Genomic DNA, 121,896 nt, shown 5'->3' on the forward strand with positions numbered 1-121,896 from the left:
GTTGGCTGCGTGTCTTATTGACATCTGATATGTGGGACTAGTAGGCCTAGCGAAAGGGTTTCAAGTTGTAGTTAAGTGTTACTTCTTTTACATAATGCAGGAATGTAACCAGATACGTTGAAAATACTTTTAATAATTTCAAATTAAAGCAATAAACATAATTTTTAGAACAAAAAATATCATGTTAAAAAACAGGTTTTAAAAGGATACTTGATTACATTTTCCCCCTACAATTCCCAGAACTAACAAAGGCAGTCTGGCTGCAGACCATACATCTCTGACAGCCACCCTCACGGACCGTTCACTTGAGACAATATATATCTCAGAATGAAAGTGCTGTAATTTGCCAGTACAATGTATTTCCAGTTTTAGATTAAAAAAAAATCAACTTTGTTCATAAACAAAGTCTGGTAGTTACATTCATCAAATAACAACAATGCAAACATTAAGACTAAGAAGCATTTTATAAATAAATATGGGAAGAAAAGGTCTGGGGTCTAATCCGGGTTGAAATCATGTTTGGTTATCTGACTTAGAACAAGTAACATGAACTGTGACTCAATTTACTTTTGTTATCTTTATCACTTTATTAGCTAAAGCTAATATAGCTTAACGTTACTACATAAGCCCATGTAGCTAAGTTAGCTTTTGCAACATGAGCTTTAGCAAACATAACATAGATACGTAGCTGCTTTATAAACTTAGCTTTAGCTTCGTTAGCTACGTAGCTACATTAGCCATGTAGCCCTGTTATCTAGGTGACTTATGCAGGTAATGGAGCTATGTAAGCTATGCTTGCTGTGTTACAATGTTTTCAAATGGGAAAAGCTTTTTTCCTATGAGCAAACTGTTTATTCAGCTTTATTTCTGTTTTTAACTCAGTTTTCTAATCAGGTTTTGCAGGTCAATTTTTTTACTTTTAACTTTTGGTGTCCAAATCCTTACCATAGCCCTAAATGGAACGCTAATACGATTTCGTTTAGAAAGTTTTAGCGCTTATTTTTCTGTTTTGAGATTTACAGCATCTCAGATGGACGATCTGCGCCCAGACCCCTTTCAAACTGACAAATCACACCCAGTTTGGCTTGGTTGGACATAGGCCGTAGTGCTTGGCGCACTTGTCGCAGAATCGATTCCCCGTCTCAACGCTGTTTGGTACATGTCTTCCCCCATTCGCTCTCTCTCTCTCTTCAGCTGTCCTATCAGAATAAGGGCAACCCCCCCAAAATAATCTTAAAAAACACACCCAGGAGGTATGAATTTAATGTCTTCTTTTGTACCATTTATTTTGTCTGCTGTATAGAGCTTGTGTCACAGTTTAACTGGGGTTGAATTAACTGGCGATTAAACACTACTATACCACTCGCCTCCAGATTATAAGAATTTATCAGTGCCTTGTGGGACATTAACACTGGTAAAAAAGAATTTGCAGAGTCATTAAGTACAATTTACAAGCCACTGCCATTCATTCTGTTTTGATCAGGCATCTGCAAAGTCAACTACATTATCTTTCTAATATTCCTCTCTTTAAATGTACATTGTGACTCCACAAACCCTTTCCTAGTAACATCAGTGTCTCCAAAATCAAAGCACTTGTATTGGAATCCTCTCTTTATGACCAAAAATATGGAAGTCAGCACTTTGAGTCTCATGTTATGTTTGTATGAAGTGGACCCCAAAATATTTATGGGCTTCAAACTGGGCCACATGCAGGCATGTTAATCACATGTCAAAACATTAAGAAATTTGGCTCAACTACAAAAAGCTGAAATGATACCAAATAAAGAGAGAGCCAATGGAGATGACTCTTATTGCTGAGTTAAGCCAAATGATCCAGATCGCTAAAAAGAGACAGAATTCCCATAAGTAGAGAGAGACCAACCACAGGGACCAGCAAGGGTGAGGCGAGGAAAAAAAATCACTATCCCGCTCTGTTTTCCCCCTAAGTCCTCCCCTTCATCCAATGAGGATAAATCTCTCACTGAATCGTCAGTATTATGTGTAATTTCCATATAAATTAGCTTCATTAAAAGGGGAGTACTTTCTTATTTAACGAAGCTCATTTGAAATTCTGTATTTAATAAGACATGCAATCCCAGACTTGCAGACTAATAGCCAACAATTAGCCGGACTGGAGCGTGTGTGAGTGTGATCCTTTGTGTTTGTGTGTGTAATCCGTTGAAAGTATTGTAGTTCTTCAGTCTTATATTCATTGATTGCCTTAAATGAGCAAATTGGGCAGCAGCTGCTCTCTCATTCAGGTTTACTCACAATGATCCATGAGGCAAAGGGGGAAATCTAAGATGTTCACGACCTCACGGCTATTTGAGAGCGAGTAGACAAGACGGAGAAGTGTTAGAGGTGAGAAACAGAGCAGGTGTGGAGACCAGTGAAGAGCACAGTGTGGAAGGGGTGGAAATATCTGGATGGACAGGCAGGAATGTAAAGCAGGCAGAGCAGAAGAGAGAAAAGAGAAACAGAAGAGGAGCATGTTGGAATTAATGCAATGATATTGAACTTTCTGGAAAATATAACAATAATAATCATACAACACTGGTTTTTTTTGTAAATACAAGTACATTTCTTGAGGTCACAAAAAGACTTGAAATTTCCTTGATATTGCAGGAAAATCGAGTAAAATTAAACACATGGATCCTCTTAGGGCTTCCGTAGCTCTTCATCTTAAGAAGTGCATGCATATTTATGTGTGCATATCTGTCTCTGATTTAGTCAAGCAGGTAAGATTTGAACAAGTTCTGACATACTAAAATCTGGGCAGATAACCAAATAAATTCTCAAAAGAGAGTAACAACAAAGTGAGACAAAAATATCAAACAGCTCTGAGGCTAAACATTTGTGTGGAAGTTCATTAACTGCAAAACAACTCAAAGGGCATGAAACACATTTAAATGGAAATCAGTCTTCAAGACAAGATTTGAATAAGTAGGAAGACAGATTTATAAGCACAGAACAAGTTCTGAGAGAAAGCTGGGGCAGAGTTTAAAGTAATAAATCTTTAATAAAAAAAATGAAGTAGCATTGTCTTAACGGCTGGCTATGCACTGACAAATTTCAGTTCTTAACAGATTTTTTTTAAAATGTGGGAGATGCCTGATCATTCAGATAATTTTAACCAATAAAACATTCTCCCCCAAATGCACATACTAGCCAACTCAGCCAGACTGAACCAGGCACCAGTCATTGTGGTAATGATTTCACAGTGGTGATTCCACAGACATGAGATCTCAAAGAAAAATAAAAAGCTCAACATGACATTAGAAAAAAACAAATAGTCTAAGAAGGAGGATAAATGCTGTTGGTTCTATTGTGGTACAGTATGTCCAGCATGTTAGATTATAGGCATTCATGTTGTTGCCATAATTCCACGGGCTAGCTTTCTTTGTCAGTATTCCACTTGGCTTTGGGTGCGGTTAGATTTAGGTTCACAGCCATGTTCATAAGATGTTAAAGTCTGAAACATGAAACATGAGGGAGATGCTGCCCCACACCATCACACTGCCTCCACAAACAGATGTTACTCTATCGGTGCAGCAATCCATTTCATTCCCATTTTCTGCGTTTTCCGTTTGCAGAAGTTGGACTCATCACTGAACATTATGTTCCTCCACACATTCAGGCTCCAGTGCATGTGTTGCCAGCACCAGCAAGACTGGTCTGTTCTGCTCTGTTCTGGTCTCTCTGTGCCCAGACTGATTGTCTGGGAAGAGAGCCGTCAGATATTTTGTCCTGCATACCTTGACTCGGATCTGTGGAAGACAGCCTGTGGTTCCTAAGTGCTGACGAGGTGAAGAAACAGTCTTCTTGGGAAGTCATCTTCTTTGGATGTCCTCTTTGTGGCCTGTCTCTGACATCCCCCATTATATGGAACTTTAGTTTGTAGATGGTACTCACCATCTGGAGATTGGACCCATTCCAAATAATGACGCAATGTGGTTTTGCTTGAAGTTGCCTTATTGCACAGACTCTATCCAGATCAGTTGAACGTGGCATGCTGATTCATGGAGCAGGCACATGTAGGTCGTTTCCACCGAGCAGTCCAGTTCAGTTCGGTATGGCATGGCATGCATTTTTTTGTCGTTTCCATAAATCAAAAGATGGAAAGGGTCCCTAAAACCCGACCTGGACTGTCCCACTTTTTTGGCACCCTTCCTCAGGGATACCAATCTTACCCATCTATCCCTAAAAAGTGGAGCTACACACACAATAGGGGCTTCCATTGACATCACTTTCAGCGTGTAACACGACTGCTCAGCCAGGCTACAAAACACAACTGTCTGCTCTATAAGAAGTGGGTGAAAATGGTAGAAAAACAGACCAAGATCTGCTTAAATCAGGGATATTTGGACTTGACAGAGAACCATACTGTGTCCCGGCCTGTGATTATTGTTATGTGGTCACAAATTAGGTTTCCTGATGTTTATGTGGACCTGATTTCAAGTACACTTGGAAGAGCAAGGAGAACATCAGCTCAGTTCATCAGTGATGGATGTGAAAGTGAATTAATGTCGAAATTTTGGAAATAAGAAGCTTTAGACCAGTTAAATCTCTGTGTTGTAGCTAGTTTTTCATCTACTCTTTTTTAGGTTATCTGCAGGGGCGTAGCTAGGGATTTTGGGCCCCCAGAAAGAATACTGCACAGGGCCCCCCTTAACCAGCTAGCCGAGCAGTAAATTTTGTCTCATTTTTATAAATATCTCTGCATTTTAATGCATTTTTAAACCATGATTTCCCTATTTTTGAGCAATATTTTTACTAAGTTTACTTGTATTATCCTGCATCACTGGACCACACCATTTGAACATTTTTGAGGGCGGAGCAGGAGCCCCCAGTGTTGTATTTTTGTATTTGATTCTAATTTCAGTCTGTTGACCAATTCATTTAGTCACTTTTGATTCAATAATGAAATTAAATGCTGAGGGGAAAAAAAATTAAAACACCTTTTTCATTGCAGGCTTCTTAAGGGCCCCTCCTTAATGTGGGCCCGGGTAAACAGTTCCCTTTTTCCCCCCATGCTACGCCCCTGGTTATCCGTGAAAAGATCACTCTGTGGTCGTTGAACATGTTTGCAAAACTTTGGGCTTCAGCCTATTTTTAAACGTGATCAATGTACACAGGATTTCTTACTTAATCTTGTTTGATTTAAACACCACTTAAACCATTAGTTTATTTTAATGTGACACATTCTCACTGTACAGTTCCCAACTTTTATATTATCTCGTATGAACTGTTTGATCATTGGATACGTTCACTTCCGGAAGTGTTGATGGAAATAACTTCAGTATTTAACCAAATAGAAATCACATAAATCTACAAAGTTTACTTTTTAGGACACAAGGGAGAGCATATTGAAATCATTGCACATAAGGATTAGTGCTTAGGACTCTTCCAAATCTGTCCCTGTTTGCTCTTTCTAGACTGGACACGCCTTGAATTTGTCCAGCGAGACAAACCGCAGTGGCCATTATATTCTAAAAGAGCTTTTGCGGTCAGTCATTGATGCCTTTGGCTATTTGCAAGACCAAACTAAAAACATGATGCTGTTTGACATGTTACAGTGTGAGCTTATAGAGTCACTGACAACCTCAGTTATGGAGTCAGCACATGTCGCTTTGCCCTGAGCATTCACATTGAGCAACTCAGAAATCAACGCAAATGTGGAGGGATTTTCTTTCAGCATGATTTATTCATGTGTTCTAAACACTGTGAGATGTTTTCTGTGTCTAAATGTTCATGTACTTTAGCTACAACAAGCTGTGCAATTTTGTACATGAATCTTCATGCACCTGCATGTACACACAAACAAACGCACACACGGCCCAGCTGCAACTGGGACAGCTGACAGCACCAGGAGTGTCACGTGTGTTTTAACAGTGTCATCTGCTCCTCCATAGCTTGAACTTGCTTGGCAACTCTCGGTTTGTTTGTGCTCTCCTACAATCCTTCAAGGTAGAAGTAAACACACGATACGTGCACGCAATCACTCGTCCCACATTTATTCTGTTGCATCTTAAGGTTTTGTTTTTCTAAATAAACTTTTACGCCAGTTGAGGGGTTTAGTCAGTCATTCTGCAAGTATTAAATCTGTTTATATAAATCATGTGGATTTTGCATTGATTCTATGATTTCAAATCAGCAATGGGGGCATCAACCTTATTATGGCTACAAATTGATCCCCGTAGCTTCACTTGTTCTTTCTGTGTAATCTCTCATTTCCATCCAAGTTTATACATTACAGATTCATGTGGAGCCATTTCTACGGTTAACTTTTCTGTTTTGTAATCTTCTTGGCATCATGTAGGTGTAAAAAGAACCTCCACCACAACATCAGCCAACTCGGTGCTCAAGTAAACATCATTTAATATATGCCATCTTTTCAAAAATCACCTCCATACAGGTCCTGAGCCAAAAATCAATAGAAGAGGAAGATTCTTCAAATTATAAGATAAGCAAACACTGAACCTTGAAGGTACTTATCAGTACTTAATCCAAAAACTTTTAGGCTAAATTCCACCTTGCCCCTACCAGTTTGCCCCACACATGTGTGTGTGTGTTATTGTTTATAGGGGCGGGGTATCCAGATGTTTTTTTTTTAAGAATTTTTTTTTTTTTGCCTTCTTTGAAAGGACAGCTGAAAAGAAACAAGATACAGTATGTAGGAATAGAATTGGGGGGGGAGGGGTTCTTGTAGAAAAGGAGGGGTGGGGGGAGTATTATTGCAATGCATGGCCCTTCAAACCAAGATTTTTCAAAGGCACCCTCCAAACTGAGTGTTTTGGGAAGTCTCCCAGAATGCCTTGCAGGTCGAAGTGCAAAACTCAGTTTCTTCATGATAAGATTTGAAATTAACGACAACTTTCTAGAATTTTCTCTAAATCTTGTTTCAATGCAGCATGGACCTTTTCATTTTGAAAAATCACTTGCAGTAGAAATGTCCCGTATAGTTGTCATGTCTGTTTTTATAAATGTTGTCAACAACAACTCCGGAGAGAGGTCTATATATATATATATATATATATATATATATATATATATATATATATATATATATATATATATATATACAGCGCTTAACAAATTTATTAGACCACCACCCAAAGTAAAGTTTATGCCACAGCTGCCCTAAATTGACAGCATTGGCAATTACCAAAATCATTTTTTATGTTTCTGCAATGGTTAATACACCAATATGTAGAAGCTCTTTAACCCACATGATATTTTTAATGCTAAGATAGAATAATTATTGTTATCCATGAATTTTCAAATTTACTGATTTACAAAGAACGGAAAAAATAGTAAAGCAAATTAATATTTCTTGATTAATATGTCAAATTAAAGTTATTTACTTGCATTCTTGAACAGAAAAATTAGTTTTAGTGGTTGAATGTTATGCTTGATTCATTTCTGACTTCTCAGAGAAGCCCAGTGAGCCGACTCAAAAATAATATAAAAAGGTGAATTCAGTTTGAAATTCCTCATTCCTGTTCAAAATGGTAAAACGTGGAGAGCTCACTGAAAATCAAAGAGTCCACATTAAAGTACTTCATGATGCTGGATGGTGTCTGAGACAAACATGACAGGTGGTCTAATAAATTTGTTAAGCACTGTATATAATATATCAAATGAATAAAAATAATTGTACAACTATTTTCTGAAAATTACTAATAGAAAAATACAAAATACTATAATTCAAATGATGAAATGTTAATTGAAAATCAGAAAACAGTAGTAACAAGTTTGTAATTTGTTTTTGTCACAGGTATACATCCTCATATATCAGTAAAATTATATGACTCCACACCATTAAGATTAACAGTAAAAAAAAGCAAAATCATATCAATATTTTTTCTCAAATCAATTACTGTCCCAACCTTGTTGGTCTTTTCTCTGTAATGTACAATGAAGGACAGATATTTCAATGAGGAGAGAATTCATACAAATTTAACAATGTGAATTGTCTTTGGTGGATAGACTTCATTGCGATGTCTTTATGTACTTGAAAGGGTAATGAGGCCAACAGCAGGATAGGACTGCCCCCCCTTATGGAGTCTAGACACTGGTGGTGGGGATGGAAGGAGTAGGATAATATGAGAAGTGGACTTCTGAAGAGCTTGACCCAGAAACTGATTTGACGGCTGGGGGGTGATGATGAAGGGATGCAGTATGCACTGAGGCGCTGGACCTGGACACCAATGGATGTAATGGAGGTAGCTGGGGTGGAGGAGGGTTGCACCAGTTGCACTGAAACAACAGACTAACTGCAGAGGAGGAACATGACAGCAGTGTGTAGACTGGATCGAGACTGAATGAAAGGATGAATGATATCTTGCTGCTTGAGCCTACTCTAAGCTTCATTAGAGGTCAGTGAATTAAAAAAAGGAAAGTGAAAGGTACAGTCACTGGAAAACGGTGAAAGTTGCTTGAGGTGATGTTATCGAATAGTTTCATTTCAGAAAAAGAACTGATTTACTGTCATGGCTTACACTTAATAAAAGAAGTAACTAGGGGGTATTTTACATTTGATTACTCAAAGGACTGATTAATTACATAAAAATGAAGCTGCCAATTAAGCATTGTCCATCATCCCCCAAAAAACTCCCTTGAATAATTGACTCATTATTTTAGGTACACTATAAATGCAGCAGCATTTTTAAAACATGCTTCATCTATTCCTCCATGTCTCACATCCGTAAGCATGTGCTCTTTTCTGTGCATGGCATGTATGAGTGCATGTGTGCATACTCAAAGCTGTTCCACTACCCTCCTGAAGCCTCATCTCTACCTGTTTGGAATTTTAAACAGCTTCCTCGTTCCTCTCACCTTCCCACAACTCTCTCTGCAGTCCTCCAAATTTTCACTGAGGGAACGTCTCAGCAATAAACTGTGTGCTTGTTATCTTATGTCCACACTGAGCCAATGTAATGGATTGATATTAAAGCTGTAAGTGTGCCTCATGGTATCTTTGTCCTGTGCTGGTGCTGGTTTACTATAAGTGACTGTTGCATGTATTTCCTCTTATTACATTCAATTTTCTGCCATTGTTTTTGTTCAGCTGCAGGCACCACTATGAATTTCCCAAATGATGGACAATAAGTACCATAATGATATGGTTTTAAAGGCAGTGGAGCAACAATCTGAAGCCAGCTGGCTTTAGGAAAACAATCCTCCACTGTTTCACGCTAACAGACCAAATGAGTTTAAGTGTTTCACTCAATATTGCAACAGTAGCGTAGCCACTTAAAAAGCACACAGGCAGTTATTCTCTAAAGCTGTTAATATTTCCACAGGATATATTTAAATCAATATATTTGTAACCACTGGTCTAAAACAAGGCTGAATACCAATAATAATCCAATTATAGCTTAGACGTTTATGCTGTCATCAATTATAGCTTTAAAAATACTAACTCCTGTGTTTCTCCAGTTATATTGGTATTCCTCCAGCCATGAATAACTAAAAACTGTTAAGTGGTCATGCTGGTGGTTTTGCCTTTTTGAAGCTCATTATTACAAACATGCTTAACACTGCCAGTCATTGTCTGCAGAATAGAGTCATGTTTTATACCATGACATTTTCTCTACCTCCAAGGCAGCAATTGGTTTCCCCTTGTTAAACATGGAACAAACATCCCCTTTTGTTTCATACTTATAAAGCAGAAAGAAGACACTTTTACGATCCTTCAACAACTGGAAAATATTCATAAAATGATGACGGTTTTGGTTGGAATACTTATGAGGGTTTTGGCTGCACACCGTAGATTTCTAAAGACCACTCTGTAAGACCGTTCATCTGAGACTCCATATATCTGAGTAAGGAAGTGCCATAATTTGCCTGTTTAAGATTTTGTTTTTTAAAATCAACTTTATTCACAAAGTATGGCAGTTACATTGATAAAATAACCACCTTGCAAACATTACAGACTTAGAAACATTTCATAAATTAAACAGAGAAAAAGTTCAGAGGTCTAATCCGGGATTAAATTATGCATCTGTTTAAGCAGTTACACAAACGGTGGCTCGCTTTAGATTCATTAGCTTTTACTAAAGCTAACAAAGCTACACTGGCTACATAATTAATGTTACTACATAAGCCAGTGTAGCTAAGTTAGCTCAAGTGAGATTTAGCAAACATAGCTATATAGATAATGTACCTATGTAGTTTACACAGCTGCTTTATGAGCTTAGCTTTAGCTATGTTTTCTACATAGATCCATTATCTACAGCTAGGTTAGCTTTAGCAATGTGAGCTTTAGAAAAACATAGCTAAAGCTAACATAGCTACATAGATAACGTACCTACATAGTTTAAGTAGCTGCTTTATGAGCTTAGCTTTAGCTACATAGCAACGTTTTCTACATAGCTCCATTATCTACAGCTAGGATAGCTTTAGCAGTGCTAGCTTTAGCAAACTAGCTAAAGTGCACTAAGCTACGCAGATAACGTACATAAGTAGCTGACGTAGCTGCTTTGTTAACTTAGCTGTTGCTCTGTTAGCGACGTAGCTCTGTTATCTATGTAGCTTTAGCAACTTAAAGGAGCTATGTAAGCTACACTGGCTGCTTTGGACTGTTTTCATGGAAGAGTTTTTTTATTTTCCTGTTTACTTGACTTTATTAAATGTTTGGTGAGTAGGTTTTGCTGGTCAGATTCTTTACTTTTAACTTTTGGTATCCTGTTACCTTAACCCTTACCCTAACCCTAGGCTAAAGTTTAAATTTTTAGTGTTTTTCCATTTTGAGATATACAGCGTCTCAGATGAACAGCTGTAAGAGTGGCCGTTAGAGATGAATGGCCTGCACTCAGACTGTCTTGAAATATTTTGATGAGGGTTATTATAGACCTAATCCTTCAGGCCCTCATAAGATCAATAAGTTAACACATTTATATCATTTAAGTCAATTTTTTTTAGGCAACTCATGCAACTTCTCTGCATGTTAATTTTCTTCTTATGAGTGTGACCTTAGGGGAGTCTTTGAAAGTTTTTGAGTTTGACCACACTGACCAGTTGGGTTGGGGTTTGGGTGAGGCAGAAGCATGTACTTGTATGTACAACCAGCAGGGGTGATTCAAGAAACAAATGACATACCATGAACTTGGTCTCAATTCAGGGGGAGCATCCTACAAAGAACCGAGCATATGTAGGAGCCAGCCTTCACAGACAGCTCAAGCTACCCAAAATTTGATGTTCTGGTCTGGTCTATATGCCCTTCTGTCATTTAAATTAAAGGAGTATTCAAAACAGGACAGGCTTTGATGCAACACTGTGATGTAATCAGTCTTGAAATGTGCCCTTTAAAGGAATCAGTCTCTGAATAGGGACATAACCAGATTCTGTAAGTCAGACCCCTTCACTTTTGTCAGTTTTGATATGTTGCAGCCTGATGCTACATTTGAAAGAATTCATTTTCTCTCATTAATCCTCACTCAGTACCCCAAAATGACAAAAGGAAAATAAAAAACTGAAATATCACACTGACAAAAGTATTCAGTCTTAGCTCAAGTGCTTTTCATTTCTCTTGATCTTTGCGGAAATGTTTCTAGACTTTGATTGGAGTCCACCTATGATAAAATAAACTGGTTGAACACGATCTGGAAAGGCCTACACTTCTCTATAGAATGCCTCACAGTTGACAATGCATATCAGAGCAAAATCCAAGCCATGAAGTCAAAGAAACTGCCGGCAGGGCTCAGGGACAGGATTGTTGCAAGACACAGATCCAGGGAAGGCTTTAAAAAAATTCTGCAGCATTGAAAGTTTCAAAGTATACAGTGGCCTCCATAATTCTCAGATGGAAGAAATTAGCACAACCAGGACTCTTTGAAGAGCATGGTCACCCAGCCAAAGTAAGCAATCAGGGGAGAAGGGCCTTAGTAAGAGAGGTGACAGAGAACCCGATGGTCACACTGACTGAGCTCCAGAGATCCTGTGTGGAGATGGGACAAAGTTCCAAAGACGACCATCACTCCACTGATCTGGGCTTTATGGCAGAGTGGAAAGACGAAAGCCTCTCCTCAGTGCAATACACATGAAAGCCCACTTGAAGGACTCTCAGACTGTGAGACACAAGACTCTCTGGTCTTATGAAACCAAGGTTGAATTGTTAAGCCTCAATTCTAACATGTTTGGAGAAAACCAGACATCACCTGCCCAATACCATCCCGACAATGAAGCATGGTGGTGGCAGCATCATGCTGTGGGGGTGTTTTTCAGCAGCAGGGACTGGAAGACTGCTCATGGTTGAGGGTAAGCTGAGTTTAGCAAAGTTCAGAGATAATCCTGCATGAAAACCTGCTCCAAAGCACTCAGGACCTCAGACTGGGCCAGTGGTTCCCCTTCCAAACTGACAGTGACTCTAAGCACACAGCCAAGACAACACAGGAGAGGCTTAGGGACGGTTCTGTCGATGTCCAAGAGTGGCTGAGCCTTGACTTGAACCCTATCAAACATCTTTCAAGAGACACAAAAGTCTCCATCCAACCTGGCTGAGCTTGAGAGGATTTGAATGAAGAATGGCAGAAAATCCCTCAATCCAGGTGTATAAAACTTGTTGTGTCACATTCAAAAATACTCAAGGGCTAAACTAAGACCGAGCAAAGAGTCTGAATACTTGTGTCGTTTTTTATAAATCTGCAAAAGAATTCTAAAATTCTGTCTTTACTTTGTCATTATGGGATACTTGAGTGTAAGTTTTTGAGGGAAAAATTAATTTGAATTACTGTAGCGTCAGGCTGAAACATAAAAAACAAAGGGGGGTCTGATTGCTTTCTGAATACACTGTGCATCCAACAGGAAGTAGTTCTAGTTGCCAAAATAAATGGGTAGTGCAGAAAAGTTCAGTTCATACTCAGAGTCAGCTGCTAACAGTTACATCGTATCAACTGTGTAATACTTAAGGCTTTAATCAAAAATGTCTCTGCTCTCTTTGCAGCATTTTATCATCATTTAGCTTTTATTTGAGCGGTTACTGGCTCCGTAAAACCAGTAGACATCAACTACCATATGCTGCAGGTTTAATATCTGTTAAAGGAGTCATAAAATGTCTCCAAGTGTTTTCCTCACTTATCCTTGCATGTGTCACTGAATGCATGTGTATTTTACAGTCTAAATTTAGTCTTGTGATGAATTATTTTGTGTGATAATGTGTTTCAGGTTTTGCCCTTCTACACAGCAATAAAAAAAGATCTTCAGTAACGGTGGGAACCTGAAATTAAATCTGAAGGATCTTGCTGATCTAATTTCCCTTCTACTTAGTTAATCATATTTTCTTCCACTTCAGACATTCTTTTACTTTTCACTGATGTGTCATGCCTGACCTACAAGGCTACTTGCTCAAAACCTAAATCACAAGCCTAATTCAACATTTTTCTACCTTTCATGCTCTTTTCTACTCTTTTTGTTCAAATTGCAATGCATAGTTCTCCAGAGTTGCTTCATTTCTAAGAGCTACTTCCACTTCTCCTCCATCACTCTGACAACTTTACATCTATTTTCCCACCTTTTTTAAAACTTTGTGCATCTTGAACACCTGTATTCCCTTTTCTCCAAGCAATAGGCCCAATTTATCGTTATCTTGTGATCTCGTCCCTGCATCTTCTTAAACTGCCTTAAACTTAACTCCACTGTCTCGTCATTTTGTCTCACATCTTTCGCACCTTCCTGTTCTCATCATCTTTCATTCTCACTGTCAGCCACACAACCTGACTCCGTGTATGTGTGCATTTTTACACTCATCTCTCCATCTCTGCTCCATCTTTTCCCATCTTGGCAGCAGTCGAGGCGTTGTGCAGACGCATCCCAGTTCGTAGGCCAGCCGGCTCCGACGTCACCGCTCAACGCTGACCCTGCCAGCTCACATATGGAGCCCACATATGGGTCTCATCTATTAGAGATAGGTGGCCTGGAGGAACCACAGAGCCTCCAGTGAAACAAACCCAGTAAGCAGAAGGCTGGCTCCTGTGAGAGGCTGCAGGACGTAAAGTGACATTTTAGCACCAGCCTGTTACATAAGAGAAAAAAAACAGGGTTTAATGAGAACAAGAATGTTTTTTCTTTGTTACAGCCATCTCCACACTTTTTACTATAGAACTGTTGCTGTATTGATTATATGAAAAGAAATAGCATCTCTATTGTGATCTATTGTATTTCAATTTGAAGATATATTTTCTGTGATTTGTTCACAGCGGCTTGTCAGACGAATTTCTGTGTTAATGATAGGCTCACATTTTTATCTGAGTCTGGAAACTTGTCAGAAAACAAATCAGTTAAAGACAAAAAACTGCTCAATTTTTTTGCATCAAAAATGTGATGGCTGATACTCACCTGCTGTCATTTCCATCTGAATCTGAATTTAACTTTTACATCACAATGCTTGTTAACTATTATACTCTTCTTTTTTAAGATTGTTTAATATAAAAAAAGTAGGCTAAACACATCAGTATATTTTTATTTTTCCGTGTAATTTTTGTCCTTAAGTACAATTTTAAACCACAAATATTTCTCAATTACAGAAGTAACATTCGAGTATGTCTCATGACTTTTCTCATGATCTCTTTCATATAATGTAAAATATGAATGCAATGTAATGCAATATATATAAATTAATATACTAATGTTTACATTTTTTTGTATACATCCCCTGATTCATACTTTTTAATCACCTTTTCTCTAAGTTGCATGGAATATTCTTTCATCTTCATGGTGTAATGGTAGCCAGGAATACTGATTAACCAGTGACTGGGCCTTCCAGACACAGGCATCTTTATACTACAATCATTTGAGACATATTCACTGCACTCAGCTGATCATCATGTCACTAATTGTGAGATTACACCAGTTGGCTGGATGTCTGTTGAATTAGGTCAGTCACTTTAAAGGGGGTGAATATTTATGCAGCCACTTATTTTACCTTACATATTTATTTTTAATTGACATTACTTTGTAGAAATCTTTTTTCACTTTGACATTAAAGAGGCTTTTTTATATATTTTGTTGAAAAAAAAATCCAAATTATATTGACTATGATGGATTTATAAAATCAATAAAAGGGTAAAACACCCAAGGTGTTCGTTAAAACCTTGTCTTTATATATAAATGATTTATCAAAAATGTTGTTATGTAACCCAGTATAAGATAATTGCTCTGCACCACTTTTGACTGATTATTTTGTGATTTTTCACCATAAAGTGAAACTTTTCCATGCAGGGTCAGAAGAGTCACGAGATGATTAACAAGTCATGAAGATGGCTGTTACAATCTGTTAAATAAGATGAGCTTATCAGTCGAATCCTTATCTTTGCCTTATACTTGTTAAATCTCACAGTCTTCCACGCTGTGCCTATGAAATAGATTCACACAATCAGAGAAGGGGAACAAGTCAACATTTTGTTTAGGTGTTCATTACACTTTTGACCACAGGCTTGTCCCCAGATTTGGCTGGGCCCCTGACAAACCCAGAGAATAGGCCCTCCACAGTTGTGATTTATATCAATATCAATGCATGTCTGTTTAATCAGCAGCATTAGCAACTTGGATAACAGCTACTTCATTTTGGATGGGTTCTGAAGTTAGAATGATTTATTTGTGACACATTTTGACCCACTTTAACTACTTTTCACACCGATTATGCAACTAGTATTTGCCACTTTTCATCAATTTTGTGCAATTTTGGCCTTTTGCAATTTTTTTTACCCATTTTGAATCATTTTAAATCCAATTCCACCACCTTTTCTGCCCCTTACTGCCACTTTGCACCCATTTTTGCTTCTTTTTACACCCAGTTGTTCTTTCTTTTCTGCTTATTTTCTCCCACTCTTGGCCCATTTTTGCCACTTTTTTGCCTCCCCTATTATTACCTCTGTTGACTCATTTTTTTGCCATTATTTACCCCTTTTATTTGCTTCTTAAGCTCATTTTGCCAATTTTGGCCACATTTCACAGTCTATTATGCCAATTTCTGCCACTTTCTATCCATTTTTGCCACATTTGAATATCTTTTCACAGTTTTTTAACCCCCTTTTGCCACTTTAAACATATTTGTGCAAATTTTACCAACTTTTGCTGTTTTTAAATTCAATTTCACCATATTCTCTGCCCATTGTTGTCTCTATTAACACAGTTTTGCCACTTTCCACCTATTGTTACCTATGTTGACTAATTTGGCAACTATCAGCCTCTTTCAATCACTTTTTTGGCCCATTTTTCTGCCAATTTTAACCTTATTTCACTACTTGTAACAAACATTTTTGCCACTTTAAACTGATATCTACTACACTGAAATCCCATCTTACCACCTTTTCAAACCAGTTTTGCCTTTTTCAACCAATTTTAATTCTGTTTTAAGCAAAGAGATTTACATTTTTTAGAATGCTATATACTATGTCAAAAATAAATATTGCTTTAAAAAGAGTGGTTATTATTCAAGTTAAAAAAATATGGTTATCACAGCTCAACTTGTGGGCCTCCAATTTTGCTGGCCCCAGAAAGCTCTCCCCTTTTTCCCCCATGTGGGCAGCCTTAGTCCCAAGACACATATGTCAGGATGCAGTGACATTAAACCCACCAAATAAAAGCAGAGTATCATTAATTATTATGGAGATTAACAAAAATCTGTAAGGTAATTAATGGTACACCATAAAGATGACTACAGGTTTGTTTTTCTACTGTAGCAGGGAGCTGCTTTTTTCTATTTGGTATGAAATCAAGTAGAAGACTCCTGAAACTTTCAGTTTGTCACAGTGACATTAATTTTTCTATGGGAATGTCGTTAAAGCACCAGATTTATTTGTACACTCTGCACTGTGATAGCTCCCGGCAATAATGTGACATAGATAAATGCAGACTTGGGGTTCTGCTGTGATGGATTACTAAACTCAAGCAGATATAAAGACACAGGGAAGAGATTCATACAGGAAAATGCATTTACATTTGGTCTGTGGATACTCACTGCAACAAATTAAACAGAAAAGCATGTGCGTCATTTTACTGAAACAAGAATGTTTCTGTCTCTAGTCTTTACTGGAATGCATCACTCAGAAAAAAATATATATGAATGAGACAATCAAACTTCCTTGAGTGATAAATTCTTTAAGATTTTTTAATGCCAGGCACTTTAAAAGTGCCTGTCCCTTGGTCATTAGGTCTGGATCAAAATATGTTTTTTTCTGCCATTCATAACCAAATTTTGAATAAATATTGTGAATTATATCATGAAATTTATTGTCCCTCAGAGTCATGCCACTTGTGACACCTATTAACAATATTTCTTTTTAAATAACATCATGCTTAGGATCACTGGTCACTGGTGTGACCCACTGTTTTGTCATTGAATTGTTTGAAGATAGATAACAGCAGATTAAATGCTATAATTCAGTGAGATATTCTGATTATCAACATGTTGTATTATTCCATGTAACAGCCATTTTGTTGACAAATGTCACTGGCATTACCTTCCTGATGTGTAACGCTGTTATGATCTGTCAAACTCCTGAAGTTTGTGGATGACACCATCCTCACTGGACTCATCTCTGATGGGGATGAGTCTGCTTACAGACTGGAGGTGGACCATCTGGTGACCTGGTGCAACGGGAACAACCTGGAGCTCAACACCCTGAAGACAGTGGAGATGGTGGTGGACTTCAGGAGAAACACAGCCCCCTCTGCTTCAATCAAACTCTCTGACTCCACAGCACCCACTGCGGAGTCTTTCCGCTTCCTGGGGTCCATCATCTCCCAAGACCTGAAGTGGGAGCTGAACATCACCTCCCTCATCAAAAAGGCACAGCAGAGGATGTACTTCCTGTGGCAGCTGAAGAAATTCGGCCCGCCAAAGACAATGATGGTGCACTTCTACACAGCCATCATAGAGTCCATCCTCTCCTCCTCCATCATCGTCTGGTACTCCACTGCTTCTGCTTGGGACAAGAGCAGGCTGCAGTGCATCATCCGCTCTGCAGAGAAGGTGATCGGATGCAACCTGCCAACTCTCCAGGATCTGTACACTTCTAGGACTTTGAGGCGTGCAGGCAAGATCTTGGCCGACCCCTCTCACCCCAGACACAAACTTTTCGAGCCCCTTCCCCCAGGCAAGAGGCCGTGGTCCATCAGGACTAAAACTTCACGCCACTAAAACAGTTTCTTTCCGTCTGCTACAACACTCATGAACACTGCTCCTGATCCACCCTTACCTCCCCCCTCCACCTGACACTAACTTCATGCAGCCCCTCAGTCAATGACATCCCAGTTATGCACAAACTCTGCCCAGCTCAAGTTGGGTTACATTAACCCACAGTGTGATGTACATTACTGTATATGTTTTATTTTATGACTATGTAAATAGCTATATATACCTGATTTTATTTTATTCTATTCTAAATATTAATGCATGCACATTACCTTATTTTTATTATTTTATCTTTTATCTATTAATCTATTTTTCTCCTACTTTTATCTACCCTGTGTACTTTGCACCAAGAACACCAGAACAAATTCCTTGTAAGTGAAAAAAACCTAATTGGCAATAAACCTGATTCTGATTCTGATGATCGGTAACATCAGTGACTCCAGTGCAGATTAACCTTATTGAAAGCTGTTTATTACCTTATTTTGCCTGATATGACACCAAGGATGAAACGTCACATGTGGTGATAATCTTCATTAAATAAGCTTTGGAGCAGCTTCTGGTGTGCAGACTTATTTTTCTGTTTTGCCTGTTTTTTTTTTCTTTGTTCAACATTCAGTACTCAACCCTATGGGATTTGCATGCATTAGAACTTAGCTGCAAAATTTAACCATTTTATTAAACAAAAAATTATAAAATTAACTAATTTTTTGCATTCCCATCTTTCTTTTGAGACTCTGACTATGCACACTAAAGTAATTAAGTTAGATTTTGTGCATGCAATCTTAAAAAAAGGCAAAATAAAAAATAAAAATAATAATGTCATTTATGCAAATTCATAAAACTAATTAGTTATTTAATAATGTAAAATAAGATCAAGTGCTAGATTTTGCAACCCTAAAAGTGTATGTTACTGTAAAATGACCTGTGTGAGAAATAGTGCATCATAAGATTTGTTAAAACAGATGTTCTGGTACTTTAAAGGGGATGGCACTGGCAAACAAATGACACTCATTTATCCAAATGGGCCAACTCATCATTACCAGGATGAGGATAAGACCTACGCGTCCTGATTTGATCTTAACTTTAGGCTCTCTAATATCTGTGTCACTCCAGCCAGACGCCTTCTTTTAAATAAAGTCTGGGATTAGTGCTTCTTTAACTCTGGGCCAACCCACCACACAAACACATCAGTTTGCTCTTCGTGTCGTGGGGAGTTAAAGTGAAAATTCTCACCGTTGCATCTCCCTCAAGTCTGGTATCGTCGCTGACATCCGTCTGTAGGCTGCTAGACAGACAGTGGCTGTTCCCCCCCAACCTCCTCCACCCCCTCCCCCTGCGGTGGCGGAGTCCGCCTCTGTAGTCCGCATCCGGGTGGAACGACTCAGCTCTGAAGCGCCGCGCTCAACTCCTTCGAACTCCTTTACCCATAAGCCACCGCGAGCCCTCAACTTACAGAACTGGCTTCTTGGGCTTCGGGAGTGTTTCCCATTTAAACAAACAGTGCTGAAGATGGCGGAGAGTTAATGGTCTAAAGAAGAAATTATCGATCCCGCACAGAGATACGTTCACAAGGTAAGCGCGTGCTGCTTTTTATCCTAACATTCAGCTAATTTCACGCGACTTTGCATTTGGCTTGCATTACGATAGAGGACGGAAATGTAGCCTACTGACTTGGGTTCCCAGCGACTGTATACACACAATATTGGCATCGGCGCGGTGCGGAGGGCACAGTGCATGGTCATTTTAGTACATGACAGCGAAGATACACTCACCTGTCCGAAGTGCATGCCAGGTATCAGCTCCTAGCAAGGTTTTTCCAGCAAGTGCTGCAAAATGAATGAATGTTTCTTGAAACTTAACTTGATCACGCAAGCTGGACAGTTTGCACGAGCTGGTGGACCACAGAAGTATTTCAAATAGTGCTTCGGGAAGTTTTATTTGTAAAGCATGCGTACTTTTCACACGTACTCTAACGCTTAAACGTGCAGATATGATCAGTGTGGAGGTTTTTCTCTCGGTTGCTTGTTGTTGACCTGTCCCTGATCGTCGCCACGGTGAAACAGCTGAGCCTGGCGATGTCGCAACATGAGGGAATTTGGACTGGAAATGTTTGCGGATCATGTGCATGCAAACATATTCATCTATTTATCGCATGCACGGTGTTTTAAAGAGGCTCCTTGTGTATTTTTTAGTGGTTTTGTGCAGGAAGAGCCAGACGATGCAGTCTGTCTGACAGTCACCCTGCCAGCCTGCTCGCCTGCACGCCTGCCCGGGTCCAGGCTGCTGAGCGATTAAAAAAAAAAAAAGTCCTCTGACTCTGCTGCATGTCTCCAATGTTGGACTCTGCGCTCTACATGGATCAGGCATTCCCTTTAAATCTGCAGAATGAAAGCGTGAATGAGCTCCTCCATAACCCCTCCTGTCATCTGCTCCATCTCCGATAATGTGTCTCACTGTATATCTGCAGGGGGCAGCAACGTGGCCCTCTGCATGTATGTGCACTGTCCTGTTACCCTGAAGATCCACGGTTTGGTCCATGAAACTCTGTTTTGTAAGTGTTTGTGCATGCACATGAAAAGCAGCATGTCCTTAAACATGATCTCACTACAAACCTGCCTGCTCTGGATAATAGCAGTCCACCCTTCAGTGTTTGTAAACAGAAGTTTGAATGGAGGTGATGCAGAGGGTTTTGGTGTGGTGTGGGACAGGTGAGGGATGGTGGGTTGATACCTGTTTTGAAACCAAAGCAATTAACGTGAATGTCCCGGGCATCCATAGGGAACTTTGCTTGCATTTTTTAATAGATCCCCTCCTATCCTATGCAGCTGTCTCTTGAAATAGATGTAAATGTTTATGCTCTTTTGATGCCATCTATTATCCTATTATGTGGATTGTATTGTCTTAGAACATAGGTACCTTGGTCTGTAACTAGATTGAGAGCTCTTACATGTTTTTTTAATGGCTAAAGTAGGATGCAACTTATTATTGCAATAAAATCAATTGTTTCTTTGAATGCAAACTAAAAAAGCCCATCCAAGTTTCCCCAGAGTTCAAATCAACACCTATAAATGTCTTTTTTAAAGTGCAAAACCAAAAGATATTCATTTTACAAAGATATAGATAAGGCAAAACATAAAATTCTCTAATTTTGGTTGCTGCAGCTTCTAACTATTTAAGTCTTTTATCATAAATTACATAAACAAGAGCTTTCTTTATTGTCCAGGAGCCTTGAAACGAAAGTGCTGTCTTTTAATAATAGCCATGAACCTGATTTCCTTTGAAAATCTGACACAAAAAGTCAGAGTTTGCCACATTGTACCTGAATGACATAAGGAGGCAATAACACACGGATAAAAAGGCACTGTTGGATCTTTGTCTTGCCAATTCTGTTCATTTTTTTTTGTAGGCATGAATGCCACAAAAACCTGTCAAGAGTGATGAAAAGTTCACAAGTTGTTTAAAAGCAGACAGCCTTGCTGTTCTTTCTGCTTTCAGGAATCTATAGTTTGCCTCTTAATAAAGGACTTGAAGCAAGATTTTTCACCACGAAGGTTCAAATGATGCGTGGGTTATGAAAATTATTGGTAATTTATGTGCCGCTGATGATTTAAAGGACTTGTATGTTATTACGGCTGAACTGTTTCCTTTGCTCTTGCGGAGGGGTGTGGCAGCGTGAAGCCCTCATCTTGTTCTATGGCATTCACCCCTTCTCCTGACAGATTTACAGTCGGCTCTGTGGCCCCTGAGTCTCCGCACACGTGCAGACAGACACGCGCCTGCAACCTGCTCACAAGAAACTGAAAAGGAGTGTGCAGGCATGGACTGGGAGGGATGTGGGCGAGCTGCTGGGACTCCGTAGGAACCCATGAGGGGTCTTCGCTTGCGCCGATGGCGGGTGTGGACGACGAGAAGGAGGAGGAGGAGGGTGACAGTGATGCATGATGTTTGCTGAATGGGAAAAAAGGGGACAGAGGTTAGCGGGGATGCTGGTGACTGGGTCAGGCGCTGGGGGCAGGGCTCACAAGGCTTAGAGAGAGGGAGGCAGGACCTCACACATCAGCATGGGAAGTTGTGAGTTAAAGATGAGGGAAAGAGGGGTGTGTTCGCTATGAGGAAGGGCTCAGGTGCTGGAATTCTACCTGGTATTTTATGTCTTGGTTTCACGTTGATCTTATCTCCTCTCTCTTCGACTCTTAACCGTAATTTGTGAGGTTTTTAACCTCATTTGTGGAATCAGGAAGTTTTCAGATTCAAACGAACCACATTTTTTCACTCCCTCTCTGGTATGTCTCTCGCTGTCCCCTGCCTCCTCCCTCTTTGCAGTGTAGTTAGCTGAACTGTTGTGCTGTTGTTATTGGGGCCCCTCTCCCATGTGTCAGAATGTGTTAACCAGGAATTAATCTTCGCCAGCTTTCATTGATTTTGTTCTGTGGAGGAAGGGCCTTCTTTTTGTGTCAGTCATTTTTGTCCTTCGCTGTTCAGTGGTGGAAACAACTTCTTCTTCTGCACCTGATTTGATGTGGTCTCTCTAGATTTGTCTCAACAACTAAGAATCAATACTAATAGAACACCTGTCCCAAAACAGAAGGTATGAGGTTCATCAAATAAAACTTACTGAATTGTGCCCAAACTAAAGCAGTGATTCCAAAACAAAATAAAATTTGCTAATTATAAATCGTATCAGGACAAGTCCAGTTGAAGAATAAATTAATTAGACTGCAGCACATTCTGGGTCTTCCCTGAGATCTCCTTCCAACCAGACTTGCCTGGAATAAGACTTGCCTGGAAGACCTCCAAAGGGAGGTGCCCAGGTGGCATCCTGATCAGATGCCTGAACCACCTCAACTGGCTCCTTTCGATGAGAAGGAGCAGTGGCTCTGGTCTTGGTTCTCTCCGGATGTCTCCTCACCCTATCTCTAACGTTGAACCTTGCCACCCTCCAGAGAAATATTGTATCTGTACTTGTATCGGCACCTTGTATAGTGTTCTTATTCTTTTGGTCATTACCCTGAGGTCATGACCATAGGTGCTGTCAGCGACACACCAGCTGAATAATTTCAGCGCTATTGTTGTTGTCTTTGTCCACTGTTGTATTTTACTGGGAAACAAAGTATTCCTAAACAGGACACTTTTATCTGGGAATATTCAGGCTGTTGCTGTTGCTTCCTGTGGTTGTGTGGTTGCCAGGACAGTGTGACAGTGAGTTGTTCTCTGGTTTTCCATCTGTGTATGAGCTTCGTTCAACATGTATCTGTTCGGTACACGTCTGTACCATACCAAGAGGCCCGCACTAAACAGATATGGTACGAATACACATACCTTTATACACCTAGTAACATCCCATTCTTAATCCATAGGGTTTAATATGATGTCGGTCCACCCTTCGCAGCTATAACAGCTTCAGCTCTTCTGGGAAGGCTTTCTACAAGGTTTAGGAGTGTGTTTATGGGAATTTTTGACCATTCTTTCAGAAGCCCATTTGTGAGGTCACTCACTGATGTTGGACCAGAAGGCCTGGCTCTCAGTCTCCGCTCTAATTCATCCCAAAGGTGTTCTATTGGGTTGAGGTCAGGACTCTGTGCAGGCCAGTCAAGTTCATCCACACCAAACTCTCTCATCCATGTCTTTATGGATCTTGCTTTGTGCACTGGTGCACAGTCATGTTGGAACAGGAAGGGGCCATCCCCAAAGTGTTCCCACAAAGTTGGGAGCATGGAATTGTCCAAAATCTCTTGGTATGCTGAAGCATTCAGAGTTCATTTCACTGGAACTAAGGGGCCAAGCCCAGCTCCTGAAAAACAACCCCACACCAAAATCCCCTCTCCACCAAACTTAACACTTGGCACAATGCAGTCAGACAAGAACCGTTCTCCTGGCAACTGCCAAACCCAGACTCGTCCATCAGTTTGCCAGATGGCGAAGCACGATTCGTCACTCCAGAGAACGCGTCTCCACTGCTCTAGAGTTCAGTGGCAGCGTGCTTTACACCACTGCATCTGACGCTTTGCATTGCACTTGGTGATGTATGGCTTGGATGCAGCTGCTCGTCCATGGAAACCCATTCCATGAAGCTGTCTATGCACTGTTCTTGAGCTAATCTGAACTTGATGTTGCTGACCCCCATCTCGACCGCTTGGCACACTGCTGCAAATCGCCCTAGTGTCTGCTGGAGGTACCCAGCTGAGAAAGCCAACAGAACCATATCATCTGCAAAAAGCAGAGATGAAATTCTGAGGTCCCCGAACTGGAAACCTTTCTCCCCACGGCTGCATCTCAAGATTCTGTCCAAGAAAGTGGCGGCCTTGGTGGAGGCCAACATGCACGGGATAGGTGTCCAACTTTGTGCGAAGAATGCATGCACAACTCTAATTTTGGTTGTACAGGGACCTGATGGCTTCCTGGCTTTCTTGAAGGCCTTCTTCTGTACTCCTCAAGACATAAAAGCTTTTAAAACTTAGAGTATTTCAGTAGAGTTAGCTGGGTGTGCTTGAGTCCAAACTTTAAAGGACTGACTTTCAAAGAGATGTCCAATAATGCAAAACTTCTTAAACAGACCAAGACTTCTCAGTGGCCGTCCCTCTTCTGGCCTTTGGTGTACCACTTCCCATCCTCCTCCAGCCCTCCCACAGTACTCAGACTGTGTTTAGCCACTTGTAGGACTGATCCAAAGTCAAATATGCTTTCCAAAGTTGATTAGGTTCTTATATCTTTTAGTCAAGTATTCTAGTCTTTTCTCTCCAATTGTACTGTTAGAAAACTCAGTTATTGTGTCTCTGAATTTATTGTCTTGAGTGGGCCGGTTGTCTCTTTTCCTCTAACAGCAGAGCTTAAGGTTGGAGAAGGATGGACTCCTGTAAAAATACCATGCACAAGACACATTGAAGCATTTGAGTGACAAATACACAAGCTGAAGAAGTACCATCCTGTCAGTTTGAACACAGAGCTGAGAACAACAAACCCATTGAAGGTTTGATTACTCTTGTTTTCCTTTCTTCTCCTTTTTTCCAATTATAAATTTAGTTAAGTTATATCTACCGGAGCCATCAATTATAACGGACTAGCAAGACATGCTAACAGTAGGAAACAGTTAAAGATAATGTTAAAGGAGATAAATACACGAGTCAGTCCTTTTTCCCAGTTACACTTGCTAAGTGCTATAAGACCATTACTATGTAAGTAGAGCTGTAGCAATGAAAGCTAATTGTATGTTTGATTTTGGTACCATTCAACACATTTGGAATCATACAATCAAAAATGAACTCAAGTGGATATAAAAGTAGGGTTGAGGTTCAGTTTCATCAGCCTAAACACTAATTTGAAACAGAAAATACAAATACGATGGGTAATTTTCATGATTTTGCATGCCAGTTCAATGTCAGGCAACATTTATTGCTGCATCCATAAAAGTCCAGACGCCCCACCTTCCTGTAAAGTAATCAGCACTCACTGTTTTGCCTCAGTTCATGAGAAAAAGAGATGGTGAGGGGTTTTTCTGTGTTTGCTCTGTTTTTGGCACCAAAATAAGCTCTGTTTTATCATACAGTTAACAGTTAGAAACCAGAAATACCACCCACATCCCGTTTAAAAAACCATCTTGGCTGCTTTGAAGGCTCATAAGGCCACTCTCCACTTCACTATCAATGAAAGTCCTTCAGCGAGTGTCTTTTAAGAGCTCTGAATTTTATTTATCTAACATCAGACATGTAAATTAGCTTCAAGTGTTAAAAGATGATCTTAACTACTCATTGATTCTTTTAATTGTCTCTCCTTCTACTTTTCTCCTCCTTGAGTACTCTCATTATTATAATTTATACTTCTCTTAAACAAATGTAACCTCCTTTACTTATTCTTTTTAAGTGCTGTTGATCTTTTGTCAGCGTAGGATGTGACAGTGATGCGACTTCAGTTTGCTTTCTGCGTTGGAGTGGTTGTGCAGGAAGCTGACGTGAATTTGTGACTCAATATGATACAGGAAGGAATGTTTGTGCCACACATGATTTCTCAGTGTTGACAACAGATGCACTATCACACGCCACGGTTTCCTCAAGATGTAGCGACATGAGAAACACTGCAAAGAAATACCAACCATAAAGTTGTCTTCAGCTCTGTCTGTCTGCCATTTGTTTCCATCATAAAGCAGGACAATTAACCAAACTTAATGAATTTCAAATATCATGAATGCTTCGCTGACCTTAACTATTTCAGAATGTAATTTTTCAAACATGCTCAATAATGACAGCTACACCAATTAGTATTATTAAAGCCGAGAGTCAATCCACAGTTCCTACTTGTAATAACACAAACGCCAGAAGTAAGCCCACTTGAGAAAATCAAGGCATTAGCGTTCTGGTAAAATGTTTTCATTTGATCAGCCATGCTCTGATGGAAATGTCTTAAATGTTTTAAGGAAATGAAAATAGTTTAAAATAAGAAAAAGTCAGAGCATACAGCATGAGAGATGGGAATAGCAAGGTAACACATTATACCATAAAATACAATATGATAGGATGAGAACTATACAAGAAACGTTGACACGATATGATACGTTATGACACAACAGGATACAAAAGGAGATGACAGGATACAATAGAATATAATACAACCAGGGTGTTCTGATTCCGATACCAGTATCAAAAGTATGTCCGATACTGCTTACTGCAGGAATTGGTATTGGTGAGTACACAAGTTTATGCACCCATCTGATACTGTTTGGTTTAACTTTATATTTACTTATATTAACTTTATAAACTGGAAATCAATTCGTCTTCGTTGCCGGACAGCACCGCATGCACAGGCTACTAGGGGTGTGTATTGGCAAGAATCTGCTGATATGATACATATTGCGACACAGGGGTGCTGATATCAATATATTGCGATACTATGAGTAAGGCGATATATTGCAGTAGCACACATGAAATATCTTACATGATTTTTATGCACTCGACTCATTTTAGTGGAGCATTAACATCTTTTATACACGTTGCTATCAAAAGCGATGTCTGTGCTCTGCTCGTTTACTCCTACCAATGAGACAATCACACTGACTGACTTATTTACTTTATTGTTTATCTCTGATGCAACGCCAGTATATGAATTTGGTTTGAGCATCTTACATAAAGAAGTTAATCTTATTTCCTTTATTCATTTGCATCTTTTTAAGATATTTCTCTTATTCAGTTACAATACTGAGATAGATGCATTCACCCACTGACTTTTCTCTTAGAGGTATCAATTCAGGCAAAGTTTAGGCACCGGTACCGTCTCAAAAACCCCCAAAATGATACCCATCCCTAGGTACAAGGATGGAGTGTGGCTCTCTTTTGTACCCAGGGCCATGCAGGTGATGTCGAGGGTGAGTTGTGACTCATCATGTTTTATCGTCTTTGTGTTAATAGTTCTGCTGATGGTTTGTCCTATATTTACCTGGATGTCGTCTCAGGCTCCGCTTTGGAAATCACTGCACTGATTGGTTAAAACAAGGACAGGTCAGTGATGTTTTGTTGCATAATTTCTCCTTCCCCTTTGCTCAGTAACTGTAAAATTACTCAAGAGCAGCAATAAACTGCAGTTTTTGCAATCCACAACAGAAGGGTGTTTTTCTTATCATTTTTAACTAGTTTTTTGTATTTTTCTAGATTTAAGATCTCTGTTAGACAAATAAACCAATTAGATTTACATGATCACATTAACCTGATAAGTGGTGATAATTTGGCATTGATCTAATTTGATCTGTTTACATGCAGTTGAGTAATACGTTATCTGGAAAATGTTTACATTGTTCTGTCAGTAGTTGGATTTCAAGTACATGACATAACAGTTACACCACCGTCTTTTGGCACACTGACTCAGCAGGGGATGTGTCAGTCCTGATTCATTAGCGCCACTGCTAGCAGCAGCACTACCTCTCATTGATACTTTCATAAGTATTTTTCTCATTCTGTATTACTTCTAGGGATGGGTATCAAAACCAGGGTCAGTAAAGACCCGGTTACATATTTTTAAAATACCCAAAAATCAGTAACCTTTATCTCATTGATACTGCTGTCAAGTCTCACAAACTCTGTGTCACAACGTCATTTAATGATATAAGCGCTGCAAGACGTCAGTTCTTGTTGGGAAACACAAGCTAACAACACATTAGCAATGTGCATCAATTCCAACCTAAACCTTTGTACCTTCAACCGTTTGCTTGAAGAAAAAAATCTCTACCTTCCAGTTGCATGTAGCCATATTCTCCTGCACTGGGAGTAACATGCACTCATAACACTTGGTTCAGCTGCCCCAGCTCAATTTTCTTTTTCAGATGTTCAGATATATTTTGAAAGTGCTCTCAAACTTTGTAGCAAGACCTGTTGTTCCATATTAATCCAGTGTAGAAATCTGGAGTGGTATCAGCAGAACCAAAGTTAATTAGCAGACTTAACGAGCTGAAAGATGTTTATATATGATGTGTTCAAGTAACCTCAGTAAATTAGACAACTGTATGTCATGATAATGAATATGATCAATGTGTTTGTATTTGAGGGATATTAGATAGATGTATCAGACTGAATCATAACTTTTTAACTCAAGCATTACTCAGTTTAGACCACTTCTGTGTTAAATATTGTAGGGCTAGGCAATAAATCAATTAAATCAATAAGTTGTCTTTGTGGAAAATAAAGAGTTTAAAAATTTAAAATCAAGTTTTTCTGTTAAACTACTCCAGTTATACCAAAAGTAAAAGCTACTTTAAGAAGCTTTAATTTCATGTTAACTCTGGCAAGCCTGTACACGAAATGATTTTTTCTCACATTGCTCATGTGAAACCACACTGTTCTCAAAACAAAATAAAACATCCTGCTCAGTTTTTATGACCATGTTTACTCTGAATCCTTTTAGTAGAATTAGAAATTAAAAGTAGTTTTGGTCTGCTTGCCAACATTTTTATCTGACCCTTGTTCTGTGGCACAGATGACAACAATCAAATACAAATGCAGAAATAATCAATATTCCTCTGATGGTCTTGCATAGACCATTGAGAGACCTTAGCATATTTTCAGTGTGTTTCTTAAGCAGATAAAAACTTTCAGAGCAAGAGTGTTCATCTAAATAACCTTCCATCGTGCTCTTTTAAAAACAAGTTTACAGCTCCCACTTTGACCTTTAAAGGAACAATCAGTTCAATTTTGTTTCATGTTGATAAAATGAAGGAAACCTTTTTGAGTAGATTCTTTTCCATTTGAAACATAAAAATTAGGGATGCACGATATTATCGGCTTGATATCGGTATTGGCAGAGATCAACATTTCTGCCGATATTTACATCTGATATTTTGGCCATGAATATCAGCAACATTGACTGTATTATTTGTCCATATATACTAATAAATTAGTGGAGTTTTAGTCTGGACCAACAGACCTGTGTAAGTTGAGATCTTTTTCTTTATTCATGCTCATTCTTTAAACTTTAAAGTGTGTTTTAATAAAATCACCCAATTTAAATCAAGTTTGGTGTGAAAACTTCTGAGATTCTAACCTTGCAGAGCAAATGGATTCACCTGTTTCCGTGTTTTTCACTGGAGAATCCATTTTGCAAAGCTCCTGTCTGAACCGTTTGGGCCTGGTTAGAAAGTGACAGGACCAATCAGAGATGAGGGTGCAGCGGAGTCGTAACATAGGCAAGCAGCAACAAGATGCTGGTGCAATTATGGCGGAAGAGCTTTGCGTGGATGCTGCTAAAGCGCCAGTTTTTATCAGAGCTTGACGACATTTCTTCGATAAAAGAACAAAGAACAACATTGAGTTGTTTTCTTTTTAAAAATGACAAAGTCGGGGAGCAGGTGGCCTAGTGGTTAAAGGCGCTCCCCATGTACGCAGGCAGCCCGGGTTCGAATCCAGCCTGAAGCCCTTTACCACATGTCTCACCCCCACTCTTGATCCTGTTTCCGACTCTATCCACTGTCCTCCTCTATCTAGTAAAGGCACAAAAATGCCCAAAAATAAATCTTTAAAAAAAAAAAATGACGAAGTCGTGTACTAACATGTCTGTAGTCGCCATGGTTCCCATTATGCAGTTCTGAATGGAATTTACTCCTTCGGTAGAGGTGCAGCTCAGTAGTGGCTACGTCACGTGTTTTGTTGCTCTGATTGGCCCATAAAGATAGACAGACAGAACATTCATCCAATCACCCTCCGAGTTTTTTTCAAAGGCTCTGCCCTTTCCCAATCTCTGTCTATGAGTGGTTTCCCAGATGGATGTGTGAAACACATCCATCTGGCGTCAGGTAACTGAGATTCAGCTTTTTTAACCATATTGCCTAGCTCTAAAATATTGTTCATCATTTTGTCGTTCCAAACAATAGAAAAGTATTGATAATGGTATCAGTAAGGATTGATCGATCACCACCAATAAGTTACACTACACTATAGCACTGCTTACCTGTATAGCTCAGGTTAGCACTGGAGCTGCGCATGTTAGTATCTCAGTTCGTCTTGCTGCTCTAATTGGCCTGACATGAATGTGCATACAGAACATTTGTCCAATCCCATTCTGAGAATTTCTTGAAAAGTCCTGCTTACTGAACACTTTGTATGGGACGTTTCCAAGATGAACGGGAAAAATATACATGCAGTGGATATTTGAAGCAGTCTGTCGCTTCAGGTTGGACGTGCTTATCCAACTTTCATAACCCAGTAACGGCCTTTATCGATGAAACCACATGGGATTATGCTGTTTACATGACTACATGAGTAATTAGGCATCTCCAGGAGTCAGATAATGATTGCTTTATGACTCATTTTGAGAATGTCATTCAGGAACAGTGGTGTACATATTTTTAGTCAGAATGAATGAATGACCAAATCAAAAGATTCAGATCAGATTTGGATTGACTTGTGATTTCAAATACAAACATATGTCTTCATTGTTTTTACTGTCTTATCTTTAATGTTTCATCCAGCTGTTGTCAGACTTGCGTTTAACGCTGATCAGGAGCAAGTTGTGAAACCAGGTCAGTGAGCACGCGTTGACCCATACAGACTCACAAACACAGGTCACATCCTTGTGTTTGTCTGAAATCGATCAAAGAGTTGTTTTTGTAACCTGACACGCCGAATTGAAAACCTTCAATATTAAATGTTTGGGAAAGGCTAGGTGCTTTGAAAAAACTTGAAGTGTGATTGGATGGACCTTCTGTCTGTCACATCTTTACGGGCCAATCAGAGCGACAAAACACGTGACATAACCGCGACCAATGTGCGCGTGCGCAGCTACCGAGGAATAACACGAACCATGGTGACTATAGACATGTCAGTACACGACTTTTATCATTTTGAAAAGAAAACAACTCACTGCTGTTCTTTGTTCTTCTTTAAATGAAGAAATGTTGTCAAGTTCTGATAAAACTGGCGCTTTAGCAGCATCCACGCTAATGTCTTCCGCCACAATTGCACCAGCCTCTTGTTGCTGCTTGCTTACATCACAACTGCCCCTTGTCACTGATTGGTCCTGTCACTTTCTATCCGGGCCCAAACGGTTCAGACAGGAGCTTTGCAAAATGGATTCGCCAGTGAGAAACACGGACAGATGCATCCATCTGCTTTGCATGGTTAGTGTTTTTGAGCGTTTCCGCACGTTGGCTCTTTTATCTGTCATTTTATTAGGAATGTTTAGTCTTGGTTTATTGAAATGTTTTTGAGTGAAGTTAAGAAGCTGTAAAATAGTTAGTAGAATCTGTGATAATGGAAAAGCTTAATATCAAAGAGAGTTGGATGTGAGAGCTGATGAGAAACAGAGCGGAGAGAGATGAGCTGCCCGTCAGAAGCACTGCCGGCTGCGTTTCTTCTGTTTCTGTTTCCTTTCTTTTCCCCCAGAATGCCTCAGTGCAGCTCATGTCCTCTGCAGCTTTATTTTTCTGAGAGCTATTTCTTCTGTGAGAGGAATGTCAAGTGCCCATCTCGCTGCGTTTCTCCCCGTTCTGTTGTGTTACTTTTGATTTCCGTCTTCTTCTTCCTCCTCCTCCTCCTCCTCCAGTCTTTGTCTTCCCTGCTGTGTTTCTCTGGCAGCACAAAATTAGCCGGTGCCCGGGCCTTGATAAATATATAAATAAGTTTTATGTGTTATTAGCAAACATATTGTCTTTGTGCGACCGTGGCTGTCTTTTGTGTTAGCACAGGTCCAATGTGTGTGAGTAAATGTGTGAGAGATAGAGGAGGAGGAGGAGGGGGGAGATGGAGAGGGAGAGAGGGGGAGGAGACGTGGAGAGTCGTTTTATTAACGTGGCGACTCCCGCTAAAATTCAGGGAGTGCTGTTGCATCCAGCTGTTACTGGTTGCGCGAGGCTTTCGTTGCCATGGCAACACAGCCCTGCGCGCCTGCTCAAGGTCGTTCATCCAGCTCTGAACTGAGCAGCATGCCGCTCAGAGGATGCACACGGAGAGAGGAAGAGAGAGAGAGAGAGAGAGGGGGGAAAAACAGAAAAACTACTTCAAAGTGACCAATCAAATGCACTTCAGTGACGTTGTTTTCAGCCCCCCGTCTGATACACACAGACACACAAACTCACACTTTCTTTAATAAAAAAACTAACAAAAAAGAAGCTGTGGCCTTGGGGCCTGTAGGTTCTTTTTGCCAGCTGATAAAATATTTAGCTGGTCAGTGTGAGAGCGAGGGATACGGTGGCTGGAGAAGCAGCGAGAGGCAGAGCTCGGCTTTGTGTTTGCCTTTCTGTAATGGTGCATCGCTGTGAGGCTACCTGGGGCTTCTTCCACCTCCTCTCCTTTCTCTCCTCTCGTCTCCTCTCCTCAGAGGGCTGCAGCATCCTCAGGGGCTCCTCTGCATGCTTGCCGGCACTGACTCAGTGCAGCCCACATGGTACCTTAAAGGCCTGTTCACATTTACACCAGCACTCATGCAATCTTCTACGTCTTGTAGTATGGCAATATATCTTTACACTAGCGCCATACATTATTCAACTTGTGCTGTAAATTGTTCTACTTGTGCTATACTTTTTTTCAGATACTGCAATATATACCTAAAATTCTGCTGTATATTTTTCTATAGCACTGTGTGTTTGTACTACTACAACATATTTTTCTGGTGTGTAGAAGACCTATCAGTTGGCATCTCTCTTGCCATCTGCACATTGTTGTGGATCCAGCGGTAGCTGGAGACGACATGGGCTTCCTCCAGTTTAATTGGCCACCCCAGATATGCAGCAATGAGTTAAGAAATTCACATCATTTTTTCATTATTATGGAAACTTAAATTTCCAAACAGAGTGAAATATTTCAAGACTTTTTTCTTTTTAAATCTTGATGACTGCTGCTTCTCAGAATATTAGAATACTGTGGAAAAGTCCAATTTGCGACGGTTTTGTTCTCTCATCCTGGTTCAGTTCACCCAACCACATTCATGGGAATGACTGCTTACTTTACTGTCCAGAGGACAATCATTGACACCCTTCATGAGAATGGTAGACTACAGGTCATTGCTGAAAGGGCAGGCTTTTCTCAGACTGCTATTTCAAAGCATATACATGAGAAGTTGACTGGAAGGGAAAAGTTTGGTACAAAAAGGTGCACAAGCAACAGGGATGAGCTTAGCCTCCAGAGGACTGTCAAACAAAGCAGATTCAAAAACTAAGGGGAGCTTCACAAGGATCGGACTGTAGCTGAAGTCAGTGGATCAAGAGCCACAACACACAGACATGATGTGTTCTTAGTGCTGAGGAAACCCTGAACCACAGACGCCATCAGGGTCTCACCGGGCTAAGGAGAACAGAGCTGGACCGTTGCTCGGTGGTCCAAAGTCCTGTTTTGAGATGAAAGTTCCACAGTCAGTAATGGTTTGGGGTGCCATGTCATCTGCTGCTGTTGGTCCACTGTGCTTTATCAAGTCCAGAGTCAACACTGTCCATCATCTACCAGGAGATTGTAGAGACCTTCATGCTTCCATCTGCTGAGAATCTTTATAGAGATACTGATTTCCTTTTCCAGCAGGACTTGGCACCTGTCCACGGTGAAGCCAAAACTACCAGAAACTGGTTTGTTGACTGCGATATTACAATGTTTGATTGGCCAGGTCTGACCTGAACCCCATAGAGAATCTCAGGGGAAATGTCAAGAGGAATGAGAGACTACAGACTCAACAATACAGACGAAGACAATTTTTATGAGCTTTAAGCAAATTTTCAAGGTTTAAACAAAAAAGTGTCAATATTTGCCTTTGTATGAGATGAACCTAGTTGCAATCTCGCATTATAACCAAATCATCCCGCACTAATATTAACCCTTATTGGATTGGTTTTACTAACTTTAACACACTAAAAATAAGGTACATGTTAAAGTGGCCCCTTCAGCCTCATATACTGTAGTATATTGGTATGTGGCCCTCAGAGAAAGACTTTGGGCACCAGGAGAATCTTGACGCCAATCAAGGCTGGTGTTTTGATTGATGTCTAAAGATTTGACTGACTTTCTCCCATGATTTGTTCACTTTTATCTGGGAGTAAAGGAAGTCCTGCTGTGTCAAGGACATAGATAACCTGGCTTATGCTTTTTGAAAACATCCAAAGGTGGGATAGCAAAAGAAAACCACTCCCTATAGTCTTGGATGTCTTATATTCATGTAAAGACAACATGTCCTAGTGCCTGAAATGGATTTTGGTTTTCTCCTCTTTTTCCTCTTTTTCATACTTTTTCCTTTTTTGTAGGGTGCATGCAGAGTTCACAAACCCACACAAAACGATCTTTTTCTAAGAGAGAAGTGACAACTCTCATCATTTTCTTGTGGCCGGTGACAGGATTGTTCATGGCGGATGTGTGTATCTTTGTTTAAAAGAGAGTTATAAAAACAAAATCCATCACTTTCTGGTGAGCTCTGTGCTGAGGTGGATCGTAAGGAGAGGAGGGGGTGAGCTTTAACTTGCTGTAAGGTAATGGATGCTTATTAAAGGGGTCCTCAGAGGGGTATGTATGTTTAAGAAGGGGAGTTCTGTTTTTTTACTTATTTTCCATTGTAAAAAATCCCAGCCCAGTTTATGTGTTTTAGAACTCCTTTACGTGCCTGTACACACTCACATGCACGAACACACACTCGCACAAACATTTATGAGGTAGGAGTCGAGGTAAATGTTACCAGCTGTAGCCCAGCGAGCAACTGGCTTCAACTTTGCCTGAACCCGGCTGTTACGTGACCACCTCTTCAACTTAATTCAGCCTTCCCCTCGGCCGCCACACCTCCTATATCACACTACTCCGCCCCGCCCCCTCCCCGCACACGTGCGCACCACCATCTCCTTCTACCAGCTCTTCTCCAGTGTCACCAGCAGCAGCATCACTCATCTCAGGATGGCAGAAAAACACTCCAAGGTCTGTTACCCCCACCCCATCACCTTGGTGTGGAGCAGCGAGCCGGCCTAGCAGGCTCTTTCTGATTGGCTGCCCCTCCTCCTCCCCTCCGAGGTCATGCTGTTGATGTGGTGATGTCATAGAAGCTTGTTTGTCCGTAGCTCCTGTCAGGATCAGTTACAACATACTGTACGTACAACAGCACCGTGCATAACAACCAATTGTACAAGTCTTTAATTCATGATTTATGTGGATCCCAGTTAGTGCCACAAACTTGTCAACAGCTCTTTGAGGTCCAAGAAAAAGCAAATCATAATATTTAGAAGAGAGAAATTTCAAAATAAGACAGATTTAAGCCTAAAAAAACAATCGAACCCGGCACTCTTCAACTCAGCAGAACAAAGACTAAAAAAAAAAAAATATATCAAGAACCGAAAAAGCGCTTAATTCAGCTAGAAGAAGTCATGTACATTTAAATTGCCCTTCAATTTAAGTGGAAACTTTTCCTCAACTCTCTTTCTTTCTAATGTTCTTTTTTTACATTTAGATTTATTTAACCAGGAAAGCCTTAATGAGATTAAAAATCTCATTTACAAGAGAGAGATTTGTGTGAGTGAGTTTGATGTTTGATAACACAACAGATAAAAAGCTCCTGTTTTTGTTAAATATTAACCCAGACCCTGGGTTACAGAGGCAGGATCTCAAATATATGAGGTTCTGTTACTGTTATTAGGAGCTCTGTATCTTATTTTGAGATCCTGTTCTTGGGATTAAGAGATTATGGATCAAAATTTTATTTTAGTGAATGCATAGGCTCAACAAGATATGGCAGGGGAGTGCAACTGGCCTGGGCAGGGTCTTGTCCAGGTGTGGTCTGAGCCCACAACTTTTAATTGACACTTTGCCTTAAAGTCCCTGTAAAGTCATAAAAAAATGTTTAGTTTAGGTTTGTTGCATGACAGGCCACTATGTTATGAACCACCACGCCAAATTTCATTTATGAAAAACTTATCTAACTTTGTAAAATTAAGCTTAAAAAGCATGAAAAATGAGGCCGTATTTTCTGCTCTAGGATGATGTGGGCGTGCCCGTTAAATAGGCTGAAGCCACACCCACTCAGGAGAGATCCTCTCAAATTAAAAAAATGCTTCTGATCAGAGCACAGGTGCCTAGCTCTGTGCAAAATCAGAGAGACAGAAGTTGGGGATTCAATTTCCTTTTTTCTGGCACAAATCTCTCCATTATGATACTTTCAATGACCCATAGGCCACCTTGGCTGATGGATTTGGGAAATTTACCTCACAATGAATAAAAACACAGCTTGTAGCTGGCTGGTAACCTTCAATGAAGGCAGTGACATCTGCTCATAACAGACTGTGCTGAGAAGAACTGCTCAGTGATTTTATATTATTGTAGATGGGGGGGGGGGCAATTCCCCAACAGGACTGGTGATGTCATGGGCTCCGATTTTTGCCTTGTCCAAATTCAACCAAGCCAGGAAAGAGGTGAACAACTTTCTAATAGTCTAAATGAAAAAAAAACAGTCACACATATGTTTACACCGACCTTATTCCAACATATCTAGTGTGTTAAAACACAAATCTCGGAATTCTCTTTACAGGGACAGAGGTGAGATTTGTGTTACATTTGTGCTCTAACACCAGCTTGTGGTACAACAGGTTGCTGGTAGCTTTGTGCAAAAACATCATTGTGAGTCATACAAGATGAAAATGAGAAGATTTAAATTGTCCACTCTTATGTTACTTTAGGACTGCCAGCATAAGTGCTGTAAATGCAGTGTGAATAATGCCCATACAATTAGTGCATCTATTAATTTTAATTGCACTAATGGTGTGCTTTATTGCAGAAGTTCAGCACATTTTGGTCATGTCACTGCAGTGTCTCCCTGCAGCCACAATGATTTAAAATAAGTCCACCGTTGCTTCTTAATGTCTTTTTTCACTTAAAAAAAAAAAAAAACTCAAACGGCTTAGTGGACAAGTCAAAAGCTATCACCTTGTGCCATCAAATATGACCCCCCCCCCCACCTTTCAGTCAGTTCCTTTTTCCAAGGTCAAGTTCATGTTATCTTCAATCTGCTGGAAGTTCCTTATTGTCTTTCAAAATAAGAAAAGGTCTTATCTTAACAGGAAGTCAGTAACCTTCAGTTAACCCTTGAAAGGGTTAGGGACCATATGAGGTCATTTCTGTACGCTTCCTTCATGGCTTCCCCCCAACTCTCTGTGATCCAGTAGAACCAGTATGATTTTTCTCAAGACAGTCAGTGGAGATCGGTTAAGGTCACAAAAGGAGACATCACACCATCCGACCAATCAGCAGAGGCCCTGGCTCTCAAACTTCCTGTTTCAGTCAGAATTTTAAAAATGTGGTTTCACGTCTTTTTTGGTCCCAAACAAGTGGCTCAAATGTCTTAACTAACCATTGTACGCTGAAACTCACTCATCATAGAGGTGAATAGTAGTGCTAAATGCCATGATAGGTTTTGTTTAAGCAGGATTTCTAGCTAGTACTGATGTCTGAGTGTGAAAATGGAGGAACCATATTGGGACCTACACCTGTTAAGGGGTGTAAAATGTCAGTATTTAGACATATGGCCAGCTCATTTAGCAACCATACTAAGGTTATTTAATTGACAATTAACTTATTATACTGTAGGATAGCAGTATTCTACAATGTAGATGGATGTAGGCACATATTTGTAAAATGTACTGATCCTTTTCTACCCTTTTATCAGTTTTTATTTTCACTGTGAGGCTTATTTCTCCTTAAATTTATTCTGTTTTTTAAATTATTATTATTTTTGAATCCAAAGTCAATCACACTTTTTCTTGTAGAATGAACATTTTGTATTTAACTCATTTGTAATGTTAGGCTCTATATGTGCTTATTTTTCCATTATTCACATTTTAATATGCATTCCCTTGTTTGTTTGTTTTTTTTTACCAAACTTGGCCACTTCGTCTGCCTTGATTTTCACCAAAATAGGACTGAAATTTTGAACTTAGATTCTGAATTAGTTAATCCCAGTTTGGCTCTGTTGATGATATCATTGTGTTCAACTCCACCAAAACTGTTTGAAAGAGTGTTCTCCATGAAACAAATGAGTCAGGAGATTTTGAGAACGTGCACATGACAGAGCAGACGTGGACTCAGGCTTTAGTCAAACTGCTGAATTTCACATTCAGCTGTGGACTAGGACTAAACAGTGTTAGTGCCTTCACCTGTCTGTTTCTACCAAGCAGGAAACAGAAAAGTAGTCCTCCCTGCATCAGCTTCAGCTTGGGCAGAGAGGAGAGAGCGTCTTTGGTTGAATCAGCTTTTCCTCTCTCGTTTTCTTTCAGTGCCCCCTCTCCCTCCCTCCTCTCCCTCACCACAAGCCTGTTAGTCCTGTGAGATCCGAGTCGTAGTAAACAAGCAGTGACATCCGCATGCTCTCTTTGGAGGAAAAAGGGCCAGAATTTAAATATTGATTTGATGCAATGTGAGACAAAGATTTCTCTTCTTCTCGTGTTTCTCCTCTGGGGGCTTTTTATAGCTGCTGTTTGTGTATTTTTAGGTGTTGTCCAGCATCTCAGACTTTACACAAAAGAAGACTTTGCTTCTGTAAAGTTTCTCCCTCTCTTGATTCTGTCTGTGTATACGTGCTTGTGTTCGTGTCTCAGTTCCACATCACTTAGACCTGATGCCCAGGATGAAATATCATCTCCTGCTGGATTCAGCTGCCCACTCAGGTAACCACCAGGTGAACGGCTTCGGCTTGCCTGCAGGTTTAGGAGGCTGCTGGTGATGTTTACTAAGCTTATCAAGCCAGGCTAATCAACCACTGACTGACAGACTGTTGGCTGATTCAAGTTTAGTGTGCTGCTCTAAACGTAGTCGGTTTTCCTCTACGTGACTAAGTCCACAGCCTGGAAAAACACAGGTGGAGGTGCAGCCATTTGAACTGGCATCTATGGTGTACAAGGAAGGATGAAAGGAGAGAAAAATGGCATTTTTTACATGGCAAAGCCTAAATGATGTTTTCACAACCCCAGAATTTAAACTTCAATACAGTTCTGCTAAGAATCAAAGACATGGATACCTGTAACAATACCATTAGTTGATGTACACCTTTTTTTTTTGTTTTGTTTTTAATTGCCATTCAGAAACATTACTAATGTTTTTGTGCAGTTTAGTCAGCATGCTAACTTTTCTTGCAATTTTGAATTGAATTCATTCCTCTCCTACAGACCTGTCTTTTAAAACAGATTTTTTTTTATTTTAAAGCTTCAGGAGTTTAGGACCCAATTTATTATAAGATAACAGAGGATTTGTTGTTTGATAATGTGATAGCAAAAAAAGCCAAAGTCTGAAATATTTGTATGGTATAAATCTCTATCCATTAAAAAATATCAACATTTTCTGAACTATAACACTGTTGTTGGTTCCTTGAAATAAAATTAAATTTAACTTCTAACTTAAAGGGGACACACTGTGCAAAAATTACTTTTTCAGGCTTTTTTGACAAAAATATGTGCCCCTGACCTGTCCAAAATTCTCTCAAGTTCCTGAAGAATCCCCCACACACACCTTTCAGAAAACGTGTGCTGAAACAAGCTGTTCTCAGATTTTTCCCTCATGATGTCATGTGGGGAGTTAGCCCCGCCCCAGGCTCAGTTGGCCCTCTCCTCCTGAAAGAAAGTTTTGCCCTTCTCAGGAGAGCCACATCCATTTCCTGAGAGGGGCATGGTCAGGGGCGGAGTCAGACAGCTCAGTAACATTTAAAGCCTCAACACAGAAACGTCTCGTTCTGAGCAGGGCTGACACAGGGGTTTTTAGACACACAAAAATCCAATATTGGAGTGTTTTGTTTTAGCAACAGACTTCACATGCATGTTTTGGGGACCTCTGAGACCGATGTAAAGTTGTCTTAAAATGGTAAAATATGTGACCTTAAAATGGTGTCGAAAAAAATTGAGTTTAATGATCCGTCCTTGTTTCCCTGAACATCTTTTGTTTGTCAAAAAGCATATTTAGTTTCCCCCATAAAGCCATTTAAATGGCGTGAATTTATCTCTACACTTTTGTCTTTATTTACTATGCACACTTTGGTAAATATGTAATTAGTTCAAAATCTCCACCAGCCTCTCCACTGCAATCCTGCAGCTCCAGTCAAGTTGACCTGTTAGAATTAATTTCATTGCTAAATTCTCTGGGGGTTCCAGCTTTTGATGCCCATAATGCTAATGCATTTTTTTGTTTATCCCATTTGTGCTTTTTAATTATTATTTGTGGTGCTTCTGCCTTTTTTTTTTCGATGGGAAAGAGAGACCGTAATAATATGCACCAAACCGTATTCAGAGTTGAACCTAAGAGCAGTGGGACAAGGACAGCCTCAGCACAATGGGTGCCTACTCTGCAAACTAAGCAAAACCAGCACCCCTCATTTCTAGGAATAAAGGCCACTCATTCCCAAAGTCTGGGTCAGGACCCATAGATGGGTAACAAGAGACTTTTTTTGTGTGCCAAATGAGTTTTCAGAATTTGATTGCTACAGTTTTTAATGGGACATTTGTGGCATTATAGCCACATGTAACCTTGCAAAGCAGATGAATACACCAGTTTCCGTGTTTCTCACTGGCAAATCCATCTTGCAAAGCTCTCGTATGAATCATTTGAGCCCAGTTACAAAGTGACAGGACCAATCAGCAACGAGGGGCAATACTTTAGAGCGCGGTGGAGTCGTGACGTAAGCAAGCAGCAACAAGAGGCTGGTGCAATTATGGCAGAAGACATTAGCAGGGATGCTGCTAAAGCGGCAGGTTTTTTTTTAGAACTTGACGACATTTCTTTGTTTAAAGAAGAACAAAGAACAGCATTAAGTTGTTTTTGTGAGGGCAGGAGGCAGTATGTTTTCAAGTGTCTTTCCATCCAGACCATTCATATTGAATACAATATCTTAGAAATATGTTGAAGTATTTTTCTTTAAACCTTGCGCAAATGTCCACTCTGACTCAAGGATGAACTGATTGGATTTTGGAAGTCGTAGGTCCAGGATCAAGGTCACTGAGCCCCATGTTTATTTCTTGCTTGTAAATGTAATATCTTAATGGTACTTTGAGGGATTTTCTTCAAAGTTTGCTGAAATGTCCACTAGATGAACTATTTAGATTTTGAAGGTTGTAGGTGAAAGGTCAAGGACTTTGGGCCCAGTATTCATCCCTTGCTTGAGAATGCAATATCTCAGATTGCTTTGAGGAGATTTTTTCAGCATTTGCACAAATGTCCACTCTGACTGAAGGATGAATTGAATATGTTTTAGAGATACAAGGCGAGGAACCACCCCACCACTGTACTTCCACTGTTGTAGCACTGGCAGTTGATTACCTTAAGGAGTCATATAACGGGCAAGTATATTTGTCTCTGCCTATCAAACTGTTGGCCTGTTTTTTTTCTCAGAGACTGAGACCAGAACTAGTCATCATATTTTGTAATAAAATGCCTCAATGAACTCCCTCTGCAATTAAAGAACTCTTTTACATCCCACAACTATCATACAAATGGCTAAATTGATTAACTAATGCATTTAAGATGTTTGAGCCTATGTTAATGTTGTGCCTTAAGTATTTATCAACCATTTTGTTTTAACTGCAGTTGGAAGGAGTATATACGACCTAATTACCATCACAAGAAAATGGAGTGACAACCGACAAAGGCTGACCATTTTGAATATTTGAATCTTCAGATGAAGCACAACACATCAACAATTTTCAAACTCCAATCACACCAAATAAGCCTCATCCAACTGGCAAAATCTTGATCATTATTTGTTCTGTTTTTTTTTAAACCATTTTTATCTAGACCTTTGTATTAAAGAGCCTTTCTGCCTATAGTAACACTTAGAAATTTTAGTGATACTACAATACATGCTCACGTTGTGGAGGTAAATTGACTGAATACTGTTCCTGTCACATATCCATGACAGTCCTCCAGAAGAGGCCTCTTGGAGAGTACGTGTTAGCCCGGCAACATCTCCCTCCATATCTCAAAAGTGCTAAAAATAACACCATCTCAACACCAGACTTACACTGTGAGAAAGAGGGAGGGAGGACACGGTGATGATGGAGGGGCGAGAGAATGAGAAGATGGGGAAACAACAGCCAAAGTAAGACAAAGAGGAGAGGATTTAGAGAAAAAAGACAACATCTCATTAATCATTCACCTGCAGGACACCTCGAGTTTGGCCTTCAGCTTTGGTCAGCTGTGATCAGCAAGTCTTTTTAAGCATCAGGAAACTCTTTTCACATGACATCTGTGTAACGTCTGGAGGTCTGTGCTCAAAGAGAGAGGCCAGGTGTGCTCAGGTGCGTAGTGGGCGTTCAGGCTCAGAATAGCACAGGGGATAAAAACGGGTGCAAGTTAGAAGATGAAATATGATCCAGGAGGATTTGAGTAAAAGATTCATGAGTTTCCAGCTGCTGAGGCCTGCGCTGTGGTAGATGGGATTTTAGATGTAGGAAATTGTTTAGAGAAATAATTCTGTGCTTCCTCATTGATACTTGAAGTGAACAGCAGTAATACAAATTAATCTATCAGGAATCTGTTTGTTGTTGTTCTTTCTGACATTCTGTTACTGTTTTAAATGAGCGGTCATGCTCTTTCAGGTGAGGCTTAACTGGAAAAAACAATGTAAGAGTAAAAATTACAGCCAATCATAATTTATTTTGGATGCTTAAATGTTGATCTGATTGGTGGGAAAAGTAAGGGTAAATAGATCATGTTCGTGTCTTCATGTCACCCCTGCATAGATCTGGGCCTTTATGGGGGTCCAAGTCAAATCTTTCATCAAATCATCAGTGAAATGAGATCATTGAGACGGCACTGTGCACGTCTCTCTCTTTTACACATTAAAAGTCAAGCTGTGTTATATGGACAAAAGTATTGGGCCTGATTTTATTCTTCTCTTTGCTGCTTACTGAATGCATGCTGGCTCTTTCCTCCTCCCTCTGATGGCACATTACTCACAAACCCTCACATAGATTCTGACTTCTGACTGGTTCTAGCTAATTTGTGTCTGCTCTGCGTTTAACCTTTGTCCTCACATGTTTGAACTCAACAAAAGAGCAGAAATATAGCTGGAGGAGAGCATGGGAGGGGCTGGGCGACTTGTTGCACTGTGATTACTGATCTATGACAAACACTGAGCAGTCTGTGTTTGTTTTTCAGCTTGTATTTGTCAACAAAAACAAACCCAGGTCCTGCTTAATGGTGAGGGACTCCATGAGGACGGGTTAGCCACAAAGTCACCTCTGATCCACTGTTTCTATTTAACTTCTACTGGACAGAGGGAAAAAAGGTGGAAAGAAAGAAAGATAGAAAAGACCAAAAAGACAGGTATTTAAAGAAGTGAAGAAGGAGATGTATGGATGTATGGACAGATGGATGGATGGATGAATGGATGGATAGATGGATGGACAGATGGACTGATGCATAGATGGACGGATGGATGCACTGATGAATAGATGGATGGATGGATGGATGGATGGATGGATGGACTGATGGACGGATGGATGCATAGATGGGCGGATGGATGCATGGATGAATGGATGGATGGACTGATGGATGAATGGACAGATGGATGGATGGACGGATGGATGCATGGATGGATAGATGGACTGGTGGACAGATGGACACTTGGATGGATGGATGGACTGATGGGCAAATGGACAGATGGATTGAATGAAAAAATATTGCATTAAAGAAGAAGAGAATGAATCTGATGTATGGAGGGATGAAGAAAAAAATATAGGCTGAAGGTAAAAAAAAAAAAAGAGAATATTTAGTTTAAAGAAAGCAAGCTGGATGGATGACTGAAGGGATTGATGGATGGATGAAAGGAAACAAAAGAAACAAAGTTATATTGGTGGATGGATGAACAAGAAGATGGATTAAAATAAAGAAAGACTGGAGAATGAATGGAAGGGAAGAAAAATGGATGGAGAGAGGATGATGAGAAGGAAGAAACGTTTGATAACATGATTGATGATTGGTGACATAAAGAAAGTTGAAAAACTGAGGGAAAGAAAAAAGAATCAAATAAACCAACAAAGAAAGAGAGAAAAGCCAAAAGATAGGGGAACAGTTGTTTGGTTTTAGTGGCTCTCGGGGGTCGGGGGGATTCCACAGAAGAACAGGCATTGCGGTTGACATTGTTAAATTTCAAGTGTTTTTCAAACAGTCCATTTACTGTGTAACCTTACACCCAGGGGGTGACGCTGAGGCCTCTCTCCCCCAGGCAAAGTGTTGCTCACCATTTTACTGAAGCAGCTCGGTCAGGTTAGAGAGACCGTGCATATGCTGGGAGCTTTTTAATGTGTTCAAGTCTCTTACTGTTGAAACACTTTGACATGGGTTTGTTCAGTGTGGACTTGGCAGCTGAAGTTAATTAATGAGTAAAGAATAACCAGAGGTTATGTTAACCTGGACTTTTTTTTTATCTTTGACAGAAGTTTATGAACATCCGTCCATTATTTATACTGCTTATCCTGTGTGGGGTCACAGAGGACTGGGGCTGATCCCAGCTGTCACCGAGACAGAGACGGGGTAGTCCCAGGACTGGTCACCAGTCAATCACAGAGCTGACACACAGAGACACACAAGTCACACTCACACCTACGGGCAATTTAGAGTCAGCAAGTCTTTATACTGTGGTAGGAAACCAGAGTACCTAAAGAGAAAGTGTACACCTTTTCTTCTTCTCTACCTCATCAGGCTGTACAATCACTTTTTTTTCATGAGTAGCGCCCCCTGCTGCTGGACCTGTTGACACTTTATGCTCACATAACAGTAGTGGATGGTAACATGCATAAATTTGCATTTTCTTTTGAAGAATTTCTGCTTAGATTTTGCAGTACATTTGGATGGAAACTCCACTTTTGGAATGACTGCGAGACACTTAAGTGTTTCGCAATCTCAGATAATAACATGAGATCATCAATATTGTAGCTCAAGTGGCTTTTGAGCAAACCAGGGACTCAAAAATTAGAACACCTTTACATGCACCAATGCCAACATTGTGGATTGAACCTAAAACTTTGTCCAAAATCTAGTGTCTTCTCATACCTTCATCACACCTCAATGTGCCATAAAACAGCACTTTAAAACTGGTTTAAAAATGCTCAAATGAGACATAAAGTGTGACAAGTTAAGAGGAAAAAAGGTGTTAGATGGGCTGATGACAGAGATGTAAGGTGATCTATTTGCTGGAGCTGTTTTAAATGCTGTGAAAAGATGAATTTGAGCAGACATGTCTCTGCTTGTTGGTTGGCTTTAGTACCTGAGTTTTTATTCCAAGCACTTTTTGGCTAAAGTTTGCACCATCATTTGATAGTTTGAAAGGGTTGAGTTATGTTGGACAGCCTTCAGAAACAGAGTGAAAAAACAGAATGCCAAGTACACAATATGTGCCCTTACTTTGCCCTTTTTGCATTTGATTAAAACAATGTAATTCCCCCTATAAAGGATTTCATAGAAATTTTCCATTGCTGAAAAATTTTATCACTTTGTCCCTGTCATTAGGAAGATCCATCCTGCAAAGCTCCAATGCGGTATGCTTTTGCCCAGCCTGAGAATGAATGGACCAAACGTTGCCACCCTGAGGAGAAGGAGGCAGTAGCTAAAGGCGGGGTTTAATTGTACTGTAAGCCGATATACAATGGCAACTGATGTAGTGGTTAGCTCTGATGCAGCCTTAGTATAATGGTAGATTTTACCAGAACTGGACATTTCCCTATTAAAAGAAGAGCAAAGAACCACATTGAAAGCCTTCTTGGCGTGAAGATGTTTTCACTTCTCCTGACCTGCTTTAGCATGAGGTTGAGTAACCAACTGGCTCCACTGATAGTTAGCAATGATAGCAGCTCCTGTGTTGAGTTCCCTCTGGAGCTGTGCATGCCTCTGAGGCATCCTCTGATTTTCTTCCGCCTATCCGGGGTCGGGTCGCAGTGGCGGCAGGCTAACAAGTCAGCCCAGACATCGCTCTCCCCAACAACATTTTCCGATTCCTTCTGGGGGATTCCAAGCCCTTCCCAGGCCAGATGAGATACATAATCCCTCCGGTGAGTTCTTGGTCTACCCCGTGGTCTCCTACCAGTTGGAAGACTCCACAGGAAGGCGACTAAGAGGCATCCTAATCAAATGCCCTAACCAACTCAACTGGCTCCTTTTGACACAAAGGAGCAGAGGCTCTACTTCAAGATCCTTCCAGATGTCCGAGCTTCTCACCCTATCTCTAAAGCTGAGCCCAGCCACCCTCCTGAGGAATCTCATGTCAATCGCTTGAACCCGCAATCTTGTTCTTTTGGTTATTACCTGGAGTTCATGACCATAGGTCAGGATTGGGACAAAGATCGACTGGTAAATTGAGAGTTTTGCAAACTTTTAAAAAGGTTTTTTCTCTTGATGCAATACCCAGCTCTATACCTGGCATGCTTTCCCAGGCCTGATCCAGCTCACCACATACTGGCTGCCCAGGACCCAGTGGGCTGGTCCAGACACTAGGGGCGACCACGTGCATCATGGAAGGGAAAGCTTGGGGATACTTTGGGCCAATCCCATTTCTACCCCTTAAGCCTTCATCTACCCCTTCCCTTGCCCTTTGAAACAGAGAGGTAAGGGGTAGGGGTGAAAACCTTCCTTTAAGAAATGAGACACCACTTGATTGCTGTTCCAAGCCAAGGGTAAGGGCTAAAATAAGGGCTATGGGGTAGAAATGGGATTGACTCTTGGAGAGATGGAGCATGAACCTGGAGGATGGCCATTGGGAGGCCAGAGCAGTGCAGGACCAAAGTTTACAAGGTGAAGTGTCGAACCAGTATATGCTCCCATACCTGACATGACTTGAATTATTTAAAATTTGGATTAAATTGCAGTATGGCCTACTGCAAATTTCAGGAGGTAAAATATATCTTTGATCTGAAATGTGTGTCAAATACCAGTTTAATGCACATAATGCAATCAGTCCAGTGTCATATTTTACAAATAGTTAGCAAAATGTGTTTCTTATTAGAAATGAAAATTACAGAATGATCATTTCCTTGTGTTTTTATCAATACGGTTGATTAAAAGGAAGAATTATGGAGACTGAGCAGGTTTTAGCTTGGAGCTGAAAGTGAGCCATGTTTAAGGCAGCAGAAGGTCAGCTACAGGTGGAGGGTGGATCCTCTTCTCGTCACGTCTCAGAGTCCACACTTCATCCAGCTCACACTCGTGGTGTTCACAGGCTGCTGCTCCCATGAGGATATGTGCATTATTATCACAGTCAGGTGGATGGAGGAGGAGGAGGAGGAGTAGGGGAGTAGGAGGGGTGTGGGGGCAATTGTGCAGTTGATGCTGGGAGAACAGAACAACGGCAAGCTTCTTCGCTGGCCGTGGATGTTAATTAATCAAACACACACAGGCAGTGATGAAGAGGCTAAGGAAACACAGTCTCCTTACGAGAGGCTTGAAGCTCTTCTACTTAGCGTCGCCCGCCGCGCCTCCCGACTCTGCTCGCTCTATTTGCAGAGCGGCCCCTCCCCTCTCTGATGCTATGATCTAACTGCAGCCTCCTCCCCCTTCATGCACACACACACACACACGCTCCACGCTCACATGCCTGAACTTCCACACAAACACTCGCAGGGGTGCTTATACATCCACGGCAACACAGGCAGCATGCCGGGTGTGCCTGTGCAGTTGCTCTTATGCTGTTTTGATTTAGTGTTGTTAACATGGACTGTGTATTTCTGTGTGTTTGTGCTGTGGCATGCATTGTTCATCCTGTTGATCTCGCAGTTTTCGACCCATATGCCGTCCCAGTGGCATCAGAGGAAAAGTACAGAAATGGGAGAGAAAAACAAACAATAAAGCCTCCTATTTTTCCATCTCTTCCCTCTATCCCCTAAGGTTTTGTTTTTTTGTCCTCTGTGATCAAGGACAAATAAACACGCAGAGGGAGAGAAAAAGGGGGGTTTGCTTGAAAAAGGTAAAAAAAAAAAAAAAGAAAAAAGAAATAAGCAGAAAAATAAAAAACATCAGCACTGGTGTAGAAACAGAGGTGAGCTTCACATCTTTACAGTCAAATTCTCCGAGTGGGTCAAAGTTCCCCATGCAGCCGGAGACGCGTTCCGATTGGCTGTGGAAAGGTGAAATTAAAACCACAGTAAACTTTTGACCTCGCAGGAACAGGCAGAGGAACGCCCATCGCTGTAGCGAGAGCGAGCTTCTCCCACCTCCTCCTCCTCCTCTCTGCTCTCCCATCCACCCCCTCCCTCCCCCTTTTCCCACTTTCTCTCCCTCCTTTTTCCTCCTTCTTTTATTCCCCCGTTAAGTCTGTCATCCTCTCTCTTGTTTTTTTTTTGCTCTCTTTCAGTCCGAACCGTTTCTCCATTTCAAGCCTCCCCCTCCTCTGTTCCTCCTGCTCTCCTTCGCTGTCTCTCTTTTCCCCCCGATGAATTTGTGCCTTGCTGCATACAGCCTGATGAGACAGAGAGAGAGAGAGAGAGAGAGAGGGAGAGAGGGAGCAGGAAAGAGCTGGGGGAAGGGTATAGAGAGGGAGGAGACAGCCAGAGAGAGAGGGGGGATGGGAAAAGAGACGGAGAGGAGAGAGGCAGCAGAAGAAGAGACAGGGAGAGGAGGGCAGGAGGAATGCAGCCCTTCCTGACTGCACAAACTGTTAGAGAAGAAGAAAATCTGAAGTGGAGTGAATGTATAAATAGACATGTAACTGCGGATCAGACTAAGATCTGCTGAGCGGCAGGGTGGGGAGAGCCCATTTTTCCTACTAATGGTTTCTCTCATTACACATCAAACAAGTGGAGGGGGAGTGGGTGCTTCTGTGGATATAGAGGGGGGCGATTTTACATGATATCATGAGCAAACCAGAAAAGAGCAGCCCTCGTGCTTGCTGCTTTGCATGCACGTAGACACTCATAGCTGCATTAGAACATTAGCAGATCTGAGCCACGCTGTCTACTGTAACTGTTAGTTCACAATCAGGCAGTTTGGAGGAGAAGTCCTGGCCCTTAAGCCTCGGTTTTAGGGTTGATTGTGGCATTATAAAGCTGATCAAAATCTGATCCTGGTTTTGTCCACCTGCATCCGCAGGTTTAACAACTTAACTTGACTTTGCAACAGCCTGATTCATACTTCAGCATAAGGTTGTCAAATTGTCCGACCTTGTTTTTTTATGTCCTGAATATGCTGTGGTATTGAAACAGATGTGGATAAAGTTTGATTTGAATTGGTATTGTATCAAAGGCTATGCATACAGCCATCCTTTCACCTATGCTCTTAGTTGACTTGTTCAAAGGCAAGAAAACACCCCAAAAACAGTCAAAATAGAACAGTATATACACTTAATGGACAGAAGTATTTGGGCACACATTTGACAATTGCCACAGCTGGATAAAATCAAGCACCTAGTCCTCCAGTCACCCCTTTGCAACATTTGTGATATAAAATTTATCATTCTGAAGAAAGAAATTTAATCCCTGCTTAGATAGCAAGTGCTATAAACTCTCTGTGCAGCACATCAGATTTATGCTCTGTTATGAAACTATGTTAAACTGCATCGTCCCTATCAAATAAATTAATTCAAATCAAATATTCCACAGTCAGCTGTGGAAGCGTTTAGGAACAACAGAAACTCTGCCACTAAGCAGGAGACCACATAAAATCACAGAGCGGGGTCGTTGACTGCTAAAGCGGACCACGCGCTACTAAGGATTAGGGATCGGGATCCAAACGGACCTGGTTTTGTGTCTTTGAAATAATCAAAAAATCAATAACGTTTTAGCTTATTGATACTGCTTTCGAGTCTCACAGGCTCTGTGACGTAATGTCATTTTAAGATATAATTGGTGTAAAAAATACATCAGTTCTTGCAAGGGGAACATAATAGCTCATCGGTATTGTGCATCACATTAAACCAGAATGTGGTACCTTCAACTGTCGAAAGAAACCTGTAGTGGAATCTGCAAAATTGAAGTTAATTGGCGAACTTAAACTTAAAGACAGAATATATGATGTGTTCAGGTAACCTCAGTAAATTAGAATACTGTATTCTATATGTTATGATGTGTTCAAATGTCACATGAAAATGGGAAGATTTCATTTTTGAGGAGAAACTTCAATAAATACAGTTGTGTATATGAAGAATGTGTTTATATTTGAGGGATATAAAATAGATGTGATAGACTGAATCATAGCTTTTTAACTCCAGCATTACTCAGCTAAGACCACTTGTACTTTAAATATTTGCCCTCATTTTGTCTTTCCACCAAAAAGTAGAAAGTATCAATAGTGGTATCAAGAAGGAGTATCAATATCAATGAAAAGAGAATCCTATCCCTATTAAGGATGCTACTGTCTGTTTCCCCCTTGGCTAAATGCTCATTTAAATTTTGTTTAACCGACTTGTCTAAAGAGAAGAAAATCCTTTGAAATAGTCAAATTCCTCACAAGGTCATTGTGTCAGCTGGTGTGATGTGAGCCTGGTATACTCTCTACAGCGTGGCTAATATTAAAAGTTTGCTCACTAGCCTTCGATCTTTTGTGCAGACTAATATCGTACTTTGATGCGTGGCCTCTTTTCGATTTGGGTCAGTAGTTACACATGAGCTCTGACCTCGACAGCCCACTTATCTTTTTATTTCCATCTAAGACTTCCATCTAAGTTTTGAGGGATAATGGTATGGGGCTGTTTTCAGGGTTTGGATTTGGCTCCTTATCTCCAGTGAAGGGTAATCTTGATTCTTCAGCATACCAAGACATTTTAGACAATGCTGTGCTTCCAACTTTGTGGCAACAGTTTGGGGATGGCCCTTTTCTATTGCAACACGACTGCCCCAGTGCACAAAGCAAGGATGGTTTAATGAGTTCGGTGTGTAAGAACTTGATTGGCCCATGCAGAGCTCTGACCTCAACCCCATCGAGCACCTTGATTGTGCTTAAAAAGTTGAGAGTGCCAGTTCAGGTTGTGTCTGTAGTACCAAACAAATCTGGATTAAGGTTTCTCAGACCCCATCCGTATACACTCTGAGCTATTAGACTGTTTTCATTGGGCATTGAGGTGCATCCACTATGTATCCGAATACCTTAAACAGATCTTAATCTGTTAGTTCATGGTCTAAATGGGGTCTATACAGCCAAGGGCAGGCAGTATTTGGATCATGCAGCTTGTAGAATTGTTTGTCAGATTTTAACAGCTGTCTTTTTAGACTGATACTTCATGCGACATTTCATTAAACCCATCAGATTTGTCGGTGTGAAATAAAGACTGGATCAGAAACTCTTCCTAGCTCATCCTTTTAATGCAGTAATGATGCTGAAGTTGTTTTAGTGTCTCGTCTGCTGCACACATGCATGTGTAAACACAGTCTCATTGCCTGTCATCATCGAGATGGCACACACAGAGCAGCGTCACTTTTCAGATTTTAATGCGATTGGAGTAATCCTTTTTGGTTTGGATTAAGCTCCATGATGAGTGCACAGAAATCGAGCGAAGGAAAAGAAAGGTGTAGAGAGGAGACGAGAGCCAGCCTGAGCCGGTCGTCTAGGAAGAGAGGCAGCAGGAGAGAGTTTCTTTTTTCTCTTTACTTTCCTCGCCAGCAGAAAAAAAGAGGAAGTGAGTTTAGAGAGGAGGCTGTGGATGTTATTGAGTTAACCAGACAGAGCAGTGGAGAGAAAGAGAAGGAGGGAGGGAGAGAGAACAGCGGGAGCTGGGTGAGCGGCTGGCTCGGTAGACGAGTGGATGAGAGGCTGTGTTCGCAGTGATGCTCTGCCTGCTCCTGCTGCACAGCGGGCACCATATGCTCTCATAACGTATGGAGCATGTGTCAATCTGTCCTGCCTCCCAAAAAATCAACTCTTCTTCCCTCTCTCCTCTCGTCCTTCATCTTTCCAGCCAATAACGCCATTCCAGAGACAGCCTATTAGACGAAACACACAAATATACACTCACCATGCATCCCATTAGGTAAGGAGCACCCTGCTGACATGCACCCGAGATAAGAAAGCAAAAATAAACACACACTTTAGCTAAAGGGCCCCATCCCCCTCTGTAATGGGAGAAAAGATTGATACAGAAAGAAAAAACAGATTTCTCAAGATGTCGCTCTGCCCCTGCTTAGCTCCATCCTCTTTAAATATTTAAAGAAGCCATGGTATGTTTTATTCCCTTCATTGTGCTATCATTGAATTTTGGATTTTTTTTTCCCATGCTAATGCAAGCTTTCCACATACACAGAACTGCAGAGCGGCTCCCTGAATGTGGCGCTGACGTGCACTGACAGTGATGTGCATGCAACTGAATGCAAGTTGATTTCTGATCAGGGAAAAGGAGTGTTTAAGGAGGGATTGCTTTCGCCTGCATGCTGTCATCTGCTTTCAAGGTGTCAGCTCAGCGTGCATCTCATTGAGGGTGGCTATTGAGGTAAACAATTTGGAAAATAAACTAATTGTGATTTTTAAAAAATATGCAGTTATTTTTTAATTTCCTCATCCTCTGTATTTTCCAGCAAACTATTGTAATAAATTATCCTTTATTATAATCAACACAATATCAGAGAGATTGAACATGATTTGTTATTTCCCTTACACTGTAAAAGGTGATAAGTTAATTGCACTGAAAAATTAGAAGATGGTTACATTGACAGATTTTAAGTAGAAATAACTGAACATAAAAGTATTTGTTCAGTAGCTTGTAGTCATTTTAAGTTAGAGTAACTCAGTTTTACTCGTATATATTCATTTATTTAACGTTAACTTAATGTTTCAAAGTTCAGCTAAGCTTTAGAAACTTTCCTACTCTCAAAAAATCTTTAAAATTTGCTAAAACCCACTGATGTAAAGGGTAACCAAATGTGTTCATTTATTTAAAAAATAAAAATAAAAATAATGAAAAACAGATATATGAAATTCATACCCGATTACAGCAATAACTCTATTTTGAGCAGTTGTCCTAAGTTAGGCTAACTTGAGGGTCTAAAGTAACAATGGCTGAAAGGAACCAGAGAACGCTCTTCCATTGGGTTCAATAATCCATTCATTCAATGAGTAATTTGGTCAAGTGGTCTGGTTCAGTTTGGGATGTCCCCATATGAGTTTAATTGCGGTTTTATTATCAAAAGTTGGATAGGGTCCCAAATAACCAACCCATAATGTCCTGCATTTTTGGCACCTTTCCAAAGGAGTGCTAAGCTTACCTATCCGTCCCTAAATGGTGGTGCTCGCACATAATAGACACACAAACACAGAACTGACAAAGTTTAACCCGTCTGGCCCTAAGCTATTTTTCAAAGCCTTTTTCCCTGGACTTATTATCTTCAAAAGCTTGTAAAATATCAACCCTGTGGTGCACAGTCAAGCTCTAAACCTGGGCTTTAATATGTGTGTTTCAGTAATGTCACTAGGATTTAAAAAGTTATGGAGCTATGAAGACAAAAGAAAAAGCTCAACAGAAATTAAAACTCAATTTTTTTTTTTTTTATCTCTGACACACAGTAAAAAACAATGACTGAGACTTTTTTGCACAAACTTGTTCTCCCATCACTTTGGTACCAAAAGAAAAGAAAAAAAAAAAAAACTCATTCTGTGATAAAAAAAAATCTTCACATGCTCATAAAAGTTACCTGGACTTCTTTTGATTGGCTCTATTTATGCCATGATTCAAAGCAGTTTCTGTCTCCACAGACAGAGTCGAGTTGTGCAGTTTGACAAAGCATGGCACGACGCCCTTGGTTGTCACAGCCCCTCACAAGGCATTCTGGGATATAAAATGGTAGTAAGCATTAGCTGCTAGTGGCAGAAACAATCAAAAATAAATACAACAATGGATGAAAAGACATCCAATATAGGATTTAGTAGTGTGGATCTAATCTTCAATTACCCTGGAACATCACCCAGGTTTCAGGCTCACTAGAAAAGCTTCTGTAAGGAATTCAAAGACATGGATAGCATCACTGGAACTGCAAAACAGCTAGCTACAAGAGGAAAAAAGTAAGAGGCTATGATTTATGGTTTAATGGTCATTTACCTTTAATAATCTATGTTATTTCACGTTGCATATGACTGGTTGGTCTCAGAGGGTTAAATATCCAGTGGGTTTTCGCAGAATGATATTATCAAGGCGATATTTTTACTCAACAATGTGGGTGGATAATACCGCCCAACGAGGTGCAGAGGAAATTGGATGTCACTTTGTAGAACGAGAAATCGTTCAGTGGTGTAGCCTTTCTATCTGGCTTAAAACACCGCCAACCAAGTAAGGGTACGATGTCTGTGGAAACACAAGCTATTTGGGGATTCACCATACCAAACCTTACTCAATAGAATGGCCCACCTGGTGGAAATGCAGCTTTAATCCTATAAAGCTGATTCTATGATATTTTTATCATGAATTTGTGAGAGCTCTGTCTAATCAACATGATCAATAATTTCCTTAAAAAACATTTGTATACAATCTGATAAATGATTAAAGAATGCCTTCCAGTGGATTATCAATTGCCAGAAATGTCTTATGCATTAAATGTGATTCAAACAAGTAAAATTTTCTTGCAATTTTTCCATTTTGTTTTGGATTTTGGCGATGCATTAAATAAACATCTCGGTTCCAAAAAAATTAAAATTTTCTTGCCATTATTTGAGGTTGTTGGCTTTAAAGGGTTAACCAGTGGATAACCTCACTCATAGGGCAAAAGTGTCTAACCTCAAAAGTGACTTTAGTACCAGGAATGCGCAAAAGAGTCTTAACAGTGATTACTGCGTAGCAGGCAATATCATAACACACTTAAACACTGATTTCTTTGACTTCATTCAAAAGCACAATGCCCAAAGGAATTCTGGGAACATACTGCAGATTAAGGGATGACTGTCAACCAATTTGAGTGCAATAATAAAAAAATACTTAAAGTGATTTTGTACTTTTAACTTAAAACTAAAAAAGTGTTCTGTTAACTCAGAAAAATAGAGATGAAATAGTTACTTGGATTTGCGAGTTAACCCAAAACTTTTTTAACAAGCTTTTGCTGTTCTGTTTTACAGCGTAGGTCTGAAATAAGATGTTGGATGAATCACTATGAATTACACATTTTAAGAAATCTTTGCAGACTACTCTAGAAAAAAAAATGAATGTTTGCATGATGAGTAGAGGATAACATCTCTACTTCTGTATTAAACTGGTAGTTTGACACATTTCAGGTCAAAGAAGTATTACACTTTCTTCAGAATGAAATTTGCAATAGGTCATGGTGCAGTTTCGTCTGAATTTCTATACATTTCCCAGCCTTATTGCTAATGCGAGTTTTCTGCACGCACTGCACAGCACAGCACAGCAGAGCTGCTCTCTGAATGTGGTGTTGACGTGCACTGACAGTGATGTGCGTGCAGCTGAATGCAAGTTGATTTCTGATCGGGGAATAAGAGTGTGTAAGGAGGGATTGCTTTCTCCTGCACGCTGTCATCTGCTTTCAAGGTGTGTCGGCTGCTCCATGACTGCATTTTTGTGTGTATGTGCCTATGTTTGTTTGTGGGTGGTTATGCATGTTGCCGTGCAGTTTCCCCTGCCTCTCCGCCATGTGCTTTTGTCTGTGGGAGTGATGGATGTCAGGCAGGCGGCTAATGTGATTTAGATGCTCCACCAGGAGTGTGTGTTTGTGTTTGTGCGTGCAGCCGAATCTGCAGTGTGTGAGTTTGTGAATCTACCTCCCTCTTCTCCCCCCACCCCCACCCCCCCCATCATTTTTTCCCTGTGCTGTGCAGTTTTTTGGACTCAGAGCAAATAAATAGAGGGAGGAGGGGGAGGAGGTGTTTATGTGGCGAATGCTCTCCCTCACTGTCAACGAGAGCGTGAGGAAGGAGGCGAAGAGGACGAGCAGGAGGACGAAAGAAGAGAGAGGTGGAGAAGAGGAAGATGGTGTTCTCGCGCTAAGACCGCACTGATGGGTTATTGTGATCCAATTATGTCCCATTCCCACTAAAGAAAGTCTCACAGCTTATTGGCTCTCACACAGACACTCAGTCATCATCAAACTCATGCAGCAAAAGAAGTGCTCTTTTTCTCCTGACAGCTCCAGCAGCGAGCAGAGAAGAAGAGCTCCGGTTTGATCTGCATGCAATTTATTTAGTGAGAAAAACATCTTAGCACTGACACGCTGTTCTCTCACGCTAACTCTTGACTTTATTCTCAGCTGTGTTTTATTTATCGATCTTTAAATCGGCCTTTCACTCAGTGAAGCAGACATTTTCATGTGATACATGCTACTAACATGTATGAGTGTTTTTTTTTAACCTTTAATCCGGGGGTTCCCAAAGCTGTGAGCCCCCCCCCCCAAAGGGGGGGGGGGGGCAAGCAACACAAGCGGATAACTTCAGCACTGCAGAATAGCAGCAGTTCATTGATGTCACCTCAGATTCAATAATGACATTGAGAGCCTTGGCCATACTCTTTCCTTTTCCAACATTCCACCTGTGTGAGACTCCTTCCTCCCTTTTCCAGCATGCCTCTCCCCCACTCTCTCATCCCTGTTTCCAAATCATCCACTTTCCTCCTCTCTGAATAAAGGCATGAAAAGCCCCAAATATATATTTAGAATTAAAAGAAAGGAAACATTTTCTCCAGGGGAAGCATGCCCCCCAGACTCTTCTAGAAAGCTCAGAGTACCCCCACCATAGCCTCCTAAAATCTAGTGGGAAACACTGTCATTCCTTGGCTGTGAACAAAAAATCTCAAGAACAATTACAGGGGTTTTCTTAAGACTTTGCACAAATGTTCAGTCTGACTCAAAAATGAACTGAAAAAATACTGGAAGTCAAAGGTCAAAGTGTGGGTATATGTATATACCCTGCCTGTCAAGTCAGATTTTTTTTATAAAGCACATTTTAAAACAGAGAGAGAGAGTAAGGAGGGTCTAATTTTTGTAGATTTCACCTCAACGGACACTGATTGGGCTGGCCTCTCTCTGACGGGACATAGGTGTTTTTAGCTTGAAGTTTTGCAAAATGGGTTCGGCTGTTGACAGACATTGAACCCGGTCAACCCATCAGCTTAGCAAGATTGTTGAGAACAGGCATCATGGGGAGATTTCCTGCCAACCATAAGTATATAATAGGGATGTTCCGAGGCGAATAATATCCCATCTAATTAAATGTCCAGTCCAAAGTTAAGTAAATGCATTCTGCAAAGCAAGTTCACAGTGCAAGGGAGAGCTGAATATCTACACTCAGTGCTTAGGTACACGTGAGTATAATCTGACACAGCCTCTGGACAACTTCATCACCATTTTCCAGATCAAAATAGTGTAAATTGCTTCCTACAAGCAGCTATCGTCACTGTCAGTTAGCAGTAGTTTGTATTGGTGTAAGGAGCATTGCGAATTAAGATTTTCACAGGTCATTATTTCCCTATTTGGCGAAACGTGCATTTAAATTGCATTTGACCGACTAGTCTAAAGTGGGGAAAATGCTCACAAAACAGTCATCACAGGGTCATTGTGTCAGTGGATGTCTGATGTGAGGCTGCTGTGTCGTTTAGAGTGTGGCTAAAGTTAGCAGCTATCTCCGCCATCCTTCTCTTCTCTTTGCAGATTATTATCATGTTTAATGTGGCTACTCAACACATGGTTGAGTAGTTATGCATAGTTATGACCCTCAACAGCCTTCATACAATCTTTTTTCCGTTTTCTAGTTAAAAAAAACACACCTGTCAAACCAAGCTGTTTCCACGACATGCTAAATGCTAACTTCTCGTGCTTATGCCTGGCAAAATACAGGGGAAAGCTTTGGCTCACATCACACAACGACCCTGATGAAATGGACTGTTTTCTAAGGATTTCCTCCTCTTTAGACTAGTCAGTTAAACAAAACTTAAATGAGCGTTTAGCCAAATGGAGAAATGGAGGCTTAGGAACAACCACACCTAAAACAGCAGCAGCTGACCAGATTGCTGTACAAAAATTTAAAAAATGCATTAAATATAAGAAATTGTGAATGTGACAACAGATTTTCCTTGAAGTTGCACTAGCATCCATTCTGACTAAAAAGATTAGGAGACACTTAGGAGGTCAAAGGTCTAGGTCTTCTGGCCCCTTTTCCATCCCTTGCTTAAAGCATTTCAGTCACACTACCACAGAAACCACAGAAAGCCCGTCTTCTAGTCATGGAAGATGTCTTCAGGTTGATTTTTTTCATGGATTAAGGGGAGGGGTTCCTGTTAGTCACCAAGGAAGCAGAATGTCCATCACAGGCTGGTTACAGATTTGTGGGCGTGTCTAATTGATTGACCTGATCTGCTAATTAAACGACCTCCTCAGCTCCAACCCTCATTGAACCTTATCTCATATTATTCCTTCCTTATTTAAATCAGTTCCACCAGCAGTAACTAGAAGGACATGATGACTGTTTTCCTGAGACCCCTCTGCCTTTCCTTCACCTCCCCATGCAGCCTGTAACGGTGTAATTTACTCTCTGTGATGACAGGAATGTTTTAAGTATTTACCAAAGCTGCTCTCATTCATCGCTCTTGGATATGACAGCCTTTCCTCACCGCTCATTGTTAATTAACTAACAGAAATGGGGCTCTATGTTAGGATAATGCACAGCTCCTGCATAATTGATGGCTTCCAATGAGGCGTTTTATTTTACCTGCTTGTCTGCATGGTGCACGGCGACTTTGACACATGTTGCACTCTTCTAACAGGCTTTTTGACTGGCGGATTTTTGTCACTAGATGAGTTCGCATGGGGATGGGAGTTTTCTTTGCAGACGCAGGCACATGTGATTTTCAGTCTTTATCTTATCAGGGATGTTTGTTGGCTTTGCAACATTACTGTCATCACTTTACACACACAGGCACGCGTCTGCTCCTTCATATTGTTTCCCCCTCTCTTTACAAACATGTTCAGCACGTGGCAGGAGTCAAATAAAGGAGTAGGAGCTGTTGTGTAGAATGAGCCCAGTTTGAGTGAAATGCCAGATTGCAGCTGAGAAAAGCTTTTTAAAAGCATCTGTCTCACTTTACAGCACAAAGTCAGAAAATCAACAGCTGCCTGTTGACGAACAGGCTTTTTATATTTATTTTTTGTATTTCTTTAATATTTGTTTTGGTGGAAATGTTCCTTTTGGGATTAAAAACAAGCTGTAAAAGTGTGCTGTTGAGTTTTTATAGGATGAGGTATGCCTTTCTTCAGAATGAACTCTTAATTTTTACTGCCAACCATGTTGTTTGTGTCTCTGTAGGAAGTAATAGAGGAGGGTGTGAACTATGGGAGTCAACGGGGTGTGGTAGGGGGAGTTAAAGTCTCAATTTTACTTTCTAAAAATCAAATATTGATCAATATAATGAATTCATTGGGGTGCCAGTAGCCTAGAGAAATATCTGTTGCCTCATGTAGAGACTGTTCTCCTCAAAGTGAGTCCTCAAGATGTGGCTCCTTTATCTCAACTTACCTTAGCTTTAGCTATGTTTGCTACAGTTCACATTGCTAAAGCAAACTTGATATAGATAGCATAGCTACCTAGCTAAAGCTAGGCTTACAAAGCAGCTATGTAGATAAGTTATATGTGTAGCTACATTAGCTCTAAAGTTTAGTTAAAGCTTACCTTGGAGTAAGGAGCATTGTGAATAAGGAGGCCGCTATTTCCGTATAAACCTGCATTTAAATTGAGCTTAACTGACTAGTCTAAGAGGAGAAAATACTCAGAAACAGTCAGATTCATGCAGGGTCATTGTGTCAGTAGGTGTGTGATTTAAAGCTGCTGTGCTATTTAGAGAAGGGCTAAAGTTAGCAGCCAGCTTCACCAGCTTTCATGCCTTTTTGCAGATTAGTATCCTGCTTAATGTGGTTACTCCACACTAAAGATGAAGAGTCTACAGACAACTTTATTTTCATTATATAGTTCAAAATACTGCCACACCGTGTTGTTCCTATGACATGCTAAAAGCTAAGTTTTTTATTTTTTACATCCTGCGAAGTGCCTTGGGGAAAGCTCTGGCAGCAAGGTAGCAGCCATCAACAGAAACTACAGCGACTACTAGCGGCAACAGGCTTAGTTATAATATTAAAAGATCCTTTGATCAGGACTTAAGACCCTTGTTTGTTTTAAACATGATACGTAATTAGTTTGACTGACTCTTAAATCTTTCAACGTCTAATTTGATATCCAAATTTGGACAATTAGCTGGCTAATGCGTGCGTGAAGGCAATGTAGTAGTCATTAAAAAACATAAAAACTGCAGTGGCTACCAGTGGCACGGGTGTGTTACAGTTTAGACAGAAAGTTTGACAGGATTAGTCCAAAAATGTCAATAATCAGTTTAACCAACTTGAAATTCTGGTGCCAGTGACAAAGGCATCTGACTTTGACTGCTAGCTGGCTAGGAGCTAATTATTTATAACACTGTGTCTTTATTCTTACTTGGCACTTTACTAGCAAAAGACTTGGATACGTAGGGCTCGAAAAGGTACTGAAAATCCTTGGAGAGTTGATCACTAGTTTTAAAATTCTATTTTGGACAAGTGCAGGGTAATAGGTGGGATTTATTGTCTAAAGGGGGAAAAAGGATATAATTGTGGCTTGGTGAATTGATGCAAAACAGTATATCAAACAAAGACATAATTAGAGATGCACGATATTGGATATTAGTCGATAGCTGATATGCTGATTTTTACAGTTTAATTTTAGCCAATATTAAAATTGGGGATGAACAAAGAAAAGGAGTTCAGCTGTCGTACATCTGTTGATTTGGCTTAAAATTCCAAAAATGTATTGATATAAATCAGGGGTGTAAAGGTACATGTACTATTACCGTATCCATTCGGTACGGGCCTCTCGGTATGGAACACACGTGTACCAAACGGATACATATTAAACAAAGCTCATACAAAGACAGAAAACCAGAGCGCAACTCACTGTCACTGTCCTGGCAACCACACAACCACAGCAAACGACAGCAACAGCCCGAATATTCCCGGATAACAGTGTCCTGTTTAGGAACACTTTGTTTCCCAGTAAAACACAACAGTGGACAAAGACAAGAACAGTAGCGCTGACATTATTCAGCAGTGTCGATTACAGCAAGTCGTCACTGTAACAAGGAGGAACAACAAAAAGTCTCACCAGACAGTTATGAATTTCCCATGATTTAAGATCTTTTCATTATAACAATGATGCTCTGATTTTGTGAATTAAATAAGATCTAAACGCAGTACCTTTAACTGTCAGCCTCAGAGGAGGGGGAGAGGGGACTCCATCATGTCAGCAGCTGTGTCATAGGTGAAGTTATCCTCAGATTTCACACGGCTCTATATCCGCCAAGATGGGCTGTGAGTTCTCCCAAGCTATGTTGTAGGTCCCATTGTTAAAGAAGTAATCCAGTGCTGAGGTCTGTGTTCAAATCAACAGGGTAGACGGTAATGTGCATACATTACGATTACTTACAGTTGTATGATGATGTGTTCAAGTTGGCTGGAAAATTTTTGTGTTTAAAGAATGGGTATAAAAATGTCAATATATCAATTCAAACATCCTAGTTATTAAAAAATGTAATTATTTATAAATATTTTTATTCATTCAGACCTTTTGTAAAGAGGTTGCGGCATTATTAATAATTTAAATGTAATGTATTCAGCCTATTTATTTTATATAATGTAATTTTAAAAAGAATCTGTTATTTATTCACTTTAATTACTGTACTGAAAACGTACCGAACCGGGACTTCAAAACTGAGGTACGTTTTCAGTACAGTAATTATTTTGTAACGTTACACCCTTGATAAAAATGACTGATATTTACAGATGATTTGCTGGTTGTCATTATCAGCAGAAATGTTCATATCTGCCAATACTGATTTCCTGCTGATAATATCGTGCATTCCCAGGAATAATAGATAGTAAACAGCTGTAATCCTAGGACTTTAAGAAGTAGCAAGATAAACAGTGATAATATAGCAGAATGTTTTATAAGATATGTAAATGTATGTTTAGGTGTAATGATTGAGGTGCATGAATTTGTTGTCTGTTACCATGGCGATGTGCAAGAGTTAAGCGAGAAGAACAGAGATGAAACTGAGTTCATCAGGAGGAGTAAGAATAAACAGATGGATAAGAAAACAATGTGAGGGAGGAATAGTGGTGCGTGTGTGAAGTGATCCCTCCGTTTTTGATCTTCAAACTCGGTCTTACAGTATTTGATACTCGGTGAATTCTAAGAGAGCAGAAATTGCCTGTTTTATTACATCGAGTGTCAGCCTGCACTCAAAACAGATGTTGCACCGTAAAGTCATTTCAAAGTGGCCTTGAGCTATTATTACAAAAACCCTGATGCAATAATTTTATCTCGTTTTACTTTACACTCCCTGCTTTATTTTTTTCTAACAGTTTGCCTTCTTAGAGAGTTTTGAGTGTGACTTTAACATCTTAGCGTGCTGCATGCAAGTGAGCGTGTGGTTTCCTGCACCTTTCTGGGAAAGGATGACTCACGCTAACACCTCTTTCCCTTTTTTTAAATATGTAAATGCATGTTTGATGGCAGCAAACAGCCGACACGCCCTGAATGGACGGTTGAGTTTTAGACCTGTTTGGCTTATTTAGTCCCAGACGCTTTTCTCCATCCTCCTCCTCTCTAAAGTGTGAAGTTTGAGCAGCAGGCTGTGTGCTGGGATAACGGTAATTGTCTAAAGAGGGAAAGTTCTCTCTCACTCTGCCACTGAACTAAGAAGCAATTTGTTTTCATGAGTGTTTTATTTAAAGAGAAGAACATAGGAGATCAAAGCGGCGTTTAACTGTGAATAGAAGAGGGGCTGGGATGATGGAGAGAGTGCAGAAACTGGCACTCTTTGTCTGTCTTCAGTTCATTTTGGACAGAGCGTTGTAGCCCAGAACGGCTCCCCTCTTTGGTACCCCCTCGCCTGCTGAAGCGAGCTTTAGACTTGGAGTTTTTTATTAGCCTCTGTGGTCTGATTTGTTTAAGGCGAGGCAAGGTGCCAAGCCGGGGCCTGGCTCCTATTTGAGCTCTGGAGCTGTTGGAGGGGACGGGGGCCGAAGTAAAACTAAAGCAGAGTAACTCCAGAGTACACACACTCACACTTCCTCACAATGTACTTTTATGTGTTCTTCACTGGGCTGCTGTGTTTGCTGGCCGGCCTGCACAGTTTCCCTGATTCACCATCATAGAAGACACATGGAGAGAAAAATCCTGGTGTTGAAAGGAGGAAGAGCTAACAAAGAAACAGGTGCTTAATATTCATCCACCTATTCATCAGTTGTCTTTAAATGTTTCTAAAAGAAACAGAACCTTGTGTCTTGACACACGTGTATTTAATGTTGTGTTTAGTGTTTGACTGTAGTAGTTATACTCAAACTTGTATTTACCCATATGAAGAGGTTTTTTGAGAAGAGTCTGACTACATGCTAAAACTAAAATCAGATCAAACTTTCAGCTAGGTTAGGGTAAGGGTTAAAGTAAGGGTTAGGGTACCAAAGTTGAATGTAAAAAAAAATGACCTGCAAATAGGGTTGTTCCAATTCCGATACCAGTATCGGAAATATGTCCAATACTGCTTAAAATGCAGGTATTGGTATCGGCGAGTACACAAGTTTATGCACCGATATGATACCATTTGGACTAGCTTTATATTTTGCTTCATTTAGTCATGCTAAATGTTAGCGCTACAAACTGGAGATCAATTCTTCTTCATTGCTGGGAAGCACTGCATTCATGGGCTACCGTTTTAGAGCACAGAAGAAGGACCAAAGGCCTAGGGTTTGGGGTTGAAACCTGGGTCCGTACAGACCCAGTTCTATGTTTTTCAAATACCCGAAAATCGATAACGTTTCAGCTTATTGTTACTGCTATCGAGTCTCACAGGCTTTGTGACGTAACGTCATTTTAAGATATACCTGGTGTAAAACATACATCAGTTCTTTAAAGGGGAACATAAACTAAAAGCACATTGGTATTGTGCATCACATTAAACCAGAATGTCGTACTTTCAACTGTCGGCTTGAGGAAAAATGACTCCGCCTGTGAGTCGCATGTAATCATATCCGCCTGTGCTGGGAGAAACAGGCGCTCATACCAGTATTTCAGCTGCTTCAGGACAGTTTTCTTCTTCAGCTGCTCGAATAAATGCCAAGTGCTCCAAAACTTTGTAGCAGGTCCTGTTTGTTCAGAATATTAATCCAGTGTAGAAATCCAGGGTGGAATTTGGCAAAATTGAAGTTAGTTAGTGAACTTAACAAGCCGAAAGACGGTAAATATGATGCATTCAAGTAACCTCAGAAAATTCGACAACTGTATTCTATATGTTAAGATGTGTTCAAATGTCACATAAAAACGGGAAAATTTCGTTTTTGAGGAGAAACTTCAATAAATACAATTGTGAATATTAAGAATGTGTTTATATTTGAGGGATATAAAATAGATGTAACAGACTGAATCATAACTTTTTAACTCAGGCATTACTCAGCTAAGACCACTTGTAGTTTAAATATTTGCCCTGATTTTGTCTTTCCACCAAAAAGTATCGATAGTGGTAGTGATCAAGAAAGAGTATCATCAAATCCAGGTCTAAAATCATTTGCTAGTCTGCACAGTCAGTCCAGAAAGTTCACAATGGTATTGGATCAGTACTCGGTAACGGCTGAAACCTAACACCTTGGTATCAAAAATTGTTTAGGGAAGGTAAAAATGGTATTGGAACATCCCTACCTGCAAAACCTAATTACAAAATATTAATAAAGCCAACTCATAATAAACAGTCTACTGAACAGTCTGCGTAAAGGTAAAAAGCTTGTGCCTTATGAAAACATTCCAACGTAGCAAACGTAGCTTATGTAGCTCCTTAAGCTGAAAGAAATTATAAAGCTAGCATTAGCTACAAATGCTAGGTTGCAATGCTAGTTATAGCTACATTTGCAAAAGCTCACGTTGCTAAAGCTAACTTGGTTACATTGGCTTGCATAGTAACTTCAACTACATAGCAGGCATAGCTATGTTGATTTAGCCAAAAGCAACAAAGCTAACACAAGCCACCATTGGTGAAGCTACTTCTAAAACTGGTCTGTACATAATTTTGACCTGTAATGTTAGCAATGTGGTTATTGCATGAATGTACTGGCCAGACTTTGTTTATAAATATAGTTGAATTTAAAAAAAATCTAAAACTGGAAATACGTTGTACAGGGAAAAATTCTGGTATTTCTGTTCTGACAGAGATGAGACGCTGTCCCACAGTTATGGTCTGTGAGAGGCGGTGTTTTAGAGCTTCAGTCTGCAGCCACACTGTCTTGGATTTTTCTTTTGGCTTAGCACCAGCCCACCTTGATTTGAATGGTGTGTCTAAACTTTCCTTGATACAGTACCATACCCTAATGTACAATATTATACAATACGATACAATTTATGGCCCATGATAATTGACATGATTACAGTACAATGCTTTAGGGACACTTATGTATTGTAAGTGTTGTATATACATTTATATAACATGATATCTGATTCACTAAACAATACAAAATTCCCCTAAATGTGAAGTTTTAGCTGTAATTTGTCACTTTTGACCTCTTCTCATGCTTCAGCCTTTGACTTCTCTTCAATGCTATTGTGCATTATCTTGATGGTTCCTTCCTCTTAAATCCTGCTAAATGTCTGTGATGAATTAACTTCTGTTCACATTACCAACACATGTGATGAGTGGTATTGTGAGGAGTAATAAAGTAGTGGCCTGGTTAGTCAAACAAGTACCACATTGACTTTATTGGACTTATGGCCTAAAAAACGCAAACTATGGCATAAAATAAAGAAGAGCAGGCCTGATTATACCATTTACTTTCATGTTATTATTGATTAGAACTGAATCAGTGAACTGTGATCCACACTCACTTTGTCTTCTGGTGGCAGTGGGCCAACTAGAGTTTAACAGGAACAGTAAAGCTGTTTGATTACCTTTATTGTGTTATTGCAATGTGTTGTAAAGTGTCTCTATCATGCATCTAAATGCAGCCACGTGCAGAGCAAAAACGCACTCTTAGTGAACGGACATTTTCTCAGCGTGTGTCGTGATAAGTGTTAAAGCCTAGATAAGATAAAGATGATTGAACCCCACACGTTCTCATCTACTGACCTTTTGCAGAACCAGGAAGGAAAACTGAGAATCACATGTGAGCCACCACTTCTACCTGATCTTTATGAGATTAAATCCGTGAGACTGGGATGTTTCTCCAGGAAATGATCTGAGGCAGAAAAAAAAAACAAAACTATTTTGGTAACAAGGTACTAAAAGCCATGACCAAATAAAGAGAAAAAACTCCAAAACTGGTCAGGGAAAAAATGTGCGGCTTTTAATGTTAACCAGCTATGGGCAGAATTATGTTGGGCGTTGAAAATAAAGTCTTGTGAAAATTGCATCCAGCTTTGTTAAAGAAGCCATTAGATTTATTTTCAGTCACAAGCTTACATCAGTCTCTGTTTGGGTCTAAGTAATGTTTTATTGGATCTGAATCCATTATTAAATCCTCTTATAAAATCCAAATCCTTTCAAATCCTTCATCAAATTTTATTAAGTTAGGCTTGCAGCTTTTGTAGTTCACTAAAGTTATAAATGAGTAAAAGTCTCAGATTTACTTTCCATCTCTAATCGCTCATTGTTGAGTGATAAAACAAAAGTAGAGCTGTTTTCTGTGAACACCTAGCTTGTGTTACAACCTGTATTCAGATCAATGGAGAAAGAAAAACTGAAATACATGACTGTTTCTTGGTCAGTAAAGTTCAGAACTCTTCAGCTATGGAGTCAATCGTTAGTTACCCTTCGCCAGTTTTTCCCAACCATTTTTCCTTGGAGCCTCTCCTACATGTACCTAAGAAAAGCAGAGACCACCTAGGACCCAAGAGAGAAGGAAAAATTGGCACACTACTATCAAAAATCAACAAAGATTTTAATTGATTCACTGATTAAACCCTAAAAAAGGCCAATTCACGCATTTGCTATGAAAAGACCTTTGTATAAAACACTTAATAACTGCTTTATCATCGTTTTAGTCAATACTTGGAAATCTAATTTTGGCAGCCTAAGAGCAGAAAAAGCTTCATGCCTCCCCTTAAATCTTTGGTGTCCCCTCTGAGGGGTCCTGGCCCCAGGTTGGGAACAAATGCCCCATGCATCATGCACCTTAGCATTCATTGAACCCGCTCTGTGATTTGTGTGGTTTTTCGCTTCATCACTTCAGTTGCTGTTGTTCCTTAACTCTTCCACATTACCAAAAGTATTCGCTCACCTGCCTTGACTCGCATATGATCTTAAGTGATATCCTATTCTTAACCCATAGGGTTTAACATGACGTCGGTCCACCCTTTGCAGCTGTAACAGCTTCAGCTCTTCTGGGAAGGCTTTCCACAAAGTTTAGGAGTGTGTTTATGTGGATTTTTGACCATTCTTCCAGAAGCCCATTTGTGAGGTCACTCACTGATGTTGGACCAGAAGGCCTGGCTCTCAGTCTCCGCTCTAATTCATCCCAAAGGTGTTCTATTGGGTTGAGGTCAGGACTCTGTGCAGGCCAGTCAAGTTCATCCACACCAAACTCTCTCATCCATGTCTTTATGGATCTTGCTTTGTGCACTGGTGCACAGTCATGTTGGAACAGGAAGGGGCCATCCCCAAAGTGTTCCCACAAAGTTGGGAGCATGGAATTGTCCAAAATCTCTTGGTATGCTGAAGCATTCAGAGTTCATTTCACTGGAACTAAGGGGCCAAGCCCAGCTCCTGAAAAACAACCCCACACCAAAATCCCCCCTCCACCAAACTTAACACTTGGCACAGTGCAGTCACCCAAAGAACCATTCTCCTGGCAACCACCAAATCCAGACTCGTTCATCAGATTGCCAGATGGAGAAGCACGATTCTTCACTCCAGAGAATTCGTCTCCACTGCTCTTGAGTCCAGTGGCAGCATGCTTTACACCACTGCATCCGATGCTTTGCATTGCACTTGGTGATGTATGGCTTGGATGCAGCTGCTCGTCCGTGGAAACCCATTCCATGAAGCTCTCTACGCACTGTTCTTGAGCTAATCTGAAGGCCACATAAAGTTTGGAGGTCTGTAGCGATTGACTCTGCAGAAAGTTGGCAACCTCTGCGCACTATGCGCCTCAGCATCCGCTGACCCCACTCCCTCATTGAAGGCCATGAAGTGGCCTACCACTTCATGGCTGAGTTGCTGTCATTCCCAATCGCTTCTACTTTGTTATAATACCACTGACAGTTGACTGTGGAATATTTAGGAGTGAGGAAATTTCACGACGGGACTTGCAGTACAGGTGGCATCCTATCACAGTACCATGCTGGAATTCACTGAGCTCCTGAGAGTGACCCATTCTTTCACAAAGGTTTGTAAACAGTCTGCATGCCTAGATGCTTGATTTTATACACCTGTGGCCATGGAAGAGATTGGAACACCTGATTTCAATTATTTGGATGGGCAAGTGAATTCTTTTGGCAATATAGTGTATCATGAACTGTCTTACTGCAACAGTGGTATCCATCACAGTACCACACTTGAAGTCACTGACTTATTCAAAACGACCCATTTAGTTTCACAAATGTTTGCAAATAGACACTAGAGGCTAGGTGCTTGATTTTTTTTTAAAGGTTTTATTTTTGGGCATTTTTGTGCTTTTATTTGATAGAGGAGGATAGTGGATAGAGTTGGACACAGGGACAAGAATGGGGGAGAGACATGCGGTGAAGGGCCTCAGGCCGGATTCGAACCCGGGCCGTCTGCGTACATGGGGTGGGCCTTAACCACTCGGCCATCCGGACCCCATTGATTTTTTTACGCCTGTGGCAACAGGTGTGATTGAAACACGTGATTTCAATAATCAACAAGCGCAGCCAAATACTTTTGTCCATAAAGTATATATATTACAACAACAGTTGTTCTAGGCAGCTGTGCAGGTTAGCTAGAAAAACAGAACAATAACAGAGATATACATCTACATGCCATAAAGCATTTCAATCAGATCCTCGATCTGTTACACAAGCTTGGTTTTCATGACTCAATCTACTGCCTTCATGACTGTGCTCAGTTTATCAAGGAAGTGGTCAAATATTGTCAATCATGGCTAAAACAGAAGTTCTGCTAGTGATGCTGGCAGTCTTTGGCTCTGATGAGAAGAAACAAAAAGGAACAATTGTGGACTAATTTCTGTGTATCAAGAAGAAAATATAGTTGGGCTGTTCTAATAGAAATTGAGGGACAAATGTAAAAACATAACCTCGCAAAGCTGACGGTTTGGCCAGAGCCATGTCCATCGTAAGGCAGATCCTTTTTGCTGAAAGGATTGTGCCTGGTCTGAGAATTGACAGACCACTGAGCATCATTCAGCAGAACAAGGCAGCAGCCGCGAGTGTGGTGGAGTTTCACTGCAAGCTTGTAAACAATGGCTACCGGTGAACTGACTGTAGCTGTAGCTGCAGTTTTTACTAGAACTGGACCACATGTCTTTATTATGAGAAGAATAAACACTTACTGAAAGCTTTTCAAGGTGGAGAAGATGTCTTTGCTCTTTTACCAATCAGCTTTGGTGTGAGTTTGATTTGCCAACTGGCTCCACTGATAGATAACAACATAGCAGCTGCCCTACTGTGCATGCCCACAGTGTCATGTTTTGTCACTTGAAATGAATATAACAGATATTTGTCCAGTCACTCTCCAGGGTTCAGTCCTTCCCAGACACAGACTATGGACTGTTTCCTAGATGGATGTGAAATATATCCCATGCCATGGATATGTGAAACTGTCTCTCTGGAAGGTCAGGTCAGTGAAGACACGAGAAAAAAGCAAATGCATACAGAGCAAATACCATCCGATTAGGACACTTGGATCCTTGGACCCAGGATCCTTATAAGTGACGACGCAGTGGGGTCAAGTTCTGGCTAAATTCATGAAGTCTGGTCTGGATTTTAAAAGGTGAAGAAATGTCACAAGTCTGAAGAAACCAATTACAGAGTTAGATCAGCTCCTCTCACTTTCTCATTAGCCCTTTTCACACATTCAGCAGTAACCTACCCTGAAAACTTCCTGACTCTGGAAATTTCTGTGCTTAATTGTGATTAATCGCACCTCTTTTATCACATCTTAAATTTCCATTAATTTGCAAGTTAAACCATTTTTGTGATATTTTTGATTTTTCTACTGTGTTAAACAAGGGTTAACTGACTTCCTGTTTGGATACAGACCTGCTTTCAATGGTAGATCAAAGATTGAGGCCTTGTCCACACAGAGATGAAAACTATGTATTTCCGTTTTGTTTTGAAAAAGTTTCCCATAAACACGGGATTGTTTCGGGAAATGTTTCAGAAAGCACGGAACCACTGAGATCGACTGAAAACGCGGTAGTGTATATACTTTTACGACAAGAAAATGTATGCGTATACACCTGAATTCGTCTCTGTGTGGACGGTATTTAACAGTGGAAAATGAACTTATTACAACCTTAAACTGAAACAAAAGAAGACCAAAATGATTTGGATAACTTTGACTTGTCCACTGACCTGAATGTGAGTTTAATGTCTCATTTTAAAGTAAAACGAAACATTAAGGAGCAGTGGTAGACTTATTTTACATCACTGTGGCTGCAGGAAGAAGCTGAGATAGCTATTTTAGTCTATTGAAAGGTACAATAAAGCATGCGATTAATGGCGGTTAAAAAAATTTAGTCCGGTGCGCAGATGGTTGAGTGGTTTAAGGCGCTGCCTGTGTGCGCGGGCGGCCCGGGTTCGAGACTGGCCTGTGGCCCTTTACTCTCCCCACTCTGTTCCCTATTTCAGAGTCTATCCACTGTCCTTCCTCTATCAAATAAAGGCATGAAAAAGCCCAAAAATAAATCTTTAAATAGATAAATAAATTAATTTAGTCCATGAATTGTGGAGCTTTATTAATCCCGGTTAACTTGAGTAATCTTTGACAGCCCTACTCAGAAGTTTTCCTGCAGTTTTCGTGTCAGTCCATATAGGGAAGGGGACAGTAATAGGTGGCTAGCAGAGCAATGTCAGGGTTAAGTCAGGATGAAAAGCTGTTGTTTGCATCCACACATGCAGCTAAATTCAAGTAAAAAAATAAATTCAAGAAATTTTCCTGAGTTTTGTTCAAGTGTGAATGGGACTTTGAGTAAGACCTCAGCTCCTTTTGTTCTGGTGATGATCAACTGAGCAGTGGAGGTTCATGGAGTTAATGTCTGTTGTGTGAGCATCCACAGTAAAAAGTGAACTATGCCTGCATCTTTATTGCATTGCTTTAACTGTGTTACTTTAACAAGAGTAAGAGATATTTATTGTGCCGCTGAAGCTCACAAACACTCGTACGGTGAAAGGTCGAGGTTTAGATGCTGGTGACAAGTAATTGAAAGGCAAAACTAGACAAATAGACGTGTTTAGAGGAGGAGGAGGAGAGCGGACTGTAAAAAGACCTCTGAGAACACTTCTCTGTAGACTTAACCTTTACGTGTTAAGCTCATTCACACTGTGTTTATATTCAAGGTTTAACACAAGTAAGAGAAAAACCACATGCTTTTAACCACCTTTTTATTCACTCTAATTTCACTGGCTGTGCCAGAGCCGACACAAAGAGCAGCAGCTTGTGTCAAGGGAACTACTTTTTCATTTTTTCCTTCACAACTTTTGCACAAAAAAATGGCGTCAGTTTCTCTTTGTTACAAGCGGACGATAAATTCTTCCCTCTTAAGCAGCCTGCTCTATTTTTCTCCCCTTTCAATTAATAGGAAACACATCAGCTGAAGGAGGGTCTTTGTTGGTGTGTGAGAGTCCATACATCACCTAAACTAGAGCGCCCTCCGCCCCCTCCTCTCTAACACACATACACACCGCACACACCGACAGCCCCCATCTGCTCCCAATCATGGGTGCAGCCAGCGGTCAGGTCGCTGACGGTGAATGGCGCAGAGGCACGCACTTACACACACTCGCATAAACATACACAACATGGGCTGGCCTGGCGAGAGTTCAGCCATACAAATACTAACACAGGCACAGATGCACCGACGTGCTAACCTGGGCTCCTCAACTCTAGTTTCAAGCTGCACCGTTACACCTTCATTCAAGTTAGACATGGAAGTACATTTAGTGCTTTCTGTCTCACACACTCAAACACAATACAACCACAAATGCATGCTAAATCAGGCTTGTACTAAACTTTGAAAACATACTCTTTTCACTTCCTCCTGATTTAGAAATGAAAGTTCACCTACATTTGAAGATATAACACATAGAGTTTTTGCACTGAAAGGTCTTTGTTTATTAGAAATAACCACCCCATATGTTATATATCTGTATCTATATATTGTATATACAGTGCTTAACAAATTTATGAGACCACCACCCAAAGTAAGGTTTATGCCACAGCTGCCCTAATTAACAGCATTGGTAATTACCAAAATCATTTTTTATGTTTCTGCAATGGTTAATGCACCAATATGTAGAAGCTCTTTAACCCAAATTATATTTTTAATGCTAAAATATAATTATTATTGTTATCCATGAATTTTCAAATTTACTGATTTACAAAAAACTGAAAAAATAGTAAAGCACATTATTATTTCTTGATTAATATGTCAACTTATAGCTATTTACTTGCATTCCTAAACAGAAAAAAATAGTTTTAGTGGTTGAATGTTACGCTTGATTACGTTCTGACTTCTCAGAGAAGCCCAGTGAGCCGGCTCAAATTTGGTTATTAAAAGGTGAATTCAGTTTGAAATTCCTCATTCCTGTTCAAAATGGTAAAACGTGGACAGCTCACTGAAAATGAAAGAATCCACATTAAAGCACTTCATGATGCTGGATGGTCTCTGAGACAAATATGACAGGTGGTCCAATAAATTTGTTAAGCACTGTATATATATATTTTTAAATAATGGTTATCATTATTTATGTCTGCATTGTGCTTCAATGGCGAGCTCTGTCCTGCCGAGTGTTTACATTATGACCAGCTTTTAAGAAGTTACAGAATACTCAAGCGCATAAAATGACCAACAAGCACTGATTAATTTCATCTCCCTCAATGGTTTTGGTTGTACCTGGCATGGCTGAGGCAGGACGCAGCACCTGTGGGTATGCGCAATAATTTCTCATCACTGATCTACACCTAGAAAAAATAATTAGAGCATTTTTAAACTCACGTTGTCTTAGATCACATTTGTGCCAGTGGTGCACGTGTAACAGTTTGACTGTCCCATTCAGTCATCACTTTTAAAGCGTCGTCATACACAGGCAGTGGTGCTGATGGTGAAAAAAACACATACTCTCGAGGAATTTACTATTAATGTACGCTCATCACACAGCACCGTCTTCATGATGGTAATCAAAGCAACAGCGTAGCTATGTTTAATATCCCAGGATACAGTATTACCGTATTACCACCCATTCTAGTTAACTGTCACAAAAACAGTCTAAAGTGGTCAAATATGTGGCTTCATTTCTCCAAAAATTACGCACACAGGGCAATGAGAAACGTCTGTTAAACAGCGATGTTTAATACATGAAATTCATCTTTTTGTACAGTAACTTTTAATTTTGCACAAGAGTTCAATTTATTTTGATGCGTCCAAAGATCTAGCATCCAGAAACTAGTTTTTTTATGGCCTGAGTTTAAGTCTGGCCTGTGGCTCTTTCACTGCATGTCATCCCCCACTCTCTTATCCCTATTTCTGGTTCAATCCACCGTCCTTTCTCTCTCTAATAAAGGCAAAATAGCACAGAAATAAATCTGTAGTTAGTGGCATTGTGAGATAATAGCCTAAAAAGTGAATTATCGTTATGGGTTGATATGAACATTTCTGCTGATATTTGAAACCGGTATTTTGGCTGTAAAAATCTGACTTTATTATCTGTCAGTATTGGCTGAATGAATGAAAGAGTTAGTGGAGATTTAGGCTGGACCAACAGACCTACATCAGTTGAAGTCTTTTTCTTAAATCATCATCCCTTACCCCTTAAAGTGCATTTTAAGGCCTGAAATTTGTTTATGTTAATCCTCAAACTTTAAATTGTGTGTTTTAACGAACGAAGTTTTAGGTCTGAACTGCATTTAACTATTATCTGTATCATATCAGCTGGAATTATTTAATGCCTATCCAAAATCAGCGAAGATCCAATATCGTGCATCCCTAGTAAAAATACACAAAAACACACACATTTAAAGGCATACCCGCCTGTTCCATAATATCTGTATTCTCTCACTTTGACACACATCAGCATATATAACACCCGCTGCTTTTGCATAAGCTGAATCCAGTATCATGCCTCCCTCCTCTGTGTGCAAAATATTTCTCTTTATTTACAGAAAATCACAAAGAAAACATGAAAGCAATATAAAAAAAACACAGCAACAGCAAATTACACTCTCAAAATGATGAGCTATGTCAGTATTTCTTTTGCCATTGTTGTTGACAAAGCTGTTGGCAGAAGTCCCACCCCCTCTTGATTCTGATTGGTCTGTAAGGGAGAAATGGCACTGATGACTGCAGCGCTGTTACAAGAGTTTAACTAGTGGCTGAATCCTGAGACGACTGCTGTTTTATTTTGAAAATGAGCGCTGCCTGCAAAAAAAACTTCTCTGTCACACATTCAAACACACAGTAACACATAAACATAGACACACACAAGCTAACAAACTCATAGGTTTGAAAAATAGTTTGAAATACATGCAATAAGACCACTTCCTATTGTAAAAATGAAAGTAAGGTTGCATTTGTCGTGCTCTATCACACACAAACATGGAGGGACAGTGACAGATGAACATGAGACATCTTGGCGGCGTGCTCCGCTGATGACAGGGTGTCATGGAAACGCCCGCGTTCTCCATGGCTACGCGCTCTCTTCCCCCCATGAGGAGATACTCTCTTCTGATTGTTTAGACCGAGCACTTGGGCGACCAACACTCATGAACACACACATTGTTTCTTATCAGTATCTAAATGGACATAAATTAGCCTATTATGTGCTTTTGGGATTAGAGCGACCATTTAGCCTAATAGTCTGTTTTTGTACTCAGATTCCACAAAGTCTGGAAGATGTTTGCCAATAAAAGCTCAACGCTGAGTGGAGAAGGCTTTACCTTTTATAGTTAAAGCGACCAGCTAAATGTGGATCACATTCTGTCATCACTTTCAGGTTTCAACCCTTTGGCTTCCTGTAAATTTGTGTCTCAACATCCCTTTTTCGTTTGTGTGGTTGTGGTTATGGAGCAGTGTTTTTGTGATGTATGTAATAGACGGCGTAATGAAGACAAAAGCACACAGCGTTGTTACTCCTGCTCATTAAGCAGTTAATGCGGCTTCCCGTACATGTGTCTGCAGGCCGCTGATTAATAAAGCTTCCTGTTATTTATTAATAAAACAATAATGAACATGAGCGCAGTGCTAAACTTTATTTTCCTTCTTTTATCTGCAGGCTCCATTGACCAGCTCCCATAGAGCCACACCCCCAGAGCGAGGGGAGGGGGGATCTGATCGTCCATCATCTCGGTGCCGTCACAAGGTGGGCTAACATCCCATATGGTTGGCATGGTAACGGCCTGCTGGGTTTAGGTTGAGCGCTTTGCCAGAGACGGTTTCGTGTTGTTGCCACATTCTTGCAACATCCTCATCCTGACCTGAGCGCAGAGAACAGCATGTGTGCGTTTCTGAAGAAGAAAAATCTTTTATGGAGCTGTTTGAAAGTTTGGAAAAGGTGGAGAAGAAAAAGAGAGGAAAACAAAGAGGGGGAAAAAGAAAAAGGGGGTTGAGCAGGTTGATTTTCAGGCAGATGAGAAAATGAAGAGTGGGAAGACAGCAGGGAGACAGGAGGAGAAATCAAATTATTCTTTGTGCTCTACCTGCCATGGAGGCTGGAAGAGAGCATTAATCTTTTCGCCCTGTCTGCAGGTGACAACAACACACACATAAATGCACCCAGACTTAACCAAGCCACACTTTCTTTTTCTTCACGTGCAGCCTCACACATGCTTTTGCAGACACACGTTGCAGTCAAACAGATAGCAGGAGTGATTGTGAGCAGAGAGAGGCTGCAAGCAGAGGGAAGGGGGTAAAAGTCCATTTTCAGGCAAAGGAGATATTGGAAATTCTTTCACGAACTTCTGCTCTTTTCAGTCCTTCAGCAGAGTTAACTGGTGGGCAGTTTGAGATTTAAATGAGCATGAAAACTTGTTTAATTCTTCAGGATGCAAGTTCAGAAGCTGCTTTTAAAAGTATTTTTCTTTTACAAAAAATGTTGCAGATTCTTTGGGGCCCATTTTAATGAAAATTACATTAGAACTTGTGATGTTCCCAGGGGGCTATTTCTTATCTGGCTGAACGCACTCTAACCAACTAGACTAAAGTGAAGGAAATGTTCAGGAAACAGTCAAATTCATCACAGGGTCATTGTATCAGTGGGTATACAGTATGATGTGAGGCTGGTTTGCTGAGTAGAGTGTTGCTAAAGTTAGCAGCTAGCTCCACCAGCCTTTGTACCTCTTTGCAGATTGATACTGTGCTAAATGTGGTTATTCATTCTTCTTTTTATTTTTGATTTGAACATCGAGAATTAAATCAGTGGAAAAAAATGAACTTGTCATGACCTTGCCATTCCTACAAGATGCTAACTGCTAAGCTTCTCCTGTTTACATCCAGCAGAGCCAGTGTCAAGCTCTGGCAGGAGGCTTCATTACAGTTGTGACCAGGATTTAAGCTTGTGACTCATATTTGAGTGCCAGTTTCCTTTCTTGCATTTTTGTCATTATATAATACACATTTAAAAAGCCAAACTGGGACCAAATCAAGAACTATTTTGGAATCATTAAACCAGCTCTTATTACTGAGCAGAGCCAAATGGTTCTGATCTCTTAAAAAGACACAGATTTCCCATCAAAACAAGCAAGACTAGGTGGACATCAGCTGTGAAAAACACAAATCAGATCAGGGTTTAACATGCTGTAAAATGGCTAAACCAAACCAGACCGTTTGGAAGCGCGTTGTCATGCTTAATCCCTCCAGACTTTAGATGGAGGCTTTTAATCCATGTCTGCAACTGTTTCTCGGTGAGCTTTTGAACTTTTTGCCTGATTGTGTCATTACTTTCAGAACTCAAAAGTAGCTCAAATTATTGCACAAACTTTTGTTTCTCTGGACAGATAGCACTTCCTGCCCCCCATCTGGACGTCATATTCTACGAACCAGTCAGCCAGACTCTTTTCCTCTACTAAACAGTCAAGATCAACCATGACTTGTGCCTGTTCTCCCAGCCAAGCAGCTGCAGCTCCTTTACTGTCTCTGCTGTAAGATCACAAGGCCAGCTTAGGGCCGTGTGCCTCTGTTTTGTCAACAGAGATTATGAAAGTGTGGTTGGCAGGCGGGTAGGCGGGGGGAGGTGACAGCAGGACTATTTACATCAGCCGGACTGAGTGTGCTGGCTTGGCTAACTCTGTCACCTTCCCTCTCTCTTGCTTCTCCTCCTTTTTAGTCACCGACACCCAGCACCCTGCCATCACTCTGCCCACGGCATCCAAAACAAAACTTTCCGTTAACCTTGGAGCTCTGTTGCACTCTTAAAATCTGATCCTTGATGAAGCCGAATCACTGACAGAGTTCACTCAGGGGACTAACAATGCTTCTGATGATGCTTACAAAGGATTAAACCTCCCTTTTAACAAACACAAATTAATATTTTGGTCTTGGTTGAATTTTCTTTGCGCTCATTTTTCCCATACACTCATCGTCTGCCCTCAATCACTCTTTCCGACACCTTCAGGTTTGTAGCGGTGTTTTTTCTCTGCTGTGACTCATTCTGTCGTGGGAAGTCTGGTGACTGCACTTTGATTTCTGTCTGCCATAACATGATTTTTAACATCTTTTCTGAAGCTGCTGCTCATACATTTCAATACCCTCAAGGCAAAAAAAGTTGGACTCCCCCAGTCCTATTCAATGGCTGCTCATTTATTTGATAACAAATAAGCGAGTGACTATAGGAGAGAAAAAGAAAACAATTTTCGCTCCATGAAGTTGTGTGAAACAAACGGCAAATACTTCCTCTCTCCCCTTTCAAAACCTGAAATTAGATTTGATAGTGTTTGAATTTGCTGAATTTCATCTCACTGATGTCTGTAATGAAAAATTAATAATGACAATTTAAACTGAAGAAGACATTTTTTCAAAGGATATTTTTGAAATGATATTTTTACTTACTCTTTCACGACAGTATTTTTATTTATACTATTTTTTAAAGAACTGAAACACAAAGGAAACATGGGAGAACCTGGAGAAACAGTGATGAGAGTGTGGTGAGACATGCAAGAAAGGAGCCACAGGCCGGACTCGAACCTGGGCCGCCCGTGTATATGGGACACAACCTAAGTCACTTTGCAAAAAATGTGCAGACCTTTCTTCAGGTCCCTTTAAACTTTTTTTTTTTTACACAAAAACAGTCCTAAATGTCAACGGCCATTTGCCAGTGCTGTTTTAACTATTTTAATCATCAGGATACAGGTGATATTTAGTAGCGATGTAACGTCAAAATCTTATGGTATAATAATACCTCAGAAACAAATCTACAGTGCAATATCAAAAAAGGAGAAAACTTGTAAAAAAGTGATGTCAGTACTTATTAAACAATAATTTCACTTTGAACATTACAGTATGTTCAAAAAAATGCTGTAAGTCAGTGATCATCAACTAGTGGCCTGGGGACCACATCATGTCCACTACAGCTTCCCATCCAGCCCCCAGAAGATTATCAAAATCAGAAAATGTGCAGAGGAAAATATATTGTGGTACTTAGGGTGTGTTATTTGAAAATATCCCCATAGACTCAAACATTGGCTCAATGTTTGATCCATTTTACAGAACTCAACCCATCAGTCATTATTAGTGAATATGATGCATGATAAACAAATACTCTTGAGACTGTTCTTGATTAAAGCTGCCATCTTCAACATCACCTCTCCACTTCAGGCACTTCGAGAGTTTAATTTTTCCTGCCAGAGAACCACAACAATAACATGTCTGGCCCAGATATGTGTAGCCAAAATATCACAATCACCCCCTAGTGGCAGATGCAGTTTAGGCGACTGGGATTCATCTCCCTGCCAAAGGCAAAAAAGTAATTAAATAACAATATATTAATTGAACCAAAATGTTTATTCAACTTTAGTTTTTGTGAAGTCCAGTCCCTTTAGCGTCTTCCAAGAAAAAAGCTGGCCCTTGTACAAATGTAGTGGATGACCCCTGCTGTAAGTGCTAGAAGTGTAACAGTTCACAGAGGTCACAGTTTGGTTTGTTATCAAAAAGGAACATAAAATTCCAGATTTATAATTCTAGATTTATTATTATGTTTACTACCACTGCTATGATTATTATTTAAACTAACATAAGTGCAGCTTTTACTTTGATCCATCTAGTGCTATTTAGAATCATCACTTATAGTTGGTACAGCCTGTGATTTATTAAACCTGAGGCAAAAAAGTAGGAAAACAAAAAAATCTGCAAATAAAAGGCAACACAGAGCCACATATCTCCGGATTTAAAATAAATAAATAAATAAATAAAATATAAAATGCAAAGTAAAATATGTGCATTAAGAGCAATGTATCATATTAATGATTTATGAAGTGTACTGTGACACTGTTGTTGGTAAAAAGCTGGTGCAGTTGTTACTTGTGCAAAATCCTTACTCATGTTTGTTATTAAAGGACCGCTGATCAGGTCATTCAAAGAAAGGATTGGTTGTTGGAAAGGAGTCTGAGCAGATTGCTTAATATACATTTATAGCTGATGTATGAGCATCACTAATATCTTTGACTCTCTCTACTTTCACATCCGGAGTTTTTTTTTTTAAGCTGCATGGAGATGACCCCGCGACCCCCGAACCAAGAATACAAATACCATCCCACCCATAGTGGATGGGAAGCAGGTTTAAAAGTATGAACTTATACTTTGGCTCCAGCATGTTTGGTTGTGGGATTGTTTTTTTCTCCTTTCTCATTTCTTGACACAGGAAACCAAAATGCTTTCATGTCAGATTTAGGTCAATGGAGCCTCCAGAATCTCAGAAACTTGGTCACTCGGTTCTTCACTCTGCTTCACTAAAAAGCCTACACTTTTTGCCCTGAAGACCTAGAGTTTGAAATAGTCACATGTCCACAGTAACACCATAATGTCAACAATACCTTTACATTTCTAATATTTTTCTATCTAGCCCTAGTTGGTTTTGCTGAGTCAATAAAACAGATCAGTCACGTGGCTTATTTATTTTCTATTTTTTGCTTTTCCTCATAACGAAGAAACATGAGTATTAATTTAATTCTGTGTCTGGTTAAAAACATTTAAAACCTCCTCATAGAAGCTCTAAAGGCTGCTTTTTTCACGTAGTTGTGTCTGCCCTGGTGCATGTGAACTTAACTAGTGTTGGATTTCACGCTCTTCAGTCCATGAGGTGAACTGTTTCCTCTAGTTTGGCCATAAAACCATAAAACCTGAGGTTCCTGGTGAGTGGTACTCCCAGCGGGCTTCAGGCTCCGGGGTCACAGGCAGGCTGCTGTCCTGGAGCAGCTTCACCCTGGAGTGATGCTGACCCAAGTGATCCTCTTTTCACGCCCGTCTAATGACCCTGAAAATATGTGGGTCAACTGTCAGCGGGAAGGCGCTGACCCCTTTGAAATCGCTCAGGTCAAGATCAGTGTTGAGAAGCAGGTCACAGTCGGAGTAAAAGTTCAGTGCTGCTTACCTGCATGTGTGCACTCACCTGTAGAGTGGATGTGCGAGCAGAGGGAAGAGGACAGCACGATCAGCTGGGAGCTAGAGTCTTTGTCCTCTCTTTTTTTTCTCTCTGGTGGAAGCAGCTGCTGCTCAGTAACTGCTCTGATTAACAGCCTCCCACTATTTCCTCTGATCCTGATTAATGTCTCTGAGTCATCTTCAACTATGTGATTTAGTTGGTGGACTTAAATGAACAGGAAGCTGATGCAGACTCAGACACGGACATCGTATACAGCCTTGAGAAACTATTTGTTCATGCTTGACTTTGCTGAGTTGCTGTGTTTGACTGATGCTTGTCAATTTAGTTTAGTGTCAGATCTTTTTTTCTTCCCTACAATTCTAACAGTTTTCATTCATGACAAAAAATTTAGCCAATTATTCTGATAATAAATGAAGGCAGAAATATCAAATTTTCTTTGTTTTTTTTTCCTGAATGTAAGACTTTGATGTCATTTTGTCCATTACCATACAATATGATATAGTATGATAAGAGACAATACGATACCATACTAATAATGTAATACAGTATATGATATGAAAAGCTACAATACAGTACAATACAATATGATACAATATGATCAAATACAATGTAATACAATACAAGAATATATGACACAGTACAAGACAATACCATACTATAGGTTCTTTGCAGATGATGCCTCACAACAGTGGAGAACACCCCATGGGGAGCAAGAAGAGATTTTTGAATAGAGGAACACTACCAAAAAGGCAATATTGAAGCTGTTCACAACAATGACAAGAGTTGAAAAAGCAAATAAATTCTTTACTCTTAAGTTACTTTTGTATTGTGAAAGTAGTGAAATATTTTGGCAAAAAAAAAAAAGTAGAAAAATAATCACTGTGAAATGGCAGTACACAGGAATTTAAAAGCCTCTGTTTGAAGTCTGGACAAGCAGTATCACACAGTGCTTGTTTCCACAAAGTGGTCCTGCTTAGTTCAGTTCAGTTTTGCCTTGGTTTAGCACATTAGACTCTGATCTTACCCGTGATTCATCAGCTGATGTCTGTCCAGTGTCACTCGTTGTGATGGGAAATGCGTCTCCTTTAAGTGATCTAGATTATTTGGCTCAGCTTAGTAGAGCTGGTTGTTTTGCCCCCAAATGGGTCTTCATTTGGCCACAGTTTGGCTTTTTAAATGTGGATTAAGTAATGACAAAGGATCAGGAAAGTAAACTGATGCTCAAACAGTTAGAGTGGCTCACATAAAGAGCTGTTTTGTAACACAGGCTCATTCGTGATCCGTCATCTTTACATGGTTGCTCACAGGATTTATTCAGTTGACACTAGTGTGTCACCATTTTAGTCAAAAGCATGTTTGTGACAATATGAGGACTTTTATATGTTAAAGGGGCTCAGCTAGCCTCTTATATAAGAAGAACACTCCTTAAGAGTTGTCTCCCTTCATTGGGCTAAATCAGCGGTTGTAAAAGTGGGGTCGGGACCGCCAGTGGGGTCACGATACACTAAAGGGGGCTTGTAGGATGCTTTCCGAAAAAAAAAAAAAAAAAGATATTTTAAATTATTTAAAGTGGAACATTTTATTTATTAACATTAAAAATATTATAAGTAAAAAAGGCAAGTAATATGTACAAGAAATCCCTAAAATGTAAATTGGTCCACAATGCTTTGTGCAACATCATACACCAGGGGTGTCCAAACTATGGCTCCAAGCACTCTATTGTCCCATTGCTCTCATGCTGCCTTATTCAAACTGCACTTGCCTGGCCAGGCTCTGCTACTCTCTCTACAAGCCACTCTTGCAACCCTCCTCCACCCCAGCTCCTCCTTTATTCTGCTCCTGACATAATCAATGCATATAACTTGCCTTGTGAATATTAAAGTGGCCCCAACTTCCTTATATATTTACCTCCACCAAGGAGGTTATGTGATCTGGTGGGTTTGTTTGTTTGTTAGTTAGTTAGTTTGTTAGCAACATAACTCAAAAAGTTGTGGACGGATTTTGATGAAATTTTCAGGAAATGTCAGAAATGGCATAAGGAAAAACTGATTAGATTTTGGGAGTGATCCGGATCACCGTCTGGATCCAGGAATTTTCTAAAGGATTCTGGAGATAGGGCTAATGGCGGAGTAGTGCTTTTCTAGTTCTATATGTGGCCCTCTGTGGAAAAAGTTTGGACACCCCTGTTATACACTCTACCACCTGCAGGGAAGGTTGGGGTCCCTGGTCTCTGGCTCTGTTATTTTGAAGGTCATGGGCTGAGAAATTTGGGAACCCCTGGGCTAGACTACATAGGAGGTCTGCAGGACTGAGTAACTTGTGATGTTGATCACCTCCACACCAGGTAAACTGGTTAAACTATGGGCAAAATCACTTTTTTGTAAAGTGAAGGGATTGTACTCAATATATGTAGAAAGTTTCTGATGATAATTACAGCTTAGATGTCCATTTAGGGCTTTAAAGTTCTACCTTTTCCCCATTCTCATTCATTATAATGGCTGCCCCTTACTTTCTGGCTCCAGATGGGACATTCACATGACTTCAAAAACCTATACAAGACAATATGATAGAGTACACTTCAGTACAAAGCAGTATAATACAGTAGGGTGGAATATGGCACAATACTATATGGTCTGATGCGATACCACATGATACCATACAAATCAATGTGATATGGTGTGATACAGTCGATAGGATATGATACAGTATAATATGATATGGTACGGTAGGGTACTGTACGATGGGTTGCGATACGATACAAAACAAAATGATAAGATACGATAAAAAAGTGGTATCTATACGATTCAATATGATACATACTGATACAATACAACATGATACATTCCCACCCCATACTGTACCATACCATGGCCTACTTTATAGCATGATACAAAAATATTAGAAACAAAAATGTACACAGAGAATTATATACCAATTTAAACCACCATCATACACTCACCGATCATTCTATACCTACTCTACTGCTCAATAACCCAAATATCTTATCAGCCAATCACATGGCGGCAACCAGTGCATTTGCCAATTCCTGTAAACCTGGTCAAAACAATCTGTTGAAGTCAACACTGAGCATCAGAATGGGAAAGAAACTCAATTTATGTGATTTTGAACGTGCCATTGTTGTTGGTGCCAGACGGGCTGGTCTGAGTATCTCAGAAACTGCTGATCTGCTGAGATTTTTAAGCACAACTGCAAAAGAGAAAATATCCAGTGAGCAGCAGTTCTCTGGGCCAAAATGCCTTGTTGATGGCAGAGGTCAGAGGAAAATGACCAGACTGGTTTGAGCTGATAGAACAATATCTCAAATAAACATTTGCTACAGTAGAGGTATGCAGAAGAGCATCTCTGGATTCACAGCATAAGTAGCTGAGCCACAGCAGCTGAAAGCCACACTGGGGGCCACTTCTGACAACGTAGAAATGCAAACTGAAGCTACAGTTCACATGGAGTCAACAAAATTTGACAGTAGAAGACTGAAGAAAGTTGCCTGGTCTGGTAAGTCTTAATTTTATCAAGCAGCAATACTGCATTCCTGCCTTTCCTATGCCTATAAGGAAAGCCTGAGGCAGGAAGAGAAGCAAAAAAAAAAAAAAAAAAAAAAACGCAGAGCAGAGCAGGCATCAATGGCAACAGAATGACATTGATTAGTTCAAATACAGAATAAAGAAGGAGCTGGGGTGGAGGAGGATTGCAGAAAGCAGCTTGCAGAGGGAACAGCAAAGCGTTGCATGGCTGGGGCAGCTTAATAAGGCAGCATTAGCCAATCGTGTGCTTAGAAGCAAATCAGCTGGCTGTCAGCTGATGAGTGTATGTTCAAGATCAGCTGATCTTAAATGCTTGACCCCGTGGCCTGCCTGAGCTAACACTATATGCTTAATGTTCTGTAGAGGTCATCTTTGTGCTTTTCTTGGCTTTACTGGATAGGATAGCTAAAAAGAGAGGAAATCTTGGGAGATTGAGAGTCTAAAATGGGCATCCAGCAGCACCAGGATCTGGGTTCAAATCTTCTATCAGTGCATTTAGGACTGAAGCTTCTGTATAATGGCACCAGCTCCACCAACTGAGTTAAACTGATGCCCAATTAAGACTTGCTCACTAAACATCTTCTCATTATTGGTAAATCATCTTCAGCCATGGTGTTGCAGTTTTTTATCAGTTTTTCTGAAGTTCTAATCCAAACTAGGCTTCAACCAGGTGCAGAGACACAAACTTGCGGTCTACTTTTTGCTCACATTAACAACCTTTCACTCTCCCTCCTTCAAATTGCCATCTTTGTGCCCATCTCTCCTTTCCATCTTGCTGCCCTCCTTACTGCCGTCACCTTCTCCCATTTCGGTCTCTACGCGTCTCATTCCCGCTGCCCCCTGCTGATGCATTGTACCCAGCGCAGCCCTACTGCCTCTTTGCCACCAGGCCCCACTGCCTGTGGCGTGTAATTGACTTTCTCCCTGCACTGGAAAAGCGGGCGGCCTGCGCCAGGCTGGAGGTGACCCATTTCCCTGGGGCATTCAGCAACCTCCTAATCAACCATTCTCCGGGGCCGCCTCATTCACTCTGCAATTAGAGCAACTCCCCCTTTGAGAACTCCATCAATAGGCTGGCAGGCAGGCGGGCGGTGGAGCAAAGACAGAGTTTCACTCAAACATTTTGCTTTGGCTCTTTGAGTTACGATCCCTCCAACTTTGTGCCTCCTCTCTGCTTTTTCGCCTCCTCGTCTCCCTCGTGGTAGTGGGTTTCATCAGACAACAGCGAGTGGGCTTTTTTGTCTGACGATGAGCCGCAGACAGGCAAGCGGGGAGGCAGACGGGGGGGGGGAGACGCAGGTAGGGAAGCAGACAAAGGCAACGAGACAGTCAGATAGACAGTCGGATGGGAGGTACTCATGGGAGAGATTAAAAGAGAAATGTGAAAGAGCGGGAGGGATTGAGAAAGACATGTTCAGAGCATCTCATGCTTTTTGGAAGAAGATCTACGAGTATTCCCCGTTGTTTTCTTGCAAGAGAATACACTTGTGTTTTACCTGGTGCTGAAGGCGTGCATGAAAGCAGCCATCATATTGATTCTGTCTCAATCAGAAGGTGTGTTTGCCGCTTGTTTCAAACGGATATGATCTTGTTGTGAGTCGGGAGCACACGACTGAAGATTAGAACTGTCTCTATCCAAGGGAAAAAAAAAAACTCCAAATGCAATCAGACATTTTTCATGGACAGCTCTGATCCCACAAGAAGGAGCATGAGATGATGGTGCGTGGTGATTAAATAACAGGCCGGCGCCTCTCCCCTGCCGTTGGCCTGATTTGCGATGCAGGAGAGGCAGCGCTCTGGTCAGAGGATAACCATGTAATCAATGGAATGAAAAAGCTGCTCTGGCTGTGAAGGTTAAGAGGGGTACTGGAGGCTTTCAGCCCACTCTGTGTGCCACACATGCATTCAAAACACACAGTCTGAATGTTACATCTCCCCTCCTCTCACCTGTTCCCCTCTCCTGCCGTCTTTCCCTGACATGCCTTTATCTCTCTTTCTCTCCGCTCTCTCCGTCTGCCCCCGCCTCTTTTCGCTCTGATTCCCCCCCTCCATGTATGTCTTCCTCCTCTGCATTTTCTCCATCTCCAACTATATTTGTCCTCTCTCTCTTTCATTTACTCTCCCTCCCTCCCTCCTACCTTTCCCCAGTGTCAGCTGCTGTCACTGTGGCAAAGAAAGTGACCAATCAGAGCACACTTCACAGTACTGGCTTCTCCCTCCCTCCCTCCCTCATTTCTTCCCTTCCTTACCTCTTCTTCCTCCTCCTCCTCGCCTCCTCTCGTCCCATCTGCCTCTCTCTTTCTCTCACTCTCTCTCTCACTCCTACAACCTTTATCAGCTCACTTCCTGGAGACGAAAATGTGAAGCATTATGGGAGACAGACGGCTGTCTAACGGGGTTAGTCGTGCAGCGTGGCTTATCATCAGAGACACTGCTAATCCTGTGTGAGGATGGAGCATATGAGCTGATGAACTCATACATGCACAGGCCCACACAAACAAACACAACCTCACATGCTTACTTGCTTTTTTCTGAAGAAGAAGAAGAAGAAGAGGAGGAGGAGGAGGAGGCAGACGAGACATGTTTATGTTCGTCAGTCTCTGCCTGGAGAATACAATTTGCATGATTTAAGCATATTTCACCCTGCTGTGCTCTGTTTTGCACTGTATCCACTTCACAGCCTGACTCTGTATTGTTTCTTTTTGCTGAGTTCAAAAACAGGATTCCCACGTCTTCCCCCCTCCACATTTACTTTTATTATAAGAGCTTAAAGGCCTATAGGGACCTTAAACCCTTTTTTCTGCCTCGATTAGAGCGTTATTTACACCGTTGTGTGTGCTCCTTCTCCTTAGGTGCTGATATGTATTCATGATGAGCGGATTGGGGGAGAACTCCATGGAGCCTCTGAGCACAGAAAACCGGAAACGCAAGCTCTCCACTTGTGACACGCCTGGTCTGGGGTGAGTGTGTCTGATCAGCACAAAAAAAAGGGGGAAAGTGGGCTACTGGGTCAGTGGTTTTCTTTAGTCTGGGTAGTGTGACTGCTCTGCATGCTTTGAGTGGTACGGACATAAATGTGGGCAAAAAATAAAAGATCTTGATCATACAGCGCCCATAAAAAATATTCAACAGATTGGAGGTTTTGCCCTTTTATTAATTTTGTTAATTAGCCATGTCAACGTAATTTGGCTTTTTTGATCAGAAGAGTTACTACAAAAAAACTGACTGTCAAACAGATTTCTACAAATTAATGTGAATTAAGCAAAAATATGTAATTTGAAATAAATGACTACATATATATTCACACCCTTCAAGTCAGCATTTAGTAGATAGCAACTCTGGCTACGATCACAGCATTGAGTCTGTGTGGATAGGTCTCAATCAGGCTTCCACATCTGGACACTGCAGTTTGATGCCACTCTTCTTTGCAAAGCTGCTCAAGCTCTGTCAGGTTGCACAAGGAACAGGCGTGAGCAACCCTTTTCAAGTCCAGCCACGATCTCTATCAGATTGAGGTCTTGACTTCAACTTGCCCACTTCAGAACATTCCCTTTGTTTTCTGTAATCAATTTCTGTGTAACTTTCACTGTATACTCTGGGTCATTATCTTCCAGGGCTGGCTGCCAAGAAACATCCCCACAGCATGATGCTGCCACCACTGTGCTTCACAATAGAGTGGTGCAGGAATGACTCCTAAAAAGTTAGCACTTCCGTTCCCTCGTCTGACAGCCTAAGGGATTTTTTTTTTTCCAAGTAATTTTTTATTGAGCAATTGAATATCAAATACCATTACTTTGTACATATGAGTCTCATTTTGTTTTTCTTATACAAAGTATATGTGCACTTACATTAAATATACACTAATGCAGATATAGAACCAGGAATTTCAAAACAATAACATAGTAGATACAACAGAGAAAAAAAAAAATCAAAATAGTTGTCAAGAAAACTATCTTCCAGACCCCCACAACCTGACCCCGGACCACCGTTATATCATAATGTCGTAATTATTATATTCTTCACATTTATTACTGCTTGGAGGCAAGGTATTAGAGGACTCCAATTTTTATTGAATTGTAGGAGTTTATCCTTCAAAGTTTATCTTATCCTCTCCAAGTGGAGCATATTAGTCAAGTCATCTAGCCACATCTTAGAAGTAGGAGCCATCACACACTTTCCCATCATTAATATTTGTTTCTTCGCTATAATAAGGCAGTAAGAGAGAAAGCACTGCTGCACACCGCTTTGTTCTCTAGAGAAGTCAGACCGGCCAAGAATGATAAGCGAAGGCTCCGACTCTGTGATAACATTCATAACAGAGGTATGACACTTATCACACATAGATGTTTCTGGGTATATGGAGTGTAGCTTTTCCTTGGAGTAGTGCAGCCTATGGATCGTTTTGAACTTGATAAGGCGATGTCTTGCATTTTGTGAAAAGGCATGCATAGCCTCTAAGCTCTCCTTCCACAGACTTGCAGGGATTGTAGTCCCAAATTCCTCCTCCCACTTGGCTTTACAGGGTCTATGGGATTTTTGACTGAGTTTTCAGTTAGATGCTGGAAATAAGGTCTGTGTTGATCACTACCTCAAGAGAGTTAAACGTTTAACATACCCCACCTTTGATTTGTGTATCTTTTCACATCTTAATAAAGGCAGTTGGTAAAGAACAGTTAACCAGGACTACAGCGTTTGTAGGAAAGATTAGATGTCATCATCCAAAGAGCAGCAGCTGAGCCTGCCGCTCACCTGTATCCGCAGTGATTTAGTTAAATTCAGTTGACCGTGTTGTAGTTCCGTATAGCATGACATTTTATTATGTCATGACTACACCATTCTATGAGGATGGTGTGTTTGTGGTGATTTTTGGTCTCATCAGACCAAAGAACTTTCTCCCACTTATCCACGGAGTCTCCCACGTGCTTTTCAGTGAACTCTAGTGAGTTTTCTTCAACAGTGGCTTTTTCTTTGCCATTCTTCCAGAAAGCTTTGACTTTTTTGGGGAAAAAAATCCATCATCAAGAAATGGAAGGAATATGCCACATGTGTAAATCTGCCTTCATCAAACAGTCTGAGTTTCTGTGCAAGATGAAGACCAGTAAGAGAGACCGCCAAGACACCTATGACTAATCTTAAAGAGTTGCAGACTTCGTCTTCTGAGATTGGAGAGACTTGATGATGAATTTTTCCTACAAAAAAAAGTCAAAGCTTTATAGAAGAGTAACCAAGAGAAAGCAACTGTTGAAGAAAACTCAGATTAAACCTGGATTAGAGTTCACCAAAAGACATGTGGGAGACTCCATGGTCAAGTGGAAGAAAGTTCTTTGGTCTGAAGAGACCAAATTAGTGTGGACACTAAATACCGCACATCACCACAAACACACCGTCCCCACTGGTGGCAGCATCATGCTGTGTGGATGCTTCTTAGCAGCTGGACTTGGAAGGCGTGTCAAGGTAGGGGGTCAAATATATTAAAATCCTGGAGGACAATCATATTCAGTCTGCAAGAGAACTACAACTTCGGGGGAAGATTTTTTTCAAGCAAGACAATGATCTGAAGCACAAAGCAAAACTACAAAGTAATGGTTTGAAGACAGACTCAGTAATGTGATTGCAGCTAAAGGTGTATCCACTAAAAAGTGAGATGAAGATTGTGAATATTTATGAAGTCACTTATTTTATATTCTTTCTTTTATTTGATTGGCATTACTTTGTAGAACTTTGACATTAAAATGTTTTTTTGGCAAAAAAAGCCAAATTATATTGACCATGATTGAGTAATAAAATCAGTAAAACATCCAAGGGGGTGAATACTTTTATATATGCACTGTAAAAATAGATCTACGGTGTAAAAAAAACAAAAAAGTTTTCTTCAAGGAGACTAAACAAGACCATTTTCATCAGCATATATTTTATATTAAAGTATTGAAAGTGGATTTATATGAATGTTTTAAATTTGTTTTGATTTTACAACTTTGCTGATTGAATTCATAAAAAGAAAATAAATGATGAGTTTTTGTAAAAAACTTTTTGTCAACTAAACTTTAACTGTTAAAGATGACTAAATATGACTAAATATGACTAAAACTAAAGAACATTTTAAACTAAAGTGAGACTCCCATATTAAATTCTGATGAAAAAAATAACTAGGAACAATAAATAAATGTTGATTTTTTTTTTTTTTGCAAAAATAAATAGATATATGAATATATAAATAAATAGTTTGATAGTGTGGACTTGTACTTTGTATGTGTTCTTCCTTCCAAAAATATATGCTGCCACCTAGCTAGCTCTTTTTCTGCATCAAAATTAAAACTTTGGTAAAGTACTGCAATACTGGACAACTCTTTGAAGGCATCGAGGCCAAAAGTTAAGCTGCTGCTTCTGCCAGCCACCCTGTAGCCAGTAATGTTGGCTTCTCTTGTTGTCAAATAATGAAGCCTAGGGTTCGTTCATGCAGGACATGGTAGTCATACACTGAGCTTCTATTCACAGCAAGCTAACCTAATTATCTCCCTGCACCCTTCACAGCTCTTCCTCTCAACACAGTGCTGTATTTAAATATGATGTATTTCTCACTAATCCCTGCTTACATTACTGCTGATGGACCACGCTACTGTTAGCAAAGCTTAGCCTCCTCCACCCCAGTCTCCTCCTTTATATCATAAAGCTTGTTGCACCCTCATAGTCAGATTCAAGTAACTATGGATTAATTGCTTTTGAACTAATTTTATTGTACTCATTATGCATGACATTATAGATGTATGTAACCATATGGGGGTTTTTAGCCAATGCCCCTTGAAAGTCAAAGCTGCTTGACTAACTCAGGGAGTATCTTTAGAGCAGAGCCTTCTCTAACAGGTGAAACTGTGTATCAATTTTGCAATAGAATGGTTAAATTATGCCGAGAGTGTTTCTGACTGAACTAAAACGAGTTGTGACAATTTAAAAAAAAAATTGAGTAACATTAGCCTGGCTTTAACCTTTTCATGTTGTCCCCTGCAGGTGTGAGAGGAAGCGGCGGGAGCAGGAGAGCAAATACATCGAAGAGCTGGCTGAGCTGATCTCCGCCAACCTCAGCGACATCGACAGCTTCAACGTCAAACCAGACAAATGTGCCATCCTCAAAGAGACGGTGCGCCAGATCCGCCAGATCAAAGAGCAGGGTGAGTGGACCTATCCACAGAGGTCCTGAGAGCCGCGGAGAGCTCAAAGTCAGAGGGACTGACGAAAAAAGTGCGCGTAGGAGACATGGGGGAGAGGTGCTGAGGAGAGAGAGAGGAGGAAGAGACAGCTGGGGTTTCACAGACACACAACCACACACATGTGCCTCCTCAGAGCCCAGGTGCAAGGACGAATCAGTCATTCATCTCCCACAAATTTCACAGCCTCGACTGTTTATGTTTGGGAGGAAACATTGGCAATGCTTTGTGAACCTGTCATCTGTGTGTGTGTGTGTGTGTGTTATGGGCATGCACAGCTGTGTGCTGGCCTCGCCAGGGGCTGTTTAATTGGACGTTTGCAGGTAATCACATGCCCATCCATTCTGCTGAAGTGCCAAATTATTAGTTCTGTTACAGCTGCTGTTGTCACATTTCTGTCTCTGTTATGCAGCCGCTGTTTCTACAGAGAACAGTTTAAGAAGCAGAGAGTGCAGCATGGACAGATTTACTTCACATTTTTACATTTGAGTTTTGAATTCTTGGAGATCAGAGGGGGAGAGACTTTGCTGAATTTCGCTCTGTGCTCGGCTCAGTCAGCCTCTGCCACCACGACAGGAAGGGGAAGAGGCTACAGCTGGCCCTGACTGGCTGCTGACAGGTTGCCATAGTTACAGGAAGTGAAGACAGAAATGACACAGGCGTTTAGATTCGGTCTCGCCTGCTACCTGTTCCTCCTCTCTCCTCTCCTCACTTTCAGTTGCTCTTTCTGCCACTCTTTATTTTCTGCGCTTTCCTCCATTAGTTAAACCTGTTTTCAGTCTCACTTGGATTTATTTCTCCACCACCCCTCCTCTTCTCCTCTGCTTCTTTCCCTCCTTTTTCCCCTCTCATGCCTGTGTTGCAGCACAATGAGTTGCAGCATCTTTAGGTTTGCTCCCAGCATCTTAAGATATGAACGGATGGAGTGCAGAGTCTCCATTTCTCTCTCCTCTCTTTCTTTATTTCAGTCATTCTCTACCTAACTTCAGAGTGTCGGCTGGAGGCAGCAATGGCTTTTTTTTTTCTTTGTGTGGGTATCTGCGCCCCATGGGAGCTAATCAGATAGAATGATTCCTGTAGCCAAGCAGCCCCCGCCTTTTCTCCATCCAAGCACTACAACAACCAAAAAAGCCATGCGTTTCCTGTCTCCATCATCAGCTCCTGTCCTTCCTCTCTGTATCTATCTCTCTTTCCCTCAGTCCATTTATTCAGGTGCTTCAGCTCCTGCCCCTGCACCATTACAGCTCTCAGAGCCTCTCTAGCTCCCTCCCGCACTCTCTCTTTCTCTCTCTCTCTCGGCCCCAGCCTACCAGACAGTCCCTCAGAGTCTGACACTGAATATAAAGCATGAGGACGGCTGCTACCTGCTCCACATGCACCCAGCCCCTCTACTCCTCCTGACGGGCTCCTCAGATGAAACCAGAATCCGTCCGTCTCCCTCCTCACCTGTAGTTTTTAAATCCCCTTCTCAAAAAGAGAGAGAAATAAGTAAAAAGTTAAGATTGAGAAACGCTGCCCCCTGCTGGTGCAGCTAGGGTAGTAAGAGCCTGTCTGTTTCAGGTATCGTTTCACTCACCTTGTCTTTCTCCTCTCGCTCTTTTTTACTCTTTTCTGTAAGCAGCTGGACTTGAAATGGCTCCTTGGGTTTTTTATGCAATCTTTTAACTGCCTTCTCTTTTTCTTCTCTCCCCCAGGGAAAGCTTCATCCAACGATGACGACGTACAGAAGTCCGACGTGTCCTCGACCGGTCAGGGGGTCATTGACAAGGACCATCTGGGGCCGCTCCTGCTTCAGGCCAGTCCACTCTCAACCCTACAATATTTAGGCTATTAAGTTTTGATAAGTGTTAATTCTGGCAGCTATTTAATTATAGTCTTAGTTTTTGTATTAAAATGTTCTTCAATTTTTGTCACATTTTAATCATTTCTAAATTGTATAGCTTTAGTCGACAACAACTCAAAAACATTTTCTTTGAACTAAATCGTAAAATTAATTTTAAAATAAATGTCATTAATGCACCATCAATACTTTTAATTCATTTAAAAATAGTGATGACACTGCTGACAAACATTATATGCACAGTGGAGAAATAACATGGATTTTGCATGCAAGCACTTACATTTAAGTCCTGTTTTGGTGTACTTGACAAAACCTAAACTTGATTTTTTTTGTCACGGTTTTTTATCACCAAATATTTAAAGATAGTCTAATCTTCCTCATGGAACAAAGGAATCTTTGTCGCAGTGTAAGTCCACAAAATTAGCGTTAATTTTGGAAGTTAAAAAGTAAGATGAAACCGTTCTTTAGTTTTAGCCACATTTTAGTCATTTTTCAAACTTTATAATTTTAGTCAACAAAAACTTTAAAACATATTACACTGTAAGACCTAACAGTAAAATGTTTTAAAAAGAAGACGTGTGTGAACTTATTCAGGTCTATTTTTCTGAGTTTGACAGTCAAACTGCAGTTTTCCAAGAATGCCTTTGGGCATTAGACACTTTTGCACCATGAGCGAAGTTACCCACTCAGTTATTTACTTTTGATGGGCCTAACTTCAACACAGCTGGGATGATGTACTGAGCTCTGTGGAAGAGCAATGTCTGGGTCAAAGTGCATCTTTTAGTCCTTGTTACTTTTAGTCAATCAAACCAGTTTGCTTAGGGTGGCATGGTTGTTCAAATATGTGAAAGACATTAGGGAAAAATTGTCATGGATGAGAAACTTGTGGATTATATTTTTATACGATCCAGCACTAAAATTTTAGTCTTGTTGTTTTCTAGTAGATGAAAACCAAACTTCCTTTCTTTAGAAGGTTTTATTTAATCAAAGATCTATTTTTATTTAGTTTTAAATTAGTCTTTGGGATGAAAAAATTTGCCACCGAACATTTTTTTTTTTTCAGTTTTAGTTCGTGAAATTATTGTTTATGTAGGCAGCTATTTTAAATCTTGTCTTAATCTTTGGATTCAAATGTTTTATAGTTTAGTCACATTTAAGTCATTTTTAACCTTTGAAGTTAAAATCAATAAAAACTTCAAAACTTTTCATACCACCAAACAGTAAAACAAGGCAGGACCTCTCTAACTGAGTCAGTAACTTCACTCATGGTGCAAAAGTGTCTAATTCCCAAAGGTCCTCTTGGAAACTATGCAGATTAGGGAATGATTGTCAAATAATTTGAGTGCAATACCAACAGTTTTTTTAGAGTGATAGAGTAATGTTTACTTAAAACTAAAAATTTGTTCTGTTATCTCTGAAAAATAGAGCTGAAATAGCTCACTTGGTTTTCTTATTCATTTTTAACAGCCTTCAACTTTTCAGTCTTACAGTGAACTGAACTATGAATAAGCACTTTCTGGGTCAGAGTGCACCTTTCAGTCTTTGTTACTTGTAGTCAATTAAATTAGCTCACTTTGGGTGGCATAATTGATCAAAATGAAATATATGAAAGACATAAGGGAAAACTGTCATGGATGGGAAAGTTGTAGATTATGTATTTTATCTTTATTCTTACTCAAAAAAATGTATTTCTAGCCCTCAAAAACTGTTACGTGATCAGTTACAACAAACATTTTTAGTATTTTCAACTTGTTTGGTTTTACAGAGTAGTCTAGTTTTAGTGAATTAAAAGTCCTTTCATTCTAGTTTTTATTTTTTTCGGGGCATTTATGTCCTTTGAACTAATTTCATCAACTAAATTCTAAAATAAATATAAATATAAAACATATTTGTTACTGCACTATTAATACTGTTATAAAAATAAAAGTACGGTTGGGAAAATTAACTCTATCTAACAGTCGAATTCTGAATCAAATATTCACTTCTAGTGATAATTGTGGCAATCAAATTTGTATCTGTTACTTTGCTCTCTTCAGTGGTATTTAAGAAACATGCAAGGTACAAAATTCAAAATGGCTTTTCATAGTTTGTATATATATAAAAAGGCTTATTCTAAGTAAAAAAAAACTAAAACAATGTTATATATTCCAATAATTCAGGAGATTAAACACTAATTTAAGTCATACTTATGAACTGTATGTGTCATTTTTACCAAGTCTGTTCCAGTGAATCAGTGTTAACTATGACTCAAACTGTTAGTCGAAACTAAGACTAGCTAAAAATAGATCTTTGGTGACAAATACACTGACAGCAAGTGTGTTTAGCTTAGGGGACTAAAATAAGACTTAAGTGTAATTTCATTTTTGTCCAACATTCAAAATCAATTATATTTCTCAACTGTTGGGATAGAGCACACAAGAATGATTCAGGCAAAGAGAATAAATGTTTTGAGCTGTGACTAAAATGCAATCACTTTTTATGGACTGAAACTGGGCTGAAATGTTCTTTAGTTTTTGTAAAGTTAAAATACGCTTAAACAAGGAGTTGAAATGACTGAAATGTGCTGACGAGAAATGAACAATGTATCTTTAAGACTAGAAGAAAGACTAAAGTTAAAAGTAACTAAAAAATAAACACAGCACTGAATGCTACAAGGCTAATAAATACATGCTGTACCTTTGAAATATACCAAGGGGAATACTGATATACCTTTCATGTACTGTGGAGAAATATCATGGGGTTTAAATGTCTAGCAGTCCAGAACTGTAGTCTTGTTTTTGTCTCCTTGATGAAAACTTAACTTACTTTCATCAGAGTTTTTGTCATCAATGATCTATATCTATTTTTAGCTAGTCTTAGTCTCATCTTTGACATGAAAAAAGGTAGTCAACAAACATTTGTAGTCATGGTTTTAGTCAATGAAATTAAAACTGGTTTTGATTGGTGAACTGTCAGGTACTGACTCTTTGACGCGTTTTTTCTTTCAGGCTCTGGACGGCTTTTTATTCGTGGTGAACCGTGAGGGCAGCATCGTGTTTGTGTCAGACAACGTGACGCAGTACCTGCAGTACAAACAGGAGGAGCTCATCAACACCAGTGTGTACAATATCCTCCATGAAGACGACAGGGAGGAGTTCCACAAGAACCTGCCCAAGACTAACAGTGAGAAACACTCACAGAACTGCTCACACAAACACGCTGGGAGGCTGCAAGTCTGCACAGAAGCAAACCATGCTTGACATCTTCCACAGGGCCGAGGTGTAAAGCAAACTTTGAGAGGATGCAACAACTCTGCACGCACGCACGCACACATGCACAAAAACTCACTTATTTATTTATTCATGAATCTCCTTGCACCTAACTTTTCTCCTGTTGTAATGAGGAGCTCTTGGGAGCCTGTTCATGTGCATGAGAGGGTTTTGACTCTCACGTATATACGCACACACCTTACAAACACACATGTGCGCAGGAGCACCCACCCACTCGGTGCTAAGCAGGCAGAGCGTAGCGCAGCTGTCAGTCACACTCAGTGGTCCAGACAGTGTAAAACAGGCCTGAGCTCTATTCAGATCCCATGGCAGCCATCTGGAAACTACTTACTGCTGAATAATGCACCTCCACTCTTTCCTCTGCTTAATTCACTCTCCTCGCATGTGAATGTGTGTTCTTGTGTATATTTGCATGCATATGTCAGTAATAAGATTGTATTTTTCTGTGTGTACTAGGGGTGTTCGATAATGGCAGAAATTATTATCAGGATTGTTTTTATCGATATTGAGATCACAGTTATAAAATACAACGAATCATTGATTTTACAAGAGATGCTCTGAGTGTATTTATTAAACTTATGCACTTTTAACACTTAAAAAAGAAATAAAAGTTCAATATAAAGGTGCATCTAAAAAAATTTGAATATCATGTAAAAGTTCATTTTTTCCCCTGTGATTTTAATTTATGTGATGAGACTTCCATATATTCTTGATTCTTCTCATACAAAGTGAAATATTTCAACATTTTTTTTGTTTTAATATCAATAGCCATTGCTAAGGGCTAACAAAATTCCACTGTCTCAAAACACTAGAAAATCACAAAACATCAGTCAAAAAAGGGTTTATATTACAGGAATGTTGACCTTCTGGAAAGTGGTGCTCATTTATGCTCTCAGTAATAAGTTAGAGCTCCTTTTGCACAAATTACTGCATCTATGTTATCTGGCATAGAGTCAATCAGTTCGTGGCACTGCTGGGGTGTTAAGGAGCCCAGCAGCCTTCAGCTTGTCTGTATCATTCTGACTGATGTCTTTTATCTTCCACTTCACATTTCTCTAGAGATTCTCTACTGAGTTCGGGTCAGACCAGTTGGCTAGCCAATCAAACACAGTAATACCATAGTCATCAAACCAGTTTCTGGGAGTATTAGCTTCACTATTGACAGATGCCAAGTTCTGCTGGAAAAGGAAATCAGTATCTCAAGAAGCATCTTAACAGATGGAAGCATGAAGTGCTCTAAAATCTCCCTGTAGATGGCTGACAGTGTCGACTCTGGACTTGTTAAAACACAGTGGACCAACACCAGCAGATGACATGGCACCTCAAACAATCATTGACTGTGGAAACTGAAAACAGTGGACTTCAAGCACCTTGGAATCTGTGCCTCTCAGATCTTCCTCCAAACGCTGGGACCTTGATTTCCAAATAAAATCCAGAACTGGCTTTCTTCTGAAAAAGGGTCTTTGGACTGAGCAGTGGTCCATTTCTTTTTCTCCCTAGCCCAGGTGAGATGCTTATAACGTTGTCTGTGGTTCAGGAGTGGATGAAAACCGACAGCTGTTGCCCATTTCCTGGACCCATCTGTGTGCGGTGGCTATTGATCCACGGACTCCAGCTCCCCTAAGTTCTTGAATCTGCTTTGTTTAACAGTCCTCTGAAGGCTGAGCTCATCCCTGTTGCTTGTGCACTTTTCCCTTTCAGTCAACATGCTTTGATACAACCCCTGAGAGCAGCCTGCCCTTTCAGCAGTGACCTTCTGTGGCTTACCCTACCTGTAGAGGGTGTCAGTCATTGTCCTCTGGACAAGAGTCAAGTCAGCAGTCTTCCCCATGATTGTGGTTCTGTGCACTGAAGCAGGGTGAGAGGATGAAGGCTCAAGTATCCTTTGCAAAGTGGACTTTTCCACAATAGTCTAGTATTTTAGATGCATTTGGGATTTTGGAATTTATAAAAGTTTAACTTTTTGAGGTAAATCATGGAGAAATATTATAGATATTCAAACTGTTTGAGATGCACCTGCAAAAACACCAAAATATTAGGGATGCACAAGATGCATTTTTGCCAATATCAGATTTGCCAATTTTTGCAAATTCATTTTAGCCGATACTTATTTTCAAATATGCGTTTGAGACCTAACCTTAAATCCTCTAAATATATTTTAAAGAGGATGAAAAAAATAAACAAACCTTAGTCCTTGAAACTCACTTTAATGTTGAAGGAATGAAGCTGAACAAACAGAAAGGTGTCAGCTGACATCGGTCTGTTACTCTTACCTAAACTTCACTTACTAATTCATGAATACAGCTGATATCTACAGCCAGTATAGGCTGATATTAACAGTAGATATATTGTATGTAAATATCAACATGATTTTGACATCAACAGATATTTCCATGTCTTCTGCTAATGCCGGTATCATGCTGATAATATTGTGCATCCCTAATAAAATGATGACCAACAATAGAAATGAATTAACAAAAATAATTACTTTCATGGCCCAAACCACCACAGTGTCACAGTAATCCTGAATCACGTTTGTCTTATTTTTATGATGAAGCCAAAATCATGATTGAAATAGAAGTGGATTGATTGCCCAGCTCTAGCATGTATTGCAGTGTGTAAGTGCACAGAGCCCTATTTATAAACCTGATTAATTATGGATATGTGTGCTCAACTGAACCTGCTACCCGATTAACTCTGCACTAATATTCCTAAGCATCGCCTGCTCCGACATGTCATTGACAAGTTCTCTCACTTCTCCTCCTTGTCCTCTGCATGCTGCTTTATTCATTCACTCTTTTTTCATCTTCTCAAAACTCATCTTTATCTACGTTTCCCTCCGAGCGTCCCCCGTGCCTCTCTCAACTCACTCTCTCCCCGCCTCATTCATACTTAATACGGCTGCCGACTAAGATGAATATTGTGGTTGTCTGTTGCTCCTCGCTGCTGCTCTCTCCACCTTTCCTGTGGGATGACCGCTGACCACGCCAGCTACTGTTAAATACACACACAAGACACAGAGCGAAAAACAGGCACACATTCATGCACAAAACATGAAGTGAGCTTTTGTTGTCGGGCAGCATGTGTTTTTTGACCCCTCCGTCTTGTTGCCGCGGCTGTTGGTTAATTGTGTCTGAGGGGAGATGTCAGCCCCAGCGACTGTGCTGCATTTTCTCTTTCGAGGAGAGAAACCCAAGGCCTTGTTAAATCACCTCTCACCACCAGTTAGCCCCCCCACCCCCGCCCCCTCCTGCCAGGTCTCGCTCTCCTGGGCCTTCTCTTGTATCCTCCCTGCACCTGCCAGACAGAAACCTCCAGCCAGCTCCAGGCCCTGATAAGGCTTTACACAGACCTTGGAGGACAGTTGGAATCCTCTCTAAAGTTTGCTCCCCTTCCTCCCTCTCCCCCCTGTGAAGGTGACCCTGTTGAAACGAGTGTGTGCAGAGATGAGAAGTCAGGGCCCAAATGAGGATAGATGGCTGAGTGTCCCTGGCCTCTGCCCGCTGCAGAACAGACTGAGAGGAAGAGATATTGGAAATCGACACCTTGGCTACATTAATCCCATGGTCCATTTAGCTAGGGATCCGAACAGCAGGAGAGGCTTCTGCTTCTCCATCTAGGAAGGAAAATACATGTCGCAGTGTGGTTTGTTTGTTTGTTTGTCTGCGAGTGTGATATTTCATTACAGACAGTCTATTTAAATTTATAGTTGGCTTTCAGTCCATGTCACTCACTTCTGTTTTTGTTTGTGGTGGGGTTTTTTTTCAGTAAATGGAGTCTCATGGGGGAACGAGGCAGCCAGACAGAAGAGTCACACCTTCACTTGCCGGATGCTGGTCAAGTTTGGCCACGCCCATGGCCCCATGGAGGAGGGGTCAGGGGGGCCTCGCTACGAGACCATGCAGTGTTTTGCTCTCACCCAGCCCAAGGCCATGATCGAGGAAGGTGAAGGTACGACGGCCAAGTCACAGATTTAAACATATTTTTGTTCATGATCCACTGTAAAAAAAACAAAGCAAGTGTTTTTCTACCTCTTTATTTACTTACTCAGACCTTTTTCTCAAGATATAGGTTGTTTGCAATCATATGATCCTGAATGTCTGATGGGGTATCAGGAAGTGTAAGACAGCCGTTACGAATGAATGGGAATGGAGGAAACTTAGAAGTTTACAGCTCTAAATGGATGTGTACACTGCACTTATCAAGAATTTTTACATACATTGAGTATGATCCCTACACGTTACAAAAAAGTGATTTTTTCCACAGTTAAACAGATTTACCTGGCATGGAGGTGATCAAAACAACAGTCCTGCAGACCTTTAGTGTCGTCTAACCAGATGAAGGGAGACAAAAGTCTAGAGGAGTCCTTTGCTGGGCTAAGGGCGCACTCACACTAGGCCATCCGTACTGTACCTGAGCCCGTTTCAGCCTAAAGTCCGGTACGTTTGGCCAGTGTGAGTGCAATCATTCCGTGCTTTGGCACAGCACGCTTCGCGGCCCCGGCATGGATGAGGTGGGCCTAGGCACGGCAGGGATGAAGATGAAGGAGAACAAGCGCAGGAATGTGACGAAGCGAGAAGTAACATCAAAAAGACCAGCTTCAAAGCGCAGAGAGAGCAGCAGGCAGCAGCTGCATGCTCAAGACAGCAGGGTCTTTCTAGAGAGATTTCTAGAGAGACAGAGAGAGAACTATATGTTTAGTCTCACTGTATTTCAACAAGTTACAAGAATTTATCAGTGCTGAAGAATTTAACCTGCACAGCTCCATACGACCACGTTCTAACGGATCTCAGTGTAGTCCACATTTCTGACCAGTTTCTAGCAAAGTCAGGCTTTAATGAATGTGAGACTTTTTTTAGTTTGTGAAATAAAGCTTCTTCCCTTGATTGAGCCACAAACAGCAGCTCATAGGATAACAAACAGCTTTCATCCTCTGTTCGTAAAGGAGAGTCTGCCAAATACGCGGACAAGTGTGTGCCTGGGTTAATCTCACGGCTGATTTAACCTCTCATTATTATAAAATTGTAATGCCATACTATCATCCACTGAATTAATTTACCTTTACTTCTATTTCATGTTATCACAAAGTGAAATTGTGGTCTTGATCGCTGACGATTGAACAGAACATCGTTTATTAATCCTGTGGTGTTTTCACTCCCAGCTCTCATCAGAGGGTTAAAATTGCTCTTGTCATGGTTAAAAAAATCTTTTAACTGAACATTTAATCCTGCTCTGGACACAGGCTGTCCTATGACAGGAGAGCTTGTTTGGTGCAGCACTGAAAGGCATCCAAAATTATGCTGAGAGATGGCACAGTTCATGGCACATAAAGGAATGCCAGGGGGATTCAGATAGTACACTGACAAGCAGAAGAATGACTGTAGGGGCTCTTAGGAGTTAAAAAGTCCGGGTTTCATTCAGCAGAAGTGCTTAGAACTCTGATCAGGCTCCAGATTATATGCTGTGAGCGATAACTCTCCGCAATGAACTGCTTTATCTCTCTCTCCCAGATCAGGTGAAATAAATCCAGTGTCAGATCAGATATCATATAAATATGCTCTTATTTTAAAGCCAATAAAGCAATACTTATGTTTACTGAGTCATCAACATGTCATTAATGGTGAATGCCTCGTGTGATGACGTTGATGCGTGATGTATCCGTGCCCAGGCCTGGATGGAGCATGCGTTGAGCGGGCCAAAGGGCGGACAGGAGAGGGGGTCAAATGGTCTTCAGCATGGTTAGAATACAGTACGGTACGGATAGCCTAGTGTGAGTGTGCCCTTAGAGTAGCTGAGCCCCTTTAATATATAAAACATCCTAATTTTGTCACAAACATGCTTTTAATTGAAACTATCAACCAAATAAACCTTGTTGGGTGAATAATGATGAGCAGCTCTCGAACAACCCTACAAAACAGCTCTCTAATGTGAGTCACTGTAGCTAGCTCCTGTTTGAGTGACAGTTTCCTTTCCTCTATCTTTTGTCGTTATTTAATCCACATTTAAAAAGCCAGAGTGGCACAAGATGAAAACCTGTTTAGGGGACGAATAACCAGCTCTACTGAGCTGAGCCAAATGATCTGGATCTCTGAAAAGAGACAAATTTCCCATCACAACACGGGCAAAATATGAGTTTAATGTGGTAAAACCATGGCAAAACTAAACTGAACCAAACCAGACCACTATGTGAAAATAGACCATACATGAGCTTCTTGTCTAGGGATTAGACGGAGGTTTTTTTTTAGTCCTGCCTGCTCCCGTTTCTCTGTGATTTTTATTTTATTTATTTATTTTTACCTTTTTTTTCTTAAATATTTTACCATTTTCGGGACACAAAAGTAGCTTTAGAATTAATGTTTTTATTTTAACACTTCAAACGCTTGGCATAGTCTTGAACAGCTCAAAACATGGCCTTTTGGTAGCATTTCTCTATGTAAAAATCACTAATTGCCCCCCAAGGGGAGTTCTGCGCTGCTGCATTAAGTCTGCAAAGAACCAATAACACTAAAAACTAAGGCCTGCTTGTAACAAGAAAAAAAAACAGGGGCTGACAGATTTTACTTGAGTGCCTTGACATAAGATGCTCTTACTTATTCTGGCATCTGGCTAAAACCTTGTATCCCCAAAATCACCACTATTGAATTAAAAAACACAGAACTTTTCAATTAATTTAATGCTGAATGGTCAAAGTCAGCAACTCTTTGAATTTTTTATTGCTTTAGAATTGATTAAAACTCACTCACAGATGTAAAGGGCGACCAATAGCTCTGATTTATGAGGAAAAAAAAATTAAATTCTGAAAAATAGAGAGACAAGGTTTTGGCCTGACACCAGCGATAAGTAAATGATAAATGGGCTTGAGTTGTTAGAGCACTTTTCTTGCCGTCTGACTACTTAAAGCCTTTTCATACTACAGGTAACGCCTACCTATTGACACCGTATACACAAACTGAAGTTTAAGGCTGCTATGTAGAGTGTTCATCAGTTAAATCACATTAAACACATCCATAACCCAGCAAGTCTACAGGGTCTTAAAAAGTTTTAAAAAGCCTTAAATGCAAGACCATAAAGTCTTCATTTTTGTGGCTGTGGTCAATTCTTATATTTTTCAATGTTTGAAAGCCAAACATACTTCTATATCCAACATAAAACCTAGTGCTAAATCTTAAAACCTGGGGTGCTTGTGGCCTAGTGGTTTAAGGCTCGCCCCATGTATGCGGACAGCCAGGGATTGAATCCGGCCTGAGGCCCTTTATCGCATGTCTCTCCCCTGCTCTCGTCCCTGTTTCCGACTCTATCCACTGTCCTTCTCTGTCAAATAAAGGCACAAAAATGCCCAAAATAAATCTTTAAAAAAAAAAAAAAAATAAAACCTGGGAATTGCACTCTCAGTGAACTTTTGGATCTAGAAATATTTGCATTTTTAACCCATTAAAGCCTGCAAACACAAATTATAGCCAGAAAATTCTCTTTTTTTTTGGAAGTGAAATGTTATTTAACTCTCTACTGAAATTCAAAAAATCAAAATTTCCATAAAATTTAACATATATATTTCTTGTATCTCGTTTGACACGTTAGGTGTTTCTGGTAACTGATAATCCACTTGAGGGCATTTTTATCGTTTATCAGATTGTATTCAGAAGGTTTTTTTAGTAATTTATTGATCATATTGATTAGATAGAGGTATCATAAAAGTTTGTATCAAAAATGATACAACAGGCTTTAAGGGGTTAAGAATTGCTTCTATACCACAAGGGAGAGGGTTTCTCATTAATTTAAGAGTTTGTATCAAGGTAATATACCTTTTATACGGACAACCTATATCAGACGCAAATTATGATACCAAGCAGAATTCATTATATCTCAAAAATAGAAGGAGGAAAGAATTAGATAATGTAATTTTGAATGCAATTTGCAAAGCAGCACTTTTTGGTACATCTTTTTAGTTTCTCACTTGAGTAACTGTGGCTCATAGATGTAGACTCATTTGAATTGGCTACCCATTTTCCTTTTCTCCTTGTTTATATGTAATAAAAACAACTTTTTTACTCTGCTTGATGACGAAAATGCTAGAGAATACTTCAATAATACAGAAAGAAATATATTCTTTCATATGTATATAAAATGTGAAGAAAAGAAAGTATTCATGTCCAAAGTTTTATCAGGATATGATTTTTAAAATCTTTATGTTGCTATTAATACCTAATGCTAGTTCTTAAAAGACCAAATGTCAGGAGTGCTGAAGAAGCCATTTAGTCTATAAAACTGAACATTAATTACAAGTAATGATCATTAAATATTTCTCTCTTCCTGTCACCTTCAGACCTTCAGTCATGTATGATCTGTGTGGCCCGTCGGGTGACAGCCATGGAGAGAACAGAGAGTTTCAATACCCGTCATGAGCTATCAGGTGAGGAGCAGAATCCCTGAACCCCAAACAGGGCATGCCGTACACTCTGTTACCATGAACAGGTTTGACTCATCCCTCTTTTCTCTTTTCCCTCCACTCGTCCTCGTCCCGTCCTCCCTGGCAGGTAAACTGATCCAGATCGACCAGAACTCTCTGCGAGCATCGATGCGCCCGGGCTGGGAGGATTTGTTGAGGCGTTGCATTCAAATGTTCCTTCAGCATAGTGACGGACAGCCTTGGTCGCACAAACGTCACTACCACGAGGGTGGGTCACATGATGGCATGCAGACTTTGAATTAGCTGCTGAACTGCTTTAGATTTAGTTAATTCATCAAGTGAAGCACTAACATGATGGAGGAAAAATCATCAGGATGTTAATTAACTGTTAATTCAGTTGTGTAGCCTAATCAATCCTCTCTATTATAACGCTATTGTTAAAGCTATAAGCAGTGTGTACATTATGACAGAGTATTGTATTTTTAATTAGTTCCAGCCAACAATAACTCAGTAAGGTCTCCTTTCAGAAAAAAATTCTGATCCTCAGTAAGTGTTAATATATAGCCACAAACTCGTGCATTAGTGTATCAGTATTGATCTCATGAATACGAGTGTCTTAGCACTACATCATTGATCCTCAGGGTAATCACAGGCTTGGTTTTAACATAAAGACAGTGATGGATGACCCCTGTTATCAGTGTTTCAGGGTATTAATTTGTGTTTTAATCTGTCCGTGCAGCCTTTCTACAGGGTCACGCTGAGACGCCTTTGTACCGCTTCTCTTTGTCCGACGGCACTCCAGTCACAGCGCAGACCAAGAGCAAACTGTATAGGCACCCGATGAGCAATGAGCCGCAAGGATTCATCTCCACTCACCTACTACAGAGGTCAGAGTCTGAAAGAGACACACACACTCCATTCAAACAAAGGGGAGAATGGTCCCTGCACTGTACTGACAGAAAAAAGCACTTCCAGCATATCTATGAGAGCCAGTCAAGGTATTCAACAGCTGAAGAGGCAGCTGAAGTAGCTTTTATACACAGACATCCTGTGAAGAGTTAGAAAAATCAACATGGGAAAAAAAAAAAAAATTATTTGCATGAATGCAGAGAGTCTGGAGTCTTAGAGCTGTTGTTGTGCAGGTGTCAGGTTTAAAAGGTTATTATAAGATTCTATGCATGCAGGATACGATGTGAGATAGTAGGGTATGACATAATATGATATGTAAGAATATGATAAGAAAGATATATGAAAGAATAAGATATTAGATGGCATTTAGATACAATATGAATCCATTCGATACCACACAACATGGCACAATATACATTCAATACCAAACATGATATCAATAGATATGATATGTTTGGGAAGAAATAAAATAGTTAATACAATTTGATGTTATTCTGTGCAATACAATTCAATTTTAAGAGATACGAACCAATACAACTGTGCACAGTACTGAGAGATATAATAGGATTTAATATGGTATGAAAACTTACAATACACTACGATACACTAATATGTGGTGCAATGTTGTGTGATAGAATATGATTATATGATTGGAGATTGAGACTGAGCTGAGAGGAAGATCAGGAGAGGAGAGAGGAACTTTCTTCCAAGCAGGGAGGGCCAACTGAGCCTGGGGACAGGGCTAACTCCCCACATGACATCATGAAGGAAAAGCCTGAGAAGGCCTTCTTTCAGCACACATTTTCTGATAGTTGGACAAAGAAGAGGCGGGGGGGGGGGTTCTGATTCTTGGGGTGATTGTGGACAGAGCAATACAACAGGATACTGTAAGATTTAGTACAGGATGATACAATGTGGTATGATACAGTATATGATATGATATACTTAATTGTCTCATAGTGTTCTTTGACTCAGCTGCTGCTTTCTCACCACTGTTAAAAAAGGGAAAAAAGATTTCCTTGTAAAAAGTAGCTGAGTCAAATACATCAAATTAAACATAATGTCCATTAACTGTACTGCGCATTCCACATGATGCACAACAATTATGACTAATAAGAGAGAACAACACCAGCACCACTGTCCCACCCAACAGCCTCAAGAAAAACTCTATAAATTCATCATCCTAAATTGTTGTGTTCATATTTCCTCTCTTGTCACACAGGGAACCCAACGGTTACCGCTCTGCTCAGGGTGGAGGCATGATGCCGAATGCTATGAGACAACAGGGCATGGGCGGCCCAAACCCGAACGCCCAAATGAATATGAACAGTGGTGGTGGGATGGGGATGGGGGGCATGGGTGGCATGAACAGGGGCTTCGGCATGAACGAGCAGGGCCACGTGGGTCACATGGGTCCAATGGGAGGTGGATCTATGTACGGAGGAAATGGTGGAGGAGGGAATGGAGGCATGGGCAACCGTATGATGCAGATGAATCAGATGGGGCAGGTGGGGCACATGAATCAGATGGGTTCCATGAATCACCCAGGACAAGGCATGCAGCAGCACCCTCAGCAGCCCCCATTTCAGAGTAGCGGTGGGTTTGGGCTAAGTGGCATGACTAGCCCCTCTGGAAGCCCTAGAATGGGAGGCCCCCAGCAGGGTCTGCTGATGTCGCCACGAAACAGAGGGAGTCCAAAGATGGGGGCCAACCAGTTTTCACCTGGAGGTACAAGTCAACTTTTGTTGTAATCAACCATCACTTACTTATAAATGGATTTATTTGTTTAATTGATTGGATTCATGTGTTTTTTTAGGGATGCACTCTCCCATGAGTGGCATTGTCAGTGGTGGAGGAAGTGGAGGAAGCACCACCACCTTCTCCAGCAGCTCTTTAAACGCCCTACAAGCAATCAGTGAAGGCGTAGGCAGCTCCCTTCCTTCAACCTTAACGTCCCCAACACCAGCCCTAAAACCTGACAGTTCTCCCAGTGTCCACTCCTCTTCTTCTTCCCAGCCAAGTCAGCCAGCCAAATCGAGCCAAGATGGCTCCAAAAGCCCAGCGGGAGGCTTAGGACCTGGGCCCGGCGACCATCACCACCCAATGCACCATCACCATCATCATCAGCATCCTCCGGCAGAGAGTTCTGGAGATCGTCCTGACAGCCAGGCAGCGACAGCGACTAAAGAGTCTGCAGAGGGAGGCAATGAGGCAGGGGTGGCAAGCTCTGAGCCCCCTCGGAGGGTGCCAGACAGTAAGGGGCATAAGAAGCTGCTACAGTTGCTGACGTCCCCGACCGAGGAGCTGGGAATAAGTGGCAGTGGATCAGCAGGGCCCCCAGTACCACCCCCACCACCAAGCAGCAGCACTCCTGCAAGCTCAGAAAGCAAGGACCCCGCAGGAGGCATGACCAGCCCATCATCTACCGGGGTCTCCTCCTCTTCTTCAGCCAGTGCAAATCCAGGCCAGGCGACTGGGCCAGGGGGCGTGTCAACATCACTTTCATCAGCCCACTACACAGGCTCTCTGCAAGAAAAGCACAAAATCCTCCACAAACTTCTTCAGAATGGCAACACCCCAGATGAAGTGGCTAAAATCACAGCTGAGGCAACAGGAAAGGTGTCACTGGGGAGCCAGGATGGTGGGGAGGTTGGAACCGGAGGATCAGGAGGCGGTACGGGGGCTGGGATAATCACAGAGCCCAAACAAGAGCAACATAGCCCCAAGAAAGAGAAGACTCATGCCCTCCTTCACTACCTCCTCAATAAGGATGATTCCAAAGAGCCGGCAGATGTCAAGCCTAAACTAGAAGAACTAGAAGGGAAGGGTGCCTTGGGGGCTGCTGGCGGCCCTGCACGGGGCGGTCCTGGATCTGGGTCTGGCCCTGCACCTGAACATCCTGAGAGCAAGATCAAGTCAGAGCCGCCTGATGATGTAAGAATGATATATTTTTGGACTTGTTTGGATTTGTGCAGCTGTATTATTGCTGGTGACATCTGTCTCTGCAATCACAAAACACCAAAAGTGTTTGGCCAAGCTTTCATCATTTGATCTGAATTAATGTGAATGTAAGAGGACAATTATATAATAAGATATTCTTTCTAATTTCAGTTGCAAAACTTAGAGTCCATCCTTGGAGATCTGAGGGGCTCAAACTCTGACTTTTACCCAGATCAAGCTGGAGGGGCAAATGAGGCAGGAAACAAACCACAGGGTTGCCTTGACGACAGCCTGCAGGGTAAGTGGGTTTAGAACCGAAACCTTCAAGAAATATCAGTTTGTGAAAGATCATCTGCCGAAGTTGTATTGAAGTTGACTAGGGTAGGAGGCATTAATAACCATCTTTTATAGAAGACTGAACATTTTGATGTTAGCATTAGCAGCTGAGATGATGATGGAATGAAGAGGACTAATATTGGTTCTAACAGCAGTCAAAGCTGAAGTGCTCTTAGATCCAATTTGAAGCTTACAAAAACATCTAGGAAAGAATCAACATTTTCAGAATTCCAGTAATTACTGAGAAATGTTTCATCATCTACATCTACATTTCTTTAACAAATCCAGTAATCTTTCTATCCTCTAGGAGAATAGAGGGGCAGGTGATGATTGTATCTACCTTTTATGTACAGGGAGTCCTGGAATGGGTCCAGGTCCACGGGGACCCTTCCAGAGGGCCATGTCCATAGATGGAAAGTCTCCAGGTGGTTCTGGAGGGACAGGTAGACGCCCTATGCTCATCAAGCAGGAGAACATGATGGGCAGTCCAGACGGATACCCAGGAAGCATGGGTGAGTTGAAATAGCCTAGCACTGTTTTCAACACTTTTTTCTCATCTCCCTTCACCCTCTCTGTTTTGATATAATTTACTGACTATAGTGCCTATAAAAAATATTTACCCCCTTGGGTGTTTTACCTTCTCTAATTTTGTAAGTTGAGCAATACAGTTTGGCAAAGAATACAAAGAAACAAGCTCAAGCTCTGTCAGGTTGCACAGGGATCAGGCATGAACAGCCCTTTTCAAGTCCAGCGACAATTCTCTATTGCATTTAGATCTGGGTTTTGACTCGGCCACTCCAGAACATGTTGTCTTGCTGGAAAATTAATCCTCTCCCAAGCCGTAGTTCTCTTACAGACTGAGTAAGATCATCCCTCAGCATTTTCCTATAATTTACCACATTAATTTTACCCTCTACCTTTACAAGCTTTCCAGGGCTGGCTGCTGAGAAGCACCCCCACAGCATGATGCTGCCACTATTGTGCTCCACAGTGGGGATGGTGTATTTGTGGTGATGTGCAGTTTGGTGACTGCCAAACAGCGTCTTGTCTGATGGCCAAATGCACAATTTTGGTCTCATCAGACCAAAGAACTTTCTTCACCTGACCATTATATCTCCCACATGCCTTTTGTCAAACTCTGGTTGAGATAAATGAGTTTTCTTCAACAGTGGCTTTCTCTTTGCCACTATCCCATAAGGCTTTGACCTGTGAAGAACATGGGCAACAGTTGTGTGCAGTCTCCTGTCTCATCTGCTGAAGCTTGTAACTCCTTCAGAGCAGTCATAGATGTCTTGGTGGCCTCTCTCACTAGTCTCCTTCTTGCATAGTCACTCAGTTTGTGAGGACGGCCTGATCTAGGCAGATTTACACATGTGCCATATTTCTTCCATTTCAATAACCTTTTCTCTGAGTCACTTTGAGTGTTTTTTGTCCCCATGGTGTAATGGTAGCTAGAAATACTGGTTAACTAGTGACTGGACATTCCAGGCACAGGTGTCTTTATACTGCATTCACTTGAGACATATTCACTGCACTCTGGTGATCCCCTTTTCACTAACTGTGAGACTACTAGCACCAATAAGCTGGGCCACTGTTGATGAGGTCAGTCACTTTAAAAGGGGTGAATATTTGTGCAGTCCCTTATTTTACCTTACATATTTTTTCCATTAAAATGACATTACTTTGTAGAAATCTGGTTTCACTTTCACATTAAAGTTTTTTTTGTCAAAAGTCAAATTATACTGACCATGACTGATTTATAAAATCAATGAATGGGTAAAACATCCAAGGGGGTGAATACTTTTCATAGGCACTACATATTTTGTTAAGCCCTAAAATACAAATTTCAGTACTCAGTACTTCAGTACTCATGTGATACTGACTTATGTACTTCTGATGTTTATGTGTAACCAGGACCAATGAATAGAGGCATGGTTCCCCAGAGGTCTCCAATGGGGGGTTCAGGGGACTGGGGCATGCCCCGCTCCAGTGCCAGCCCTGTGGGTTCAGCAGGACACCCCTCCATGATGCGTCCAGGCATGGACTACAACAACAGCAAAGGCATGATGTCAGGACCTATGGTCAGCCGCTCCAACAGTGTACCAGGGACGAGGTCTATGCTGCAGCAACAGCTCATGGAGATGGGTCTGTCTGTTTTTTTTTTTTTTTTAATACTGTCATAACTATAGTAATGATGTTTCACATTGGACAAGGTTTTGAGTCTACTGTTATAATATAACTCTGAGAGCTAATTCTTAAGCGGAGTAATGTTAATGTTGGCGAGCTAGTATGCTAACATGGACAAGGCTAGGATGGATGATGTTTAGCAGGATTGATGTTGGCCAAGTCAGCTATCTTAGCTTGTTTGATTTCATGCTAACATTTGGGGATTACTCCAACAAGCAGTAAAGCAAAGGTAAAAAGGAATACAGTTGTTTTTGTAGTTTTTGGTCCCAGATATTGAACACTTTAAAACAGTGTAAGTGATTTATGTAGGGTTGGATTTGTCATATTTAAAGTGTATTGTCTTTGGATTTTAGGAGGCTCTGCTGACATGGGCATGGGTATGAGCCCCTTCAGCCAACAGGGTCAGCCAAATGAATCCCCATCCTGGCCGGACTCTATAATGGGAATGGAGGGAAATCGGTAAGTGCAACATATTTTATTTTTTCTATTTTAACTTGATAAGATGAATGAGCTTAGGAGGTACTTTATACTTAACATCATAGTGAGTTTCTGTGTAATTGTGCACCATGTAGACGCCAGTTTGGGAACACCTTAGATGATCTCCTGGTGCCTCCGACCACCAGTGAGGGACAGAGTGATGAACGGGCACTATTGGACCAGCTGGACTCTCTGCTTAACAATACAGACGGCATCGCTCTGGAGGAAATAGATCGAGCCCTGGGCATACCAGACCTCGTCAGCCAGGTAAGATATCAGAAAAGATATAAAAAGATCCAGGAGGAAGGAGAAATGATGAATTTTCATATCATGACTCATAAATGAGCACTGTATTCATCCTTAGATTAAATATTACAGTCATGACTCACCGTGTTCAGACTGTTCTTTTTCTGAAGGAGGATGGATGAGCCTGAAGGGATCTGTCTGTGCTGCTTAGAAAGACAATTACAGAGTCAACCAATTGGAAATTAGTCAATTAGATGGAGCTGTGTGACAAACTCCTCTTTTTGTCCTCTTTTCATGCTAAGAATCAGGGAGCTGAGCAGCAGCTGGAGCCTTTTCCAGGACAGGACCCCTCCATGGTGCTGGATCAGAAGCCCATCTATGGTCAGGGTTATCCAGGACCCCCCTCCATGCCCATGCAGTCTGGCTATGGGGGGAACCCCATGCAGGGACAGGCTCAGCAAGGGGGGTTTGGCCCCATGCTGTCTCAGATGGGCCAAGGTGGCAGTTTCCCTGGTATGGGCGGGATGGGTGGCATGGGACACCCACGTGCCAATATGATGAGACCCAGGATGATGACTGCCAACAAACCAATGAGACTCCAGCTGCAGCAGAGGCTGCAGGGTCAGCAGGTACAGGATATTCAGATGTTGGCTTTATAAAAATATCTCTCATATTGGCATGTTAGTATTTATACCACTCACACTAAAACAAATAGATGATCTTATATCTGGGAGAAAGTAGCAAGACAACTGTGCATTTTTGCAATTTCTAGGACCAACAAATAGATTTATTAGAAATTGACAAAACATTGTGTTGCTTTTGTTTGTGATTTGTTTTTCACATTTTCAATACTATCTTGTTTCCTTATTTTAAAATATTAAGGGCCAAACAGTTGTTCTCTACCTGCTAGTAGTGCCCTATCTATGTTGCAGTGTTTCAGATATGTGGTATGAAAGTGGTTCCAGTGTAATATTTGTTCCTCCATCTTATCCTGAATGTCATTTTGCCCTTTCTCAGTTCATGAATCAGACGCGGCAGGGAATGGGCATGAAGATGGAGAACCCTGGAGGAAACCCTGGCATGAGGCCCGGCATGCAACCTGGCATGGGAGGACAGGTAGATGAAAGAAAAATGTTACTGCTTAAAAACTTAAAAGAAACTTTGTAATATGAGACCATGTTTCACAGATGCTGTTCTTTTATCACAATCCAAACCAAGATGGCCAAGTGTGTCTGCATACTGTATTAAAAATATCAGGATGCAGTGTCAGCCAAGAGTTTCTCTAATTCCTTGCAGTGCCATCACATACAGTGTCTATTAAAAGTGTTCACCCCCTTGGATGTTTTACCTTTTCATTGATTTCATAAATTAATCATGGTCAATATAATTTGGCTTTTTCAGTAAAAATAAAAATTACAAAAAAAAACTCTTTTAGTGTCAACGTGAAAACAGATGTTTCCAAAGTAATACCAATTGCTTTGACATAATTTCAGAATCAGAATCAGAATCTCTTTATTGTCCTGTGAAGGGAAATTAGTTTTGCAGCAGGGGCACACAAAAGACAAGGTACACAATGACAACACCAAAACAACACAATATAAGAAACACCATACACATACACAAAATTACTAACTAAAGTTTAGTCTAGAGCTCATACCAAAAATGGAAAACTACTACCAATTAATGCAAAAAAGTGCAATTTGTGGATGTGCAAATGAGCAATAATAGTGCAAGAAGAACAATTTGTGCCTGGACTTGAAAAGGGCTGTTCATACTAGATCCCCATGCAACCTGACAGAGCTTGATCAGTTTTAATTGATATTACTTTGTAGGAATCTGTTTTTACCTTGACATTTATGAGGTTTTTGGTATTTTTTATTGAAACAAGCCAGATTACATTGGCCATGATTGATTTATAAAATCAATAAAATGGTAAAACATTTAAGGGAGTGAATACTTTTAAAGGCACTGTAAGCCAATGCAAATATCAACAAGTAAAAACAAAGATACAGCTTTTATTTACAAGGAATTTCAATAGTTAAAGCATTATCATACACAAAGGTCATTATATACATGTCTGAGATTAGAAGTGTAAATTCATATTGAGAAAATCAGTCTTCACACCCGCAAGAAGTGAGAAATTCAAACAAATTTTGTCCCAGGTGTGAGTTTTCTGCTCCAGTGATCTCTTTACACCTCTTTTTTTGCTTGTCCAGGCTTGTAAGTTCTTCCTAATAATGATACAGATTTCTAATAAATAACGGAGGGACTCATTTTAAGTCATTATCAAAGGAACTTCTTGATTATAATCCAACAGGTCCCTTTTCATGTATAGCTCTTTATAGATTTATCAGAACAACTCTAAAGGTTTAAATTTGTTCATTAGCATCTTTGAATATGTAATATCAGACTGCATACCAAAGCCAACCAGTTGCTCACAGACGTTTAGAAGAGATTTTCATCTTGGACAAAATTTCTTATAAAAGTTGACTTGAGAGATTTTCACTGATTCTTTAAGTAGACTTCAGTACTCGTCTCATTTCAGTACTCGTCTCATTTCAGTACTCATCTCAGTGTGTTGGTTTGAATTGGAAAGTAATGGACAAAGAGAGAAAAGTCTGATGGCAGTGTAGAACTGGATTAACAGATCCTATTTCAGTTCTATCAGCTATTTCACAAATTTCATCATCTGTTGAGCCTCTCAGGAATTGATTTTGCAGACTTACTACAGACTGCATTGGCCAAAAAAGTATAAAAGTTTTTTTTACTGCTAAAGGCATACTGAATTATAGATGTTTCTGGTCTTAAAGGGTAAAATGAAATGAAACCAACTCCCAAGCTGGTATCCAACTTGGGATGATGCAGTTTAAGTTGAGACCTAACCACAGTTTTTACCATTAAATGCTGTTGCATGTATGTTATGAAAGCTCTTTATTCGTCCGTGTCACATGTCAACCCTCTTTTAGTTGACAGGCTGCATTTACAATGCAAGCTTTAATGCTTAGTTCTGATTTTTTGGCTTAGATCCAATGTTTTTGTTTGCCTGTTCACATTACTTTTTAAAATGTACCAGCTCATCCATTTACCTCCATTAATACAAAAGTGACTCAAATCTGATTGTTAAAAAGTACAGATGATTTAAATGTGACTTGTCCTGTTCAAACTGACATGAAAAAAATTACAGATCACTTCGGCCTGCAGTCTAAATGTCGTCTTATTATTTTGTCCAGCAGGGCTTCCTGAATGCTCAGATGATAGCTCAGCGCAGCAGAGAGATGGTCACCATGCAGATGAGGCGGCAGCGCATGATGATGCTGATGCAGCAGCAACAGCAACAGGCGGCAGCAGCCGCTGCTGCAGCTGCAGGAGGATTCAGTCCCCCTCCAAACGTCACAGCTCCTGGTGGCATGGACAACCCCATGGGAGGGCCAAACATGGGTCAGCCGGGCCCCCAGCAGTTTGGCTATGGTGGGACCTATGGTGAGTAAACTCAACAAAGAGAATAATGCTGACCCCTGGTGGTGAGACTGTAGACTGCAACAATCTATTCTCATGTTTGTCACGTAAAATGAGGAAGATTGACAGATTTGTGTTAAAAAACACACTTTTCAAAATTCTCTCTTAGAACAACACATTTTCCCCCTCTAATAGACAGATGAAATATGTTTTTGAAGGTATAAGAGCACAACCTCAGGCAGTAGCATCATCTCTGTTTTATGTGTCATTGTGCATCAGTGCTGTTTTTGTGCTGTGAAATTAACCCGAGGTGATTAATCTTCACAGGAATGGGTCAGCAGGGTGACCCTTCATTTGGCCCATCAGGTGCCAGTCCTCCTAATGCCATGATGCCTGGCCGCCTGGGGCCACAAAACCCCATGATGCAACAGCACCCACAGGGGGGTCCCATGTACCAGGGCGCTGATATGAAAGGCTGGTCACAGGGAGGCATGGGACGCAACAGGTATGAAATCAACCACATATAAAAGAAAGACCAGAGAAAATCTATCTTTATCCTTATCTTTGCTTTTCTTAAATGAACATAATTGAACCCTCTCTTTATTCCTGTCACCAGCTCATACCCTCAGCAGCAGTTTGGGCCGCAGGGACCTCCAGGCCAGCAGCAGTTTGGGCAGCAGGGGAATCCAGGCCAGTATGGGGGCATGATGATGAACGGGGGCATGCCGGCCAGCGGAGGAGGAGGTCACATGGGGCAGATGGGGGGGCAGATGGGAATGAACCCAATGGTGATGGGGCGCATGCCTATGGGACCTGATCAGGTGGGTGCAGAAGGTTTGAAATCCACAAAAAGAAGTGTGCATTTGTCAAAAGATATCTTAAAACATTTGTATGTCCCTAAGTAAAAGGTTAGTACTTAGAGTAATTGTTGGGTAAATTGAGTTGGTCTTGACCTAATTTAAAGTCCTTTTGGTCAAAATTTCCCCTCTTAGTTATTACTACTTTTCTGCAGCTCAGTGAGGAAACAGTCAAACTCAGCATCTGCTTTAACCTCCATATTATCAAGAACTATTGTGTTTATCAAAAGTGTTCAAATATCATGCATAACAGTGAAATTTTTTTTATCGTATCAATACCATAATTTGACATTGGACCAACACATTTTGTTATGATGCTTTCTTCTTTTGCATTGGTTTAATGGCTCCTGACAAGAGAAATCAAACTAACTGGTATATACTTGATTTATCTTAATTTGTCATATGTTATTTAAATTCTAGTCTTTTGTGAGAATACTTTTAAGTGAAACAAGGCAAAGATAATTTTGATATTTATTTTGTTTTACACCCAGCTGTACTACACCAACGATCACAGTAACTATTGAATAAATAGAAAGAGCCATCATAAAACATGCCTGACTGGTTAAAAAATATGTAAACATTTGGAATAAATATATCATAGATCTGCTCAAAAGGCTGCATGCTCATCAGATGTATGTGCTAGATAGCAGCAAAAACTCCAGAGACAGTCAAAATGCTACAACAGCTTCTTTCAGTTGTTACAAGGTAACAAAAGAATAAACATGAAGTCTACATTAATGATATTCTTAATTATTGGTAGAAATTTTGTTTAAATTAAGGGCTACATTACCATATAAAGATCTAGGTTTTCCAAGACTGTTCGGCTGCAGACTGTAGATCTCAGACGCCCCTTCTTGAAGACCCTTACTTTGAAACGCTGTTTCTGTCACAACAGAACTAATTTGCAGATGCAATGTATTTCCAGTTTAAGGTTTGTTTGTTTTTTAAATTCAACTTTATAATCAAAGTCTAGTAGTTACATAACCACATCATAAACATTACACACTAAGCAACATTTTAAAGATAAAACAGAGACAAAGGTCAGAGGTCAAGCCTGGGGGTAAATACTGTATCAGACTATTTTAGAAGTAGTTAGGGGAACGGTGACTTACTAAAGCTTTAGCTAAAGCTTATGAAGCTACACTAGCTTTGGCAACATGAGTTTAAGCAAACACAGCTAAAGCTAAGGTAGCTGTGCAAGCAACGTAGATAACATAGCTGACGTAGCTAAAGTTAGCTTTGTTGGTATGGATATCCATGAGCTTTAGCTAAGTATGCTACATAGCTTTGTTTGCTACACGGCTTACCTAGCAAACAGAGCTCTACAAGCTCTGTTTGCAAAGTTAGAATTATTTCATGGAGGACAGTCTTTTTTCCTGTAAGTAAACTGTTTAGTCAGCTTTATTAAACATTTTGTTATCAGATTTTGCAGGTCAGGTTTTTACTTGCAGCTTTTGGTATCCTAGCCTTTACCTTAGCCCTAACCAAAAATGTAATCTGATTTTATTTTGAAAGTTTAAGTGTGTATTTCCATTCTGACATATGACTCACAGTAATGGTGATGTATTCATTTTAAAAATGAAGACGGTGCATTTGAGAGTCTGAACAGACACTTGCATGCACCTAAAAACTTCATTATTCTGAAATGCCCTATTTTATGCATAACACCCTTGCTATTGGTTTAGGGCTCTATAGCCATTAAAGCGTATTGTATTTTAAGCTTTTAAATAGTGCATGACCATATTTTTCCCATTTACTGCCATTCATTTTGATGGTTTTCGCCTGGAATGGGGCAGGGCCCTCATTATTTGGGCAGAGTACCTGGATGGGATGAGTCTATCAGTTATAAATAATGGCTCATTCTGATGTCATGATGGGCACTGACTGCCAGATTTTGTTTACAGAAATAGGCGGACCAACAACGAGCGATATAGTCTGCTTTCAAAAATCTAAATGCAAAAATACTAAAAAAAAAAGAAAAAAAAAGAGAGGTTTTTCATGATTTGCCTTCTTGAAAGTTGAGATTATTTGTATCTATTGGAAAAATCACAGCAATCAGTAATTCTGTCATTGTACTTTCAGGCATGTCTATATTGTTTTAAGACAGACTTTAACCTTTTCTGTGTAATGCTGCAAGATTTGCTCACTAGAGAACTTTCCTGTCTCACTTTTTCTCCTCTTTTCTCCCATTTGATGTAGAAATACTGCTGAGCATGGTGACAGCAGCATTTGTCTCACTGTGATCTCCATCCAGAGCGAGGACACGGCTGCAGCACAGGAGTGAGGAGGAGGAGGAGGAGGAGGAGGAGAAGATCCAGACAGTGTTTGTGTCTATTTGTAGTGCTGTGCTCTTACCAGACGGGGGAGTTAGCTTCCTTTAGACACTCAGCCAGTGATGACCATCTGGTAACCTGAGGAAAAACAATGTCATACATTCATAAAGAAACATAACAAACAGGAACACTGTGACATGAAGACAGAAAACCCTTACAGCTCTGTGATTCCTCTGTAGACTGTAGTTTTAATGTTCCTCTCTTTCTAAGCGGTGTGTGCGCCTCAGTAAACTCACACACCACTCGCTGGACCAATCCTCTCCGTGTTGTCGAATGTACCACGAAGCTGTGTTCAGATTTTTAAAATAACATTGGATTCCTCTCTTTGCCTCTGAACGTCGCCTCTCTGCTGCTCCTGGACGATCTCTCTGCGTACATGATGTAAAAGTATGGCTGCTCCAGACGACGAGCCATCAGATTGTGACACTCACATGAATGTCATTCAGCAGTAGCACATTGTTTTTTGTCCTCTGGGACGCTGCCGAGCTAAAGTACGACTGAATTTCTCGTTGGCTGATTGCACTTTATGGAAAGGCCAACATCAAAAGGATTGTGGCAATATAGAGGCCTTTACCCAAGAGTTAATGTATAGCAGCAGACATTTATGGTTTATTTTGTGTGTTTATTCTCTGACTTTTCCTCTGTAATATGTTGATTGGGAATGGGTAACCTTAATGATCTTTGCTCTGAAGTGGGAACCAGAAGAAAGGCAGAAAGCACAGATTGAGTTTTTAAAGTCATTCTTGTGCAAAACTCCACTTATATTTATACAGATTTACAATGTGGTAATTTTATCATTCCAGAGGTAAATTTTGCAGGTATTTTGATTACCTTGCACCAATTTCCAGTGTTACTAAGCAGTTTCTTGCCAGTGATAAGATTATGTCCCCCCTGTAAGAGAAATTGTGTGTTAGATTTCATTGTGCAGATTTTTAGCAATAATCCCTTCCTCCTGGTTTCCCTCTGAGGACAAAGCTCATTTACTCAAAGTGACGGCACTGCAGTATTAGACATGATGTCTTGTTCTGAGCTTTTCTTTCTTTTATCTGTGAATACGAATTGTAAATAAGCTTCAAATGTACTATATATAAATATATATATGCTTTTGTAGGTCACATACTGTTTTTGCACAGATTGTAAGGCTTGATATTTAAAAGTTTCTTAATCCATCATAGGTCAACTTTTATTTTCAAACCTTAAAATACATCAGAGAGGAAGGGCCTCATTTTTTGTAAGCAGTACGTGTAGATTTACTTTCATACTGTCACTTTCTTTCTCAGAAAGCATTTTTCTGAGGTCATAGTCTTAGCTAAAGAGGTGCTAGTGTGTAATTTTGTTTTTTAATAAATTATTTTTCTTTGGACAGAAAAAGAAAACACAAAGTATGCCTATACAAAAAGAGTTGACACATGATTGTGTTAGGCTTCTAGGGGCCCAGATGTCTCACCGGTAATGTGGTGTTGATTTTTTTTCTCAACTGAACCTCATGCTTCCAAGTTTCACTCCTGAGATTTCTCTGCTTTTGCAGATTTGATCGTTCAGACTTTGGGCCTGCCGTCTGTGAGCCTTTTTGGTCTGCAGATCCTAATGGAAGCCACACAAGAGGTCGTTTGAATCCCATGTTTCTTGTCAATTTCATGACAGGGAACCTTTATTTACATTTAAGTTTGCCTTTATTTTTATTCTGATTCCTGTGAAGCTTTTGTTGAAGAATCTACCTTTGAACACATGCTCAATCCAAAGATTTTTGTTTGTCATTCTGCAGTGCTAGAAACAGTTCCTGACGTAGATCGTGCAAGTACTCATGTGTGCTTTAATTGTTGCACATAACCTATAATATTCATTGAACTTAATATGTTTAAATGCATATATTATATCCCCATGATCCATATGACATAGAGTAGACATGAGTCTGGTTCTGCTGAGGTGGTTTGACTTCTTTCGTTTGTGATTGTTTCCTCCTTTCTGTAGATCTTATGGCCAGTTGAAATGTGGTGCTGCAAACGGTTCTTTCACAAACGAATGTTGAGATTTTTCTACGCTGAAAGACGGTTTCATGATTGATGTCTTTATGTCTCAGAATAATAGCTTGGAGTTGTTTTTTTTTAACCCCAGTCTCAATGAATATGTTTAATCAACAATATTTAAAAAAAAAAAAAAAGTTTTGCTGTAAAGGAAAGAAACTCCTCAGAGTGCATCATTGGCACTAGAGAAAAGACAAAACACATCTGGGAAACATACAGTCGTTCTTAAAGGATGTAAAATACTGTTGCATTTTTTTCTTACCTTGTTTCTTGATGTTAATATCGATGTAAATACAAATTTATATTTAAACATTACAATGTCTATGTTTGTTTTTGCACATACATCCTGCAGCAACTGCTCAGTCCATCACTGCACAGTACCACAAGTGCCGAAGTGGAATCTGGAATGCCTTTTGCAACATGTGCCATTTCAGCAGCATATACACTTAAAAAGCATGTGCTGTGGCCAAAAGCATGCTACAAGAGGGTCAGTGCCATGCACCCCTCACCTGTCACATCAGCTTCATTCTCCACCACTATCATCCATACATCCATCGCCGATCCATTTTCCTCTGCTTATTCAGGGCTA

The 121,896-nt window shown here is 40.5% G+C and overlaps 1 protein-coding gene across 1 annotated transcript; it reads left to right on the top strand.

The window, feature by feature from the left end:
- Positions 1–19,578: 19,578 nt before the first annotated feature.
- Positions 19,579–121,587, top strand: LOC121517955 (nuclear receptor coactivator 3-like). Its single transcript, XM_041800078.1, has 23 exons — positions 19,579–19,708; positions 75,964–76,050; positions 87,677–87,784; positions 91,830–91,990; positions 93,721–93,821; positions 96,854–97,028; positions 100,904–101,086; positions 105,459–105,545; positions 105,670–105,810; positions 106,282–106,429; positions 107,674–108,179; positions 108,268–109,385; positions 109,563–109,689; positions 110,081–110,239; positions 111,642–111,872; positions 112,268–112,373; positions 112,487–112,658; positions 112,940–113,266; positions 113,655–113,753; positions 115,868–116,117; positions 116,421–116,598; positions 116,710–116,914; positions 119,150–121,587. The coding sequence occupies exons 3-23, from the start codon at positions 87,693–87,695 to the stop codon at positions 119,159–119,161; spliced, it is 4,578 nt and encodes a 1,525-aa protein (XP_041656012.1). The 5' UTR covers positions 19,579–19,708; positions 75,964–76,050; positions 87,677–87,692; the 3' UTR covers positions 119,162–121,587.
- The last annotated feature ends 309 nt before the right edge of the window (positions 121,588–121,896 follow it).

This window comes from Cheilinus undulatus, linkage group 11 (assembly GCF_018320785.1).
Source record: "Cheilinus undulatus linkage group 11, ASM1832078v1, whole genome shotgun sequence".
NCBI lineage: Eukaryota > Metazoa > Chordata > Actinopteri > Labriformes > Labridae > Cheilinus > Cheilinus undulatus.

Bases quoted from the DNA above. Each gene is read 5' to 3' on its own strand.
- LOC121517955 (XM_041800078.1), top strand. From the start codon at position 87,693: ATGATGAGCGGATTGGGGGAGAACTCCATGGAGCCTCTGAGCACAGAA. The intron at 87,785-91,829 runs GTGAGTGTGTCT...TGTCCCCTGCAG, and splicing joins TGTGACACGCCTGGTCTGGG to GTGTGAGAGGAAGCGGCGGG. The intron at 106,430-107,673 runs GTCAGAGTCTGA...CTTGTCACACAG, and splicing joins TCCACTCACCTACTACAGAG to GGAACCCAACGGTTACCGCT.